We start from the raw sequence: 102,021 nt of genomic DNA, 5'->3' as shown, positions 1-102,021 counted from the left end.
CAGTGTCCTTCCTGTAAAAAAAAAAAAAAAAAAAAAAAAAAATCTTTTACCTCAAAACACCAAATTGATGAATTTGTTAGGAGCATCTATTTTTTCTGAAAGGCATGTTACAGTAGTTGATGCTCAATGTTCCTTCCAATGGCTGGCTAAGCATATTTTATTTTCTTTCTCTCCCGAAAACATACTTTCCTCAAGGGGAGCGCATATATGTGTAATCAGAATTTAGACATACAGAAATAAAGCTGTTTAGCTGAGCTCCTGGCTTTTTCCCAAAACTTCAAAGGATCAAGGAATCTTTGGTAACTATATGCCATAGCTGAATGTCTATGTTTCACAATAACTTAATGTGGACATTATAGTCAGAAAAAGCTTTATCAAGCCATATATTAATATTTTTAGAAATATTTTGAAAACTGGTTTGTATGGCAACAACTTCAAAGAGCATAGATAACTCACTAACCATAATTCAGTTAAAGAGGTATCTTATCTTGACACTTACTAAAACCTACACTTAGTGTTCTGTTAGACTAAATTCTTTCTTCCAGTAACAGTCTATTGCTTGCGATAAGAGATGGAGTGCCTAAGGGAAGTTACTAGCATAGTAAGTAGCTTTGAAATGTATTGGACATGGATCTTCCACCCCCACCACTATATATATTTTCCAAGTAAATTCTAACCTCTGGATAAAGAAATCCAGAGGTGCCAGACAAAGTTCTGTTTCTTGTTCCATCTCTTGTCTCCACCACACTCTACTGCACTTCCCCATTAGTCCCATCTTAATCTTAAGTAATAGGACTCTAAGTAAGTACACTTCATCTCTTGCAATATCTTGGAATATTTCAGGTTTGGTACATCAGCTGAGCACTTCATAAACATGTGAAAACACCCATTCTCTGTCAGATTGAAAGGACCATCTGGACCCTCTCATCCTGCTTTTGAAATAGCCAAAAGCAGATAGAGAAGAATGTAGGAAACAGATCACATACAACGAAATCTCTCTTGCATGATCTCCCACTTCCAGCACTTACAGCTTGGGGATTCCCCAGCTGGAGCTCACTGGGTCATGACAAACCCCTCCCTTTTCAGTTAGGGAAATGGGAAGTGAGGATGAGAGTCATTCAGAAAAAGTCAGGAAAGAGGTTTTTGATTCTACAAGCGACCAGGTTGCACAGGTGTGCTCTGGGGCTGTATCAGGAATCTGGACTGGGTGTTCAACTCCAATCAGAAATAGATATTTTAGTGGCATTGCTTAAAAACAGCAACACAAGATTTGTTCTTTTTCATCAAAAAGCAGTTTCCCCTTGGATTCTCTTCTTCTGTTAGAAAGCTCAGCTGTAAATCACTGAGAGCACTGTGTATGCTAGCAGAATATTTGAGTCATTTTAGAACAGTAGATTACAAAGGGGAAAATACGTTCCTCTTTCACGACTGAGAAAACCTTGAGATCAATTCTTTTAATCATATACTAGACCTTCAGCGAGACCTTCAGCTCCAAGTCAAATCTCTCTCCAGGCTTCTGTTGAACACTCGCCACCCCATCTGAAAAGACCTAAAATCTTTGTTCTCTCCGTAGAGGTGCGATGGTGTCTGCCTTGCTTGCTAGCAGCCTGCTGAGATTTGCCGGAGAGCAGAACCACCTCCTATGGTGGTGGGGCTGCGCAAGGGTTCTCTGAACACTTTGGTGTCTCAAGAACTGGTTCTGTCACTGAGATGTGCAGAAATACTGTCTCAAGCTCTGTTCAAACTTTTGCTCGCAAAAGCATTTAAATTTGATGGTGCAGTTGGCTGTGTGCTCCTCCAGCCTCTATTCTCAGAGGTTTGCAAGACCATCCTTCATTCAGCTGCACAAGGCTAGGTAAAGGTGTAGGGAGTACACGGCTTAGAGGCATCCACCCCATGACAATCATTTGGAGCAAAATGTTAACTCATTTACCAAAACCTGGAAGCTATTTAAAATGTACGTTCTGCCTTTGTATTTACCTTTGAATCCCCCAACAAAACTTGGGTATGAGATGCATGCAGAAGGTGGGGCACGTTCTTCCCCTTTTGTAGGCTGCTTGTGCAGTATGACAGAGGAAAGTACTGCTAGATCTAAAAATGTTTCCAGGTGATCGTATCTATGCATAGCACAGTGAGAATATGCCTTTGGACAGCAGGTTTTGAATAACTTCCTTTTTTGTGCTGTGAGGCAAAGGCTAAGTGTACTCTAGTCCCTGTTCCAAGCCTCCTGTGTAGATAATGCATGCATGCCTGAAGAGACAAGGTGTAAACCACTGAGCACTCCCCAAGCTAGAACTCTGAGAAACTTAAACTTTCATGAAATTTGGGGAGTTAACACTGATCCTCAGAACAAACTGAAGAACATGGTATGTGAGGAGAAAACGAGATCCAGTGGAGATCAGAAGGACTATTACATCTTGCATATCAATTACAGATTCAGATTAGGGGCTCCTGCCTGTTTACATAGTCTTTAATATTTTTCATTATAACAATAATGAATGCACCTAGTTTACATAGCTGAAGTACTATATCCACATGATTTCTTCAGCAGATATTATGTTGTACTATTATACAATAATAAGAAATCAGAAGCCACAGAAACCTTGTTCTTTCTTGGACTGAGCTGAATTAGCGGTAGCATGGGAGCCTTTTCAACTAAAGTTCCTCCACTGTAGTTCTTCTGTGAAATTAGTCCCTTCATGGTACTGAAGGTTAGTTTTCCATTTAATAGTATAGAGTGAGTATTAACTCCTTTACGAAGTTGGGTTTTGTGTTACTCTATTTCTGTATGGTTGTGTTGGAAGGACAATATTGCATTGGTATAATTGGCACAGAAAAGGACTTTGTAAATCAATGCTGACTACTCCCCAACACCTTCTTATCCTTCATATGTTTGGAAATCATTTCAGTCCCCAGGAACCTCTGCCACCTTTCAGAGATTAGCGAGAGTGGCCTCACAATGACATCAGCTCCATGATGTTATAACTCTAACATAATCCAAACCTAGAGGAAGCAGCACATTCCATGAACTGCAGGATTTGCAGGGAGAAAGAAAACTGATCCTTAATTGTATATGACAGTGAACTTAACCTTTGAAATTAAGGTAGTTAATGTTTGATTAACATCAGATGTTTACTCAAGTTTTGAAAGGTATGACAACTATCTAAATACATCTCTGAAACTTCTGTAAAGTTATGTTATTTTACCTTTTTGGCATACATATTTCAGATTTCTTTTTTGAAGGTTTATACATTATAAATCAAAATATCTGATTTTTCAGCACTTGTAGGTGCATTTGGTGCATCCTATCAGGTGTCTTCTGGTTTTAGTTTCTCCAAGCATGGCTGCTGTGCTCCTCTCCTTTAGATATATCACGTCCTATCAGTTCCCCATTGAAACCTAGAATACTGGATCCAAGGTCAAATCCACAAGACAAAGAAGAATTCAGATGTATAGAATATATCCATATATACTACCCTCTGAGGGTTTTTTTGGTCAGGAAAAAAAAAAAACCAAATAAAAATCCCACACCTCTAAACAGGAGACAAGCAGATTACTGCTCCCCTGAATATGGTGAAGCAAGTTCTATTAGTGGTGACACCTGAAAATCCTATTGACTATAAATGATCTTATTGTCATTTGCCTAAGATTATAGAAATCATGTGGACACTCATTAGCACGGCAACTTGCCTCTTGCAAGTATCAAAAAAGTCCACATTTTAGATCCAAAGTATGCAGGTCCCTCTGATTCAGACCCTTTTGAAAGCACTCGCCCCTGTACCATCCAGCATTGCTAGAACAGAGGTCTGTCGCCAACACAGAAGGTCAAAGAGGTAGGACCAGAATTTGTTCATAGGTCTAGTTGCTTCAATTTCCTCTACCTCAGAGGATGCTCTATAACTCCATTGTACTGAGGACAGAATCATAATTCTGAAATTATCTTTCTATTGAGATGTGTGTCAAATGGACTATCACAATTTGATGCGCTCCATCATGTCAAGCTATATTGAAAAACCTGGTAAATTTATATTTTGTTCAGAGGGGATTGTCTTGAAGACGACTGGCCTGGCTGAACAAGGAGCTTTTGTTGAGACTCGGGGAAAAAAAGAGAATTTACCACCTTTGGAAGAAGGGGCAGGCAACTGAAGAAGAATACAAGGACCTCGTTAGGTCATGCAGAGAGGGAATTAGGAAGGCAAAAGCTCAACTAGAGCTCTACCTGGCCACGGTCGTGAGGGACAACAAAAAAAGCTTCTATAAATACATTAACAACAAAAAAAGAGTCAAGGAGGATCTCCATCCTTTACTGGATGCGGCGGGGAACATTGTCACGAAGGATGAGGAAAAGGCTGAGGTACTTAATGCCTTCTTTGCCTCAGTCTTTAATAGCCAGACCATGTATCCTCAGGGTATCCATCTCCCTGAGCTGGAAGACAGGGATGGAGAGCAAAATAGGCTCCCCATGATCCCAGAGAAAGCAGTTAACGACCTGCTATGCCACCTGGACACTCATAAGTCTATGGGGCCTGATGGGATCCAGCCAAGGGTGCTGAGGGAGCTGGCGGAGGAGCTTGCCAAGCCGCTCTCCATCATTTATCAACAGTCCTGGTTAACAGGGGAGGTCCCGGACGACTGGAGGATTGCCAATGTGACACCCATCTACAAGAAGGGCCGGAAGGAGGATCCGGGGAACTACAGGCCTGTCAGCCTGACCTCGGTGCCGGGGAAGATTATGGAGAAGCTCATCTTGAGGGCGCTCACAGGACACATGCGGAATAACCAAGGGATAAGGCCCAGCCAGCACGAGTTCATGAAAGGCAGGTCCTGCTTGACCAACCTGATCTCCTTCTATGACCAGGTGACCCGCCCAGTGGATGAGGGAAAGGCTGTGGATGTTGTCTACCTGGACTTTAGTAAAGCCTTCGACACTGTTCCCCACAGTATTCTCCTGGAGAAGCTGACGACTCGTGGCTTAGACAGGTGCACTCTTCTCTGGGTAAAACACTGGCTGGATGGCCGAGCCCAGAGAGTGGTGGTGAATGGAGTGAAATCCAGTCGGCTGGCGGTCACAAGCGGAGTCCCCCAGGGCTCAGATTTGGGGCCGGTCTTGTTTAATATCTTTATCGATGACCTGGATGAGGGGATAGAGTGCTCCCTCAGCAAGTTTGCAGATGACACCAAGTTGGGCCGGAGTATTGATCTGCTCGAGGGTAGGAAGGCTCTGCAGAGGGATCTGGACAGGCTGGATTGATGGGCTGAGGCCAATTGTATGAGGTTCAACAAGGCCAAGTGCCGGGTTCTACACTTTGGTTGCAACAACCCCATGCAACGCTACAGGCTTGGGGACGAGTGGCTGGAAAGCTGCCCTGCAGAAAAGGACCTGGGGGTGTTGATTAACAGCCGGCTGAATGTGAGCCAGCAGTGTGCCCAGGTGGCCAAGAAGGCCAACAGCATCCTGGCCTGTATCAGAAACAGTGTGGCCAGCAGGAGTAGGGAGGTGATCGTGCCCCTGTACTCAGCACTGGTGAGGCCGCACCTCAAATCCTGTGTTCAGTGTTGGGTCCCTCACTGCAAGAAGGACATTGAGGTGCTGGAGCATGTCCAGAGAAGGGCAACGAAGCTGGTGAGGGGTCTGGAGCACAAGTCTTATGAGGAGCGGCTGAGGGAACTGGGGTTGTTCAGTCTGGAGAAGAGGAGGCTGAGGGGAGACCTCATCGCTCTCTACAATTACCTGAAAGGAGGTTGCAGAGAGGTGGGTGTTGGTCTCTTCTCCCAAGTGACTAGTGACAGGACAAGAGGAAATGGCCTCAAGTTGCACCAGGGGAGGTTCAGGCTGGATATTAGGAAAAAGTTCTTCACTGAGAGAGTGGTGAAACATTGGAATAGGCTGCCCAGGGAGGTGGTAGAGTCACCCTCTCTGGAGGTATTCAAGGAGCATGTGGATGTGGCATTGTGGTATGTGGCTTGATGGGCATGGTGGTGTGTGGTGTGGGTGGGTTGTTTTGGTGTGGGTTGTGGTGTATTTTGTGGTTTGTGGGTGGTTTTGATATTTTTGTGTGTGTGGGTTTTTTTGGGGTTTGTTTTTTTTTTTTTATGGTTGGACTTGATGATCTTACAGGTCTTTTCCAACCTTAGTGATTCTGTGATTCTGTGATTCTTTCACATGCAGCTTATTCCTAACTGATAAAGGCATTGGCAGTCCACAGATTTAGAGCAAAATTATGATCGTCAGTATTACCTGATGGAGAAAAAAAAAAAAAATTAATGTAATTGAGAGACTTTTTTTCTGTATCATGCAGTGTGGGAAACTACTGGGCTGAGATGTTACGGAATTGATGTAGTTCCCAGCAGAATATGTCTATTTATATCAAAGCATATCCCACAGAGCAAAGAAGTTGGATAATGCTTTGATAACAGAAGGCCAGAGAAAGGATAATGAGTTATTTAGGTCCTCTTTGTTTCAGACATGGCAGAAGGAGCAACTGAGTCTAGATTCAGATTTAATATGGTGGAGAACAAAGTTAAATAAGCCGGAAAGGTGAATGGGTGCCAGGGCAAGGGAATGAGGGATGTGGAGCAGAAGTGCAGCTTTAATGCCCTTCCTTAGCTGAAGTCTCTTGCTTTAGTTCTAACTCCATAAAGTGGGTTGATGAGAGGTGGTGTTTCAGTTATGCAACTCAGCAAGGTGTTTCCCATCTGTTGAATCTTCTTTCTTCAAACAGGCTAGGTGACAATCTTCTACCACCACTCATGAAACCAAACAAGTTAATAAATAGAGTATTTTAATAATAGGCCTTAAATAATAAGCTGTTGTAAAGATCTGATACCTGCTGCAAGATTGTAAAAATGTTGGTTGGAAGGCACCTCTGGAGGTTGTCTTTGAGTTGGACCGGCTCAGCACTAGATTATGTCACTCTTGGCTTTGCCTGAGTCTTGAAATGCCCCAGTGACAGAGATTCCTCCACCTCTCTGGACAACCTGTTCTAGTGCCCAGCTACCCTCTTGTGGATTTTGTTTTTCTGATGCCCAATCTGAACCTCCCAAGCTATAAATTGTGGCAATTGTCCTTTGTTAGACCAGCCGGCACTAGCAAGAAAAGCTTGGTTCTGCCACTTCTGTAGTTATCCTTCCAACAGTTGTAAGCTGATGTTGTAGCAATTCTTAGCTTCCTTTTTACCAGACTAAATAAGTCCAGCTCCTTCAGCCTCTTCTCAGTAACTTTCTTACTAGCCCTCCACTGCGCTCTCTCCAATTTCTCCACAGCCCTCTTGACCAGAGGTATCCAAAACTAAACACAGTATTTCAGGTATGGCCTCCCCAGTACCAAGCAGAGATGATCAGCAAATTTCCCTTGCTGCGCTGACCACACTTCTGATGTAACCCAGTATGTACCTTCTTTCAGAAGAGCATGCCACAGGTTCACAATCGTGGTTATGGTATGCACTGTAACCCACAGTACAATTATCTAGCCAGCCACTTCCCCGCCTGTACTCGCACATGGGGTTATTACAGCTGCCCCAGGTGCAGAACTTCATACTTCTTATAAGGATCACGAGGTCTCTGTCCAATCCTTAAGTTTTTCAGGGTCCTTCTGGGTTAAACCATCAGCCACTTACCCTAAGTTAGGGTTATCTGCAGATCCACTGAGAACGAGCTCTGTATTGCAGCCAGGCTGTTAATGAAGACATTGAATGTGGACACCACAGTGCTTTGCTAATTACCAGCCAAATGTTGAGCTATTGACTGCTACCCTTACAGGCAGTTTTCAATCCGTCTAACAGCCTGTTTGTCCAGTCCATGCTGCTTCTGTTTCCAGAGGGGAAGACTGGGGAAGGTGGTGTCAAAAGCCATATTCAAATCAAGGTATATTACACCCACCACTCTGCCCTTGCCCACAGAGCCAGCCACTTTATCATAGCAGGCAATCAGGCAGGTCAAAAATGGTCTGCCTTCATGGGCTGACTACTGCTGATTATGTGCTCCATGATCTTTCCATTGACTGAGGTGAAGCTGACTGGCATGTAGTTCCCAAAGTCCTCCTCCTTGCCTTTTTTTAAAGATGAAGATTGATGGTGGCCTCACACTCAGGCCCACCAGGTCTTCCACTAGCTTGGGGTGATTCCCGTCCAGCCCAATGGATCTGAGTACATCCAGTTTCTCTAACCTGTTGCTCCTCCATTGCTGGCTATAGGAAGGTTCAGGGTTGGTCTTCCACTGGGAAACATTCCTGGAAGAGGATCATACACTGAATAGTTTGAGTTCTGGACTGGGATCAAGGCTAATTTGATTGATAAGAGCTTAAATTTAAAAGAGAGAACAAAGCTGGGAAAGGCTCATTTACTCTGCATGATGATAATGTAGTGAGAAAGAAATGTCAGAGGGTCGGAGGAATGAAAGTACCAATACGGAGAAGATCAATTGCTGGCTAATACAGAGTGGGAAAGTACTGGCTAAAAATTAGCCGCTTGTGGTGACCAGTATGAAGCTATTACATTGGTGCAATAAAACAGAGGATCCAGAACAACTGAGTCAGAACGTGAAACTAGCTAGTTCCAGAGACCTGTGGAGGATTAGCAGTTGTGTCTGTAATATCTGGATGGAAGTATATGCATCAATTAGGGAAGCTAGAAGAGAAAAATAAAGATGATTAAATAGTGTTATGCATTAATGACTTCACAGAAAGACAAGGGATGGTATGTATAACATGGATCGTGTCTGAGTTAAAATCGTTTAGAGAAAGGTAGAAAAAATACTGTGCTGAAGTACCAGAGAGCCTGCAGTATCCGAGAGAGCCTGCGGGTTGGATTTAGACAGGGATGTAGATCTCTGTCATGTCATTTGGAAAAGAAAAGAAGTACCCCTAGTAACTCCATAAATATGAAAAAGTTTAAAAGTCCTCAGATGGGAAGACCTACCTATTCCTAGATGTGCTAACAGATCACTACACTGCAGTAACAAAATATGCAAGAGTGCTACGAAATCTTCCTATCATACAGCTAGGAAGAAATATGTAGAATCCTTAAACATTTTTTAACTACAAGTAAGTAATTTCCCTTATTTTTAACTGACTTGAAATGAAAAAAAATCTGAAATGGCAGAATTCGCATTGAATAGAAATGCTGATTTTAGCCATCTTAATTTTTTCCAACTAGTTGGGTTAGTTGCGTCAGGTTATATCTTCAGATTGAGCTTGAAGGCAGAGTAAATAACTTCTCTCATAATTATCACAAATTAATTTAAAATCAAACTTTGAACAGCCTGATATGCAGTAGAAATTAAAAAAAAAAAAAAGGGAAATTACAAGATGCATACTAGATGTATTTAGACCTGATTTTCAAGGCGGGGGGGGTGGGGGGTGGGGGGACGGGACACAACGACTAAATTATCAAAGAACCAGAATTCAGAAAATACACTAGAAAATACACTAAATGACAGCAAAAACAACATTATGCATTTGCTACCATCCTTTACGTTATTTCCACAGAATCTGTCATGCCTATTGTTATTAACTCACTAGCAATTATCAGATCTTTTTATTTTATATTTTGGTCTCTCTTATATTAGCTACAGAGGTTTTTAAACATTTACAAACTGCCTTCACTATGTTTGCTTAATTATAACTCTTATAAAAATCAAATCTAGAGGAAGCAGCATGTTCCATGAATTGCTGGATTGGCAGGGAGGCAGAAAATTGATCCTTAATTGTACGTGGGAGTGATCTTTAACCTGTGAAATTAAGGAAAGTTAATGTTTGATTAACATCTGATGTTTACTCAAGTTTTGAAATGCATGACAACTACCTAAATACATCTCTGTGAGACTTCTGTAAAGTTGTTATTTTATCTTTTTAGCATATATATTTCAGATTTCTTTGTTGAAGGTTTGTACATTACAAACTGAAATAACCGTACTTTCTGTTCGGAGGCAGATTGTGTAATTTGATGTAGCTCTGTTGAAGTCAGAGGAGCTCAGCCTGAGGATCCATTTCATTCTTGATGAACAAGTTTCATCAATAGATCCTCCTCTTTTGTGTTAAAATGTTCAGTGTAATATTTTATACCCATTGATTTGAGGCTCAGCTCAACCATTTTTCAGACACTGCTTGCTTCAAAATTATTGATCTCATTTTAATAACCAGGAGACCTTTAGACTGTAAGCATCTACAGGCATAACCTGATTTATCTTGCTTTGAAGCAACCACAGAATCACTGTGACCGGCTTCACACTCTCTATGTTCAAGTGTGCCAAGTCATACACATGAATAAATGTCATGGTCTGTGGAAGCTAAGGAAGAATGAAAATTGATTATGAAAGCAAATAAAATCCTCATCTTTTACAAAGGTCTTTCTCTCTCAGTAAAAGTAATCAGAATTCAACTTCTATTTTCTTATGCTGGGCAGGTATTAAGAATATTCTTAAGTCACATCTGGGTCTGTCATAGATTCCCAAAAGGTGAAAAATTCATCAATGAATGTTTATGATTCAAAAAATCATTAAAAAAATAGTTATGAAAGCAGACCTAAACCATGCTGACTTCTCTCCTCCAATTATTATGTCTCTCCCAGAGTTATCTTAAGGATAGTGCTCAGAAAGTCTGTGACACTGGACTTACCTGGCATATGTGGAGGGGTGAGCACGGAGCATGCTAATGGTCTTGCTGCAAATGTGAGGCAGAGTCCTCTGTGCACATGCAGTACTACTCATAAATTTATGTAGTTCTCAAGACCGCCTGGCTTCTTGGACGTATCTGGTCTATATGTTCCAGAGGTTTTGCACCCCCATGGTAGTCATGACTACCCTTACCTTCAAGGTGACTTAGCTTCTCATACACAGGATGCTACTTTAACCAAAAAAGTAAAAAACTAATTCTCTACTGACTGTCTACCATTTGATGTGGTATAATTATTATTAAATGATAACTAAACTTAATTAGTTTAATGCTATTTTAAGCATTCAATCAGAGTAGAAATATCTTAGGATTTGATATTCTATAACCTTGAGAACAGCTCATTATCAATCTGATGTAGATATGTTCCTGTCCATGCTTCTACCATATATGAACATTACATAAACTTCCCCTATATGAATAAATGATGTACTGCTGGGGAAAGAATGTTCGTTTTCCAGGCAAAGTACACTGGTGCAGTTAAACAAAAATACTACAAATAATTGCAAATCCTTCAGGCAAATATCAATCACTTCAGCAGGTGGTGAACAGAAACGGAGAAACGTTTCTATGGCTGCAGGGCAGACATTCTTTCCTTCCTAAGCAAGACTTATCTTCTCCTGCCTCTCCCAGCAAATGCTAAGACTGTGTCACATCCTGTTAGAGCATGAAAAGCTAACAGAGCTTTTGCCTTTTCTTTGCAGTAAAGAACCTTTAGTTTAACCCCAGAATCAAAAGCAATCCAAAACTCATAAAAATCTAACTTGTCCATATCCCCCAATGATACCTGGCTGCAAATCTGCAAAGCAATAACAACACAGCTCTTAAGATTCATGGCTCACAAGGTTTTGAATCTGGAGGAGAAAAGCCGGTATTTGGTGGTAAACAAGGATGGCCTTATTTACGGGAGAACTGGAGGAATAATATGTATCACCCTTTTAATGAAATTGGTGAAAAAATATTAAATTTAAATCAAGTGTGAAATAGGTTTGTGCTGCATTCCACTACTGTTTATCCCATTACTGTGCTCAGTAAAGCAGGGTGTGTAGGCAGGGCTATGTTTGTACATGACTTAAAATGCCTGTGCCATCAGTAAATAACAAAGGACAAGGTGATGAGAGAGTTCCTCTCTTTCTCTGTTTTCACTTACGTTTGTGAAGATTGACCCCATTAGCGTCAACCTGTTCCAAGTCAAATAGCTCCTGCTGAACTTCAAAAGAGAACATAAAAGTGTGAGGCAAGTGAGAATATGCCCCTAGTTCAAGGCATTCTGGGAATATAAAAAATCATATATGGCATAGGATATTGGGGTAAAGATGTGTGATTTAACAATGTAGGGGTTCTTTAACATATATTTTCACATGGAGGGGAACTAATACACTTTTCACATGCAAAATGACAAATACAAAAGCAATCCATTATGATTCATCCTAAAAATTATTTTAATGTTAGGCTGATACTATTCACTGAATGACACTTCTTAACTATGTAAGTACACAAAAATAAAGCAGACAAATATAGTTCAAACTTTGCTAGACTGAGCTGCACATTGGTCCCGCTCTTCAGTCAAGGGAACTTAAAAAGATAGTTTAATTCCTGCAGATATTCTGCCTGTGGCTTCTTAGACAGTGAGAGACAAACAGAAATCAAAGCCATTTCACCAGGGCAAATTCAGCTGTATTTTATAAAAACATTAATGACTAAAAGGTAGAAGTCCTTTAGAAATACCACTATGACTTTTTATTTCAAAATTGTGGTTTTGAAACAGCGCAACGTTTTGCTGTTGATATCTAGCTTCAGGACTGACACCACCAACGTGTTTTATAGAACAGTTTCAAGCAACTGGGAAAAAAAGATTTTCTCAGTTATCATACTGTGTCTCAATGTACTGACTCAGTGCCCACAATTTTTTTGTGTAAGACTGATCCCTCATGAGGAAGATTTCTTATAAGTCAATCAGTCCATGAGCATTTCTGCCATTTGCAAACCTAATTTCCTGATAACTCTCTAAGTTAATGCTTAAAGTGGTAAGTTAATATTTCAACAATCAGGAATAACTACGGTTAGTTATACCCACCACCTTTCTTCAGTTTCTGATATGTGTGTTACAACTCCTTCTAACTATTGAGTCATGTTCTGTTTTTCTCGAAGGACATGAACTTATCTGAATTTGTATTGTCTGTAAAAATATTCTGGTGTGAGCACTCAATTTCCTTCAGAAGTTATGAGGCACTGGACTTCCAGGAGTTTCAGAAAAGCAAGGATGATTTTGAAGTTATAGCAGAAAAATACTGCCTGGGAGAACTGGATTTCCGGTCTTTGACATGCAGTGTTTGTGTGACACTGGGCCAACCACTCTAACTGAAATACCACGGGCAGCCATTCTGTCTGTCTCGCTTTCTTGGGTTCTCAACTTGTCGGCTATCGACTCAAAATGGCAAAAAAGAGAAGAAACTGCAGACCATTGCAGATTTGTTATGTCGTAGATTTGGCCAGTTTGCTCAAGGCTTGCCGTTCTGTTTTCCCTTGGAAGCATTCCTAGGGATAGATGGCTTTGGTTGCATAGATACAACCGCAAGATATAAAAAACACTGAAAAACCAAGCCAAGCTTTTCAAAATTAGTTTACACTTTAGACAATTTTTACTTTAGTGTCTGTTAAGGTGGCAAAATTAGCAGTCCCTCCAGCTTCTTTCTGCCTGCGTCCTGAACAGACTTTAAGACTTTTCCTTTACCTCTCTGCAGATTTATCTCTGAGATCTTCCCATCCTTGGGTTGACCAACACCTATTGTGGGTCATGTATGAATGTTTGGACAGAGCTGTTTCAATACAGCACCTGCTGAAAACTTGCGGTAAAAGGGAAAAATGTTTTCCACAAAAGAAACCCAAAGTGTTGTTGATTTTAAGAGCACAAAACATGCCATAAAAGAAAGAAAAATCCTTGAAAATACAACAATCCGGAGCAAGTATTACCAGAGTTTCATTCACAGAAGGGCAAACTGGGCATCAGATGAAGAAAGCAGAACAACCAAAGTGTCTGCAATGAAACACCTTCCCAATCAGAGGGCTCAGCACGACGTGCCTTACAGAGACAAAGTTGCGCTTGGGAGAATTCCTGCCTTGCCTTATAATTCATGCCGGAGAGCTGATGGTAAGAGGCTGGCCACAGCCCAGCGCACACACAGCTTTTCCCTGCCCATCTCCCTGCCCTCACAGGCAGCGCTGTGGTAATTCGTGCTTCTGGTCCTGGGGGTGAGGAGAAACTTCCCAGTTCTGTCCCTCAGCTTCCCAAGGCTGTAGGGCTGTCAGGTTAGGTATTCCTTCCCCTATCACTCAAAAGTAGAGCCTCACATTGCTCCTGGTGACGTGACGTGCCACCTCTAGTATGGTTTCCTTTAGCGTGATATGAAGGGACAGTAGAGCAAGGTGGGGGGTGTAGAGTGAGAGAGGGACATGGTGGTATCTCCAACTCTGAGCATGCAGACACTGGCTGTAGTCCCAACACAGCTGTAAAAGCCCCTTTAGCTGCTATGGTCAATAAAATCATCTTGTTCTGTGAAGTATGGGCCAAATTAAACAGTTCATAAACTCCTTTTTAAAAGTTGAAGATTAAAAAATCCCCCAGAGTTCCTCTATCTGTCATAAAGAAGGATACACAGATATGTCTGAAACTAACTCCTGACTCTTGGGTGTAAGCGCATACCGAAGCTTTGTAGATTGTAAGTAACCCGCTACATCTGGTGCTTAAAGATCCATAAAGTATTCAAAGTCAGACCTGGGCAAGAATGGTTATGGTCTAGTTTCTTAGGTGCTGGTAGATGCACACTGTATTAAATCCACTATTCCCTGCTTTAAAACAACCTGCCAACCTCTGCAACATAAAAGAATTAACAAACAACTATGGACAACTCCAGATCCATTACCTTCTGTTATTTCTTCCCCATGTGTAAAATATGGTAATAGTACTACTTCAACTTAGAAGGCTGTTATAAAGTTAAATTTATTAATGCTTGAAGGAGTTATGAGAGTACCACAGGAAAGCCATCATGGAAATTAATTAACCTGCCTTCAAGGCAGGGTTTGAAGAATGTGCAGTGAATATGACATGAAAGATTCCACTTTACATGATGAAAATGAAGAGAAACATTGAAGAACTATACATTAATTAAACACATTCTTTGCATTGAATGAGGCAGGAGTCTTGTGGAAAAAACACTCCGCAAAGGTAATTTTAAAACTGACTCATATCACATACTACATACAGTACTGTAGGGAAGGTTTTTGTCTTTAGAGCTTTAATGTTTTCCGTATAGTTTCCTTAAGCTTTCTTTAAAATCCTTTTTTCACTGCATGACTCCCAGTCTGAATATTGGTGAGGCTGTAAGCCAGCTATCAGAGAAGATTACAGTCGTAGAAAACTACCTATTTCTCCATGTGACACGCTATGCTGCCGGGCTTCACGACCGCTTGAGAGCCAGCAGTAGTAGGCTCACGTTCCCCAGGGCACATTCTCCTGTGGTCCTGCTCATCCCTCTCCACACAGCCACAGGCTCCTGCCCAAATACCCTCCCTGCAGATACCCTCAAACCCCTTTCGCCACCTTTTCCTGTCCCGTCGTATCCCCCACATCCATTCTCTGCTTTCCTAATACCCAGTCCTGGAAACTCATCCTCTCCGTTTCCTTTCCCTCAGCACCAAGCCCACGTAACGTGCACTGAGACCAGCTGCGCCTTGCCGTGTGTTCACCAGGCACCAACAGGCTGAAGATTAATGGAGGTTATAGGAGAGCCTTCCTTCGTTTGGTTTTGTTGCCAAAGGAGCCCCTGGAAATCAGGAGTTTACACTGAGAAGCAGCTGGCATGAAAATGTCAAGTGAAACATTTTAAAATTTGGCAGAGTTATAAACAATGAAAATAAAATCTTTCACTGCTAAAGCAACATCAGGAATAATTGTTACTATATGCACCACCAAAACCCAAATCTGTGTAGTTAAAGTTCTATTGAGGTGTGTGAACCCAAACACGAGGACACCACTTAAATGTATAGAAGAAAGGCAGATTGTTGACCAGCAAGTCCCAACAGAATAATTTGCGCTTAGTAACGAAGAGGAATTTACTGGGAGACACATCAGGAATACCAATGCAATTGCTTTCCAACAAAAATGAACGGAAAACACTTTCCTCCTCCATCCCCTTATATTGACCAGACTATAACGGGACTGTAATTGCCAGGCAAAAAGAACAGAACAAAAGGAGCAAGAACAGAAAGCGGGAGAATTAAATACGTCCTAAATTTCAGTTTTGGTAAACTGGCTTTGAAGATGAGGCAGTGAGTTTTTCCGGTGTCTAGCACCCGTTCTGGCGGCGTTTCGGGGCAGCGGAGCGGGAGCTGCCCCAAGGCCTCCCGCGGGGGCCGCGTGCGCTCCTGCAGCGCTGCAGAGCGTCCCCGCGTTGCCAAGAGTCAGCAAAAACGGGAAGGCGGGAGCAAAACAAGTATGCAAGCTGCGTGTTAAACTTCTGGGGGTTTTTCGATCGCTAGCGTATAAACGCTTAGGAGAAAAAAAGATGACGTGTCTTCACTTCTCCTCTTCCAAACGCGCGTACGAACGGTACGGCCGCCGCAGGGCCAGCCCAGCCTGAAGGGCCGCCCGCGGGCCCGCAGGCGGGAGCGACCGCGGGGGGATCCGCCAGCAGCGGCCCGACGAGGAGGACGCGCTCGTGCCTTTCTCCGGGGCCATCGACTCCGCGAGGCGGCGCGTGGCTGCAAACAGCGCACGCAACCTCCTGGATGGAAAAACCTGGAAAAAATGGCAGGACCTCCCAGAAAGCCGGAGGGCGCGCTGTTTGACTCGCCGGGATAATCCGGCAAAACATGCCCGCTCACCAATGCACAGGCTGGGCCGTGGCCGCGCTGCCTCGCCTAACGGAGCGCAGACCCACGGCGCAAGCTGACAGGCAGGCGGTGCCCCGGCCCGCACCGCTCTCCCCGGCGCAGCTGCCGCGGGGCGGCGGGGTGCAGCGAGGGGTGCAGGATGGGGCGAGGCTCTACCGAGTGACTACCGGCGGGACCCCCCCCGCTCGCAGCGCGGCGGAGCGGGGCGGGGCGGGGCAAGCGGCAGCACCTGGCGGCGCGGGAGCCGCCCCCGTCCCGCGCAGGCGGCACCAGGCGGGGAGCCGCCGCCGAGCGGCACCAGGCTGCCGTCCGCCGCCGTGCCTGGCCCCGCTCCCGCTCCTCCCCGCCGTGTCGTGTCAGGTGCCGCGGGGCGGGCAGTGCGCCTGTGCGGCGGCCGCTGGTCGCCGCGGAGCGAAGCCCCGGCGGCGGCGGCAGCAGGACGCGGTGGTGGCCGCTGGCCGAGGAAGATGGCGGAGCCGGGGGCTGCGCGCAGCTACCCGCGGGCGACAGGTAGGGGATGAGTCTACAGCCCTGCAAGGTGCCGGAGGATGGCGGCTCGCCCGCCCACCTCCCTCAGCTGTCCCCGGCGCCGTCCCGTCCCTTCCCTCCCCGGGCCGGGGCTGCCGGAGCCCCAGGAGGCGGCGGGCGAGGGTCGCTCCTCCGCCTGCCTGGCAGGTGCGGCCCGGCGCGGCGCTGAGGGGGCGGCGGCGGGAGGGTCCGGCCGCCATCTCGGGCCGGCGCCGGCCCCGGCCCCGGGGCCGCCGTGGGGCGTGGAGGGGGGGCGGCCCCGGCCCCGCGGAGGGATGAGGCGGGTTATCTTCGGCCGGAGCCGCGGGGATGCCGGCGCCAGGGGGAGCCGGCGGTTGGTGGCTCCTGGGGGGACGCAGAGCGGGTCTCGCCCGAGGCCCCCGGCGTACCCCTTCCTCCGCCGCCCGGTGCCGCCTTTGTGGTGCGGGAGGTGTTTGCCATGAGGTGGCTTTTGTGCGGCGTGTCGGGCTCGCCCGGCAGCCGCGTGTGCCGCCGCGATTTCCCCGACCGCCGGCGGTGCTGCCGGGGAGGGCGGCAGCTTGGTTTTGCCCCGAAGTGGAGAGCGGGGAGGCAGCGATGGATAAACCTCATTTTCAGCGGTGCCTGGGCCTGCCTGTACTGGTTGGCCAACCCGGGCAGCAAACTGGTCGAGCTGGTATCGAGTGTGAACGCCTCACTCCGAGCCCTTTTATAGGCACGGCTCCTATTAAGGGCCCTCCTCGTTGTGCAGTGAATGTAACTTCTAATTTCCGAGGGCCAAGAGGGTGTGTGTGAGATGTGGTGGAGGCTACTACGGCGTATGGAGTTGCGTGTGGCGTGGGATCGAGCCCCCCAGCACCATGAGATGTTAGGGTCAAGGCCTATGACCTTAGCTCTTGGCCTCAAGTGTAAGTGTCAGGGTGGGTCTGGCTGCTCTTTCTTCACGTGACCTCTCCCTGGTTCGACGTATGAGATGAGTGGTGATTAAGGTGTTAGGCAGCTGCTCATTATACTTTTACCTTAATTATCTGATATGGGGCTTTTGCTTTGTGGATGGCAAACCACCTAAACCTGGGGCGTAAGAGGGAATTAATTTCCCTCTTGTCCTAAGCTACTGTAGTTTCTAAAAGTAGCTGTACAATTGCTTTGGGAGATAAGGAGGTAGTATTATCCCAAATTTATGGAGTGGGAAGATGAATCCAAGTCTTTGACTTTTCTGAGGTAATGCTGTGTGGGGAGCCAGGAACGCCCGTGTTTGCTGTTCCTCCCCCTCCTCCTTTGCTCAGCAGTCACAGCTCCCACAGTAAGCTGTTGCGGTTGAGCAGTCAAACACTTCTAGGTCTTGGGTCTCCATTTTTTCATGTTTCACATGGAAGAGAGGGGAGAAAAACAACTAATGCTCAGAATTTATATTTGTGACTTTTTTTTCCCCCTCCTCTCTAAAGTGTAAGGAAGTCTGCCCAATATTCACTCGCACTCTTCCTAGACTTTTTTCTTCTTGTGTTTTCCTAATTTATACTTTCTAACTTCAGAGGCAAATGTTGCAAAAAAGCTTCACTCATTACATAGACTAGGACATAATTTGTTTTTCACCCTGTATGAAATTGACAATCCATAGAAAAGGCAGCATGTGGTGTGATTAAAGATGATATCAAATGGGTCATGTGTTGTAGAGCATGGGCAGATGTAATCACTTGTGGTCAAGCATCAACATTTGAACACTTGTGGTCAAGTATGGCAGGATAGAGCAGTCTCAGCCAAGTCTGTTATTTTATTTGATTTGGCTGCTAGAAGATAATATACGATGTGGTGTAAAAGATTGTATGTTTGTGGTGTGTTTTACAGACAGAAGTGTGGGTGGGATTTGGATCGGTTGCAGCAGAGAATGAGACTTTTTTTTCCTGGGACCCAACTTACCAATTTTGTAGCAATCACAACAGCTACTAACACAAATCATTAACAGAGATGTGGAACTGATGCTCTCTTAATTCACGTGTTTGTATGTACATCTTGGTCGTGGAGTCCCCATCTTGTTCATAGGGGTAAGAAGAATTTTACCTAGGTGTCCCAAAGTAAAATGCTCCTTCCCACTGTGTTGCCCCCAGAAGGGGTGCTGCCCCAGCGACAGGTGGTGGCTGCCGCCACTGTCCCCCTTCCCAAACTTTGTAGTTTTCTGGCAGCATCTGAGTTGTGACCTCTAGGGTCCTCCAATGCTGAGGGTATTGCTAGGATGGCAATGAAAGTGAGGCGCCAGATTTAGCATGTCCATCACTTCAGGCTGTCTGCTCAGATCAAGCTGTAACAAACAAGCCTGCAGTAAGGGAAGGTACTTGCATCTCTTGACTACTAGGGAAGAGACTATTGTTCAATGGTTTATAATTCTGCAAAAAGCAGCAAAATTCTGTTGCACAATCAAGTAATATTTGCAGAGCTCAAGTGTTTCCCTTTGCCAAAAATCAAAAGCATAGTCAAACAATAGAGATGCTACACCCTGAGAAGACATTGTAGGAATCTTTTTGTCACGGAGGGCATTAGGTGACCAAAATGTAGGTGTTATTGCCACTGCCATCTGTAGTAACTGTAATGACTAAATAGCATTTGAAGGACAAGCTGCTCAGTATTGAAACTGTCATCTTCCCTTTTGCTGCCCAGTGAAATTTGCTTAATGTATGTTCTGAGAGATTGAAATACTGAACACTTTGGTTTTCAGAGCAAAATATGTTTTTTCTTCTTACAGAAAAGTTGGCCAGGATTTAAGAAAAAATTACGTATTGTGCCAACTTAGACTGTATATCACAAAAATAGTTTGTGTGAAAGGAATTTATGTGTGTATTTCTTTAAAAATACTGTGTGGGTTTTTCTTCTTGACAGCAGTACTTTTCCAACTGATTTGTTACCAGCCAAAATGATGTAAGGAAAGTATACTTACACTCTTTTTTTGTACTAGATTATTTTCTTTCATTTATGGGCATTCAAGGTTGTTTATCCCCAAGGTTAATTCATGTGCTGCTTTTCATGTGATGTTACCATTTGCAAGTATTGGTTTTAGTTCAGAGCAGTTTAATACACTACGTCCTCTCAAGGTTATTGTTTTATTATTTAAAACATTGTAACACTGACAGACTTTGCCTCTGTCCTTCCTCCCCCAAAAAAGGTCAGATCCCTTTCCAACTTAAACTTAAGTTTCGTTAAATCACAGTGAAGAAAAATATCTTGCCTTTGAATTCTAAGACTGCAGAAATGAAAGGAACGTATATTGCTTGAAATGCACGTGTCAGGAAACTGAAGCGTCTGAAAACTTTAGTGTTTGTAAGACACTATGGTATAGTGTCACATACCTCCATTTGCTTTGGTGGCTGGTATATCTGTAGCAGTGGAAAGGCATCATGGATGCTTTTGTTTAGAAAATTATTTCTAGACATGCTAATTGAAGGAGCAGGTACATATTTAATGTAAATGAAACTATGTATCCTGCATGTTGATATTGTATGAAGATTTATGTAGTAAGGCTTTTTTGTCTCATTAATAAATAAAATACAATTGTAACTTTCTTAGTTATTAGTCTTTTAATGTGTGCAAAGCAAAACCAACAGGGGAAATACTTTTAAAATCTTATTCATATCTGTCATTCACTTACAAATGCATTTTAAGGCTACAGAAAAGTAAGAGCAAGGCTTTTAATTCTGTTTAACTCTGGGCAGATGATTAAAAAAAAAAGTATCTTACTTCCTTCTTGTGTGTTTCACCTCTGCCAGAAGGTCCCAGTGTCAATATTGCCGAGTAGCTTGTTTGGCTTTTCTCTGTTACACTTGCCTTGACCACTCCTCTTGAAGTTTGTTTTTTGCACCAACTCTCTGACAGGGCATTGCAGTTTTCAGCCCTTCATTTACAATTGACTCAAGCTGTTGAGCAGATCCTAGAAGCAGTTATTCTCAGTTTAAGTTCTGTATCCGCTTATGTGTTGTTTTGTTTTTTAAAGTATTGCTTGTATGGATTTTTTAGAAATAACTGGACCGTACAAGTTAGGGGGAAATACAGCTGATCAGGGGGAAACTAATGCAAACTATGGGAATGCTCACTGCATTGAGTAACAACCAACTCATCTCCTCCCTGTTTCCATCTTCCTCTTTAACTGGCTCTCACAGTTGTTCTCCACCTGATAACTTTGTGTTTTGTGAGGTCTGCGTATCTTCTAGGTCCTGTTTGATATAGTTACCTTTCAGGTGATGTGTGTGTGACAGGTTATACTCAGCTCTCGGTGTACTGTGGTACAGTGACTCGGGTCAGTAAGTATGTTTAATACACTTGTGTTACACACCCAAATATAACTTTCCTGAATCTCTCCTACTGGCTGAGAGGGAAAATCTGGATAATATGCTTAAATAATGGAAGGAGTAGTAATGCTGTAACTCAGCCAAGGTTATTGCAGTAATCAAAAGCAAAGTTCTTTCAGTACTGCAACAGATTTTTTTTTTAACCTGCATGGTTTATGACATCTAGATAATTTCAGAGTTCTTTTGCTGTAATTGACTTGTGTTTGGTATTTCCACCACAACTTGATATATCAGCTGTGTATTTTCTATGGTTGGAAGCAGTGCATATAAGAACATGGTATATATTAGTTTTCCTATTATACTTGTGTTCAAGCAACTCAGCCAGTGAATTAGTGCTACTTAAGTCATACAGTAGTCTGCCTATCAAACTGACAAAAAAAGTGACTTGAAATCTTGGCTAATCAGAGGTATTTTACAGCATAGTATTACCCTGGTCTGACTTTAGGGTATTTAGAAATACCTTTCACTGCGTTTTATCTCCACAATGATGAACGGTGATGATGTGGGGGGTGTAAAGATAAGAGGTGAGTAGGTTTCACACAGTGGAAATCTATCTAACCATTAAAATGAAAAAAAAAAAAAAGAAAGAAACTCAAGATTATTGTTATGTTATTTAAAATACTGGAACACATCTGCCAGACTCTATCTGTCACTCAAATAATACACTTTTTTTTCTTCATTCGTATCATGAAACTGTCAAGATCCTAAAACCCTACCACCCAGCACACTCTCCGCAGGTCTGAATGTTGTAAGGATTTTAGTAAAGTACTTTTTGTTGCAGTTAAATAGTAATCAAAATGTTTTATATAGAATTACTTTTGCTTTTGAATTGTCTTGTGCCTCCTGTGTATGTACATACATAATGAATATTCATTTCAGGCTTTCTCCAAATGTAATGAATTAATATATTAAAATGCCTGTTGGTCACATCTTAGTTTTCGTCTTAATTTTCTTTCTGTAACTCTTAAGTGAATTATCCGCAGTAGTTACACTTTTCCTTATCTATTTAATATCTATCTCCTCTGTGATATTAAGTCTCGTGAAGCATGTGGTTGTCTTCATTTACTATATTACTTGTGTATATCATTTTTTGCTTACTAAATGCCAGATCCAGCTGTGTGGAAATGTTTTGCCCTAAATTCTGGGACATCAGTTTCTCTCTTACGCTTGAATATCTGGAGGATTTTGCTACTGTTTTCATGTGTTTGTGTCTGTTTTCCTTTTGATCAAGAGGAAGCTGATCGTTCTTGTGGTATTAAGGTGCTGCAGACAAACGTCTACTTTGCTGAGATTTCTGTGATCTTGGCATAAACTTCAGTTACATAGCAGGTAGGCTCCTCTTTGCTTTTTAGCCGCTTTTCAGTGAGAATGCCCAAAGCAGTCATGACTAAAGAAGTATTCCTGATGTTGTGCAGGGTTTGCACAGTTGTGTTGTCGTAGGTGTTTGCTTAGAAGTCATTTTGCTCTAAACTGTGCGTTTCTCAGTGTGCCAAAGCTTGTTCTTTCACTGTGGTTTCATGTTATTTTTCTTGGCATAAATAAAGGTGGTAGTAGCAAACCTCTCTTATTAATGTTTCACTTTTGTTAAATTAATTCCTTTACAATATCCAAAGTGTAAGTTTTTGTGTTCCACTGTTATGCGTATGTGCTTTTATCAATTGGGATAATTTGAAAAGTATAGTGTTGAGCTGAATTTCTTGTAGCAATTTATCAGAAGAGATTGTTTCCTGTGCATCATAAATATAAGTTTTTTGAACCTTCTGTTTTCCATTACAAGAGTAAATGCATGTTTGGTGCAGTCTTGGACATTCAAATTCTTTTTCCGGTGTGCAAAAAATCTGGAAATGCTCCTTTTTCTGTGCTTTGATTACAGAAATAGATTAAATTGTTCAAGGTATTGAAGTTAACCCCTTGACTAATAATTACATCTGATGTTTTGTACAGTCATTCCTGTGTGGTTGCATTTTCCTACCAAGAGGACCAGTCCACTGAATATGTATTAACTTGGGTTGATATGATGGGCATTTTAGTCTGGGATGCCTTCTGAGTTGGTCCTTCATGCCAGAGCTGGCTGCCTGTTGGCCCCATGTGCACATTAATGCGTCGTCTTGCACAAAAAGAGAAATGGATTTTATGCCCCGTAACCTTAGCACCATCATTGGTGCATTGTGCATCCAACATTAAACAACCATTTCAGAGAAGAAGAAAGTGTATGAAGCGTCATAAGTCTACTTTCCTTTGTTGAATAATTTCTTTTAGATACTCCTTTCTCCTAGTAGTGATTTTAATAAATAAAATGAGGCTCTAGAATTTATCACTTCTATCTGAGCTTTTGATAGGATGGAAAAGAATGTGTTGGATAAAAATACACAATACCGTGTATCAGTTTGTGGATGCCGCTGTAAAAGCATCTCAAATCTTCAGGAAAATAGTAGCGACATTGGTATATCTGATTGGTTTGTCTGTTTTAATGCCAGATGCTGGAGGATGTATTATGGTTTTGTTTCAATTAGGTAACATCTGGAAGTATGCCTTGCTTGGTTCAATCCATATGAATTATCAAATTACTTGTCTCATGCCAAGCAGAAGCTAGCAGAGCTCTTCTTTACTTCAGCAAAACATTCATGCAACTATTTCTAGTTTGCAATTAATTTTGTTTGTAGGCATGGTGGAATACTGAAATCCTTAATGTGGCTTTCATCAAAAAAGAAAGATATAAATTTTCCTAAGGCAGTGCAGCATGCCTGGGTTTAACTACAGCAGGAGTGCTGAAGGGGTCTTCCCCTGCCCGGCCAGGGAGAACACTGCTGCATTTTCACCTAAGCAGTAAATCAGGGATACTTTGAAGAATGCTCGAGTCTGAACAAACTAGCCTTGATTATTTAGAATAAACTCCAAATATGTAATTATACTGTAAGTGAAGTAAACCTCATTCTGAAAAAACTTCAGTCATATGAAACAAAAATATATTCTCATGCTGCTAAGGTAGCCATGTGGCAAATTGCACAAGAAAGGCCTTTCTTTTTGTCCCAGAAGGGAAAACAAGACAATACTGCAGTGTTTATCCACACATTGTTACTGTGATTTTACATGTTTTTAAATAAGGGTTTCTAATTTCTCTTCTCTCAGGAGGGTCATATCAACTAACGATCTAATTCAGGTGGACCAACAGAGACTTGCCAGAGATGCTCGCAATGGGATAGCCTGATAGAGCATGCTTGTTGCTAGCTGGAGAGAAACTTGGCATTGGACCCGCTTTGGGAAGCACTTTCCTTCTCCTGTCACTGGCGACTCACCTGCTCTTGCCAGTTGTTTTCATTGCCTCACTTGTGTTGAATGTGGCATCTGCGTGTGTGTGTTTGTACAGACCCACCCTGTATCAGAGGAAAGAGACCTCAGGGAGAGGACTAGAAACATGCTGTTGGGGCTCTTAAAATGCTGATAAAAAGTAATCCAATTATGGCTTCCAAAAGAAATGATGGATGGGCTGGTTCTCCTTTCCCTGTCCTAAAGGGGAGAGGGCCTAGGGCTTTTCTTTTAATCCTTAGTTTCTTGACTTTTAGTACTGTGCTTCAGCCACAGGGCATCTTTTCCCCATGTGCTTAATGGTCTATTAATAGATGTAAGTATTGCCATTATGTTTCCTGGGTTTAGTAGCGCTAAGTGCTGTGGTTATAAGTAAACATGGCAATTTTCAACAGTCATAGGAAGTGGTTTAATGGTACAATGAAATAAATGGCTGACCTTCATTTGGCATAAATGGTTTTTTGATGAGGTTCTGGATGAGGATGCTGGATTGCAGGGTTGTGGTCCAGGATGTGTTTCATGGCTCTCTGAGGCCAGGTTATGGCACTGAATGAAAATGTTTGAGTGATGCATAGGGGAGAGACTGTTCAGAGAAAGTGTTCTGCAGAAAGGTTGGATTTTTGTGGCATTATCAAGTTACGGAACTGAAAGAAAATCTGAAACAAATAACTGCACAGATTACTTGAGACATTTACAGATAACGGGAAGAGTTTGTTTTTCATAATACTTCTTACAATCTAAGGGTAGTTTTGCATATTCCCCTCCTTGCAGTATGTTTTCCCCATTTTGGTTGGGTTTTTTCCCCTCTGAGGTTTTGTAATCTCTGTTCTTACAGCATAGCCACTACCTGTATCCAATCTTCCTTTAAGTCTCATACTGCCAAAGGGTGTCTTAAAAAGAATAGGTAGCGTGTCTTTTTGATTCTTAATGTATTTAATCTGTGATGAAGTTGCCCAAATGATGCGTGAATGGAACTGAAAGTCATGTTACATATTACAAGCACATCCACTTTCAAATCCCATTTTTGTCATGACTGGTCTGTTTGTAATGCTGAAGACAAACTGAAGACTGTAAAGGAAGTCTTCATGCAACCAAGGTTCCTTGTGATGAATGCTCCCTAAAGCATAGTGACAAGCTTACAGGCCATGTAGCAACTCAAAAGGTGTTTTAAAATAGCACAGTAATACTCCTAGAAGACCACTGAATTCTCTGTTGATGTAAAACCCCTGCAATACATAGATTTTCTGTTGCCTACTTGCTGATAATGGTGCACCTGTGCTATTGATAAACTGACATCCTACTAGGTTAACTCTCGAATTTTTAAAAGATGGCTTTTTATTTTTCCCTCTAATGGTGTTTTCTTCCTTCTCCATTCTCATCTACTCACCCCTGCGGATGAGGTCATAAGGATGACCACTTTAGCCAAAGCAACAGTATCTCGTTTACTGGTTTGTCTTCCTTGGTGGCTAGAAGAAGGCACTGGGGGTAGGGTGTAAGATCGCAGCAAGCATACAGTATGCTTCCTCGTGTCCCACAAATTACAGTTCCAGGAGCTAGAGATGTATCCAGAAGACTTAGATATATCTTCCATATATACATATTCCCATGCTCTAGCCTGCTCCTTGCTCCAGCTTCATAATTTCACTCAATGTAGTAATTCATTCTTGCGCTCTGTGCTCCAGCAGAGCTCACCCTGCTCCATCCAGCCTTGGGAGCTGAGGGAGAGAAAAGCATGAGGCTGAGGAGGGGGCTGGGCCCATCAGATGGGCTCTGGCAGGAATCGACCTCTCACCAACCAGCCTGCCTTCTAGCAGTGAGAGCCCAGAGAGCTAAAGTACCTCTTAAATTTTTCTTATGGCAGCTGCAGGGGAGGCAAGGAGTCCAGGAAGAGTAAAAAAGCATAAAGGAAAAGAAAATGTATTCCATGCTATTTAACCTCTGCTTCAGGCATTACTGTTCAGAAATGGAGAATCACCATATCAAAGAGCTCTTTGAAAATCAAAGGTAACAAACATATAGGCTGAGGAATGTTTTCCTAGTCTTCACAGCAGCTATCAGTTAACCACTGTTGCATTATGATATACTTCCTTAAGTTATAGACTTAGAGAAGTAGAGGGGGAGAAATCCTCAAGATGGTTTTCTAAAGGCTATTTTGCCCTGAAATGAATCCAGATAGCTCCTGGTGATGAACACATCTTGAGAAACTCTGGTCAAAACTCCTATGGTATGAGGTAGCACTTGGAAGATCTGATTTTTTTTTTTTTTTTAATTCTGACTAATGGTCAAGAACTGCTGGAGCTGGTTCTAGAAGCAGCATTTCAGGCTGATTATATTCTATAGTCCTTCATAAAATTGGACAGCTGAAAAGGCCCAAGAAGGGAAACTGTTAAAGGAGTAAGTAGAAATGGTTCAGCAGCCAAAAGCTAGCTTTAGTTCCAACTAGATTTGAATGCATTCACCACCCTCCTTGGTTGCCACCTATGTAATCTGGTCCATTACTTCATGCGTTGCCAGAATAAACCAAATTTGTTCTTAAGTGTCATTCAGTAAAAAGGTGGTTTCAGCATTGTCTGGCAGGTGCTAAGTACTCTTGTTAGGGAACAGTGAAACAAATATATATTTATTTGTAGGTAGAGTTTGAGTGACAACCATTGAGTATACAGTTTGGGGTCTTTGGGAATTGAATTTGGTGTAGTTTACACAAACTTGTAAGGTCTTGATGGTGTCAGTGTGCATCAGCTTTGACAAGGTGGTGCGGGTTTTGGCTCCTGGTTCTGGATTTACCCAAGCACATTACGCTGAAGTAATCTGCCCCTGAGTCTTCAAATGCTTCATCAGGTACAAGAATCTTCTCACTTTCTGCTGGTAGCTGACTTTCTCCTTTTGGTTCAGAAATGTTCAGTGCACCAATAAAAAGGTACTAAAAGCAAAGACAAAAATATTTATTTCTTGCAGTTAGATAGTCTTCTTGCCTATGGACAGAAACAATACCAAAATAAGTGCTTGCTTGTTTGGGAGAACTTCATTCTTAAATACCATTTGTGTTATCATGTAACAAGTTTGGATGCTGAATTTTCTACTGATATTTTTTTGTTGATAGCATTAGTCTTTCTCAGTGAAGTAGAGAAGGTGGGTATAGTTGGACGTTTGTGATGATATACCTGTAACTTTCTTCGTCCCATTGCCTGCTACCCCCAATGAATCGATTCCTCTTGTTGCTGACAATTTAGGCATAGAGGAAGGCCATCCTTTCTGTGTGTACGTAGACCTGCTCCTCCTTCTTCCAAGCTTTCCTCTTACATGCGCAGGAGGGGATGCAACTTTTGCTGCAACTTTGACTCCTCCTCTTCCCTTCCAAAATATTCATTGGCTTCTGTTACCTAAGCCAACTCAACCTACTCATCCCTCTCCCCTTTTCACTTGCTGTGGGTAGGCAGGTTTTTCAAGCCCTGACTCTACCTTTTGATTTGTATCTATGTGTGAAACAAAACCCTGGAAGAGTGCAGGATTCCTGTGCAAGTGCTGACTTTCAGCCCAGGTGCGTGGTGATAGAGGGTTCTGCATTCAGCAGAACTACTTTATGTTGCCACTATCGAACAAAAGCCTTTTCTTCTACAGGTGTGTCCTGAACTTTGATCTGACCACAGTTAGTCTGTGTCTAAGCAGTCCTGGCAAGGAGCTCCATAGTCAGCTGCCTTCTGCTAAGAATGCTCTTACCTCTGTCTGATGAACGTATCTTTCCAGTGAGGCAAGGTTTGTGGACAGATAACCTCTTTTTATTAGACCAACCAATTATAGACCAAAAAAGCAAGCTTTCTTGCCTATCCTTCTGGAGAAGGAGCAGCTGCATCCTGGTTCATGGCATGTGGAAGCAGAGAGGAGAAAAGTGGATGCAGGAGCCTTGAGGCTCCCTTGGCAGCAGTGAGTTCCTGCTCTTACAGAGACATGGGATGTTGTGACCCAGCCTTTTATATTGGGAGGGGAGTACAGCAGCTGTGATCTTTACTTTGCTACAGGTGTGCTGCAGCGTGGCAGCTGCTGCTCAGGGTGGTTCTGTTCAGCTCAGTACAGATTCTAGATAAGCGCTAATCAAGAGGAAGGGAATAAAAGTTCAGATGTCTAATTTACTTCGAAAAGTATTCCAGTATGGTTCCTGGATTTGCAGGGTGAATGTTGCTATTACATATCAAGAAGTATTGACTAGATGAAATTAAGACAAATCTCTCAGGATATAGAACAAGGTGTGGAATAACAATTGTTGCTGTTCTAGTATTACTATTGATGGGGTTTGATTTCTTTTTTTTTGTGCTTATGTCCAAAACTATTACAGTTCTTGTTCACTTCCCCTAATGTAGCAACCCTGATTAGTAGGTTTATTAATTAAAGTTGTAATGATGGAATTCCAGATTAGCAAAGGAAAGTAAAACTGGTGTAAAAAAAGAAATTAAAAAAGCCCAAACTTTGACATATCTTTCTTGTCAGTATGTTTTGATCCAGGATGCGTGTTTTCCTGATTTTTAGAAGTAATTAAACCAAGAGAGAATCACTGACAAGTAGCATCGTTGTATGCAGTTTTCAGATTTCTTGTTGTAAATGCTGCAGCTAGCATATTTTTGAATATACTCTCTCACAGTAATTGCCAAATATTTATCTATTTCTAAATTTAGTAAGTACATTTAAGTAGACAAGGCTCTTTTTTATATACTGCAGTTGATTTGTTACCTAGGTTTATCACCTGTTTGCACTGTATAGTGAATGAAGAGATGAATGACGCAGCTGGTTAGCTTCCGTGAAAACCATGATACAGCCTCCACTTCCCTTGCTTTGAGAGAGCTTCCTTTGTCAATGAAAAATGTCAGATGCAAACGTGCTGGTTTCCTGGAAGAAGTAAAAATGGCAGCCCTAATGCTGTTAGCAAGTGTTGGATTTTTCGTTCTGAATGTGGTGAGATTTATGGCACCAGACTGTAGGCACATCTGGAGCTAAACTGCAGCAGGCAAGCATGTTGCTGTGGCTCTTTTTGCATGCGCTCTGCACATGGGGACTCAGCTGCTGTAGACTTCTAACATTTCTTTAGTAGAAAGGAATTTAACAGTGTCAAGTGTATTGTATCACAAAAGCAGTAGCAGCTTTGCTGTTTTTCTGTAAGATTTTTATGGAGGATTTTAGGCTTAGCGAGTAGAAGAGATCCTGCTGCCACCTACAGCATCACCAAATATCAGATCTATTCCTAGCACATACCTGCTGTCCTTCAGTGTTTCAGGATTTAAGTTACTAAGATAGTTAGGAATATGCAGTAGTTAGCTGAAAAAACACCTTTTCTCTTACTTAGCTGAGCTGTGCTTCTCATTGGGAGCCATAACTGCAACCCACTGTCAGAGCCCTACAGGCTAGAGGGCAAATTTTTTCAGCACATGGGAAGGGAATATATAGGCCATGTACAATTGCTTAGTTTCAGATTTAAAAGCTTTCAACATCATTATAAAACTACTCTTGATATTTAGCCTTGTTTTATTCCTCTTGACAAAAAGTTCAGGGCAGTATAAATAAAGTGGGGAAAATTAAGGTCCTGTTTTGAGTGTCGTGTAAAATATCCTTACGTTTTTTGCCTTTGGAAATAGTATATATTTTCATCTCCTACACAGATTGCCTGCTAAGTATAGAGAAGTAGCAGCTCTTTCAACACTTTGCTTGTAGCATGAGGGCCTATGCTTTTTAAAATGGTTGGCAGAACAGCAAATTGTAGACAGGAGTGAGGTTTTTGTGTACAGCACAGACGCATGTAGGAGATAGAAAGTTAATCCAAGCAGATACAGTAAGCCAATGACAAAGGTGGAGATTTTCCTTACTATTTCCATGTCTCATCTTTTAAAATATAGCTAGCTGGAAGGTGTGTAGTAGTTTTCTTTGACTGGCGGGGTGAGAGTAGTAGACAAACGCATATGGGAAGGAGAGGTTTGCAAAAGCATTTTAAACTGTGTCCTCATACACATGCCTGGAGGCAGGGGGTAGACTACAGAGAGGTATATGTTGGCAGGGATAGTGCAAACAGTCCACTTTATTTTAGGAAGAGTTGGAAGTAATGGGAATGAAACAGTACATTTTTTTGTGAAGATCTAGAAAGAATGTAAAGCTGAAGGTGGTTGCCTCCCTCGGGGTCCTGATTGTTTGGGGAAGGTGATAAGGGAAGAAACTTTAACCACAACAGAGGCACATCTTCGGCTTGATTTAGGGGAGGTGAGGAGGTGGGGTGTCTACAGTTCAAAGCTGGGATACTGAGCATCAACATGTCTTGCGGGTGGGCCTTATGTTGGTGAGACAGCATAAACAGCTGTGAGGCAGCGTTCAGTTAACCTCAACTTGTTGCAATCATGGAAAGCTTTCAGTTTCAAAAACCTTCTCTGTATTTGAAATATTTAATGCAAAATGTTAGTGTTCTTTTTATGCCTGTGTTAACACTACTCTACCGGAAGTCTTAAATGATGGCCAACGCAAACCACTGTTGAGGTAGCGTGCACAGCATTGACAGCTTTGATGTCAGTAGTGAGGAAAGAATCCATTTGCTCTTCATTTTACTGTAGGAGCTTTTAGGTTCTTCTGAAACCAGACAAACAAAATCTCTGCTTTTGGGCAAGTTCTGGCAAATTGTTCAGTGATTTTTCTGTGCAGCTGCCTGTTCTCTGAAAAACAATGTCAGTGAGGGGAAAATGGTAGGAAGCTCACACTGACATTTTGTTGTGGGGGAACTACAAAAACAGGAATGCTTATTTACATGTAGCATGTTCTTTTGTGTAGCTGATGCTAACAAGACATAACTGTAGTTATGTATATGTTACCAATAATGTGCAATTGATACTCTTTTCCTTAAGCCTTTTCCTGATGCATTGGGTTTTTTTCTCCCAGTTTGAGTACTCTTCTGTAAAAAATGATTTGAAGTCACTAACTCGTGACACTTGCTCTGATGTTTCCCTTTCTACTTAGCTTTTTTAGTGAGGTTTGAGTTTTGCAAGGGAGATACATTTGCTAATCAGTGACCATGACTTGATCCCCTGGAAGGATATAGAGCTTTTCAAATAGCTTGAACTTTAAAAAAAAAAAAAAAAAAAGAGGAGAGGGAGAGAGATTAGAAAGCAGGTGAGCGTGGTGGTGTTTTGTTTTTTAGAGATGTTGACTTAAAAGTAAGAATGAAGCTCATCATTTTAGTGTCAAAGCTCTGAAAAATTATGGAGGAATAAACAAGCAGTGAATCTGTTAACATTTTGTAGTGCATTATCTAGCATGCTTCTTGCAACAAGATTAAGAACATACGTGTATGTAATTACTTTTTTAAGATACTGTGATACCATGGGTGAAGCATGGAACTATAAAATTTGAGAAATTCAGGTTAATCTTAGCTCTGTGCCATTTCTGCATCTATCCTCTCTCCCTTCCTCAATTGTTGCAAAAACAGCTTTTGCTGCTGGTATTAACATTTTTATAATGCTTTTAAAAGGTTGATACAGTGTATTGACTAAGACAGGTATAGGTTGTTCATTTGGAGAGATTAATACAATTTTGTCTTGCCTCAGAAGTCTGTCTCCTCTGTGGTAAGGAGGATTGAATTTCTTTTATGAATAGCTATAGTTTACATGGGAAAAATCTTGAGGAAGCTATTTTTGAGCAACACCTCTTAATTTACTTATGTCAAGTGTAAAATGAAGGCCACTTCAGGAAGTGCGGAACCTGAAAGTATGTATCGGAAAGCTGGTACTATTACTGTGTTAATTTGTTGCAAATAGACTTTTTCCTGGGAAATGGTACCTGCTAATGAGTGTTTCCAGAGGTTTGCCACAGGTGAAGGAAATGTCATCAAGTGCAGATTTGTCAGTGTTGTAATAAGAGCTATGTTCTCTTCATCTGTTTTAGGCGTTCTGCTTCTTAAATGTTTCGGTTTTGGTGAAATAGGTTTTGAGGCTATGTTTCATCTCTTTAGTAGTCCAAGGACATAATTATGAAATTAAGTGCCTGATATTTTAGTTCCTTTGCTAAGATGCTTTAGCTGGTGTTTTTTCAGTTCTTCTCAAAGCCTTGATATTCTGTCTTCTTTCCCTCAAGGTCTGTTCCTCTGACAGTGACAGAGTGCTGATGATGCAGGATATAGTTATATATAATGAAACTGAAAAATATGAACTTTAGATAGTCTAATCTGTTAGAAGCCCTGATTTTAGTGTGTTCTTTTAGAAGCCTTTGATCCTTAGCTAGAAATTCATCACTAAATGTCCCTTCCCTGAAGGGATCTATGTTCTGCTGCCTAATGTTCTTCCTTTGTCATCAATAAAAATGTAGAGTTTTGAGATTAATTTTTTTCCCCAAATGTTTAAATAAAAACTGCCTGCATTGCTATTACATCTGCAATGTCATTTTTCAGCTGTTAGTAAGCAGGCAAATGAAGACAGGTGGTATTTTGAAAATACCTGTAGAAAATCCCCCTGTTCGCTGTATGCACACTATTGCCTCCCTGGCAGGAGAGTGCACAAATTACATTACTGTGCTCAGTTAGATGCTCTGCAGGAATTTGTCTGACATCTGTCTGCACTGGTTGTCTTGGGCTCCCTTTAAGTAGAGTGGAATAGGCACTTATAAATTCCTCCCTCAGGAGGAGGTTGACAGGTCCTAGTAGTACCCCCTGGTCTCCAGAAAGTGAGTGAGAGGGAAGCTGAGAGCTGCTAGCTCAGAGGTGGTTGTCTGTTTACTTGGACAACTGAAGTTAGAATGAATCTCACCCTCCCTCGTACACTGGAGATGCTGTAGCTGTCCTAATGGAGTGCTCTGTGTCTGAGAGAACAATTTCTGAGCCACCACCCACTCTTCATGAGATGCTGACAGCTGTAGCAGTCACTTTAAGCCTTGCTGGTCAGGCTTTCAGGCGTGCTGGAGAGGTGCAGGAGGGGCTGGTTATGGCCCCTCCTGTACACTGGGTTGAACCTGCTGACAGTGTGCCCGTAGGCAGGAAGCTAGGTGCTGTTCACAAGTCAGGTTTATCATTCCTGTCGCAAAGGTTAAGTGCCAGTCTGCTCCGACATTTTCCCTTCTGTAGGAGTGTGTTGCTACTGGCTAGCAATTCATGGAGCCTCTGCTCAGCCGCGGCCTTTCTCAGAAAGCTTTTGCTAACTCACAAAGATGTAGTCAATGAGACTTCTCCAGTGGCAGCAGTTTGTTTCAAGCTGCTGTCTTCCTCAGTACGCTGATGGCTTTCCTTGGTGTGTCACTTGAGATGCCCCATCTAGGCAAGGGAAAACCACTCGTGATCTGTGTGACTTGTATGATGGGCAGCATACGTCCAGGAGGCTGTTGGTTTGGCACCACTGAGTTGATTGCTGGTAATCACTTCATTCAAACCACTTACTGCTTCGTTTAAATCTCTTCTTCATTTAAGAAGGCAGACAAATTCCATAGGACACTCTTAACAGATATATTGATGTGTCCTGAAAAAATTTACAGCATGCAGTCACTTCTCTGGCTCTGAAATAGAAGCTTGTTTTAATCATGAATAGTATTACTGCTCCATAGATACCCTACGTCACTATAACCTTTGACCACTGTGGTTACAGCACATGCTACTTAAGCAAATAATGTTTGTGGTGTTTTAGCTTTTGGAAATATAGTAATTAGAAATGTGGGATGGATGTCATCATGAGTTGCCCATCCCTATTTTAGAAAAGTCCGTGTAAGGTAAACATGTATACATGGATTCCTGTGAAGCCTGTTTGGGGACTAGGTTTGGGGAAAAAAACCCAAAATTCTAAATAACATCATGCTTCAGGCTTTTGATTTGAGTTTTGATTTGATTATACAACTTGTTGATCTACGTAGGGTATTTTTATTGCTAAATTGCAGGTAGTCATGAGAAGAGTTTGGAGAAAAGAGTATGTTGCTGGATTAGTAGATGATATAGGTATATTTAATGAAGACTAAAACTTAACCCTACTATATTAATTCTACTTATTGGACTTGGATATTGGGTGCATGTTTCCATTGCTTATTATGTGTTTACTGGTAAATGTAAGCTTATTTTCCAGTTATAACTAGAGGGCCACATACTTAGCAGGCTGCGCAGCCCCCTGCTTTGGGGTTGAAGCCATAACTGAGTAAGTAGAGAGCAGACTTCTCATTTTGAAAAAGAATCAAGATGAAGGGGGCACTGAGTAGGGTCCCAGATGGGAAGGAGCACTGGGTGAAGGCTTTCAGATACCTGATTTTTTTTTTTTTTTGTAATTGTAAAACCAGACTCCTTCAGTGCTGTGAAGGAAGCTCTCTGCTTGTAAGCATTCTCCAGCAGTACAGACCCTGCTTTGGCTTCTGCCTCTCACAAGACAGAGATTTCAGCTTCAGGAAGCCTTTGCATAAGTACAGCAGTGCAGGTAGTGGTTTAGATCTCATTGCACCCCTTCTCCTGTATCCTGCTTTCACGAGGAGCTGTAGAGTTTCCCTTACTGACACTCTAAAACTCTGCTTGGATAAATGAAATCTCTTTTTCTGCATCATTTGCCAGATACAGGTAGTATTTAATCTTGAACCAGTTTTCCTGCCATGGCTGCCTTATGTAATTTTTAATGCCTTATTACAACTATAATCACTGTGGGAGAGGGACTACCTTTTATTTCATGATTCTGATGCACAGTGCAACTCTGAGCCAAATATTAGAGAATTTTGTGCAGTTTTTTTCTACAATAGAAAAGAACATACTTTTTCCTTTGGGAGGAGAAAAAAGAAAATCTATCAAAATAGTACTTTCTTTGAACCCTTAAAACATGGTTAAACAGCAGAGTAAAGGAGGATATTGGAAATAAAAGGACAAGGTGGGAAATATATCCAAATGAGAACATGGAAGAGACCATAACTTCTGGAAAGTTAAATAACAACATTACAAGACAAAGATTTTGGAGGAGCAAATTGGTAAAGGCATAAAAAGGACAGTGAAACACCCCACCCCTTCACACAGACCCTGCCAGACTTTGTGGCAGGTTGCTAAACGGTCCATGTGTGAAAGGAACAGTCAAGAAACATCATTGAAGCTTAATTATTTGCATCAGTATTCTGCATGGAGGAGCTTAAGGGGTGTTTCTTGTTCACGTCTTTCTTACAACGCAATATAGTTTAATCTATTGTTTAAATCACATTTGATGCCAGAGGAAATTAGCCTCAGTACAAAGGCTTAAAAGATCTAAAGAACTGAAGAGTGACAAAGTTTTCAAGCATAAAACTGAGTAGGTAAAATATGATATATTGGGAAGAGCCTATGTGCTTTTTCTAAGGAAATGTGTCTTGTAAACCAATTGGACTTCTCACAAGAGGTCAGCAAATATGCGGGGTGGAGTGATCCAGAAGAAGGAGTATGCTTGGGTTTTCTAAAAGGTATTTGTGGGAACCTTCATCAAAGACCCTAAACATTTTCGAAGCTCTTTACTGTCTGGTGAATCCATAATTGATGTGGAAAAATGTGTGAATACTGACATGGGTTTTTCTGTTGATAAGGTGTTAAGAATAGTCATGTAAAGAGTAGTCACTTACTAAAGTTTATTAGAAAAATTAGAATCAAGTCACTGAGCAGTAAATGTCAGATAAAATTCAGCATCCATTGGTACAAATGTATGTGGGGAGTAATGTCTGTGGGAGGCAAGTATAAACAATGAGGTGTTTTGAATTACCTAGTAACATTGGGGAATTCCGGCTTATTTCAAGATGCTGTAGACTATTTCTTGAGCTTTTCTTTTTTGATCTACCAAAGGATTGCCATTAACACACTTCAAAGTACAGCGATGTCAAAGAACTGAGGTTTTGACCCTTAATAAGGGGCACAACACTCTGAACTCCTCTAGGGCTCTGGGATGTGGACATTAAGGGAATTTTCACTGTATTACTGTAAGAGATTGACTGGCTTTGTAAAGTATTCTGAACTAGGGCTTGAGCAATTGCAGAGAATAAAATTGCAGAGGATTTTAAGAGCATATAGTTAAACCTTCATAATGCCTTAACTTTGTCTTCCCACATACACTATTTGCTTCTGTTTTTACTTTTTAAAAGCTTTTTTTGCCTCTGGATACTATCAAAGTGATGCTCTTTCTTTTCTAGGTTCTATAAGCCAAAATATTTAGCTTGGTCTGTTTTTTTGTGTGCAGATGACAGAGGATGCTGTTGTATGCTTTATCATCATGCTCTTCCTCAGTGTTCTCAAACTTCAGTAGCATTACCTTTACAAATAAGATAAGCATGTAAAATAAAATGGATCTTGGTTGCCCCAAATAAAAGCCCTTCCTCCTTCCCTTTTAGAGCCATCTGAGCCCTTGATTTTGATTTACCATATGATGTTCTTGAGGGTATACATTTAGGTTGGTAAAGTTGAAATACCACAACAGATTTTAATAGTTTGAAAGAAGCTAGTTGTCATGCTTGGGCGTAGTATTGTATTTACAATAAATTCAAGCATTAAACAAAACCCTAAGTCAGGCTCATCAGGTTGTGTGGCTTAGGTGTGAAATTCCCTAATTTAGGCAGGTCAACACCTGCCTCTTAGCTTTAAAGAGCTATGCTGTCCCCTCCCTCCCACGTGTCAGACATAGCTGCCTGCTTCAGCTGTAGTCTGCCAAACTCCTACATTAGATTCGCTGGTCATGGCATGGGAGAGGCAATGGTGCAGAAGTGCTGTGGGGCTGGGTGTGCTGCTCAGGGTGTCCTGCCTTCAAAGCATTCCTTTGCTTTCCTTCCACTCCCACTGCACGGGGTGGCCCTCCCACTCCTCTCTTCCTTGCCAAGCCAGTGTACAGTTGCCTTTGCAGGGTAGGCAGAGAAGGGAAGTGATCCGCTCTGCCTGTGTGCAAACATACAACAGAAGTCCCCGGGTAGGATCTGCTGCTTACAGGTTTGAGCTGTTTTGGTTAGGCATACTCTGGAGTTCCTGGATTGCATGTACGTATGCGCGCGCGCACACACACACACACAATTCAGTAATTCTTTTCCTGAGGCCAAATATTTCTACTTCAAGCTATTTTGGTACAGTGAGTAGGATGAAAATTTTCTTGATAAGCCTTAAAAAGTAATTAGAAAAAACCCTAGTATTTTCAAATACCATGCTTGAGTGTGTGACAGACTTCCTGGGTGACTAATCTACATCAGATATCTATAGAACACTCATTACCTTGGTATTGAAATACTAAATCATAGAGCTTTTAGATTCATGGACTTTGTCTGTAGGGACTAGATGTCCCATTCTGTTCTTTACTTCTGGGGTGCCAACCAGTCTTACAGTGTAGATGCATACTGCTGATACACTATATTAAATAGGTAAATTCTTCTAAATACATTTCACAGGGGCAATATTTATGTGAGCATTGCTGCAGCAATGTAGAGGTATTTCTAGCTGTCACAGGCAGCAAGCTAGTCCTCTTTGTCTTTACCAAGACATAATTATGTCTTGGTATGATAATGTCTTAATTTCTTTTAAATAAATTGACTCCCCAGGAAAAGCTGTTATGCTGAGAAGGAGCTTCATTTGTCATTTACAAGTAAATGAATTTCGTAACAGCTTGCATGCCTTATGTTGAGCTGCCTATTTCTGACTTAATGAATAATGGAAGAATTGGAGGACACTTCATGGTGTCCCTGTTTTTTTTTAAATTGCATAATTTGATCAATCTTGTCATAGACTTTAATAATTATGAAGTCAGAGGCAAGCTCCTGTTGCCCAAATCAGTATCCCACACCTTGTGAAACAAATAAGTGTGATCCACACTTCCTCAAGCCTGTTGACTGAGGCATATATAGAAAATTATCAAGATGCCTTTCATTTGCAAAAAAAAGGGATATTTTTGAACAGAAATTAGATTCTGAGCACCAGAAGGCAGTTAAAAAATACCATCTTGCTCAGCTGCTGGAAGCTGGCCCAGTTCCTCTTCCCAAGCTTGGATCCTCATGAAATGAAAGCAATACGTTACTTCTCGCCCTGCTATGGTTCTAACCAGTTATGTAGCTATGCTGATTATCACTGCTTAAATGTGCATGGTTTTGATTGCCTTATCGCCATATGAAAATAACGCCTCAAGTGTGTTAGTTATTTTTGTTACTGAATTTGGAGCTGCTGTAGTGTAGAAGCAGTATAATCCAAATGACCTCCTCTGCTACAACTATGTATAATCGATGAGAGCCTAGTACTATTCACTACAAAAGGGAATTTGCTCAGAAATTGGCTACTTAGTGCTATGAAAACATTCCTTAGCAAAGAGGTGATTTTCTTTCTAAAGGACTGCATACAGGCTCACCCCAAATTAGCTATGTTAAGGTAATCACAATATTAAAGTAAAAACAGGGTATGTTTTGCGTACAGATGATCGGGGTGTCCTTTTGTGTCGAAATAATGGCTGCATGGACTTTTTTATTGTGTTTGTTTTTTCTTAATTTTGGTCTGGTCTTATTTATAAGGAGGGAGCAAATCTGCGAAGTTGACTGTTCCTTCCTATTGCTTTCAGTGAGGTGGTGTGATGATGTGACGCTTTTAATCAGCTTGTAACTTGGGACTGTGCTACATGTGTGTGAACTCCTTTTTTGCTCACTGAACCAGTAATAAGCTTCCTAAATTGTTCTGCTCGCTCAATTCTCACAGCTGACAAGAGCAGCCTGCAGCCTGCCCGCGAGGACCCCGAGCCATTCCCCTCTCCTGCTCCCATTTATCAGTGGGAAGTTTTTTTACATCTTTACAAAGCTTTTGTACTCAAGCAAGCCTGTCGCCCTCAGTTTCTGAGCACTGCATTGAAGTGGCTGTGGTACCCAAAGACTTACTTTGAAAAGTGGTGTATCAAACAGAAATTGTGGTTGTTTTGTCTGTGTAGCATGACAAGATGTTGTTGTTTAAAGGGTGGCAAATAAGTCTTTAAAGCAGAGAGATTGGTCTGAGGATTCAGAAATGGTAGCTTTACAGAATTAAATGTCTTTGCAGACAGGTATGCGTGGAGTGAAAAAGAGAATAAATGTTCCTTAAAAGGGGGTTCAGAGACTGTCAAACCAAAACCGCTTTAGCCAAGGACAAGAAAGTGAGTTGATTACTTACTGGTTAGCTATTGTTCAAGTATTTCTGAATTATGTCATATTTTCCGTTTATACTAGAAATTGTTACTAGTGATTTTTCTATTAAGAAATACACTGAACACTTCAGAAAAAAATACATATCGGAATTGCTGATTGTATAAGTAGAAACAAGCTGAGAATTCTTCTGTCAGCAAACTTGGGAGGATCCAATTGAAGATGAGGTTATAGTTCTTGCACTTCAAGAATAAAATTCTGTCATCTGCACCTTTCTACCTCTCATGGAAAACATAAAAACAGATGGAGTTAGAATTCTAAGTAGTGCCACAAGTTAAGCCAACTTTAGTCATAACAAAAAGGATGCCCAGTATATCATCTGCGTATATCAGACATACCACTGCGGAAGGACTTAATCATGCACTTGGATCCTTGAATCCTCTTAGATAAAAATGAACTGATGTTGTTATAGTTTGGGTCAGGTCATTGCAAGGATATTCACATATGCCAAATACTTACTCAGATAACTTCTATTTCATGTTGGGGTGTGTGTGTGTTAAGTTTAAGAACTAATCAGAAGTACTTTGTAAAAACATTCAGACTTTGCTTTAAGGCATTTTTGGTGTACTGACATTGCTTTCAAATGTTTTAACTTCATTTTTACACATTTCTTGTACCTTAAGTAGTCAAATATCAATGCTTAGGTACACCTGAGGTGTAAGGCAAGGCTTGCAGGAAACACTTCAGGTTAAATTTCACTTGTTCTTCTGATTGCCACATTCCCTTTTGCCAAACTATTTCAATTGATCTTGCAGAGATAGTATTAATATTCTCCCTTAATAGCTTTAGCTATTATAGCTACAAGAGAACTATTTACTGAAGAGTAATCAACTTGCCATACCAACTTAATGTTCTTTCAAGTATCTTCCTATATACATTTTGATTAAGATAGAAGTTGAAAGTTTTAAAATGGAAGCATACATGTATTTTAGAATCAAATATAACTTGATTTTATGGAAGTGTGATATTGAAATATTGCTGTATACTTTTTGTATAGGAAATCATGTTGCCTAGAATTTCAGGGCATAAAATTCACCAGATGGTTTCTAAAAGCTCTATATGATTTAAGATCAGTTTGGGTTTTAATTTTGTAGCTGAATAATAATCACTCAGTAAAGTTTGAATGATGGGGAGGAACATGGGGTGGTAACGTAGAGAAGATGAATAATGATGCAGGAGAGAGATGCATAGTTTAAAAAATATCAGAGGAAAGCAAGTGGAAAGCTGGACTAATTTTTGAACTTACAGTGAGAAGAACAGGTTGTCACTAGAAGATTTATATTCCATCTCTAAATTTAGGCTACTTTTATTGAATATTTTATTATTAAAATAGTACTGAAAGCTGTATATTGACATATTGATACTGATTAAGAACTGGCATATAATTTTTTTCATCAAATATTTCTGGACTAACTTGTTTCAAAAAGAAAAACAGACCTCCCAGTGAATTGAGTACAAAACGTATTTCTGATTCTTGTCAGAGAGCATCTAGATAAATTTCTATAAAATATAAGCTTTGAAATATTTCTATTTTAATAATATTCATTTGTTTGCATTGATTCTCTTTTTTTCTTCTATTGGAAATTGGAGGAACTCTTACTGTAAGGTACTGTAAGGTATATTGGAGGAAATTATGCTTTATAACCTCACAACTCTCTTCCGAATAAAATTGACAAAAGAACTAGTCTAGTCAGCTACTGTAAGGAAACAAGTGCTCTTTTCTACTGTGATTTTTAAGTCTGTCCTGCCTTAATAATGATTAAGAAAAAATTGAGCAGTGTGTTTTTCTGTTGCATTACAACCGTGCCAAAATATGAGATATTTGGACTTCTTAACTTGCAGAACTGCCTCAGATTATTTCGATACGCTTGACTAGGCTGCTCTCTCATGCTTAAAATACTCCAGGACCCAGTTGCAGGGTCTGTGCCTGTAGCTTCAGGACAAGAACAGCATCCACCTCTCGTTTGTACCTCTTCCATCCGTGTTGCAGCCTTGCCCTTTGCTCGCCTCTTTCCTCTGCCCCGCCAGGAAGAATCAGTCTTTCGGGTCATATGGCGGCAGCACAAGACACTGGGGTTTATATTCCTATTCTTTCTTTTGGAGACCAGGCATTTAACCTGGAGAAGAGAAGGCTCAGGGGGAACCTTATCATGGTATTTCAGTACTTAGAGTGACTGCAAAGAGGATAGAAGCTCTGTCTTCACAGGGAGCCACATGGAGAAGGCAAGGGGCAACAGGTAAAAGTTGTACTGGGAGAGGTTGCATCTTGATAAAAGACAGACATTTTTTACACTGAGAACAATAATCACTGAAACAACCTCACGAGGGACGTGATGAAGTCCCCGTCACTGGAGGTTTTCCAGATGTAGCTGGACAGAGTGTAGATAAATTATCTGAGCTCCCTTTCCCATGAAAGCTTGGACCAGATGATCTTTCAAGGTCCTTTCAAGCCTGGGCTGTGCTGTGGTTCTATGAACCTGCAACCCTGCCCTCATCTTTAGAGGACAAACTTTAGAAAGCGACAGTACCAAAGCTGAAGTTTTGGCGTAAGACCTAATGTGTGCTTTTTGTAAGGAAAGCCCGTATATGGTTTCTCTGTGTGGCCTAGAGCTGCTCTGGGCCAGGTGCGCCTGCCGCATGGCTGGCAGACCAGGCTGGGCTTGCCAGAGCAGGCTGGGGCGGTGGGTTGCTGCCGCTGGCAAAGCCTGTGGAAGTGTCCAAACCACCTTCCCTTGTGAATGGGGTGGCTGGGTGCCGGGAGGAGACTTCGCTTCATGGTCCTGAGGAAAGATGCTTGTTTTCTGGCTGAGAGCTTCTAAAGCTCCCCAAAACAGCAAGCATGTGTGGGGCGTGTGGGTTTGCTTGCAGCTAATGCACTGGAGCATGTCAGCTGCCTCTGACAGCAGGAGAGGGGCCGGTGGCACTTGCCCTGCCGAGGAAGTTGGGTGAGCCCCCGTGGTGCCTTGGGGGCTTCCTGGGGCAGTTTGCAAACTGGGGGAGAAGATGTGGTGGTGGGGTGCAGGGCAGTTGTGCTGGAAGCCGCAGGGCTGCATGAAGGAGATGCATCAAAACGTGGCAGAAGGCTTTTTGTTTCAAGTGTAAGGTTTTGAGGGGAGGGAAGAGCTCATATGGATTTGTGCTGAAAAGTGGCAAGGTATGGGGCATGCCAGAGAAGGGCCATATGTGCATAGGCAGGGCGCTGGTTTTGGTGGAGCTTGAATTATTTCACAAAAGAAGGGGGGTGAGGCAGGGAAAAGACTCCTTTATCCATTTCTTGTTCTCTTTTTATTAAAAAGAGTGAGGAAAACTGCACAAAATGGGGAGAAACAGCAGAGCTTAGGATACTGGTACTCTCTACAGCCAAATTCCACTGAGGTAGAAACAGGTAATGACCCTAATTACACTGAAGTGTTGTCTCAGCAGCATTGTATATATACCCGTATTTCTCAGATGTATATAAATACAACTTGTTTTATTTACCAAATAAAATCTAAAAATAAACACTGAGTAACACTTGCCACCACTGAAGCTTAATGTATGTATTGTTCTTTACACCACAAAATTCTTAATGTGGCTATAACATGCATTCAGGCAAATCCCAGTCCTGGGGGCAGAGCTGCTGGGGCACTGCTCCGCTGGGGAAGGAGGTTTGGGGGTGGTCATTCCTGGTCTGCCTTGTATGTGGATGTTGTGGCAATATTTTTTCTGTTGATCTTTCAGATAACCTTGTAAATTGGTGAGCATCCTGGCTTGGAAATAGTGTTATGGGCAGGAAAGTTAAATAAGCCTGCCATGCAATCTCCAGTGAATAAACAAACACAAGAGGTGTTTTAAAAGATAAATGTTCATGCAGCACTACTATTTATCACTCTGCTTGTGAAAACTGGAACACATTTCTATGTTTTGTTTTTCAATTTCTGTCCTCCCCTCCTTCTACCATATATACGTATGTGGGGGGAAGAGATCTATCTACACATGCATAATTAAAATATTTTTCTAAATCTTACTGTTTACTCTTAATCCCGTAAATCAATCTAAAATGGCTGAGACAAAAAACTAAATGTAAGAGCTAATCCAGTCTTCGGCTGTTCATGTAATAGACAACACTTCCTATTGAACTTTCTACCAGCAAGAAAAGTAGTCTTGAAATAATGATGTGCTCACTGTGTAAAGTACATATTTTTGCCTAGAAAGACAGTATTTCAGAGCGCTACTCACTGATTCTTCTGTAGAATTTAGCTTTGTATAAATCACTGTAATCAACCTATGAATTTTTTCATAGGGTTGGAAGATGGAAAAGGCTTAGAAAAAGCCTGCGTTCACTTCCAGTGAGAGGAAGGAAGCTCACTTGACAATATCACTAGTTGGAGGTGTCTTTGTCAAAAGTAATTTTGAGAGTGGAACTGAATGGCCTATATGCATACACTTTTTATATTTCTGAGAGGAGGGAAAGAGATATGATCTCTTCAAATAGTGTTCAAGAATGTTGTCTTTGAGATTATAATGATCTCTGCTTAAGTAGTGGTCAAAAACATCCTTGGGAGCTCCTCTTCAACGCAGAAGGGATTCATTGTGGCTTTAGTCTGCTGCAGTGGCTGTTAGGAGCAAGACTTCTTAGGAAGCTGTACTTGACTTCTTATTTCAAAAAAAACCCTGCAGAATGTTTTCTGAAAATAACTTTTAGCACTAGCTATGGTATTACAGTTGTAAAGAAGAAGGATTTTATTTCCCTGCTGTTGTTTTTCTCAGCTGCACTATGCAGGATATTGTCTCCCATCTGGCTGGATCTACATGGTATTAATAATTAGAGTTGTTTGCAAAGCAGGCTGATTTAATTTTCATCTTGAATACTTCCTATTTTCAAACTGGAACTTTTGAAATTTCCGCTTATCCGCTTATTATCAATTTCAGACCTTGTTGTAGTTGTGTTGTGTGTATGTATGGGGTCTTCTTGTGTTGGTTGTTCTTTTTTTGTAAATATGTGGACCTTCTTTAACTGGGCTTTGACAGACACATCACCTTGAACTTCTTGAGCTGCAGGTTTTAATAGGCAAGTAGCCCTGATCTTTTAGCTGAACTGCCCTGATGGATTACATAAGGTGGAAGTCTGCCCTTCAGCAAGCGTGTGAGACACCCTTCCTCCTAAGACTTGCTTTTTAAGGTGGCAAAATAAAAATACTTCTATTTCAGCACTCAAAACCTGGTGACTCTCGTTGATGCTGCAGCCTTTAGTCTGGGGAAATGTTCATGAGCAGTATGTCCCAAAACTTAGGAAGAAGAGACTTTAATACAAGGCAGGGAGGGAAACCCACAGCATTGCTGTGTAGGTATCTAAGTTTTCTTTCCCCTGAAGTCTTCTTTGTCTGATCACTTCTCACTCATTATGCAGGAGCGGCTGCTGGTTTCTTGGGGTGTGCATTATAGAGCAGAACAGCTTTTCCTTCCCTTCTGTTAGCAGCTGGTGGCCCCTGTTCAGTGAGCAAATGGATGGTGTGCTGGCTTCTGGTTACTTGTGCACCAGCAGCCATTTCTGTGTGTTAACTGAATTGTTTATTTATGAACAGCTTTTATGTATAAAGTATTTGGCCCCGCATGATCATAGGCTTGGGTAGTGGGCATGTGTGGCTTATTAAGATATAAATAGAAGAACGTAATAATGCCAGTTTTGAACATTTTAATTTTTCTCAAAAAGTACTTCTCGCTTTATAAGCCTCTATTTAAAAAAAAAAATCACTACAAAGCATATTTTCTTGTAATCCGATTCACATAAAAGTTGGGCTTCAAGAGGCATCTGTATTTAAAAATGCCTGAAACCTGATATGCTATTTGCTATTGACATAGCTATTGTTTTACTCAGTTGTTATCTAGTGGACAGACAAATAGGGTAACACCCTATTACTGGGGTTTTTTGTTGCTGTTTTATGTGGTGAAAAATCATCTTGTTTTATGTCAGTTAGTGATTCCTGGAAGCCAGAAGTGGAAAAGAGCATGCAGGTTTTTGTTGCAGTAAAAGGCATGCGAAATAAAAAGGAGCCTGGGGGAGAGACTGCGCTTACTGGTCCTCCACATTCACAGGGCTATTCCGCTACAGTGTGCAGCCTGTGCCTTCCATATACAATGAAGTTGCTCCTGGGCTGCAGGTAACAGACTTGAGCACTTTGATTTTTCCCGTGTGAAACAAAGGAGCAATTCAGAGTTTTGTGTGTTGGAAATAGTGTGGTATGGTGCCATGCCCGCTCCTGCCAGTGCTGTTCTGCAGGGCTTGGGCAGGGTGGGTACAGCAGGGTGCTGGTAGTGGGGTCCGTTGACAGTCCCATACCGGCAAGATGATCAGTTGGGTCCAGGGGTGCCACCTGGGAAGAGCAGGAGTTGGGCTGGAGATGGGGCTACCTGGGACATAGCCCAGAGCCCAGCCCAGAGGTGGGCTGCAGCCGACCTGCAACTTCAGTTGGGATCCATCCATATGGCATTGGTCCCTTCTCCATGCCAGAGGGGCAATGTCCTGCGTAAAACCTCTCTTAATAAATGAGTTAACTGGTAAAATGGAAAGGACAGATGGGTGCAAGGTAATTCCAGTGTTTACCCAAAACTCTCATGCTGTCCAATAGACCTGTTACTCTGTGGGTGATCAGGGTGCTTGGACCTTGGCTTCTGTGGAGACTACTGAGGTCTTCAAATAGTGTGGTTGTTAGTTTTTGTTTTGCTTGCAGATTCCTTTGGATTAACCCTTTCTGTTGTCCTGTGTCTGTGCAGTTTGTAAACAGGATAAATTCTTAATTATGGGTTTTCCAAGTAATGTTTAATACCTTTAGCAATTACTTATTGCTTGTAATTTAGTTTATATTGCATAATTCATGGGAGATTATTTCAACCAGTCATATGAAACTCATCTTCTGTTACTGCCCAGTCACTTTTGAGGTAGAACATAGCTTCTTCTCTTTATGTTCATATATATATGGTAGATCCTAAGTAACAATATTGTAAACCAAAAGAAAGGTTATGAAAAGACAGTCTAACTTGCATCTACCAATTTTATTAAATTGGTAGATTGCTGGAAGAAAAAAAAATAATCCATTGATAATTTTATAGTGTGGAATTGTGTCAATTTACGCCTGTGGTATAGCTGAGAAAATATTTTTTTAAATAAAAACTTCTTTTGTAGGATTCAGACTAGGAATTATTTTAAATAATTGAAGGTGTTCTTGGAATGAGGAAGGTTCTGTGTCTCTCTCCTGTGTAGCTGTAATGTAAATTCTGGCAGCCTGTGCAAGGTGGACAGTCTGGTTGTCTCAGTAGAGACCCCAGTGAGATATTAAAGGCAAAGATAAGGAATGAATTGTAAATAGATACTCAGCTATGGAATGACTGTACATCAAGTTTTATTGGTACAAATGTCATAACTGAAGTGCTGTATAAAACTAGATCTTTCTGTCTTACCGGTTTTGTGACACAAAAAGAAAAATAATCAAGTAGGAAAGAACATAGTTTGGGATTTAGTGTTGACGTTGGGGTGGGGAAAGATGATGACACACAAGTTGTTACAATAATTAAAACAGGATTATTTTGCTGTCTTTTTTGGTGCAAAGTGGATGCTAAGTTATAAGCTTTTGACTGTAAACACCTACATTCTGGTGCCAAATAAAGCTACGTTTGTTTTATTTGCAGGATCAGTCAGGTTAAATTTCCTGCCAATAAATCGTTTTATTGAAACCACAATTATTATACATCAGAAAAGGGGGAGAGGGAGGAAGGATGAACAAGAGAAAATTAAAAAGTAAATTTTAAATAGAAAATACCACTTAACCCATGTACAGGCTAATTGTAGACTTACAAAGTCTAAACACACATTAGAAGAAAATAAGCTAACTGGCATTCATCTTCCAAAATGTGCAATTACATTGTGTTATAAGTAGATCATTTAATTGTGAAATCATCATTCAAGTGTTTTCAAAATCAATTAGGACAAAGTATTGCCTGCCAAGCATATGTGACCTTCAATTTATTGCATTCACCATGCATTTCTTTTCACTATGCTTTCTTTTTATCCCAATGTATGCGTCCACACCACGTATTACTATTTCATAGCATTAAATAAATCCATATGCCAAAAAAAAGCCTGGCTGCATGATTAGATTTGGTGTATTCTGTGTGGCGTCTCCCACAGACGAAGATTGTGAGTGTGAATTCAGCAGTCATCATCAACCTTAGTACATTATGCTACTGTTCACTTGTGCAAATAATTATCTTTGTTTCTTTTTAGACCTTGTTATGTTCTGTGCAAATAATTTCTTCAAGCTCATCTATTATCATCTGCTTTTTAGCTGAACAGTGCTGTTTTGATAAACTGCAAGCACTCACAGTTTCTCATTCTGCTTTTTATAAATAACCCAAAACAAATTACCACTGAAAATTACTCTTCCATTATCATTGGTCAGTTTATCTTGGCAGTTTAATGTCATGACACTGGATAAAGCTTCTTTTAAAATGTTCATTTTATATGTTGTCTCTGCCTTTCTTTAAGCATGTCAGTTTAAATGTCGGGCAATTAATTAGATGCTCTGAAAATCATACAGCGTAACATCATATGGTTGTTTCTTAAAACATTTAAACTGTGTGTTTAAATGTGTGGTTTTTGGCTAATCTATGTCCTCGCTTTTTTTAGTTGCCTTTATTCTATATGAGTTATTCAGAAAATAATGTGCAGAAGAGGTATCAATTTTTCTCTGAACTATTGCATTATCAAAATACATAGCATGCAGATTTCTGGGCTTTTTTTTTCCAGCAAATTCTGTAATTTTTGATAGATTTTTCTTAAGCTAATGTGAGTTTTCTTTTTTCCCAAGGCCATCCTTTTGTGAGTAGCTGGGGCCTTGAAGATAGAAAACGCTTAATGATGTAGGGTCATCATACACTGAATATGCTGTATTTTTCAAGGCATGCAAATGAATAAGGACTTTGATACGTGTTTTAAGTGTCTGGCTACAATTTCAAGAATTCAGTTGTCTCTATTTCTTCAAAAAGAAATGAAGCATAGAGCATCACACCTTCCGTCTGTCCGTCCTTTTTTCTTCTCACCAATAATTAGCTGTTGAAGGCATCAGTCAACTTTAACCAAATTTGACAGAAGTTACTGTCTAAAGGGTGCTATATTCCTGCAAAATGGTAAAAACAGGTGATGCCACAGGATGCAGTAAAAGCTCACCCCATATTACATGCCATAAAATTCACCGCTCTCGGGAGGGAGTTGATTATGAATACCTCCAAGAACACTTCAACATAAACTTGCATCTTGATAGACACAAGAGAATCTGGAGTCTAGGCACAGCTCTGCAGAAAATGAGGCTTTTCAGTTCCCTGTACAGGTTTTTTCCAAGTCACTTGTTTGAAGAATTTGAGTTACCAGAAAAATAAGATTCTGTGGGCCAGATTTCCAGCTCTGCCCTTACACATGAATGAGAACAGAAATTTGCTGTCAAAGTGCTACAAATTCAGGTGCCAGAACTAGCAGCATTCGTGTTGCATGCCCAGAGTTGTATACAGGGGCATAAGGACTAAAATAATAAACAAATTTTGCCTTTGAACCAAACAAACAGCTTTTCTTATACTGTGATGGAAGACCCATACAAGCCTTTTAATAGAGGTTTGTCATTTTGGACAAATACAACCCTTTTTTTTTTGTTGTTAAAACACTTTAAATTAATTTCTGCTGGGTTTGTATAGTGTTTTAAAAGTGTCGGGACACCTATGTTGAATCACTAACTCTAGCACTTACTTACATGCCAGTGTTACTTTGTTCTAAATCAAGTTAGTCTTCTCCAGATGGTTGAAGGATCAACAGAAATACTCCAAGAAATGTAATTTTTTAAGTATTTGTATTTCTTAAAAAAATAATGTTTTGGGCCAGTGTCTCTGGTCTCTGAAATAAATTCAGGTAACAGTCAAAAGAAAACACCATGCCTGCAGAGTGCGAGTAGACGTGCAAGTGCCTGTGTGTGTCTAAAGACTTGTAAAATGATTGTGCCAAGGGAAATGCCAGCCAAGTCACAGAATCATAGAATAGAATCGTTCAGGTTGGAAAAGACCTTTAAGATCATCAAGTCCAACCATTAACCTAACACTGCCAAGTCCACTACTAAACCATGTCCCTAAGCGCCTCATCCACACATCTTTTAAATGCCTCCAGGGATGGTGACAACCACCTCCCTGGGCAGCCTGTTCCAATGCCTGACAACCCTTTCGGTGAAGAAATTTTTCCTAATATCCAGCCTAAACCTCCCCTGGTGCAACTTGAGGCCATTTCCTCTTGTCCAGGAGTCCCCATAGTCCTCCCGTGGTGACTGCAGTGCCTGCTGTACACGCTCCTGTGCTGGACTTCCCCTGAGCTAGGGCAGAGGCAGTCTTGTCGTGGCAGTGAAAATTGCATGTTCTTGACTTAAATACATCTCTCAACTCCTTTCTCTTTGGGCCATGAAGGTCACAAAAGAGGGTGGGAGATACCTGTGCAAAATGGAGTCTCCCTTCATCCTGTGTAGCTTTGCTACACATCACTGCAAAAGTTTAGATGAGCTTTGACAACAGGTAGTGACTACTGGACCTGATCTCTGTGCTAATCAATACTTACTGCAAAGCTCAGTGACCACTATGTTTTAACTGGCTTTTTTTCTGTTGGCATAAGTGTGCCGTGAATCCTAGATTCAGTGTATGTGTTCATCTTTGCATATCATTTAAGCACTTTGCATACAACTTAGTCACTTTGTATAGGTAGCTTTCACTTCTGTTTTATCCTTTAGTTTTACAGATTTTTGTGAATCTTTGTAAAGGCTTCAAATTCTTACCCTGGGAAAAAAACTTCCTTTTGTTGAGACTTGAAAAATCAGTGGATGCACAATCCACTCATCTCTCCTGTGTAGAAAAGTGTTGGTTTGGTAAAATATCTTATTTATTCTGCAGGTTAAAAGCTCCACATATAATGCAATTTGTGTTCTGAATTTGCATAAACAAATAAGACAACTTATAGTGGGAACTCAGTGAATAATCCTTTGAGAAACTACAGATTAAACAAAGATTTATCTTTTGCAGTGGTAAAAAGGCAGACTTAATCTTTTTAACACTTTCTCAAGTACTGAAAATCCACCTAAATGCTACTTAAGAACATAGGTTCACGTAACTCTTTCAAAGCATGCAGAAATCATCAGCCTTATTTGTGTATTAGTCCATCTGCATACTGTCTCTTGCCCTTGAAAAATACCCTTCCAAATACTAACTTAATAGATCTAATGCCTTCTGTCTGTTTCCACAAAATGCAAACATTGTCTTTCCATTAGAATAGAGCAGGATTTAGGTAGGGTGGGCAAGATCCCATGTATCTCAATGTTACAGCTGTGGCTGTGTCTCATTGGCCCCTCGCAGTCTTGGACTCCCAACAGGCTGCACCAGCCCCATGCGTAAATTAGGTTGCCTGTGTTGGTGTTAAGACAATGTGCACTTTGGGATACTTCCTAGACATCTAGAAGCTCTAAGTAATTCAGACCCTTCAACATAGCTCAAGGGTAAGAGTTGAATGAGGTTCTTGCTTTCGGAGCCTTGTCCTTTGGGGGGGTTGGTTTGGTTTTTAACAGAGACAATTAACATTTTCTATGCACAGTGGCTAATATTAAATAGTTGGGTGAAGAAAAATCATTATAAATGATCATACAAAGATGCATACATTACATACAAAAGGATGTATGTGAATATAATATTTTTGTTCTTTGTCTGGGGCAGTGAGGTTGCCAGCGCTTGGTCAAGTCTCAGCAGTGTCTTGCAGGGGGAATTGCATGCACTGAAAGCTTCATGCTTGGTGTTCCTTGAGAGTCAGAAGCTCACAGCTAAAGGACAGGTAGAAAACTAGGCAGAAGTTGCAATGAGGATATGTTAGGTTCTTTATGGAAGACCTAGAAGGACTGGATTCTCAGACAAAATCGAATAACTGCCTAAGTGTCAGAGGGAAAAGTTCTGGATTTAAATGAACAAATACTTGGATCCCACCACCAAATTATATGATTTATTAAGAATTGTATCTATGGGCCAAGACTGGGGCATCCAAAAACAGGAGTTGTATGGAATATACTTTGATAAACTGACCAGAAGACCAGAAATATAGTTAAAACTGTAAGTCTGTAGGTAACACTGTTAATATGGAGTACATTGGCATAGTGCACCTACTAAAATGCAAGGAAAAAGGTTAAAGACAGATGTCTAATTGTAAAAGCTTTTCCTCCCTATGAGGATTTACTGTGCATGTTGCTAGAGTAAACTGTTTTGGTTTTGATAATCAATTGATGTTCTTCCTCTCGCTTAAATAAATCCGTGGGAAATGTTATTAGTGTGAAACACAGCAAAAGCAACATTTTAACTCTCACTCCTAATCATAGCCAAGTCCACAGAGGATGAAGTTAACTTGATCATGTCCACTCTGGATTAATCAGCTTTGCTTCTTTTTTGCAGCTTTTGCCAAATCACAGGGAAAATGTGCTTGCTACATCTAGTAGCTACTTCTACGTGGAATAATACACTGTTTCACTGATGCACCAGGTAGGGGCAGAGCCAAGTGTAGGTTGTTTAGGTTAGTCCTTGACAGGTGCATGCCATGTTAGTAAGTCATCAATGCTTTACTTTTATTTATCTTTCTATAAAAAAAAAAAGGAAAACTGCACATGGATTCTTCTTTTGTTAAATGCTCTATATTCACTTTGCTTACCACAAAATTGCTTGCCAATGTGACACCCATCTACAAGAAGGGCCGGAAGGAGGATCCAGGGAACTACAGGCCTGTCAGGCTGACCTCAGTGCCAGGGAAGATTATGGAGAGCTTCATCTTGAGGCCACTCACAGGGCACATGCAGGACAACCAAGGGATCAGGCCCAGCCAGCACGGGTTCATGAGAGGCAGGTCCTGCTTGACCAACCTGATCTCCTTCTATGACCAGGTGACCTGCCTAGTGGATGAGGGAAAGGCTGTGGATGTTGTCTACCTGGACTTTAGTAAAGCCTTCCACACTGTCTCCCACAGCATTCTCCTGGAGAAGCTGGCGACTCGTGGTTTAGACAGGTGCATCCTTTGGGGTAAAAAATTGGCTTGATGGCTGAGCCCAGAGAGTTGTGGTGAATGCAGTGAAATCCAGTTGGTGGCCGGTCAGAAGCAGTGTTCCCCAGGGCTCGGTTTTGGGGCTGGTCTTGTTTAATATCTTTATTGGTGATCCAGACGAGGTGATTGAGTGCACCCTCAGCAAGTTTGCAGACGACACCAAGTTGGGTGGGAGTGTTGATCTGCTGGAGGGTAGGAAGGCTCTGCAGAGGGATCTGGACAGGCTGGATCGATGGGCCCAGGCCAATTGTATGAGGTTCAACAAGGCCAAGTGCTGGGTCCTGCACTTGGGTCACAACAGACCCATGCAACGCTACAGGCTTGGGGAATAGTGGCTGGAAAGCTGCCCAGCAGAAAAGGACCTGGGGGTGCTGGTTGATAGCCGGCTGAATATGAGCCAGCAGTGTGCCCAGGTGGCCAAGAAGGCCAACAGCATCCTGGCCTGTATCAGAAATAGTGTGGCCAGCAGGAGCAGGGCAGTGATTGTGCCCCTGTACTCAGCACTGGTGAGGCCGCACCTCGAATCCTGTGTTCAGTGTTGGGCCCCTCACTACAAGAAGGACATTGAGGTGCTGGAGCGTGTCCAGAGAAGGGCGACGAAGCTGGTGAGGGGTCTGGAGCACAAGCCTTATGAAGAGCGGCTGAGGGAGCTGGGGTTGTTCAGTCTGGAGAAGAGGAGGCTGAGGGGAGACCTTACTGCTCTCTACAATTACCTGAAAGGGGGTTGCAGAGAGGTGGGTGTTGGTCTCTTCTCCCAAGTGACGAGTGACAGGACTGGAGGAAATGGCCTCAAGTTGCACCAGGGGAGGTTTAGACTGGGTATTGGGAAAAATTTCTTTACTGAGAGAGTGCTGAAGCACTGGAACAGGCTGCCCAGGGAGTTGGTGGAGACCCTCACTGGAGGTGTTCAAGGAACGTATGGACGTGGCATTGTGGGACATGGTTTAGTGGGCATGGTGGTGTTGGATTGATGGTTGGACTTGATGATCTTACAGGTCTTTTCCAACCTTAATGATTCTCTGATTCTCTGAAAAAACAGAAGAGAAACACCCTAAAGCCTTCTTCAAATCTTCAGTCATCACTGACTTAATGATGGAGGACAGGGTATAGTGAGAAATGAAGGTAATGTTAAGAAATTAATTGTACTGTCTAGGAAAAAAAATGAAGGCGTATTATGGAAATAAAGGGCATGCCAGCAACATTTCGCATCTCTAAGCATTGTTAGAAGCCAGATATGTTTTCTTGATTCTCTAAATATACCTTTTTCTACAACTCAGAGCAAATCCCAAAGCACAGATATCTCTATTGCAGTTTCTATTAAATAAGACTTGAAAAAAATGTTAGTAAAAGGACTCCGCAGAGCCATCTCTGTACGTACATGTGCAGTGGATTGTTTAAGGTCAATGCTACACTGTACAAATGGCCACCTCTGAAATGCTCATTCACCAAGCCTCTGTCTCCCCAGTGTGAGCCCTTTATTTGCAGGTAGTAACCTTGTTTTATCATTTCTTCAGTGATTATACTTAAATTTTTTTTAATGACAGTTATTGAGAATATACTGACAGGTCTGTCATCATTTTTACTCAAGGCTCCAGAAGAACGCTTTCTGGCTGAAATTGGTTTAGAAGTAAGCTGTAGTTTTGCCATGTCACACTTTTGTGCGGGTACTTTGACACAGAGGTTAATTAAGAGTTTGATTATAGGACTTCTTTTTTCTTTTTCTCTCTACCAATTGGCTGGTCTGCAAGCAGTTGCTTTCCTGCAGAGGCTGGTGGCCATCTGCTTTGCCCTGAAGGCAGAGACCACACGGGAAGGCAGGGTGTACAGCGACTGCTGGGGCTTTCCCCGAAATGCTGTCCTGTGACCCCCCAAGTTACCTGAAATTGGAAATTTGCAGCTGCTCTGTACCAGTGCTGTGAAAGTTTCTTTTTGGGTAAAAGGAGCTCTGGCAGCAGAATAGTGGGCTTCAGCGGCACGCTTCAGTGCCTTGAGCCAGGCGGCTTTGACACATGCTCCAGGCTGCTGCCACGGTGGGGAAAATCATCCCAGTTTTCCTCTTCACTGTGAAGCAGAATTTTAACAAGGGGTCCTGGCTGCTGGCACGGTGAGCTGCAGGGATCTGGCCTGCGGGTGGAGGCAGCATGACTGCCCGCTGCTGAGGGGAGTATTAGGTGGGTCGTGAGGCCAGTGATGCTGAAGAGCCTGAGCAGGAAGACAGGAGCTCTGCCCAGGACGCTCTAACTTCTGAGTGCTCACGTCGGGTAAGCTGTTTTCTCCAGATCTTTGCAAATACTGGCTCCTTGGTTTTAAATTGCAGCATCGGAAGTTGCTGCGAAGGTTTAAGTGTTGTCAGCAGAGAAAAAACCCACAGTAAAACGAGGCGGCTGGCGCACCTCAGCTGCAGGTCATCTCCTTGCCCAGGTGGGGGCTGAGCAAGACTTCACTGGCTCTAAAGACCTATACCGGGATCTGGAAAAGCAGTTCTGTGCTATCCCTTCACTTTTGCTGTCTTCGTGCACTTCAGCTACCATTTGAGAGTGCAAAACAGCAGTGAAAATTGTAAAATCGCCCAAGCGTAAGAACATTATTCAGTGCCATACACCAGCAAAGCCAATTAACTTGAATGGGAAGTGGGTTTTAATGTGCATTTGGGGATTACAAGCTAGCTGGAGGTGGGAGAAAAGGATACTTAGAGTTTCCATCTCATTTGCTCGTGCTAAAATATCAGAATCTCTCAGTGAAATGCTAGTTTTCACTGAGCTCTGGTTATCTAATACCTAATTGTAAATATTTAACATCAGCAGATGTTGACACATAAATGTGTATCACAAGTCCAGAAACACTTCTAATGAGGAATTGAGTGTGCTAGACTACACTATAGATGCAAAGCTTTTGTTTCTAGTTCATTTTGTTGATAAAAGCTGTTGGAAAGAAATTGAATTTCTTTCATTTTGCTGAGTATGTTCCTAAAATGAGGTTGTTCAGGTTGAATTCACTGAGATGGAGAAACAGATATATAAGATCCTAAAACATTTCCCTGAGATAATTTGGGCAAAATAACTATGATTCCAGGATTACTGTCTTACAGTGAGGTTTTTTCTTGCGAAGGTCATAAGGTGAAGTGAACTAGGCAAGCAGTATTTACAGATACTCCCCTTCCAACAAGTGGGTTTTCCATTTATTATGATAGTATGTGAGTGATAGGACGTCTTTTCAGACTTGGGTGGGGCATGCAAGGGCTTCCTGATCCTAACAAGGTATTTCCACCTCTTCTGTTTTAACAAAGTATTTCTGCTGAAGTCAGTGAAACTAGTCTGTGCAAGTTAGTAAATGCATAAATCCTAAATACATGTTGGGACAATTGCTAATTCAGGAGATACGCAGTGAGTGAACGAAAGAAGAAAAAGTTTCTGTGGGGGAAAAAAATTGTTTCATTTGCGATGTTTATAGCTTTAGGGTTTGGGGGTTTGCTTGTTGTTTCAGTATATAATTTCCAGATAGTGCCAGCAATTATTCCTTGGTGTACCCTATTTCCATTTAGTTTCAAAGTGTTAATTGTGAGTTAGAAGTAGTATTTTGGTTTTGTTTATTCCTTTTTTATCTATTCCAGAATGCATACATAGTCTTTCCTTCCAGAAAGTTGCTGATTTGATTTTTCCCCCCCCCCATTCATCAGGTGTGCTGAAAGTAGCTTGTGATTGTGCACAGAATTTTAAGATTATTTACTTGCTTAGGGAGCAGGTTTGAAAAGGATGGCTTTCCTTGGACACAGTCTGTGTGTAGGATGAATCTGTTATCAAGATAGTGTCATGAATGCATGAATTCCTTTTGGATTATGCTCTTCTCATGTTCCACTCCTACATAAACCTTGTGTAGTTAGGTATCTGAAGGGGGAAAGGGCTATGTTACTATTTTTAGTTAATATTCTTGAGGGCTTTTTCTGATAATATAGTTAAAGTTGTGACCAGGTGAATTTTAAAAGCAATAATTTTCCTACGTCTTAACAAATGCATCTTCAAATTTGATTATCTGTTTTTTACACTGAGAATTTCTACATTTACTAGAAAAATTATTTTTTAAAAACAAGTTGTGGAAAAACAAACAAACAAAACCAAAACAGAATAAAAAAAACCCAACTGTCCCAAAACCCTCTCACCCCCGCAAAAAAAAAAAAAACAAGCCCCCCCAAAAGCCCTGCTATAGACTGTTTTAAAGGATAAGTCTTAAAAATCATTCATAGTCGTGATTCTGATGTTGTACAATGTCCTTTTTTTAATAAAATTGCTCTGGAAATTGTCTGTAAACTTAGATCATACTGCAAATGTGTAACTCAGATCAGTTGCAATTAGGAAAATGACTAGACATTTTGGCAACAACAACGATAGATAAATGAAAATCTCCAGGCCTCTATTTTTTTGCTACTTCTCCTTTCATCTAATGTTGCAAATTTCAGAATTTTTAGTCAACTCTCTACTTCTTTGTAGAAACATCTTGATGCTAAATTCTGCTTCTGCTGATATTCTGCAAAAGATGAAATTCTTGAGACTTGCATGAGAGCCAGAGTGGCATGAATGTGTGGTTGGGTCCCTACCTGCCAGGTTGCTTTGGAGCGAGAGGTGGGGCTGTGCCTACTTTGGTCAATGGCTCCTAGAGCAGTAGCTACTTTGAAGCTAGCATTAGAGCACTCAAAAACTGTTAGCTAAGGCTCTGGACATAATGTTTAGATGTATGAACATTTTATTTTGTATTAAAATTTTATATGGGGCTATTAACAATAGTTGCCTGTTTGTCTTCTAGCAGAGGAATAATCTCATTGGTAACTAATTGCTGGATGAAAATGTATAATAAGCAAAAGGAACCTCCTTTCTCTCCACCCGCCTGCCCCATGAATCCATGAGTCAAGAGTCTTGGAAAGTGTTACTAGTGTAGAGAAAGAGAGCATAATTTACTTCCTCGGAGTAGGATGGAGAGGAAGGTCTGTCCTTTATCCCTGTTTACTACCTGCAAGTGTCTTTGCACAGGCTTTATTCTTCAGCATATAATATCTGATGTCCATGTCCACCATTTAATAGTTAACTTACCACATGTGTGTTTGCATGTATGCTACAAAGATGAACTTTTCAGAGAAGTGGCACTACTTCTAAAAGTGCTTGAGAATAGTTTTTCATTTAAGCTTCATGTGGAGTTATTGAAGGTGTTTTCAAGTTAGCTGCTGTCGTACTACAAATACAAAAATAGTTATGAAATGGAATTTGTCTGTTTAAGTGTATCAGTATCTGCTACTAAAATTACTGGTCATGAATAGTAAAAGATTACAGAACACAAGATTAAAATTTGTATATCTACTTGAATAAAATTCATGCATAATATGCATGCACAAATATACAGACTTTCTGAAGACAATTTTTCAGTTGTAGTAGGGTTGAAAGGATTAATTGGGATCTCTATTGGCAAAGGTAGGAATACAGAGTTTTTAAAGAAACTGCTGAACTTAGAAATGATATATTTAAATTTCTGTCTTCATAAACATGAGTGCAGGGTTTATTCTGAAGAAACTGAAGTTATAAAAACCCCCATGGTTAAGTTATGGCTGAATCTCCACCATTCACCTCTCTTTTCATGCAATTTTTGTAATTATCTGCAGTAAGAAGCTGAAGGGACATGCTAGAAGGGGAGGAAGATCTTACCTATAGGTTCCAAATGGGTCTGTGGTCTGCTGTAGTTTGAAAAATACAGCTATAAGTGTTCATGTGTGTTAAATCTGGGAGAAGGACACTGGCAAGCTCTGGTTAAGCCTCTGGATTTCTTTCTGCCTGACAGATTACAGAAGCACATGAATAAAACAGCAGCGTAGAACGCACGCCGACACAGTGCTGCTGCTTTGTGTGTGTTTACTGTGTGGTGGGCTGTCTAGTAGGGACCTGTTCAGTAAACTAAATTATTAATCTACTTTTATTATTTATCTAGTGTTTTCATAAGCAAAAACATTCTGCTGATTTATCTTACCAGTTCCCCCAGTGATCTTGAGATGTGTTTGCTGTGTCTGCCTGATACTAGAGTCTCCATGGGGCACTGTTATGGCTGTGCACACTGTTTATATATAAGGCACGCAATCCCATGGAGCTGGTTAGATGTCTGTGGGCTCATGCAGAACTGGAAAGCCTCTATGCAGTATGCCGTCATTAAAATTTAGAAAAAGTGCCTTTTGCCAATAGAAGCAAGGTCCAGCCACATGCACTTCTATACCTTTTTTCCCCCTCGGAGTATAGTCAGTCACTGAAAACAAGAATATAACATTTCTTCATTCAGTAGTACCCAGAGGGAAGCAGTGGCAGGTGGAAAAGTCTGTTCTTTATTGTCTCAAAGAACAGTTTCAAGGGAGAGAAAGCGGTTTTTCAGGGAGCAAAATGTTGATTTTTATAGATTGAGATTATGTTATTTGAAACAACGGAGTGGTGGGTGGGTATAAATGCAGTGGCATTTCTGTCTGGTCTGCTCTATAGACCACCTCACCACATCCCTTGCAAGGCCACCCACTGGCAGAACTGCATCCAGACTGGGAATTTCACCAAAACAGCAACGTCAGCGTAGATGACACATACTGTGGCAAAGGTCTAAATATGTTGGACAGTGTCATGTAGAGTGGGCAAAGGTCTAAATGTGTTGAACGTGGTCATGTAGGACAGCCAAAGGTCTAGGTATGTTGAACACTGTTACGTAGAGCTGGCCTCAGATCCCCAGCTGACTTTCCGTGTTGGGATGCTTGCTATCGAGGGCTTTGATATCTGCTATATATAAATACACTGTGAAACCAAATACCATGGGATATTACAGAGGACAGAAGTGTATGTGGGTTCAACAACAAAGTAAAAAAAAAAAACAAAACAAAAAAACGGAGGCCCTACCTGCTGGCAGTAACTCAGGTGCAAATTTCAGGAGAGGAGAGGTCCAAGCAGCCGGTTGGTCCTTCTGAGATGCACTGTCAGCTTCCAGTAACCTGATTGTCCTGCTTTTCTTAACCAGAAACAGGATATGGATTTCAAAAGACAGAGCTTGCCTCGTGTCCCATTGGGACACGACAACCTTCCTCTCTGTCTTGAGCAACCACCAAGAGGCTTACACAAGCAGTATGTGGAGCAGAGCAGAGTGTGCGTGGACATGTTCTGGCACTGTTTCTTCAGTCTGAATAGGTTTACGTTGCCCATCAGAAAGGGTTTAAGCAGCAATTAACATATCAGTCTTTACTTCTGTGAATATTTATTTCAAGTAACATTGAAGAAGTATTGAAAGAGTTCTGCAGCATTAGCTGGTATATTACTGCTGCAGGGCTACTGCTGACATTTAAACTGGTTTGAAGTTACCATCTTTGTTCTTTAGAAGTGTTTGTTGTAACAAAGTCCCAGAGGGGCAGCTGGCCCTCTTCAGTCAAAAAATTAGGTACAATCTCAAGGAATTAGCCTAGCAGTTAGACATGTGGGGACTCCTTGGAGCCTAGCAGAGAGTGGGGACTCCTTGGAGAAGGGGCTTTTGGGGAGTGCTGGGAGGTGGAGTAGAAGTAGCAGCAATTTGTGTGTGCGTGCGCTTCCTTACAGTAAAATCTTTGATGTTGTTACTTGGGTGGTTTCCTTATTCTTCTGGGAATAAAGGGTTATTAGAGAATTTTCTGCCAATGTCTCTTTGAATTCATTATTCTGGTTGGCAGAAGGCACAACCAGCCTGCGTTTACTTCCTGACTTTTAAACACGTTGTTTGCTGCTGTACGCCTTTCTAACTGAGGGATCAGAGGCTTAGCTGTAAATATGAGGAAGGCTCAGGATAAAGCTGAGTATACAGAATATTAACCTGAGGTCACTTACCACAGTGAAAGCTGCTTTGCTGTGGGTTTTTCTTTTCCATTCAAACCTGGTTCTGCCCTCTGCTGGCAGTCCGTGTTATCGAGCAGGGATGGCGTTACGTTGTTCTCATGGTAGTTGCCTGTGGTAGCTTGCTGTTTGCAGTCTGCTTTACCAAACAGAATTTGACTGCCTGTCATTAATCAAATTTCTTGCCACAGGTAACTGCTGTGCCCATTACGTTTATAATGTATATTATATGAAGATGTGTAGTAAATACGCTAATTTTGGCCTTAAAAAAATCATCCCAAGGTACAAGATTTTACCCAGGGAATAGTTATTCTGGCCTTCAAAGCTATATTTACTTTCTGAAGGCAAGCAAATTTCTGATTTTTGGCAGGCATGCTGATTCATGAAGTCAAGTATTTGAGTTAAGAAATGCTTGTATTGAGTATGCCTGTGCTATTTTAATGCTACCCTTGCTGCATGCATATGCATTTGGTGCCTGTACTTACTAGATTGCGTACTCTTTTTCTCCACAGAGTTTTTTGCACGTTGGTGTGTTGCACATTGAATGAGCAGCAATTCCATGTATTTGCTGTTTCACCTGTGACACGACCAAGTCTGGAGCGCTGTTCTCCAAGACAGACTTCGGATTATAGTTCTGTCTACTTTCCAGTTTCAGAAAGAAATTAAGCACTAATCACTTCGAACTTGGCTCACCTCTTGAGGAGGTTCATGCTATGCACTGAATAAGTGAAGGAACCTAAAAGGAAAAAATGCATAATATATGCGTAAAAGGAGGCAAAATAAGGATTGTACAGACTGCTTCAATTCTGATCCGTCCTCACTTCCTAAAAGCAGGAGAGTGATGAGAGTCAATGTAGGATTTTGTGACCCTAATCCGTAGCCATGGACTGTCTTGCTGTTCCTCTCCCTATCCTTCCAGTTTATCCCCATCCTGGTTTCCATACTTCAGGTTCTACCTCTCCATCTGGGTTACGTCCCTTGCCGCAGAAGATTTTAGCTTCTGCCTCTGCTTGCCTCTTTCCCTTCCTCCAGCCTCCACTTGCTCCCAAGCTCAGTCTTCCCTCTGTGGGCTCTTGATCCAGTCTTGATTTCACTTCCTCTGCTGCTTCTAGCCTAAATTGTAGGTTTCATGCTGTTTTGACTTTCAGATCACTGAAAAACTTTCCATTGGAGCTGTAATTTAACTATGCTGACAACAGGATTCCCCTTCTTGGCTACTTACTGCAGGCCCCTTCAAAGTAGTTGTAAATCTTTGCCACGGTTGCTTTACTGAGCTGCCGCCTCCTCTCTCCTCCCTGCTTGTTGAATCTGACAATAAATGGCAGCCAAGCAAACAAACAAGCGGACTAGTATGGAAGTTGGATGAGTCTTCGGTAATAAGTAGATATGTATTTGACCCTCAAATTCCAGTTGTAATTCACCAGCTGGGAGCTATAATCGCAATTTTGCAGAGGCCTGGCTGCTGTCAGGTAGTCGCTGTCTGTGTGTGCAGAGGATTAGAGATGGTGTTTGAAGGTGCTGCTTGGGGAAAGAGCAAGCTGTTATTCTAATAGGGGCCAGCTGAGACCTGTGTTTTTCACTGTTCACAAGGGACCACTGAGGCTGGTTTTCAGCCTTCCTAAAGAACTGTGCATTTTATGGAAAGGCACTTGCTCCCACAGACAGGATGCCCTTGGAGAGCAGCCTGCAAGTGTGACTCTTCAGGAGCAGAGTCGGGGTTACAATCTAAGTAACTTTTCCACCCGTATTTATCTGATAAAATTAACAACTGCAGTTCTTGGAGCAAAAGGGAAGGGGATGTAATTATAATTCAGTAACTCAGTAGGGAGCCCAAATAATGATTGCAAAGGATGTAAACTGTGCTGTGAGACACCGTGCCTGTTTGCGCTGCAGCCTTGCTAAGACCCCAGGAGATCCTGAAAACAAAGAGAGAAAGGAGGGCACTGGAGGCCCTGTCAGCTCCTTTAAAAGGATACCATCCTCTAGCTGGTCTATCAAGTCACTAGCTGGTGAGCTTACCCACGGTATTGCAGAAGGTCCATTGCAGAAGGTCTGTCTGGCTGCTTGTCCAGGGCATGCAGGCAGGTGACCTGGAGGCACCTCATGTGTCACGCTCTGCCTACCTGCCTGCCTTCTTAAATTGGGCTTTCTGGTGGCTAATGCTGTGCAAAGAACTGGGGTGTCTGGATCCAGGTACAAAACATCCTTAGGCAGCCTCCTCCCAAACAAGTAACCTGCTTTTAGATACCAACTCGAGGAGGAAGCAAAGTGTTTCCTACCTGGAAAAGAGGGCAGGAGGGCTGCTGCCTCCATAGCCTCATCCAGCAGTAATTGCTGGTTGTTGAAATGAGCTGGTGCTAGTGGTTTCCTGTGGGCAGGGGAGCTGTGAGGCTGTGTTAAGCCATAAATATAAAGGCTGGGACTCCACATAGCATTAGACTATAAGAGAGCTGCATACTGCTTTTACTGCTTTCCTGAGCTACCTTTTTCTTTTTTAGCCAAAAACTTTAAAATGAGGTTTTTAACAAAGATGAATACATGTTAATTGCATCCTTATGGTTTTTCCCAAGAAAGTTTCAAGTTTTAAAACAAGCACTAACAGCATGCTGGTTTGCTCTGAGAAGAGGAGTCAGGCATTTACACTGAGGAACTGTGCTCGGAGTTCAGCAGTAGGTAGGAGATTATGCTCGAGATCTATTCAAATTCCAGCTTGTTAACCCACCTGCTTACAAATACAGAATCATTTTTGTTGTTGGAGTTGTTAAATGCAGTAGATGTGATTTACTTTTGGTGGATTTTTTTTTCAGTTCTTTTGGATGCTGCTTTAGTTTTACTAACACTTTTTTAACACTTTTTCTTCTCTCTGACTTCAGCCATTGACGGATTTCTAAAAACCGATGAAAGACAAAGACTGGCAAGGGAGAGGAGAGAAGAGAGGGAGAAATACCTTGGTAAGATGGCAGGAGGTGTATGTATTATTTATGTATATGTGTTAATAGGCTTAAGTTACTAACATGACACTTTTTCTGTTCTGAATTTTAAACATTGTGGTTCAGTCTGTTCCTAGTCTTTATTGTTTATATTACTACTTTTGAATTAATTTATTTTTTAGAATTTATGTTGACTTTTATTTCCATTTGAGTATTTAATATTTTCTAGTTACAAGTTGACTTTCTTCTTTGATTTATGTACTTTTGAATATAGGGTTATGTGCAAGATATGGACTGTTTGCCTTTTGATTTGTAAAAATACCAAATAAGCCTTGAATAATACTCAGGATAATACGTAGAATGATCTGGTGAAAACAGCCTTAATTTTAGTCTAAGTTTTAGACATATTAAAAGATACCATGGAGTTGTCAAGTACAGCATAAAGCAGATACTTTTCCGTAAGTTTTAAAATGATTACACTTTCAAGAGAATGAGAAAAATTATTAATTTAATTTCCTGAATAACATAAGCATTGATTTCAGAGTTTTTAAAATCATCAGTTGTTTTTAATCCACTAATGCCTCCAGGGAAATGTTGAGGAAATTGCAAAATAAATATGAAAATAAATAAAAATATATTTGGGGTGTGTATACACAGTTAATTTCATATATATATATTTATGAATGAAATTAACTGTTCAACATTGTTTTGGAAAATACATATATATCTAAAATGTTGAACAGTTAACTTCACTTTTCCTCATTGTAATAACAAGAAGGGCCAGTAGCACTGTCCCTTAAGGTTACCTGACAATACCTATCAGAAGCAATTGTCAGTGTTTTATGATTTTGTAAAATTTAAGCTAGGCATGTATTTTGAGGAAATGTCAACTGAAACAGTATGGACACCTATGAAAAGAATCACAGGAAAATACTGGTTTTCTTGCAATAAATAAACAAACAAACTGTTGACCGTTTCTTGACAAAACCTGAGGCTTGAGACCAGTGAATTCACATTTTTTAGTCTTTCTTGGTGAGCAAGATTCCTCTTGGTAGTTCCTATGAAAATCTGCTGGTGTTTAGTACTTAATCTCCAGAGAGGTTCTGTCTATATGTAGCATGCACCAGCCTGAGTTGCAGCTTACATCTCTTCCAGGTATACTCAGTCCAGACTGTCTCTTCTGTCCTCTTGATTATCCCTTCTTTGCTGGTTCCTGAGAAAGTGACATGATGAGTAGATTGGAAAGGACTTGGATTAAAAAGCAGAAGAGGAGACGAGAAGGAAACTGAAAGCTGAAGAATCTGGGAGTGGTTGGCCCAGGGGATTTGGAAGGTGTTGGCTGCAGTTCTTGTCTCCAGACATCATATGTGCCTTCTGGAAACATACTTTTTTAGGGCATTTCTAGAATGGGGAGCTCTGGGTTTTGGTCACAGTTTGTCTGTGGCAAATTTCTTCTAGAAATTCAGAAAAAAGCAGCGAGTTCCCCAGAAGGACAGATCATCATGCAGCCAGCGGGTCCTTTGCAGCAATATGGAATAACCTTTTTAGCAAAGCCAAAAGTCATTAATCAGTGGTTTAGTATCCCTAAATTAAGAAACAAGAATTGTATGTATGTCCATGATGACAGAATGGTTTGTTTCTTTGTCCAGAATCAATCACAGGTTTCACCTGCTTACTCAGAAGGTAATCTCAGCACGATCTCCGGACACCTCACTTTTTTTGTTTTTTATCAACTCCAGCATGCTGTTTTCACCTGCTCTACCTGACATGGCTAGTAGTTGTTAACAATTAGCGACTGGTCAGTTTTCTTCCACTGCCTCTGTGGTAACTCTTTATCTGTTGACAAGTCTGATTCTTCATGCATACAAGTCCAGGCTGACACCCCTCTATGAGTGCCCTGTCCTGGGCGGGGAGGAATAGTGAATTCTCATAAGGCAAAAGGGGAAAACAACATCAACTGTATTTCTAACAAAATAAGGTGGAAGGTGTTCTGTAAAGCAGGTTGGATGTGGGGAAGAAGTATTTTAGGAGGATCCAGTATTCAAGGGAAAGAAATGCAACTGTTAGAAAAGGATCTGGTGTTGCAGGGACGCTGGCTTTAAAGCAAGGGCTTGAGGGTGGAGTGGGGCTAAGAGGGATTGAAGGTCACGGCTGTGCTTAAAGAGCCTGGGGACAGGAGCTGAGGGAAAAAGGCTGATCTGAGAAGAGGGAATTGAGATGGCCGGGCAGGAGCCTAGGACTGATGGGAAGATACTGAGAGAGAGTTAGAAGCGCAAAAATTTGCTGTAGAAGGAAACAGGAACTGAAAAAGCGGACTGAGGCTGAATAGGTGAGCAGGATGAAGGACTAGGTCTTGTATAAACAGTGTTAATTCTGGCTTTTCCTAACTTTCAAGTTCTTAGCCTGGCAACTGTGAGAATATTCCTTCTTTGATATCAGCTGTATGTGTGTTGGTATGTGACATTACAGGCTTGTGTGTATGTAGGCATGCTTACTGAACTCCTCTTTCCTGCCTTTTTATGCAATGCACTTGCATGAGAAGTGGATTTTTCCTCATGATTTGTCACGTTAACTTCTGCTACTTGTTCTCCTGTGTAAACCTGAAGCAACAGTCCTTTATGTAATGTTGCAGTCTGAATTTCTACAACAAGCTAATGTCTCGAAGATTATGACTCCAGTTGGAATAAACAACTGGGCAAACCCTCAATAACAGAAGTAATTTTTTTCATGCAAAGAGGCAGAAGTGGATAACGATGTAGTACCAAATCATGAACAGAATGGTCTATTTTCAAAGCTTCATAGAAAATCTACTGTATGTTGTTTTCATGTATTTATTTTGAAGGCAGCCCCATAATGAGAAGCACAGTTTTAAAGAAATTTCAAGGGCTTTTGCTTCAACAGGTACAACTGATTCACTTTAAAACCTACTGGGAACATTTGTGACATCTGAAAAAAGAATTTAGCTTTAAGCTACAGAGGGATTTGAAACATAAACAAAAACAGGTATTAATTATTCTGTACGCTGTTTTTACATAGGGAAGGGGCACAAACCGTCACCTTGTGTACTAAGGGCTTCCCTATATATTTATTGGGCAAATCACTTAGATTTACTAATCATTCCAGCATTTCTGTGCACTATATTTTTTATCTTAGTGGACTAAAACCCTGTGTACTTGCATTTGTTGTTTTACTCTATTGTGTCATGTTATAAAATAACTTTAAAGCAGGAGAAAATTTGCATAAAGTGAAATGCACCTTTTTCTCTGTCTAAGCTGCTAGGGAACAGCAGATACTGGAGAAGGAGAGAAGGGCAAAACTTCAGTATGAAAAGCAAATGGAGGAGCGATGGAGAAGACTGGAGGAACAGAAGCAGAGAGAGGAGCAGAAGAGAGCAGCTGTTGAAGAAAAACGGAGACAAAAGCTTAAAGAGGAGGAGGTAAGTTCCACTGGGAAATGTACAGCAGAGCAACTCTGTATGGTAGCATTAAACATAGCTGAATATTGACATGCATTAAATGTTGATTTCTTTTTTTTTTTTTGGTTCAGAGACATGTGGGTGTTACTTTGGGAACTGAAACAGCACATCATCACAGCTATAAATACTCTACTACTGCTTGTACATCAAAAACATTTTCCAAAGCTTTTTTTGTCTCTTGATTTTTGTCTGATCTTACAGAATAGTCATCTACCTATGCTCACATAGCTGGGACTTTGTCAGACAGAGAAGCACCAGCTTCCCAGAAGGTTGCTTTTAAAAATGAGTGTTTACATAAAATGGCAAAATCATTCTTACTGTTTTGTTTACTGTCCGTGAAACTGAACTGACATTTATGAAAATGTTTTGGTTTTCCTTAGTTACATAAAATCAGACATTCTTACTTAAAGTGGTGAAGAATCTAGGCTGGTTTAAAATTCTAGCACAGAACAGAATTAACCACATCTCTTTTGAAGCATCTTCATACCCTTCTTTTCTTCTACTCTCCCTGCTGAGATCATTTTTGCTCTAGTGAGTCCAATTTCTGATGTAGATCTCTGAAGGCAGTGTGTGTGTGTCTCTCTGCATGACATTCTGTAGAAAACACTAGCACTGCTACTGCAACTGATAAAGAATTAATGCTTTTTGGAAAAGGGGGCAGTGGTTTTTTTTTTAAAAAAAAAAAAAAGGCCAAAAGAAGACATTTCCCTAGTTCCTAGATAAAAAGGCTCTAGAAATCAGCATTTATTAACCTTCCTTTTTTTCTGCTCCCCATCTTTTGATCAAAATATCTTTGCAAAAGAGGTAAACTACTTCTGCATGGGATCAGAATAACATACTGCTGTCAATTGAAATATTTTTTTGTTGTTTGATTTTTCACTTTAAACTGAGGAGAAGATTATATACTGCCATTCCTCTTTCAACGGTAACATACTGACTATGGCTTCTGCATAATAGTGGAGAATTAATTTAAAAATATTTTGTTTGTGGTTTGTTTCAAATTTTGGTAAGAAAAATGGCAAAAACAAACAAAAGGTAGGACATCTCTCTCCTTCTGTGGTAACGTCATTGACCTGACGTGCTCCTTCTCCAGTATTTCCCGCTGTAATAACCTTTTGTAGCTAAGCAAAATTGATCCCCTTTATGGGGTTGTAAGGGAAAGTAGTAAGTACAAAAACTTCCAAAACTCTGTATTCAAAATTTGTACCAGAGCGGGGCAGGGAGGGGGAGAGATGTGGGAAGAGTGAGCAACTGTCTGCTTTCCCTGCCTGCATGGTTTGCCTGTGCTGGAGAAATCAGAGCAGAGTTGTCAGACACATGAGAGGCTGTGCCAGGTCAGACCCAAAGGCCTGTTCAGTGGGGACCCCATCTCCTGTAATGGCCTCCTGCACTTCGTGGAGATGGACGTAAGAAGAGACTGAGCACACAGTGATGTTTCTCCCAAGCATCAGCAAGGCTGTTATAGCTCCCCAACACCCCATACATGTAATGGGAGACTTCTCTCATGGTAAGAGAAAGACTTGCTGCCTCCAAGTGTTTGGTCATAATATGAATACCACTCCTAGCTCTGCTCACTGAGCTGGTCCTTCAAGCTTAAACTGTCTAAAGCCTTTTGGGAGCCAAGGCAGGCCCAGGCCTGGTCCCTTTCCCTTTCCTTTCTTCCCTCCCCTGTCCCCCAGGTTGAGAAATCTAAGGGAAGGCTATGTGGTCAGGAGGACAGGAGAGGATGCTTGTTTGTTTGGGGATGGAGTAGACCTGGTGGGAGGAATAATCCAGGAGACTCTGAAGGAGGGGAGGGTACATAACGGAATAATCTGTAGAACAGGAGAGGATGAGGGAAGAAGGAAATTGGGAAAAGGAGATACTACCACCTCCTGGCTTCCCTTCATGGTTGCTTGTCATTCCCTCATTTCGCAAATTCCACTTGAATTCTACTAAAGGATCTGCCAAACCCCACCCCCCTCCCCAGCTCTTCTGACAAGCCCCTCAAACCCCATATGTGTAGTAGCAGTGGAGGTCTGAGTAAGGATGGTGATGAATTTGCAGCTTCCTGGGCATTGCAACTTACTCAGTGCTCGTGAGTCATCCTGGACATTTGAGGCCTTCTTTACTGGAAGAGCTTTGAACCTCTATTTCCCACATCTGTGTTTGGGGCTGGGTGGTGCCCTGGCCAGTGAGCCAGTATGCTGCAGCATGTCCTCAATGTTTCTCCTTTTAACACTGGTTTACACTGGGTGGGGACTGGAGCACCCATTTCACCTGCTCATCAGGTGTCTGAAGTGCCAATTAGAGACATTTTCTTCCTAGAGCTCTCTGCCTTATTGGTTGTCCTTTATATCTTCCTTAAGTCTTTTTTTCTTGCTTTTTAACACAGTGGAAGGCAGTGCATATTTGTGATAGGAACAGGATATATAAATCTCCCTGTAGAAAATATTGTTGTTGCATCTGTAAGAGTTTGAGAGATGCACGTCTCTTAAACTGTGGCGCTTGTTGGCTTCCTACATCAGAGCATCCTCTGCTTGGCTGTTTTGCATGCAAAGAACTTCTCAAAGAGAGGAGGTGGCTAAAGTTCGATTTATTTTGCTTGCTTTTCCCCCCTCTACAGTGCCAGATAAGAGATGGTGGTTTTAATGCCTGTGTTGACGGGAATGGAGGTGTTCTGGCAGAGTTCTTCTCTGGGGCAGCTGGAGCTTGTTGCAGAGCATAGTGGAAGTGTGTCCAATTCCTCAGACAGGAACTGAATAAATGTGTCTGAAAATCATCCTGGCTGCATTGACTGCACCTTTCTTATCTGTAGAGATCTTCAGTAGCACTGTCCTTTCCCTCCATATTACTTCTAAAGCTGCCTACTTCGTTTAGTAAAAGCAGTCCCTGAGGATTGAGGAAAGAAGCGTGGTGTTGTTTAACAGAAGCTATTAAAGAGTTGCTTTTAACAGTAAGTAGCCAGTGGCTTTGGGACTGGATAAAAGCAAAGCTAGTCCTCATTCAGTTAAAATAATTTTTTCTTTTTCCCTATCTTGAACTTCCACGTGACTTGGAAATACCTTGCAGATAAATGTCTAGCTGTACACAGGGTATTGGGAAGTCTCTGTAGAAGCTGTGTTCTTCTGTTTTTGTATTCCGTAAGACAATAGGAGCATTACTTGTACAGGCCTACTGTATACTAGCGCAAATAAGAGCAATAACATCCACCTAGTCAAAGATCCATTTTTAATAAAAAGATCAGGTTTTTTTTAAAAGGAAACTGATAAAATTAGTACTGATCCTACCAATATACTAACGTTTAAATGAACTGCTACTGGTAGACAGCATCAAATCTAATCCAGCATTCAGACTTGAAGGATAGATGTAACAACTGCTAAAATGAAAAAGAACATCCTGCCGCTTTGGAGAGATTGTTTTGGTGCACATGCACTATTTGTTATGTTTGTAATGTTTTTTAATTATAATATATGGAAATAATAACTGCTTTCTAAACATATTTTGGCAGTTCATATACTGAATGGAATTCAGTTGCATGAGTAATAAAAAAAATTTGCTGCAAACTCTTTGAGATTGCTATGCAAGCAGTCTTAATTTGCTGTGCAGTGGATATGAGAAGAGTTTAGCCCTCATTACAACACTGACTGTCCTCTACTCCCCCCTGCCATTACTTGCTGCTGCAGCTCCCCATGTACCTTAATGCAGAGCCTTCATTTGTCCTGTGTTGTTCTTTGCACACACCGTTAATAAATTTTTCCCTTTCTATCTACCCGTAATTGTAAGTGGTTGAGAGCAGAAATGAATTCTATTCAGAAGGGTAGTTAAATTTTAAAATATTGTATTGCTTTTTAATGCATCCTTTAAATAGGAAATAACAGAGCTCCTTCATTGCTATGTGGAAGAGCCACTCAAAAGATTAATCCAACTGATATGAGGAAACAGTGAGCTACAGTGGTGATGAATATATGAAGTGAAGAGGAAGAGGTTTTTTGGGCTCTTTTAGATGTTCGTATTGTAGGTATAAGGTAGATTGTTTTAGAATTGTTTGCACAAATTATTTTAAGTCGTAATACTTGTAAAGTTACTTTTTCCCTTCTTTTCACATCTGTGTCATGTTTTACATAGAGAAAAGGAAAGTATTTCAGTCAAATGACTTGTATTCTCACTATTGGGTTTTGGGTTTGTTTGGTTTCGGTTTTGTTTGTTTGTTTTTTTAATTCAGACAGTGCAAACATTTGTTCTGTTGCTTAGTCTGAGGAAAACCTGGATGAATAACTATGGATTTTGGAAAGTAACAGGTATATTTTAGATACTAGCAGTAGATGGCTCTCTTTTTATGGTTTTACTCATTCTTAATTTAACCTACATGCAAAGCTTGCTTTGTACATTGTAGTTTTTTGTGGAAGCTCACTATATCTTTAGTGCAGAGATTATTTCCTCTATCTGTAGCTGTTAGAGTCCCCAAATGAGGATCACATGGAGAGTTTATGTTTTTAAGAAGGTACTTCATCGATAACATAGACAGGAAGGGCTTTGTGCATTGTTTGCTAATGAAGGAATGCTTTGTCTTGTTGTTTAGTTTTTGTCGTGGACCATGTATGAGTTCTTTATGCTGTGCTTACATGTGTTTTATTGTTTTCTTTGGCTTTTTAGTTTTGTGCTAACTTAAAATGTTTTTTAAATAACTACCCTTTCTTTGTCAAAAATGGCCTTCATATTGTTCTTTATCTAAGCTATATCTGCAGGGTTTCATGAGATTTAATGGTTATGTTCTATAGTGCTTTAATTAAAGGCTTTTTGCAAACGAAAATGAATGATCCTCTCCACATCATGTAATTGAAGATTTCAACCTCAGATTGTAGGTAGCATGGGCTTTCGAATATGTATGAAAAAATCATTTAATTTCTTTAATCTGTTTAATCATGCATTTTATTCTTTAAATAGTGCTTTCATAGTAGGTGGTATAAGTGTATTCTGTGGTTTGCAAACTACAGAATATTGCTGGTCCTTGCTCCAAGCAGCATTTAAAAAAAGCAAACATAAATCACCCGGATAATTGAAACTTGACTGCTTTCATCTTATCTTTTTTGATTAATGTATAACAATATTAATTAGATATGGAAAGAAAGAAAAATTCTGTATAAGTGTATGCTTTAATGAGAAAGAAGTGGGAGGGTGATTTTCCTTTGTAAAGAGTGTGGGTAGAAAGGTATACTGAGGCAGGATGCATAGTAGAAGAAAGTAATGAAAAGAAGCAGACTGCAGAGAAGAACTGGTGATGAAATAGGAGGTGAGGTTTGGAAAGTGTAAGTACAGAAAAGGGACTCAAACAGAATTAAATTAATGTTGGGACCTGGGAAGTTAAAAGCAAAAAGTGTGAATTTGTAATGCAAAGCCAGCACACACAGGTTTTAAACATGAAAATTGCATCGTCAAGTAACAAGAGATGAAAGAAAGAGTGTAGTAAACTAAATCAGAAGGGAGTGACTTTGGATACCAGAGACTGGAAGATTGCTTTCTTTTCACGCCCGAAGTATGGACAAGAAGTGATAGACTATTCCAAACTGTGCGCTTTTTCTGTGCTGTTGCAGAAGATGCTGTGCTTGAGCTTTGTGATGCTTCATGCATTTGCTTTATAGGGAGAAAAAGGGGGAGGAAAGAGGCAGAGCTTTTGCGTGCCTGCCTGGACACTGATGGCACTGACTAGACAGAAGGGGGAAAAAAAGGAGGGGGGATGGTGGGGAAGCAGCTGCCTGCTTTCAGCAGTCTTTGCATGATGTTACCTGATAAACTGTGAGCTAAAGACATAGAAGGGAGACAAAACTGAAGTGAGAGCTCAAAACACATGACCGAAAGATCGTCTTCCTGGAGATGGCAGCAGAAATTGTAACAGCAGGGTGGGTCACCTGGCCAAAAGGTAACAGGGACAGGAGAGCTGAGGATGATAAAAGGGTAGGCAAGAATTCCCTTTTTTCACTCTTTGTATAGAGGGTAATATAATGGGATTTTTCATGGTACAAGTGATTTGTAATAAAATTAAGAGAAGAGAGCTTAAAGACAAAAGGTAGTGGCTGGCTGTTGAAATTGATGGATAATTGGTACCAGGGTTGTATGAGGTGGAAAAAAATCAGGTCAGAAATAAATTACTGGAAATCATGGTAGTAGAAGAGATTCTTCAAAGAGGTGGAAGAGACAAAAGTATATTGCAGATAACCAGAGGATGATGAGAGGTATCTGGCGTTGTAGAAAGCCAGTGACCATAGACAGAGCCCCAGGAAGGTAACACAAAGTTTACAGGTACGTGCATAAAAGTTCCAGGCATGGTAGTTACTGGAGGTGCTTGATGTTAGGGTTTGATTTGCTGAAGGAGCTCCATCAGAGACAACAGGCTCAACATCAGTGCAGAGACTGAAGGACACATGCTTGAACAGAGACTGAAATTTTGTGGTAAGATATCTCGGGGAAGGGGAATAAGAAAGCTAGACAAAAGTCATGAATCGGTGAAAGTAATCTGACCGAGACGTTTTCTGCGCAGTTGATCTGAGCTACCAAAAGGTATTGGAGACAGAGCAGGGGATTGATAGAAATTGTAAGGGATATGATGTAATCACGGAAACCTACAGGATCAAGAGTTTGAAGTGGATAGAGTAGGAGTTTTATACTAGATCAGAAGGACACAGCAACGGTAGTAAGTAATCGGACCAAAAATACTAATAGGATCAAAGGGCTAAAAACCATTGGGACAGGAGTTGGAGACAGCAAGAGTAGTAGACTCATCTTTCACAGTAGGGGTTGGGCTGCTGAAATGTGAGGGTGAAGTGGTTGCCGCCTTCGAATGAGGTACTGGGAGGAGGAAGGAGAAGAGGGTGGTAGGTGTTGGAAGGGTGGGTGGGGAAGAACCAGGTTTTATCTGCTTGAAAGGAGGAAAAGAAAAGGTGCAGAGACCATTGCCACGACAATAAAACACTGAGAAACTAGCAGAGGGAGGAGGTGGGAACAAAACCGAGTGGATGTCTTTGAGAGTTACAAGGTGGTGGAGAGGGAATAAGGTGGCCATAGGTAGCTGTAAGTTAAAGGTAGAGCAGGATTTGGGGAGGGGAAGAAACCTCCTTCTTGTTCTTCCCCATCTGAAAGTCCTAACTCATCATGCTATGGGGGTGAAGGGGGAAAAAAATATAAAATCTCAGAACAGCATGATCTGGGGTGGGGGGATCAGAAGCTCTTAAATGCCTAGACTGTAAGGAACATAGTTTTTGTAAAAATAAATAAATAAATTGTGCATCCTGCAAAGTAACCTACTTCGGGTTTGAAGTGATCGTTTATCTGCGTGGCTAGGAGGAGCCACTGGCATTGCAGCAATTTGGTTGTGCTCAGAAAGGGATGGAAAAAAAATCCTGAGGTCTGCATAGACAAGAAGGAGTTAATGCTTGTCGAGCATTATTCTTATACAAATTAAGTCCAGAGCACAGCAGCAGCCTCACCAGCAGGAGCAGATGCTAGGCAGTGATGCAACCTGTGTTATTTACTTAGGCCTCTGTAGTGACCTCAGTGGCTTGCAGACAAAGGATACATATATCTGGAGGTAGGTAGCATGCTGATACCTTCTTTATTCAGTCCTTTTTCTTTTATTGCAAACAAGCTCCTGTAATCATATTGCATGGAGCAACAGGGGAACTGTGTATTTTTAGCATGGCTTCGGAAGGAGGAAAAAAAGCCCCCAAAGAACCGATTCAGATTTGGTTTCTGGTTTTGTACCAATATAACCAGGAACGTTTAGAAGCCATGATGCGTCGGTCCCTTGAACGCAGCCAGCAGCTGGAACAGAAGCAGAAGCGATGGTCGTGGGGAGGAGCACTGGCTGCAGGCTCAGGAGTGAGAGATGGTAAGTGAAACAGGCTGCCTGCATTGCAGATCTTGAAGTGCAAAATGCATGAGGTTGTGGAGATAGTAAGGATGATGTATTTTACAGTTAGGGTGGTACTGTAGGGGCTACTGCCTTGGGGCATGAATAAATGCTTTGTAATTGCTTGCTAGGCTTCCTCTCTCTAATACCTTCTAGGGAGAAAGGTCACTCCTAACTTCAGGAATGCAGATTGTTTTAATAGAGTAACAAGAATCTGTTTGGAGGATGCTAAACACTAAAATTAAAATTTATGCTCTCTCTCCCTTATTCTCTTCCCCTGCATTGTCTTCCCACACACACAGTTAGCAAATTTAATATTTGCCAAAGGACTGAGTGCTGTCTAAGCCTTGCAAAAGATGATCTGTTTTTGTTTGGTACTTCTAAAAACCTGACGGGAATTTCTAGATGACTATGCAGCATGTGCAGTTTAAAATAGTTTGGTTTTTTCCCTACATACTTTTTGTTGCTGCTCTTTTTGATTTGGCTTTAGAACAAATTCTTTTTATTACATAATCAGTCATGTACTGCTTTTATATTTCAAAAAGATGCATGTTTTCTGTTTTAAATCATATAATTTATTTAAATTTGTCAGGTTTGAATAAACTGATGTTATGGAGAAAAATATCCATGTTTGGGTGATGATGAAATATGACAGTTACTCTCTTTTAAACAATGTGTAAATATACTTAACTCTAAAAAAGGCAAACTCAGTTTCACATCATAGTTTTCACGATATGCCATCAAAAAAGCCAGGAAATGAAATATAGATGATAATAAAATAAGTCTTTTACTTTGAGAAAGAAAACAGTTTGTTTCTGTGATGCAGTTTATGCTTAATTCCAGCTCCCCCAACTTATTCAGTAATTTTTCACCTCTTTTTGCTCTGATTTCTCTGCTGTGTAGGTGAATCAGAAAATACCCCACCCCCTGTTCTAGGTTTAGCTGCCAACACCCTTCCTCCAGACTCTGTGACCTCTGCTGCTCCTGCTGATTCCTTCAATGGTATTTCAGAGAATCACAGTACCATCGTGTCTTGTTTATAACTGTTCTAATCACTGTAATCCATCACTGATCCTGTCCTTCCTAACCACTGTTTTCTTATTATTTCAGTCTCGTACTCTACAGCATTACCCTTAGCGATGTGGACCAACTGTCTTTTTAATTTCCTTTTAATTTTGCCATGGTGGAGCAGTGCATGCCTTGCATTCCAGCACAGTAGAGGCATTTCATGGTTTTCTCACTAACTGTAGACTTCTACCGTCCAGATTTCTCATATCTGTTAATTCTGCGGTTGCTCTGTGTTTGTGTGTGTGTGCAAATGTAATTAGGCATATATTTGACAGTTCTAATGGACATGTGCAGGTGCTGTTGAAAAAAATTTCAGGTGCACAGTAAGAGAAAATGTATTACGGAGACCATGTTTCATCAAAACAGTCTTCTTTTTCTATCTCAGGGGCCTTTTTCTGCAGTATTTTAAGAACAAGCAAATTTGGTATAAACAGACATGATAGGTTTTTTAGTCTCCTGAAGCGGATTTTGTCCAAGCTGGTATTTGTAACAAACTCAAGCAGTTGACTTTGTTTAGGCAATTGTGTCTTGTTTTCTTTTATAATGTTCAGTTACCTTTTTTTGACTCTTTATTCCCATAAAAGGACTATGAAGTAGATGAGTCCTCCAAAATTAAGAATGGATTGCATATAGGATTTCTAATTTTGATTGCAAATGTACTTGGTGTTTTGAAAACATAATACAGCCTATGCTTTTGAGAACTAGGTTCCTTCTCTCCCCCCAAAGGAGGAGATAGGCTTGGATATTACTCCTGCAGAATGCACAGTAAATGTTGTTCTGCCCACAGTCTCACAGAACTATTATTTCTGTGCAAACAGATTCAAATTTTTGTACTAATTGTTGCTCATGTACAAAGAGATTTGGATGTGCAAATGATGTTTTGCAGCATACCAGCATTATACCTGCTTTTTAAAAAAAACAAATGTAGAGAATTGTATTGTTTACTGTAGTAGATGGAGGCAAATCTTGCAGACGCCACTGAGACAACGTTTTGATGGATGTAATAGGGATTGCGGTAATTTAGGGGCTGCAGAATTAGGGCCCCATACATGTCTCTAGCTGAAAATATTTTTGGTTTTGAAATAAATAAAATTCAAATTTAAGGGACAAAACACTTATGCTTTTAGCTTCTGAGCATCATGCAGTGATCATCATATATTAGTACACTGTGGTAATATTTGAATAACATTTTTGTCATTCAGTTGAATAAAGGGCAAGGTAGGAAATACATATTGTGCTCAAACAGACTTCATCAAACAGTATTTCAGAAGAAAAATGAAAGCACTTGGGGTGGTACCAAAAAGCTTTTTTCTTTTTTTAATATTCTCAAGTACAAAAAGATAAAGCCAAATGGCTGGTCCCAGATCAGTCATTAAAACAGTGAGTTCTCATCGTGCGAACGCACAAATGTTTGTTATTTCATTTTTGTATTAGAATAATACTTGAGGTCTACCCCAGCTCTTCCAGACTGAAAGGAGAGGAGAGGGGGAATGGAGATGCGGAGTTCAGAGTTGTCATGTGGGCAGTTAGTTTTCGTTAGGTAACTTTCTGCTTGTGCTGGTATTGAATATCTTGTATCAGAATGGCTTCACTCATTCAGACCTGATATATAATTATTTTCTGTGGCAGTATAAAAGATAGGCTGTCATAAAACCGGAATGTTAAATTCGCAAGCAGAAAAGTTGCATCCCAAAACATGTCTTTTAAAATGCTGGTCCTCCAGCAGTTGGAGAGAGCTTATGTCATGCCTTATTCAGTGCTATGATCAGTGGCAAGGGCCACGAGTACAAATGCGAGGTTAATTTTGGGAGTTTATCAACTCTGTGATGTGAATGCAAATATCTTCAATGCGTCTCTCTGCAGCATGTGACAAACTTTCAGCTTCTACAATGAATCTGCCAAAGCAAATGGAATCGCCAATCAGTAAACGCCTCTCCTCCTCCACAGCGGCAATAACACATTCCCCTGACAGAGGCAAGTGAATATGCTGGGGTCTTCTACCAGCATAAACTCTCCTTCTGCTTAAAGCACTTCTTGGCCATATAGCTATGTAATTCACTTATGTCTGTTATTCAAAAGAACTCAAACATTTGAGGGGTTGTAAGTTAATACAATAAAATAGTTCTGCAGCGTGTCCCAAGACTGTGCTGCCCTGCTGGAGATCCTAGTCCAGCAACAAATGCTGTGAGTTTTTTTTACTGATTCTTTTTCAGTTTTTGAACAGCAAACAGGGTAGTTAAGTACATGCTGCGGCTGCAGCAATTTCCCTTAAGTGTACAGCTTGTGATCTTCTAGACAAATAATGAAAAACAAGGAAACCAAACATGTGGCTCAACAATAGACATGGGTTGTACCGTGGTCAGAAGTGTGTCCCATGAGCCACCTGGGAGACTTCAATCTGGTGACTAGAGTTGTAGAGCCCTTTTAATTTGATTTGAAACCCTGATCCATCAGAGGCTCAGCAAAAGATGATCATCTTGCAGGATTAGCGGTTACTAAACACTACAGAGAGGACTGAAGGTTTTACCCCACTGTGAACTCTTTGGATTTTTTTCAGTTTGTTTTATGTGTGTCTGTCTTTTTCCCCCTCTTTTTTTTTTTAAACTCTAATGAGAAAAAAAATACTGACTGAAATAAGTGACAATGAATGCTTATTTCTAGAATGAAAAGAGAAGGTAGATTTACTTTCATTTCTGAATTGCTTAATGAAAACGCATCAATAGCTTTGAGGTTCTTATGATAGATGACTGTGTATATATGCATGTAATAAGAACATCTATAAATATTTTTCTTATATAGTTGATGCTTATATTTATCGAGTAGGAAGGAATGCAGGCATATTGTATAAATAAGACTTATGTAATGTGGTGAGACTGCAAATTTTAAATGTAGTCCCAGTATGGTTGGCACACTAGCGAGTAGCTGCACTGTTATACCAAATGTTTCACCTTTTCTACTGGGGAAAAAGGCAAACCTTTTTCATGCTGAGTCATGAAAGCAACCATTTTGCAGAATGGAACATGCCTCTGTGTAAGAACAAAATGCAACACAGTCTTAACCTTACTATATTTATTGTACAGGTAGGAAAGTAATTTAAAATGTTGGAGAAACTAGAAACCTTTTTTTCAGAGAGAATGAAAATTATCTCTAAATATTTTAAATCTCAAACACTTCAAGATTTTTTTCATTTCATTTAATCATTCCATCATTTAGTTTCAGTTATTTTAATGTAACATTGTTTTATTTCTTTGCATTTTAAATTTTATTTTATTTGCTCCCATCCTTCAGCTCACCGCATGCATCTTAGTCCAATGGAAAACTTTATTGTGTCTCGACTGCTGACTCCCACACAGTCATCTTTAGCCAGAAGCAGAAGTACATTAATGCTTTCTGAGCAGTACAGTAATCCAGGTAAAAATGTGAATTACTCATTTTGAAACCGTTAAGGTACATTTTCAGTTGCATTTAAGTTGCTGAAAGAAATGGAGTACTATGAACCAAATGACAATTTACATGATAGTACAAAATCAACGATGAACTAAGTTGTTCACGATAGCAGTTTATTTAAAAACTTGAAAAAACACATCATCTTGTCTGTCTTGTTCTGAATGTCTTTTTTTTTTAAACTATGTTCTTTTTAAAAAATTAAATTAACAAAATCACTAAAACCTAAGGCAATGGAAAACTGAATCTATTCATTTAAGAAACAGGTTTTTAGACCAGTGTGTGACACCTCTCAGAGGCTTTATTTGATACATCAATGTCATCCACGTTCACCCCCAAATAGTATGTAGAACAAAAATCCCAGTGCACCATTTCAGCCTTAATTATTTTTACTAGTGTTCCAGTTCTTTGCTGTTAAATTACTTTTTGCCTTTAACTGTGTGACTGTATGTGTATTTATATATATATGTGTGTTTGTGTGTATATATACACATAAAATGATACTTACTTAGAGGAAAAAACAGGGACACTGATACAAAGGTGTCAGTTCCAGAAATTATTGATCTTTAAGAGACTAAGAATTAGGAATGATAGTTACTGTTCCTATCTGTAAATGGCACTCTAATAAAACCCTTATTTTGCAAATGTCTACAAAACTAATGTTTCCAGTCCTGATAATACTTAGTCAAGTGCCTGACTTCCAAAGTAGTTCCTGCTTGTAAAGCTATACCTGGTCATAGTGTTTGCTGAAACAAGGGCAAAAGTTTAACAGCTTTCTTTTACTTTTATTAAAAACAAACAAAAAAAACCACCCCACACCCAAATGCCTGTCTGCAAAAGGAAACATTTTTTCCGGGATAAAACTAGTTAGACAGCATAAGACTGATCATCTTTATGATCAGTATTTTCATATGGCATGGTTGAAATAAGTTCAGATCCTGCATCTGTGCTTTTAATGCAAAGCTATATAAAAAATAATTGCAAAGTAAGCCTACTTTCCTTTGTGTGTTACTACTTTGTTACAGTGCATAGGGACATCAGTATTGAATGACTCTGAAATTACTTCCCTTGTTTCTACATTAAAAGCACATCTGTTGGAAACAGAAATGTTGTACAGTACTTGGCCCAAGAGAAAATTCCCAGTTTACTTACTGCTCAGGGATTAAGTACTGCTAAGACTGAACAAAAGCCAACTTGAAATTAGATAAGTATATTCTGCTTAAAATTTTGAGATTAATTGCTGGGGCCACCTGCAGATATTGTTTTCTATGTTGTATTTGATACTGAAGAAATCAGTAGGGCCTTACTTTGTCCTTCCCCGTTTGTTTTGTTTGTAAACTCCCAGCTTTATCGCTCTTCATCACAGGATCTTTAAAGTAGCACACTGGCATGTCTGACAAGGATACAGTTTGGTCTGCAGATCACTTTTTCCTCTCAGCTGAACCAGGAGTACTGATTCTGGGAACAGTTCTTTGAACCAGCATCCTCTTGACATTTCCTTGCAAAGCAATCAGGCTGTAGCACAGGTTGCAAACAGCATCAATACTCAGAGTGGCCATTGACAGTTTTGCCAGTAATTGCCAGCAAAAGGGTTGAGGGAGATCTCCCATTTGTGGTGTACTTCTCTCCGTAGAAGTTGTTTCCTGAACAGGGAAGAGGGCTCTTCCTTTTCAAGAGCTCATAGTGTGCCTCGTGTCATGTTTGGGTCAAAATTGCTCTGCTCCTGTATTTTCTGAAAGCTTATAAATGAGAAGCCTCAATTTAAGACTCTTTCTCTAGGGCAGTGCATTATTAATGTCACTCTGAGTCAAGATATTCAGGCAAACAGTTGTTATTGGACACGTATAATGCAATTTTTTTTTACAGTTGAAGTAAAAATACTTAAGCAGCATTTAAGTTCCTGAACATTTCTCTTAATGTTCAGTGAACTTTTGCCAACTTGCTGGAAAATCAGTCAAAGAATACGCAGGTCCAGTTAAACTTAAAAGCATACAAAAAGGCTTCATAAGAAATTTTATAGGACTGCCCCCAATAACAAAAGTATTGGAAATGTGAATTCCTTTACATTTGAGCGTAATTACTGCTTTTCCAAAGTCAATATCCTTCTTGGCTTCAGTTGAATAAGATTGGAAACACACTGTCACATGGTTACAATTAATGTCTGTCTTTTATTAATAAAGCATATACTCTGTTGATTGTTCTATATGTATGTGAAAGTTTCATCTTAGAAAGCAATATGAACAAAACCAGGAGTAAAATATTCCATTTAAAAATCCTGTTCATATTGCAAGTAAAGAAAAAATACCCAGAAAGAGTTGCCGTGTAAGCTGTAATGCACGTGTTGCACTCAAACTGATGTCTGCCACAAACAACAATAACTGAAATACCTATAGCAGCATTTAGTTTAGGTTTGGGTTTGTGTGTTTTGTTTGTTTTTTTTTTTTTTTAAATTAAGCATTATTTTGAAAAGCAATTAAGGTATTTAGAAGCCTTTGCCATGTTTAGGCTTAAAAAAAAAACTTCCCTCCTCTTCTCTCACCTTTTCTGTTTTGCAGTATTTGTTCAAAAGTCACCCAGCTAGAATTGTTTGATTACTCTTTTTCTCATGTGCAAACGAAGCTGGAGTTTTCAGAAGGAAAAGAATCACAGTCATAGTCAAGTGATTCAAAAGTATATGAGTAAGAGAGGGATATTTTAGAGATAATTAAAAAAAAAATTAAAATCCTGTAAAACATTACTTTTAGTTGAGGCATTTTTAGTAAATGTGGAGCCATATTGAATGTGCTATATAATGTGATATTTTAAAATACTTTTAAAAAAACCTTGAAAACTACCTTTGAACATTATAACATAAAAGTATGCTGTTCTCTCCTTTACTTCCTCTGTCTGTGCTCCCTTTTGCTCTTGCTATTGTACTATAACTCTTTAGTATTCCATATCTGTCCTCGTGTAGCACCAGCTAGTCCTCTTAAATCTCCCTACAAGCCTTCCCCCACCCGAAGCACTGACAGAAAGAAGGCAACTTCACCCTCCACTTCCGATGCCATGAAAGGGGCGGCTGCAGCTGAAGTTACTCAGGTGGGTTTGCAATGGTTTTGATTTCACTTCTAGGTAAACTGATATGGCTTCTGGTTGTTATCTTTCCCTTTACATTCATAAAAATAAAGTGCTGCCCCTGTTGTAAGAAAAAGCAGTAAGAAAGTAAGCCTTGCATGCATCTATTGCTTTCATGCTCCTGTTTAGCAGCATTTTATTATCTTCCTCCTCCTGGGAATAGATGTTGAGCGCTGGTATTTGGAACAGCAACACCTTTATTTTCAGGGAACTTAGACTTCTGGCGCTGATGTATGTTTCTGGACTTGCCTGTAACTTCTGGGAACGGGGATGACAAATAGGTTCTTTCTACTGAGTATGACTATCCAGTCTTGCTGGTTAATTAGCAAGCTTCACATATTTTGGAAACATGCCAAGTGTATTGACAACGCCTCTGTTTTATACCAATTGCTTAACTCTTTCTGGGGACGTTTTTAATGCTGTTTGCTTAAAAGACGCATTATTGATCCACTGTAGTTTCCAGAAAAGCAAAGGCAAGTCATTCACCTTCACTGAGTCTGCACAATGTAAGACATGTTTTAAAAAATTCATGCTAGGGCTGTAAAATTCACATAAGGTCCTGTGTCTTGTCATAGTTAATAGTAGGGGGATTCATGCCATCTAAATTAGATGCAAGTGGAGGACCAAAGCTGGGAGCTAAAGATTTCTGTAGTGTCTGTCTTAGGTGTGATTCACAGTGTTACATCCAGCAGCATTGCTGCAAGATCATAGAATCATAGAATAGTTTGGGTTGGAAGAGACCTTTAAAGGTCATCTAGTGCAACCCCCCTGCAATGAGCAGGGACATCTTCAATTCAATCAGGTTGCTCAGAGCCCCGTCCAACCTGACCTTGAATGTTTCTGGGGATGGGGCATCTACCACCTCTCTGGGCAACTTGTTCCACTGTTTCACCACCCTCGTAGTAAAAAATTTCTTCCTTATATCTAGTCTGAACCTACCCTCTTTTAGTTTAAAACCATTACCCCTTGGCCTATCGCAACAGGCCCTACTAAAAAGTTTGGCCCCATCTTTCTTAGAGGCCCCCTTTAAGTATTGAAAGGCCTCAACAAGGTCTTCCTGGAGCCTTCTCTTCTGCAGGCTGAACAACCCCAGCTCTCAGCCTTTCCTCATCGGAGAGGTGTTCCAGCCTTCTGACCATTTTTGTGGCCTTCCTCTGGACCCGCTCCAACAGGTCCGTGTCTTTCCTGTGCTGAGGACTCCAGAGCCGGACGCAGTACTCCTGGTGGGGTCTCACCAAAGTGGAGTAGGGGGGCAGAATCACCTCCCTCGACCTGCTGGTCACAGTTCTTTTGATGCAGCCCAGGATACAGTTGGCTTTCTGGGCTGCGAGTGCACATTACTGGCTCATGTCCAGCTTTTCATCCACCAGTACCCCCAAGCCCTTCTCCGCAGGGCTGCTCTCAATCCCTTCATCGCCCAGCCTGTGTTGATAGCAGGGGTTGCCCTGACCCAGGTGCAGGACCTTGCACTTGGCCTTGTTGAACCTCATGAGGTTCACATGGGTCCACTTCTCAAGCTTGTCCAGGTCCTTCTGGATGGCATCCCATCCCTCAGGCATGTCAACTGCACCACTCAGCTTGCTGTTGTCTGCAAATTTGCTGAGGGTGTGCTCGATCCCACTGTCAAATGTCATTGATGAAGGTATTAAACAGTACTGGTCCCATTACGGACCCCCAAGGGACACCACTTGTCACCAATCTCCATCTGGACATTGAGCCATTGACCACAACTCTCTGGATGTGACCATCCAGCCAATTCCTCATCCACCGAACAGTCCATCCATCAAATCCGTATCTCTCCAATTTAGAGAGAAGGATGTTGTGGAGGACCGTGTCAAAGGCCTTACAGAAGTCCAGGGGGATGACATCCGTAGCTCTTCCCTTGTCCACTGACGTAGTCACTCCATCATAGAAGGCCACTAGGTTGGTCAGGCAAGACTTGCCCTTGGTGAAGCCATGCTGGCTGTCTCGAATCACCTCCCTGTCCTCCATGTGCCTTAGCATAGCTTCTGGGAGGATCTGTTCCATGACCTTCCCAGGCACGGAGGTGAGGCTGACAGGTCAGTAGTTCCCAGGGTCCTCCTTTCTACCCTTTTTAAAAATGGGTGCCATGTTTCCCTTTTTCCAGTTATCGGGGACTTCCCCTGACTGCCATGACTTTTCAAGTATCATGGAGAGTGGCTTGGCAACTACATCAGCCAATTCCCTCGGGATTCTGGGATACATCTCGTAAGGTCCCATAGACTTGCTTATGTTCAGGTTCCTCAGGTGGTCACGAACCTGATATTCTCTTACAGTGGGAGGCACAGTGCCTGCCTTGCAGTCCATGTGCTTGAGAGGTGTGGGAAGAGACATTGCCAGTGAAGACTGAGGCAAAAAAGTTGTTGAGTACCTCAGCCTTCTCTTCAGCTGTTGTTATGAGTTTGCCCGTTCTGTTCATCAGAGCAGGGTACACTTTCTTTGACCTTCCTTTTCTGGCTAACATACCTATAGAAGCCCTTCTTACTATTCTTTGTGTCCCTTGTCCCATGCCTTGGCCTTCCTGACCCTGTCCCTGCGCAACCGGGCAGCATCCCTATGCTCTTTCCAGGATACCTGTCCCTGCTTCCACTGCCTGTGCATTTCCTTCTTGCCCTTCAGTTTGACCAGCAGGTCTTGACTCACCCATGCTGGTCTCTTGCCTTCCTTCCCCAGTTTCTTACACCTGGGGATCAAGAGCTCTTGTGCTCTATGGAAAGCATCCTTAAGGATGTGGCAGCTCTGTTCTGCTCCCTTGTCCCTGAGGGCGGTTTCCCAGCGGGTCCTATTGACTAACTCCTTGAACAGGTGGAATTTCGCTTTCCTAAAATGTGGGGTCCTGACTTTACTCTTCACCTGACCCGTATTCCTCAGGACTGGGAACCCCACGAGTGCATGATCACTGCAGCCCAGGCTGCCTCCAATCTTGATGTCACCAATTAGCTCTCTTGCACTGGTGACCAATGGGTCCAGTATCTCATCCCCTGTGGTACAGTTGTCTATTACCTGGCTTAAGAAGTTATCCTCAGTCCAGGAGTCTCTTCATTGCCTGCAGCTTGCCATGCTACTTTTCCAGCAGATGCTGCAGTAGGTGAAGTTGCCCAGCAGGACAAGAGCCTGTGAGATGCCTGGGTGCGCTACTGACCATGTCTTAAGAAGCATTGCAGGAGCATATAGATGATTTTGAAAACTCCACCCAGTATCACCATCCCTCCCAAGAACTCTTTGAGAGGCTCTGATGTGGTGTTACCTGCTACTTGTATACAATGTCCATGCAAGACATGGTTGGGTTTTTTTATGTCTATTTAAAATAAAAAACTATGCACCTCAGTTGTAAGCTGGTGTTTAAAAAACTTTAATCTTAAATTTATGTTACACAAATCTGTTTATATGCCATCTTGTTAATAAAACTAATGCATTTTTGATGTGTTGGTCGTAATTATGGAAACTAAAATGAACTGTTCTTCTAGACTGAGAAGATAAAGAAAGAGAAGCGGCCCACAACACCTAGTTCATCATCTGGTATGGGATCTCCTCTAAGAAGGTCTGATTCTCCTGCTGCCATGTCTAGAAGATCTGCATCACCTGCGACACCTAAGTATGTGTTTCTTATTAGGGGTCTAATGTGCTGTGAGCTTCTTGTTACCTACAGAGGAGACATAGATTCTTGAGGAACTTACTTTTGAAGTGTTGTATAAAATCTAGTTAATTGTAGTTATACATACACATAAATACAGATGGAAAGAGAAGGGGAGAGAGATGTAGATGAACAGATAAAATATATGTAAAATTGTGTTAGTGGTCGCTAGAGACACTTCTCTGCCTTTTCTGTCTTTTGAAATTATCACGGTGCATTTCATAATTCGTGTGAAATTTTATTTTACATTTATTTTTAAAAATTTTTTTGTTTTATTTGGTTTTGAAGAAACTCTGCCTAATGTGAAGAAATGCACAGAACATTTAAAATATGCATTTCCTATTGCTGGCATGACCATCTGGTTCCATAAATATACTTAGCTATGCATCATCTAAAAAATTGGTTTTAATCTTTGTTTATTTGTAGACCTCTGTGGGTTTGTTTCTGTGGTGGGTTGACCTTGACTGGATGCCAGGTGCCCACCAAGCCACCTTATCCCTCTCCTCCTAAGCAGGATGGTGGGGGCAGGGTAGGAAAATAAGATTAAAAAAAACTTGTGGGTCAAGATAAAAGCAGTTTAACAAAGCAAAAGCAAAGGCCACATGTGGAAACAAAGGAAAACAAAAATTTATTCTCTGCTTCCCATCAGCAGTCAATGTCCAGCCACTTCCTGGGAAGTAGGGCTTCAGTACGCATAGCCGTTGCTCCAGAAGACAAACATTATAAAAATGAATGCTGCTCTTCCTCCTCCTTTCTCTTAGCTTTTATTGCTGAGCAGATGTCATATGGTATGGAATATCCCTTTGGTCAGTTTGGGTCAGCTGTCCTGGCTATGTTCCTTCCCAAGATCTTGCCCACCCTCCAGCCTATTGGTAATGGAGGAATGTTGGAGAGACAGCCTTGATGCCTTGCGAGCACTGCTAAGCAGTAGCTAAAACACTGGTGTGTTATCAACAGCTTTCTAGCTACCAATACAAAGGACAGCACTATGAGAGCTGCTATAGGGAAAATTAACTCCATCTCAGCCAGACCCAACACAGTTGCCTTTTGTTGTTGGGTTTTTTTCATGCAGAGTTGTGGACCTATAGCATATCTGGGCTTACTAGCAATTGAGTTGCTTTTCTTAGTTGTCTTTTGCAGACACTCAAAACTGTAGTCCATGTACCACAGCTTGCAACTCACAAGTCTAAGCAAGTGTGTCTTCAGCTTTCTTAGAACAGGATATTAAGTCTGGCTCAAATGCAGCAGTATGCTAAAGTAGTCATGGTCTACAGTAGTTACCTGATTTTTTTTTTTTTCAGTTGGTTGTTTTTTTCCCCCTAGACCCTGTTCATGGGTCCCCCTTCTGTCTTGAAAATTATCTCCTTTTTGTCTGATTTTATTTACTTATTTTTTTAATCTGAACCCGGCCATATTCTGAACCAGTCTTGATGATCCCCTTTCTGACAAATTTCTTCCACTTCAAAAACTAGCTGGTGTTCCTTTTCTGTTTTAGCTCTGAGTGCCTAGCCCTTTAACAGAGGATGATTTTGTGTGTGAATCTGGTGTTAGACAAAATACAGGAAACCATCTGACTCTGGGCATTCTTTCTGTTTTAAACATCTCCTTGCATGCACCTGGGAAATTGCAATTCTTGGTTCATATTATAGGGCCACAAATTCTCAAACTTTCAATATTATATATATGTTGTCAGATTCTGAACTATGTAAATTTTGTAAAGAATGGAACGATATGAAATGTTGATGACAATCAGCTTTTTTCATTACAATTTTGAGCAGATCATTGTCTATTGGCACTCCAAAATGTGCAGAGAAAAGTTTGAGCTCTAGAAATGTATATTATTCTGTAAGTTGCTGATATTCCCTGTTGCAAATGCATCTTTCAGTTCAGTCAGCCAGTATAAAAGACATACCAAGAGATGTATTTAGTTAAGCAGAATGATTGGTGGGAAATGGATTGCGGAGAGTGAAGCACTTCTTAATGGGCAGACATTGAAAAGGTTGGTATAGCTCATCATAGAGACATCTGAGGGGGGGAAAAAAAGCTTTTGTGAAAAAAACCAGATGTTTAGTGCTTCATGAAAAAAAGTATGCCCAGTCTTAATTTGTAGCACTGATTTCCATAAAATGTTAGGCAAAGATGGAGACTTTTTCCCAGAGGTGCAAATTATAAGAATGTTTTTATAGTAAAATGTTTTCATGCCTACAAGGAATATAAACTACTGTTTTTAAAGGAAGAAGCAGATGCTTTAAGGAGTAATTAAGAAGCCTACTGGTGGGTTTCTCTGTGATTGTGAGCCACAGTAGCTATCCCCTTTTTTCTTTTTTCCTCCCTCTTCCCCGAGAATCTGGTTCTGCCCACTGCTAGAAATGTATTACTGAGCATTTAAGCTTAACATGGTCCAATTAGAACACCCTCCCTGATCTTATGAGAGATACAGTAAATACAGTTTAAATCTATGTTTGTTACTGATTGCAGAAAGACGGTTCTGCTTCAGCACTCTCAAAACTTCCCCTCAGAAATTTAAAATAAAATAAAAAAAGGCATCCTGATGACCATATTATATTATTAAATAAAGATATGTGTTTCTTCATACAACTCAAATGTCAGGTAACGATCTGGCTGGTCAGTGGGTTTAAATTTAGGCAGTCAGGCTTTTGGAACCTTCCTTTAAGTTGTATAATCTCATCTTTTCATTTAAAATTAACTTTGGACCTTAAGTGTAATTTTAATGTGACTTAAATATATAGACAAATATTCATTCTCCTTGCAAACCTGACAATCTTTTACAAGTTTAATCTTTCTCCTTCCAGCATACCATATGGCCAAAAAAATACTCTAGAAGAAGTAAGAATACAGCATTAGTAGTTAGTGATCCTGCATAGCACCTTAACTTTGAAAGCTGTTGAGGAAAGAATCAAGTATGGCCAGTGATTTAGATGATAATTAGCTGTATGCATTTTTCTTCTTAAAAGTATGTGACTTGACATTCAAGTTTTCCTTGGTATTGTTCTAGTTGCTAGTTCTTCACAGTTGTCATCTTGGTTTGTGAGTGGTAGTTGCTTGTCTTCTTTATATGTTATTTTGTTATTTATTAACTAAAAAGCTGCTTTTATCATGGTAAAGTAACTGAAACAGGTTCAAACTAGACAACAGAACTTCAACCTAAAGAGAGACAGCGATTGATGGTGGAATAAATTTGCAGTAATTACATAAATAAAATAGAATGTTTGAACGTGCAAGTTTTACCAAGACAGCAAAAAAGATCAGCCCAAAACATAAAGTCCAAGACAAAATGAGTGAACAAATATGGAGCTAAAAAGGAAAAAAGGGGGAAAAACGTAAAAACATGTTGAGCAGTAATTAAAATAAAGGAAGTAATTGAAAGCTTGAAGATATTTGAAAAAGTAAATATTTCAAGAAATGTCACACAAGAAAGAAACCCAAAACTATTGCTTTGAATCCAGTGTGGATCAGTTGACAAAGATGGAAGTTAATGGATTAGAGTGCTGGGATAATTGACAAATTATCTTTTATTTTTACAGTTTCTATTGGATATTGATTGTGTAAAGTGCTTCTGTTCCTCAGATCTTTCACAAGATCAATAATACCAGGGTTTTCGGTAAATTTCTTTTGATGCTTTGTCTTCAAAGATCTATACGTTAATCGGTTTATTCTTGCAGTAGCCCTCAGAGGATAGGTAAGTGTCCTATCTTACAGATTGGCAAAGCAATAAAGCCTGTGCCCTTCACATGTCTTTGGGTAAATAGTCCCTTTGAAATCAATGGGACCTGACTGAATCGAGGAGGTAGGATTTAGTTTTAAGTGTCTTCAGATAAGCCATAGTATAAGCCAGTGAATAAAAATCGGAAGCTCTGACAAGCCTCTATGGTTCATTTCCATTTCACAGTCTGTGTCACTATCCTTTGCTCACGGTTTCACTAACTGAACCCGTAACTTGGTGGTTCTTTTCGGCAACATCCCACTGCAGCCATTGGGACACACTTTGATGTCAGAAATGCACATGCTCAATCAAATTACAGAAAACTGATGAAATATGAACCTAGAGTAGTACAAAAAAGACCAAATTCTTAAGAGTTTTAAAATGACCTATTAGAAAGTTGTCTGTGTGTGGTGAATTCATCACAGAAGTAGCTTCTATGAGCTGCAGTGACCTAGTTTTAGATTTTATTTGATCTCTGCTACATTTACTACTCTTGATCTTTGTTTTGCCTTGGAAAGATAAACACAATGGGTAGAATGTTGGATCAAGACTATTTTGAGGGGTTTTTTTCAGCAGCTAGCTAGAGAATAGGCCAATTCAGGATTTTGAAAACATCTGTGATAATGCAGCTACATTAAGAAATGTAAAAGAGAAAAGAATCTGTCTCTGCCTGGAAAAGATCAAAACTAAGAGTGAAAGAAAACTGCTTTTGAGAAAATATCATAGATAGCAGAGCAAAAATATCAGAACCCAGGAATAGCTTGTGATCAGAGCAATCTCAGAAAGCGGGCTTGAGAACATGCAAGTCCTTGGTGTGGTTGCAGCAGAGCTTTTGTTGAATTAATAGGGAGATAAGGGAAAAAAATAATGCAGCTCTGGCATTGCTGCAGATTTCTGATTTAAAGTCAGCTTTCTGAACTGCTGTAACCGATGACCTGTCATGTACCTGGCTTTTCAAGAAAGCATGCTGCTCTCTCCCATGCTGTTTATGAACAAAATTGGATGTGACCTCTGACTCATGTGTGCTACATGTACTTTATTTTCTATGCTTAGCAAAAGTAAGCTCAGAACCCCTCTTGTGCTCTTCCTGAGACATTCTTCTGCAGTATGGGCTATGCCTCTTTTAATTAAATAAAAGCCATTGTAATTTAAGGACCCGTGGATCCTCAGACCTGATGGAGGTTCTTGCAGTGCATCTGGGGGTCATGATGAGAATGGCTTTTTACAAGCTGCTGCCCCCGTGTCAACACAGGGTGGTTAGGTGGGAAAATTAAGACTTTCTGGACGGAGGAAGATGCTTCCTGTACTCCTGTATTGCCCTGTAAAATCTGGTGACTGAGATGAGCCAACTATCAGACAACTAACATGCTACCACTTCTTGGATGTTGGGGAGTTGTCTTAATTCTCTGATCCTCATCAGGCACACTTCTGTGTTCCCATGTTCTTACCAGGGTTTCATTACACCCCTTTCCTTTTTGCCCAAGGCAAAATTAAAACATTTTTTAAACCTAAGCAGACACCTATGCAATCTTTTATACATTTTTCCCTTAATAATCCCATTTTTCTGTCTTCACAGTCAAGTTTGGTCCTTTCTGGTAAAAAGTAGCATAATGTAAATACTACTAGAAGGAGTGGTTTTTTTCCAGTAACAATTCTGCCTATGTCTAGGAATGTTAAAGATCCTAAGTTGACAATGTGTTTTAAATACAAGGGGGAAAACAGTGTTCTTTTAATACTTTCTACTGGCATCTAATAAATGATTTAAAATTTCTGAAAAAATATTCTTATTCCCGATGGGCTTTCTCAGCTTTTCACTCCTCACACTACATTGTTGTCATCTTTGCAGTAATCAGTCTTTTATATGCTTCTCCCTTTCAGTTGCTTTAAAACAAGCAAAGCCATACTTGTTTCTTGTTCTTCCCACCAAAGAGCTGTAAGAAAAAAATTTCTGTAGGTCTAAAAGTTCAAAGATGCATTACTTGAATAATAGATACAGCACATGTTTCTAGTCCAACAGGTACGTTGTGCAGCCAGTCTGCTGTAGTTCCTATGCAGTGCAAGATACATAGCTCTCATGACTAGACTCCTTCCTACCAACCTCTTTAATTGGATTGTCATGTCTTTATTAGAGAACAATTACTTCTGTGCTAATACTGAAAATGACTCAGCCTTAGTTATGTGACTGTTTTGCTCCTCCTGTCACAACAAGTTAAATAAAAAGCATTGCAAGGAATGTGTGGTAAAGCTGAAAATGTAAACCAAAGACAGCAAGAAGGGACTATGCTTTGACGAAGTGTCTGCTTAGCAAGAACCATTCTCTGTGCTGCAGAGAAGCATAGGAAAGGTTGTTTGCTTTTTATTTACACATTGTATTTTTGAGATGCAGTTGGAAATTACTGTAATGGTGAGGCACATAAGATGTATGTATGTAGGTGGAGCCTTGAAATCTCTGCCTTTGTCTTTAGGAGGACCTGGGAATCTATCTATATCCTAAAGAGAAAACTAAAGACAATGCTAAAACCAGATTTGGTCAACACCAACCAATCTCATTGGCTTCTCCCATTGCTGTTTTTTACAAGAGCTGGAAACAGACTTGCCTGTCCACATCTTCCAAAGGCTGTTTCTGTCAGGGAGCAGCAGGAGCAGGCTGCCCTGCAAGGCAGGGTGAGCCAGGAGCCATGGGTGGCAGCAGGGCAGACAAGGACAGGGACCTCACCCACAGTACCCCATCCCACAGCAGACAAAATAAGTGACCAGGGCATGTCTGGTGATGGTGATAGGGTCAGCCAAGAGTCCAGTGATAACCAGCAAAGGCCTTAATGAGGCAGGTCCAAGGACAAGCCAGGACATCAGGTGAGGATCCACAGGTTAGGAGGCCAGGTACTGGTGCACCTGCAGCTTGGCTTGGGCAAAGACCTGAGCTGACAGATTGCTCCTAGGCCTATGGGCAGAGGGTACCTGAGCTGAACTTCAAATTTAGTTGGGTGCTACTGTTCAACCAGCCCAAGGGGTTTTTGGAGTCTGTGATGGCTCTTCAGTGGGAATAAGAGAGTATGGGTGGTGCAATACTCTGCAGTCTTTTCCTCCCCACAAATTGGGCAGCTCTGAATGAGCTGCCTATATTCTGGTGTCTGAACTTCTTTCACATGCAGCGTAATACGTTAGAAAAGAACCCTTTCTTCTCCTGACTTCTTGAATTGGGGGTGGGGGGGGCGGGGGGAGTTGAAAGACATTTAATTTCTGTTTGCTCTGTAATGCAAATGCTGTTCTGGTTATAATAGTCTCTGGCCACACAATACTATAGTTACATCTATACAAGTCTTTCCACTCCAGTCCATTAATTTTCAGCCATTGTCCATGTTTTTCATGCTTGTGGTCTGCCAGAATGAGTGTGTAGTCCAGAAAACATGTAGTATATGAAACTATATTGTGTAGATGAAAAAAGTGATAAGGGATAATACATTTATGTCATAATTGCATACCCATGAGGAAGGTTAAAACTACATGTGTAATGTTTGCTTTAATGTAGGATTATTTCTTCTAAGGCGACTCACATAAATCATTATTTTAAGATTGTGATCTCTTTACTTCCATACCAGTCAGTCACACAGCCCAACCTTTCTTGATGTTACAAGCAGTTAGTGCTAGTTACTCGTGTTATGTAAATAATGAATGGTGTTTGTGTGTCATTTTAAGTTTCCTCGTAATCTGTTCTCTTCAGTGTGCACATGTTTTGAGTGAATATCAAGTATCTTTTCCCTTCTGCTTTCCCAGAGATGACTTCAAGGTCAAGATGACCTAAAGTATGCAACAGCCAAATGAGCCATCGGCTGCATTGCTGCTGTGCCTTGCTATCACAAGTGCAGCCATGTAAAAGGTTGTAGGGCCTGTGAGTTTTAAGCCTTGAGTCTGTTGTGTTGGCGTTGATTAAAATGCTAACTGAAACAGTGGAGCTGACTGTACAATGGTTTGGTCAGTTCTGTCTCTTTGTGGTGCTCAGCTTTACCTTGGTATATACTTATATTTGGTGCTATTTTAGAAAATCAGATACTGTTTTTGAGAAAGCTGTATTCAGATGAAAGCAACACAGTGTAACTCATTATAATTGCTGTAGAGAGAAAGCAGCCATAGCTTTGCTTTACATGTTGAGATGGACTACTGAATACAGTAATGTTGAAAAAATTGTTATGAAATGGTCATTATGAAAATTATTTGGTTTAGGTAGTACATGATGTAATATCCTTTTCCTACAACTTGGACAGTATTATTGGTCTCTTTTTATTTTTATATATATATAAAAAGACAGAACTTGATTTCAAGTTACATAATGAATGGCCTGTTTTGATTTTTGTTTTCACTCATCAGGACAGTAGCAAAGACTTATCCTCAGTCTCCTAAAAATGCCAAACAATATCCAGCTTCTCCTGTGAAGCATCGTGCTACTTCTAATCTCAACCAGGAAACTCCTAAAAAGAAAGCAGACAAGGAGAAAGAAAATGTCAGTCATCAAAAATCCCCGGGAACACGCACTGATGAGGCAGGCCAGGTAGCTTCTGAGAAGCATGTGCCTTCTGCAGGGAAGACTGAAAACAGTGAAGGTGAGTCTTACTGCAAGAATAAATCACAAGGTATCAAGGGTCCATGAGCCTTTTAAACAGTGATGATCTGTCCTATTAATGAAGCTGCTCAGTCATGGGTCTATGAGAATGTGTAAAGGTACACACTAGAACCAGTAAATGTATAGTTTTCACCAGAGTTACCCATGTATGAAAAACACTTGTTAATAAGGATGTGAAAATGTTGAAATCCAAGGATGCCCTTAATCCCATATTTTTTCTGCTGAAAATGCTGATGCATGCTTTTGAAAAGTATGTCATGCCAGTGTGAACCAGGCCCATTTTAGACTCTATTCGTGTGTGGAAGTGCTGGGCACTCTCAGTTCCCTGCCTAACTTTCCACCCTTGATTGTCTTCTCCCAGGGAGGATCACGGCAGGAACAACTGATGCAGAAGAAGCCTCAAAAATTCTAGCTGAAAAAAGACGACAGGCCCGCCTGCAAAAAGAACAAGAAGAAAGGGAGAGACAGGAAAGAGAAGAACGGGAGAGGTATCTTTGTTGATTTGTGAAAATTACTGCCTAATAATTTAACCTGTATTATTGAAGATGCTTGAAACTGTGGTGGTTTTAGAATCAAAGTGGGATCTTACATGTAAGTGTTAATTTCTTTCAATTTGGACCCGTAATTCATTAGTGTCTTCTGCAGTCTTTATGACTAGTGAAGTTAGAAAAATAATAATTTGGCCTCTTTAAAAAGCCTGAAGAAACTGTTACTCATCCAAATGCTTCAGGTACGTTCACACTGCAGTGTGGACGTACCTGAAGTATTTTATTTAGTAAAAAAATATTTGAGGCAGTTTTAAATGAGCTAGTTCATGTAGAAGAAAGTCTTGCAGTAGTAGTATATGCCTTAAATGGCAAGGCTTGTACCCTTCAACAAATTAACCTGAAGCTTATCTCCCTGCCCTCCCTGTTGTAGGCAGTTGAAGGCTTTAAGAGTGTGGGCACAGCGAAGGTTGCTGTGTGTAAGCGGTGAAATTCTGGCTCTGTTCTGGGAGCAAGCTTTTAGTTGTTCTGCATATTGGATGCTGGTTGCAAGTGTAAACAAATCATGCCCTTCTTTCAAGCCCCTAATATTAAATCACTAACTCTGCATGTCTAAATTCAACTTTGTCTGGTTTTATTGAAAACATGGGGGGGAGGGGAAATCTGGAAATATTTCCTGAATCCCTGATATGTAAGGATAAGAATGATCAGTTGTCAAAGAAGCTCTTGAATGTGGTGTCAAAGGAGCATGATGTCCCTGAGTGGGCCAGGGAACAACACAGGTGAAAATTAGACCTACTCTTTCTAGTGTACCACTGTGTTTTGTGGACTTTGTTTGCTGCTACTTAACCAATCTGTTTATCTTTGGCTGAAACGAAGGAAAAAAGTACTTGCTTGTTTGTAGAGACCAGTATTCTAGGTGTGAAGTACAGGGGAAGAGGGATGTTTTTATTGTTGAAGCTGTAATTGAAATTAGAATGGAAATGTTTTCTTTTCTTTTACATCCTTTTTTTTTTAAAGTAAAATTATAATTTCTAGGAAATATTTTAGGCAGTGAAAATAAGATTAGAATAAAAGTTTGACAGCAGCCTGAATTCTGGGCATGTGCTCAACCTTTCTGTTGTATCTTGGCATTTTTCATGAAAATGTGCGCTGACGCATATATTTTCAGTTACTGCTGATTGTGTGCCATACATACAATAGGATTCACGCTAAACAAGGTGAAACCTTTAAAACATACTGTAATATTTTTTGCAGGCTTGAAAGAGAAGAACAGAAAAGAAAGGCAGAAGAAGAAAGACTTCGTCTAGAGGAAGAGGCTCGTAAAAAGGAGGAAGAAAGAAAATGTGAAGAAGCAGCAGCTAGAAAAAAGGCAGAAGAGGAAGCCAGGAGAAGAGCTGAGGAAGAACAAATGCTAAAAGCAAAGCAAGAAAAAGAGCTCCAAGCCAAACTTGAGAAACAGGTAACCATCTCAAACACAAACGTGAAACGTCATATACACATATATGTATATTTGTATATATATTAAAAAAAATACGTACTTTATAGTATCTGGAATCTGCCTGAAATAAATAATGGCCCTATCATATTTTACACATTTTGATTAGAGGGAAGAAGCAGAAATCAAAGCCCGTGAGGCAGCTGAACAACTTCGTCTTGAAAGGGAACAAATCATGCAGCAAATTGAGCAAGAAAGACTGGAGCGGAAGAAGGTAGATATTTGTGTTACATTTGAGATAATTATTTAATTTCTTGTTTAAATACGTAACCCAGGAAGTACCCAATAGCATCTAGAAATAATAATCTGGAGGGATTAGAGATTGATATTTATGCCTAATTTAGTATTTGCTACTTGCATGTTAGGGGATAGTGGACATCAAAATTTGTAACAAAGTGGAATTGCCTAAGGCAAACGACTTCCTACTAGGCACTGAACAAACACAGAATTAGCCTCTACCCACAAAGTTAAATGCCTGAGACAAACAGGCAATGGCATGCCAAGGCAAACATCGATTGCCACCCAGTCCAGGACATCACAGACTATTGGGGAACATGAGTGACTGTTTTAAAACTTACTCAACAAAAGCTCCATGTCATTAATTGAGAAAGTTAATGTGATTAACAAACAGGTTTTCTCCCATCTGTCATGTCTCTGGTTGCATTATGCAAAGGCAGCAGGGCTGTCTGGCCACTACTGCACAAGGAAATGGCTGGAGCTGCATAACTTAGCTTTATCTGCAGCTCTGTGGCAGGAAAGAGAGAACAACTGCAGAGCTGCAGAACCTTTGTCTTGGTTATAAAAGGTCGTCTTTCCATATATGTTGTTCCAATATGTTATTTTTAACTGTTTACCACTGAGCTGGAGGCATGTTGCAGATTAGAATACCAAACCAAAGTGTCTTTAAATCTGAAATAGTTTCCTTTCACACAGTAGTGCAAACAGACAAGGTTTGTTGGGAGGGTTTTTTTAACGAACAAAGAAGAAGAAAAAAGTTTTTTAGGGTAATGCCTACACATATCCAGCAAGAATAACTTCAGATATTTCATTTTGCTCTTCCATTCCAAAAAGCCTAACTATTTTTAAAGGAACTATTTGGAGATAGTTGGAAAAGCAACTAAAATAATAATTAAAATAATATTATTAAGTATTTAAATTAAGTATTTCAATAAATTTATTTAAATATTATTTAAATAATAAGAAAATAATATCTGTTGGTTTTATATAAACATCTTGTTGCAGAGCTGAGCACAACTCACAACTGCAAACACCTGGTATTAAAATGTTTGTCTCTAAATTGCATCTACTGAGAAAGTCATGTTCTGTGAGACTGAGATGTGAAAGCCAGCTCCCAGGTGTTTTCTCTCTTGTTTTGTTTATTTTTCTTATTTATTCTCCCTTTTTCAAGACAGGCAGGGTCATGACAGTAGAGAAAAGTTTTTTCTTTTTGTCTTTTTTTCCTCCTTTCTCAATCTCTTGTTTAAATATTCTGTCTGCCTTCTCATCCTCTGATGTATTTTGATTTCTAGAGGATAGATGAAATAATGAAGAGAACAAGGAGGAGTGAAACACCAGAAATAAAGGTATGAAACAGTGTGTTGTCACAGGGTTTTTCTGTTTTGTTTTATAACCCGTATGTGAAAACTAAACTCTAGAGTAGTTCCATGTTAGTAGGTATACTCAGGTACACTCTACACCAAATTTTAGTCGCGTTTTGAACTGAGAATGACTCTTGCCATGTCACAGTTATTGTTGTCACTGCTACACAGACAGTTTTATGCAACTGTTGCAACCTGTAACAACAGCCCACTCCTGGATGCTGGAGCTGTAATGTTTGCTGCTGTCATGTATCTTCTGCTTTCTACCAGCCAGTGAATTAGTTAATGAGCTCTCAGTGTTAAGCCTGCCAGGAATGTAGGATTGAAAACAAGGCAATTTTGTCCAGTTAAGAAATGACAGAGAGTCAAGTTTTCACTTCTATCCTAAGTTTTCTACTACGGAAACTGTTTCTTCAGTTACTTTCAGAGAATGTTTTCTTTTTGAAGTAAAAAAAAAATAAAAATAAAAAAAAATCCTATGCCTAATTAAAAGGGGAAAAAAAAAATCCTCTCTTGCTATTGATGACCTTTGACCACCCCATGGCCCTGGGCAGTCTCACAAGTTTTGAGTCCAATCAGTTCCATGAAGGTTATAGTCCTTCATCTAATACAGTTGACTTATTACTCGATTACAGAAGGAAGAGCCAAAACTGGAGGTACCATCAACTTTGAATGTGGAAAAGCAACCAAAGGCCCTTGTTCTCAACCAGCCAGGTAAAAATTGCCATATTTTTCTGACTTGTTTACACAGTTAGTTCTTTTCAAAGTTTTGTAATCTCAGACAGAGGAGTGTGTATTATCACAGGTTCTTTGCTTTCATCTCAAAAAGAACAGCCACATTTGCATCAGTGGCAAATGTTAGAAACTGGAGACTCAGCTTTGTTTTGCCACATAAGCAGAAGCAGAAGAAAGTTTTTCCTCCATTTTAGTATCTGACATAGCATTTCTGTAAATGAGAAGGTCCAGTCTGCCAATAGGTTTTGTTGCTGCAATCTGCCTTCGAAATTTGTAGGTAGAAAACTTTTTTGCACACAACGAAGCTTGCAAGATTTTTATAGCATTCCTCTAAATTTTACATTTAATTTGACTTGACGAAAAAAGCATATGTATTTAAAGAATTATTAAAGAAAATATACATATTTGACATTTACCTATATTTTGTTTAGTTCCCCAGGCAAAGGCTTTTAGTATGTGACGTAAAAGGTAATACATTCTCTTCCTGTTTCCTCAAATTTAAAAGAGGTGGCATAAAGAGCAATTTTAAAGTAGAAAAGAGGATTGACAGTACAGTATTATGAGTTATAGATGAAACTGAGTCCTACTGCATTGTCAATCTTCCTTTCTACTCAATCTATAACATAAAAGCATCTGTGATTTTTTTAAACTATTTAAATAAAGAAGTTGCTGCTGTCACAATTTCTAACCTTCTTTTATAGAGATCAATGGATTGGCAACCTGCCTGAAAAATAAAAGCTTAGAAAGTGCCGCCCCTGTAATCCCTTCCCAAGATGTAGTTGCTAATGGACTAAAGTCAGTGCCAGGACTTATTCAGCTGGAAGCTGTTGATGGGAAATCTAACAGCATGGAAGATTCAACAGATGAGGTTCAGTCCATGGATGTGAGGTACAAACCGTATCTAGCAATAGAAATTTTGGAATTCATATTAGACACACAAAGTTTTCTCTTTCATTTGTTAATACTTCACTGCTTTACTTTTCACCTACCCCACAATGTGGCAGTCAGGTGTCTGCTGTAGTGTACTCCACTCCTGTCAAGATGCAAATTGGTTGTTTCAGACAAGAGTCAATAGACCCTCATCTCACTCTCACATATTTGGTGGGGGGAGAGGGCTCTGAAATCCTACAGTCCTTACTTATGGATTCCATACAAGTTTGCCCAAAGCTTTCAGATTGTTCTGTGAAAGTAGCTATGGTAGATATTGTACTGATGTTACCATTTTATTCGTCTCAAGACTGTACAGCTATGAAGCATAAGCTTTTCCCCTTCCATACAAACAGAATAAAGAAAATAATGAATTTAGAATTTTAAGTACTTAACTGGAACAAATGTGTGGAAATCGGTAAATATCTTTGTGTGTATTTAAATACTGTTCGATTTTGATGGAAGGACTTGCAGGAAAGAAGGAAGTTGATAATTTAAGGCTGCTATGAGAAAGCTAGCTCTGAATTTTAAACATGAAATTTTTGGACTGAAGTAACGAGTGATCAGTAAACTAAGTTCAGTAAACTACCACAACTGTGATTTTAGGAGGTGAGTGTTCACATCACACAGCTACCACAAACCTTATCTTTAAGGAATATAGATTAGGTATGACCTTCCATCCTGAACAGGGCAACCTCTTTTTGTTTGGACAGGGACATATTCTAGGCAAAGGCTTGCTGCAGCTGGCCTTAAGATAAGTGGTAGTTCTTGAACAATCAGAAGATTAATTTGATTGCTGCTTAATGGAAAGTTACACACCTCTTATTCTGCATCTTCCTTTCATTTATCTTTCACATAGCCCGGTTTCAAAAGAAGAACTTATCTCTATCCCCGAATATTCACCCATGAATGAACTCATGCCTGGTGTTTCTTTGGACCAAAATGGGACAAGTAATGCCAAGGCTCTTGAAGATCTCTTGGATTTCACAGGCCAAGCTACATACTCCAAGATGTCCAGTGATACCATTAGCCTAGATGACTGTAACAAAAACTTGATTGAGGGATTTAACAGCCCAGGACAAGAAAATACACTTAATTCTATCTGTTGACAACCTCACTTTTCAGCAGAACAGATAAAGGTACAGTATTGTGATAAACATCTTAGATATGATAAATTGCTGTGATTACTTCCGGGCTTCCCAGAAAAATATAGCAGTTGTAAACGGCATATGTGGAGAGAGGAAGAAAGCTGGTCTCTTAGATATTTAAATTCAGCATAATCTTTCATATTTGCAGCTCTTTGTAAATTGGCATCATAGGCAAACTAAGCGTATCATAGCAACTAAAAATATCTGGTAAATGGAAACATTTCCTTTATGCATTCAGAATATAGCGAGAAGAGTTGTTTTTCTCTTAATTAATCCAATACCTTTCCTATAAGTCTTTGGAGCCTATTTGCATGAAGAAAACAGTTAAAAGTGGGGCCAGCCTAGAAAATTGTAGTTATTGTTGCTGCTTACTCTCCTCTGCTGCTGTAAATACTTGCAGCATAGTGTAGAATCACTTATCCTGGAAAGCCTGCATAGTAAAAAAGCATAGTAGGCTTCAGTGGCAGTTTCCAAGTACAATGCTGCAGTCAATTTTTTTGAAAGAGTGTATTCTAAGTTACGAAACTGAGGTCATCTAACTTGCATAGCTGACTTGATTTTCTTCTCTCTCTTGTTTAATTGACAGAGGTAGCAATTTGTGGAGGATATATATCTCTGTGATGCTACCGGCAGTAAAATATGAGCTTGTCACTTGAAAAAGCTTCTGCAGTCCTTGAACACTGGATTTCAAATAATCAGAGCTGAATATAACTTTGTCTTCCCAGGGAATATGTTGAATTGCTGGCTGCTTTTGGTAGCAACCAATGATCTTGATGGATTCAGGGAAGACTGAGTGTGCATTAAGATTTGAGATTTAGCTGCTAATAAAGCACTTACTACTTTTAATTTAAAATTCATCTTAACACTTCACTGTGATTTTTACTTGTGCATTTTATTTTGAAATAATTCTTCC

General features: G+C 40.6%; 1 protein-coding gene across 1 annotated transcript; it reads left to right on the top strand.

Moving 5' to 3' along the window:
• The first annotated feature begins 17,885 nt into the window (after nucleotides 1-17,885).
• MAP7D2 (MAP7 domain containing 2) lies at nucleotides 17,886-101,725 on the top strand. The gene is given in 20 exon segments (XM_059817209.1): nucleotides 17,886-17,973; nucleotides 56,160-56,265; nucleotides 56,267-56,325; nucleotides 63,678-63,755; nucleotides 67,007-67,170; nucleotides 74,959-75,073; nucleotides 75,998-76,096; nucleotides 78,026-78,136; nucleotides 79,451-79,573; nucleotides 82,536-82,684; nucleotides 86,209-86,336; nucleotides 94,465-94,697; nucleotides 95,079-95,205; nucleotides 96,460-96,664; nucleotides 96,810-96,914; nucleotides 98,230-98,283; nucleotides 98,934-99,012; nucleotides 99,735-99,921; nucleotides 100,820-101,099; nucleotides 101,695-101,725. Coding segments are annotated over 19 exon segments (2,460 nt in total). The 3' UTR covers nucleotides 101,070-101,099; nucleotides 101,695-101,725.
• Nucleotides 101,726-102,021: the final 296 nt, after the last annotated feature.

This window comes from Gavia stellata, chromosome 1, assembly GCF_030936135.1.
Source record: "Gavia stellata isolate bGavSte3 chromosome 1, bGavSte3.hap2, whole genome shotgun sequence".
NCBI classification, from domain to species: Eukaryota; Metazoa; Chordata; class Aves; order Gaviiformes; family Gaviidae; genus Gavia; species Gavia stellata.
The sequence above is the reverse complement of the archived record's forward strand: the minus strand, read 5'-3'. Positions and strand labels throughout refer to the sequence as shown.